The sequence below is a fragment of the Falco cherrug genome, chromosome 12 (assembly GCF_023634085.1).
Source record: "Falco cherrug isolate bFalChe1 chromosome 12, bFalChe1.pri, whole genome shotgun sequence".
NCBI classification, from domain to species: domain Eukaryota; kingdom Metazoa; phylum Chordata; class Aves; order Falconiformes; family Falconidae; genus Falco; species Falco cherrug.
In genome coordinates, this window is record NC_073708.1 from 1,455,805 (window position 1) to 1,582,803 (window position 126,999).

The window sequence follows — 126,999 nt, forward strand, 5'->3', positions numbered from 1 at the left end:
AGCATGCATTCCACCATCACTATAGCTTGGTAATATAGTGGCGGCTTTGGGACTTTTTGTGCTTCTGCAGGCTGCTGTTGAGCTTTTCCAGCTGCAGCATCTGCCTCCCTGCTTCTTTGGATATTGATTTGTTAATTCAGCTTTTCGGAAAGTGTATTTAGAACAGACATTTTTGCCTTTTGGGCTTTTTCTTATTTCCTTCTTATAAGATCGTAAATAGAGTTTTGAATAGTCCAGTAAATAGAGTTTTGAATAGTCCACATTTTCTCCCTACTTGCAACAAAACGTGCTCCCTCTAACTCGTCTTACACAGATCTGCTTTGGTAGGTAATTCTCACTCCTGACTCACCATCCTCCTCCCTCCTTTTCCTATGGCCTCGCTGCTCTGAAAGCCCAACTTCCCCTTGCTGCAGTCCAGCTTTTGCCTCCACCTTCCTCAAGTGCCATCCACTTTCATTTCCTTTTCTTCTCTCACTTCTGCACGAATTTCTGCCATTTCACATTTCTCTTATTTTTATCCTTTCCTCTCCACTGAGACTGACAGCAATCACAGTTTAATCCTAGTTTAAAGGTTTTTCCCCTGCCTTCTGTCTCCTTGACTTACCTTCCACAAGCCACACTCATACCCCACTGTGAGATCTTCCCTTTGTTGTGCTTTTATGGGTGTCTTTTTAATTCTTTAGGTGCATATTCTTCCAGAGCTGTCTTTGGTCTGCATGAAAATTTACAGGCTTTCATCTGCTCTGCCTCTCCTTCCCCTGCACATGGTCCTGGGTATCTTGCTCAGCCCTATAGATTCTCTGTGTGGCAACACTTTCTCGGGTATTTTATTACCTCTGTAGAGACCGGTCTTCTACTGCCCCCCCAGTTTCATCCAGGTCAAACCACTGAGAGCAGAATTCCTTTCCAGGCACTGGCTTGCTCTGTCTCTCACCATTAACAATAATGCTTTCCTTCTAGTTCTGCATGCAAACTGCCTCTATCTTCAGCTGCTTGCTTTCTTTTGTCCTTGTTCTTTGAATCATGTAATAATTCAGACTGGAAGGGACCTGCTGATGTCATCTAGTCCAACCTGCTGCTTAAAGAAGGGCAAACATCAAAGCTGGATCCTTATTATAGCCATTCTACTGCTGTTTCTGCTATGAACTAATTTCTGGTTTTCTTTCTCCATCTCTGCTATTCATTGCGATCTCCGTCAATTTTATTGCTCCTTTTAGCTCATTGACCAGAAATCCAAGAACACAAAGCAGGTGTGGAAGCATCTTCTTTGCATCTGCTTTACTAGTTCAATGCTGCTGCTGCTCCTGCTTGTGCCCAGTTTGTGCTTCTAGATTCGCCCTGGTTTTCAAGAGTTCTCTGTCCTCAAACCCTCCCCAGCCTGCAGCCTGACAGCTCTTCTTCTCCATTGATTTATTGCCCACCCTCTTGTTATCACAGATTCCTGTGTCCTTGCCTGCTTTGCCACTTTCTAGGCAGCGATGGCCTTGCTTTTGGGGGTCTCACAGCTTTTTTGGCCGAGGTTAAAGCACTGCATGCAAGAACCTGCACAAATCACTCCTGCTTCACTTGTGGTCTCTCGTCCTCATGTGCTGTTCTTTGCTATCTCATTTGCTAAACATTTGCTACCTCAAACTGTGCACTCTTTGAGCCAATTTCTTCTTTTTTCCAATGTTTATGTAACTTTCTAGAAACGATCACACCTAACAAACCTTATGGTATTCTTTATTATGCCTTAGCAGTGTCTCACAGGGCAAATACTGGGCTAAACCAAGAGTTTCAATTAAAACCTATTACTTCTGTATTACATAATGACATGATTTGAAAATATCTACCCTGAATCTCTGCTATGTCTTATCTCCCATCATATTCCTGGTAACTTATTTTTCCATTATTTCCTTAGTTGCCATTTGAATTCTCTGGATTTACACTGCAGCTGTACGACAGCGATTGCTTTCACAATAATAAGCGTCAGTACCGAAGCTGTAAATTGGGCTGGAATAAAATCTGTTGTGCATTTTCGCTGTGACTACATTCTGCTCTTTTAACTCAGTTTGAATCCTGCCATCCACTTACATTTTCTGTAGTGCCTTGTTTTGAAAGATATTGGTGAGGACTGCAAAAAATCCAAAATGTGCTTCCTATCATAGTTACTGCTAATCATCTAATACAAAAATAAATGAGTGACACTGATCTTCAGTAATCCCTTAAGGGGTTCATTCAAAATGAATTATGAATTGATCATTAATTAAAAAGATGAGTTAAACTCTTGGATACTGCGTGTGTGTGCTCTATTATGCAACTCCTGGAAGAACCATCTGGGGTTTGATGCATCTATCTGGAGTGTCTCACAGCTGTGGGAACATGTAAGTGGAACTGCAGGAAGAAAAATGCCATCATGGACTTTCCACTCGGTTGCCTCTTTATTGTGCATTCAGTTTGTGTGGGAGCAATGTTTCTGCTTTAATTTCTTGACTACATGTGAAAATTAACTGGATGAGTTACTGCTAAAATTTGCCTCTACATTTCAAGAAACCCCTTTGACCTGGGTGTATTTTTGGCACATCCTTTACTACTATAAGAATGATCATTAAATCTCTTGAAGATTTTCAAATGTCTGTTTCATTACAGGATTTCTTCCAAACTTCTCCTGTTATTCCATTACATTTTATGTGTTTGTTTCTTTTTCAACAGTTGTGATCCTTTTTCTGCTGAGGTTTATGAGGTAGTTAAATGGGATTATCCCTGTTTTAAGAGAGGAAAACTGAGGCATAAAAATTTATTTGCCCATGATTATATGAGAAGTCTGAGCTCCAGGAGAAGCACAAAGTCTGTTGTAATTATTTCCAAGCCAGTGCTTTACCTGTAGGCCACTTCTGCCTCTTTCTTGGTATTTTCCATGAGCTTTAGGAAACTTTTTTGAGTGTGCTTTTTGGCAGCTGATAAATGTTTGCAATGTAAGAAGCAATGGTTTTCAAAAATGGACCGTCAGGTAATATTGTAATAAGAAAACAGCAGTAGTGTGGATGCACAGAATTTGTTTAGGATGTTTAGATTCCCTGTATCCTAAGAGGTCAGATTGTGCCCACTGGATATCTTAGGCAATATATATATATGTATATTCTTTCGTACTCAGATAAATACGTGCTTTTGTGGAAACTGAAATTCTTTTCAGTGGAAGGTGGAGGGGCAGCAGGTAAAATGCGAGAACTGGAGGAAAGAAAACCAGTCAAGTCTGAAGAATTTATTTTGGAGAGTTTTTGCACAGCTTGCTTTTAATCCCTGATTAACAGAGGAAAGTAGATATGCTGAGACACAGCTCTAGTACTAAACCCTTTGATAACAGAATTGCAATGTCTTTATTGTACAGGCTTATTTGATTTGCCTGCATCATCTTCTGCAGCAGTGGTTGCTAGACAGTCAAAAGAAAGCCCAAATGAGAAGCTGTTATTCATGTTGCATCCGAGACAGGCACTTACATATATCCCAGGAGTCACTACTCTCTGTGATGCCTACTGCTGGTTATCAAGGCTGGAGTTTGCCGTGCAAATAAAGTTGTCCTTGGACAGGTTGGCCCAAAGCGATGATGAATGGCATTCGTTCACTTAAATGCTAAGAGAATTTTAGTGTTGCTGAATTTAAAAGAAAAACAGTGAAAATATTGAAAGCCCAAAGTCATTGTAATCTTTCTAACAAGTATTCCTGGTATCAGAACAGAAATTAATATATCTAACATATGTACACTGTCTCCTTTCAGCCATCTTCCAGGATGGAGGAGTGCTTTCTTCTAAATCAGTCTTTCCATCGGCGGTGGCTGCACCATGTTCCACATCTCCACCCGGGATCCCTCCTTCTCCTGCCGGCTGGGGCTGTAGGTCCCTTGAGTCGCCCATTTATTGGCAGTGATGACTGAAACCACAACTGCCAAGAAGAGGATCAATAACAAGGCCAGCATTACTGAGCCAATGGAGGTGAATATGTTCGAGATCAAGTCAGTTGTCAACTGGAAGGATTGAAATAATCGCAATATAATTTATGGTGAAAGAATACTGAGACACACTTGAGCTACCATGGAAGGAAAACACAAACCATTCTATGGACAGGGTTTTGCATAGATGAGCTACTGCCGAGGAACCGTTCACTGGTAGGGAAGTACATCAGCCCTTCCAGATTCTGGTCTTTGGAACCTTCAGAAAATTGTGCACGTGGTGCCGGATATTTAATCCACAAGGCTGAGCTGGATGAATTTCACATAATGACCCATTTCATTTGACAGTTTCCTTCCTGTTTGAAAATAGCCTGTGAGTTAATATGTCTGCAGACTGTAGTGGCAATTCTGCAATTATTTGTTTAATCTCTTTAATAATAATTCATTATCCCTAGTTTGGCTGTGAGCATGCTATTGCTAGTCTTTGCTACTGCAAGTTAAACACGAGCTGTTTCGACTGGGTATGTATTCAGTCACATTTCTGTTTCTCTTGCTGGAGGAGTCAAGTTTATGTGAATAGTTGTACTTATATATAGAAAATGTGCTTACTGTAAATGTTTTTGTAAAATGTACCATTTCTACAGGCATTCCTGCCAGTAAATTTTCCTATCAACATGTTTGCATGAAATAAGTGTACAGAGGCTGCACAAAAGTGCAACTGAAATCTATTCAGGGAAAACTTAATCAGTATATTTTCACAAATATATTTTAAAATATTCATCCATTTAAAATTCATCCAGCTCTTCTTCTACATACAGGCTTTGTAGCTTCATCTACAGAAACACAAGTGTTACAGTACAGGATGAACGTAAGGATACTCTGATTTTTATTTTTTTTTCCTGTTTTCATGTGGCAGTGGGAAACATAATGTCAGAAGACACAGTGTGCATAAACAAATCTGCCAGCTGAAAAACTTTAGACCAGAGAAATTTTAAAGTTGGTAGATGAACATTTTATACACATCTACATATGTGTTTTTATGTGTAAAAAATGCTTATGGTGAGGTAAGCCAATGAAACGATGTGGTTAGTGTGGAAAAGTGGCCAGTACGGACAGGATGACCCTAGCAGGGATTGAACTTCTGGGCAGGTTCTGCCATCCATCATCTTTTGATTGGTATTATGAGTGACAGCTGAACTGCCACAGATGAATGTGTGCTTGAGGCTGAACTTTCAAATCCCCAAATATTAAGAAACAGAAAACAGCAGGTCAAAGCCCATTTCCCGGTTAGGCACTGCATGATACAGGATATTTTAGTGACCTGCTTACTTGGCATTTCTAAGGAAGTGCAATTACAGCCCCGAGAACGATGACGACTCTGCATTCAGTGATGGGTGTAGTGTAAGTGGATGCTGTTGCTGTGTGTACGTTGCTTGGACTCATGCCTTTGAACAGCAACGCCAGAGGGGAAATGTTAAACCAACCCTCCTTCTCTCCTCTCTCCACCTCCACACTGATATAAAAGGTCCTACTATAATAATAAAAGCAAGGTTGGCTCAGGGATTCTCTCTAGGGGATGCATTGCCTGGCTAGGATATTTTCCTCTGTTCTTGACGGTTAAATATATGGTTCCTACGATTTTAAAAAACATTTTTTTCCAATTGAAATAGACTTGTGCAGGTGACAGGCCACATGATTCCATCCCTAAAACAAGGTGGCATGAAACATGTCCGTCTATTAAATTCTGTTGGTGTGGGATGGTCATTGAATCTTTAGATGGTGTTACAGTTATATTTGAGATCTTAGTTTTTCTCTGTATTGTGTTAGACTATATGAATTTTGTTCTTCTTGTCTCAGAGAGGCTGCAAATTTTTAATGGAATTTTTATTCTCAGAAGCTGTCTTTTATTTTCATTATCTGCTCTGTTTATATCTCATAATCTGTTTCATTATCAGGGAAACTGAGGACCAAGATAGTCTAACTTTGATCCTAGGGTTGAACAGGACATATGTGAAAGACATTCACTACCATAGGAAATGGTGGTGTTGCCTGGTCCCTGGTATGTGAAATTTCTGAACATACTCTCCTATTTTCCAGTCCATGCTCCTTCCATTCGTGTTGTAAGTATGTCTGTACCTATGGAGACATTTTCATTTATGATATCCTTCAAATTCATTTTATTTCTTAAAGAAAAGTTTTATGCAAAGGAACTGGGGAGAAAAAACTCCTGTAAGTTGTTAAGATGCAGTCACGTATCTAAACACATATCATTCTCAAGTGGAAGTCATCATAAAAAGGGCATTTTTTTCTTCTGCAATAGTTACTTGTTGCAGAAACCTTACCCACAGCACACCATAGCAGTCCACTACCCATTTTGTTCCAATTCTTGTTTCTGTTCCATAACTTTTGTTCATTCATTGGATTTTGCTTGGTCAGCCAGTGACTTGAACTTGAAAAAACTACTTAAAATTCCCCTTATTACCTGTATCTATGTTGGACAAAAGACTTCCTCTTGAGCCAGTATGTAAAAAAAGTTACCCCACCGATTAAAACCTAAAGAGTTGGGGGTTTTACCATGATCAGATACATAAGCTAACTTTATTTCTGTGTTTATGTTGTTTCTGATTTCTAAATACGAAAAGAAAAGGCCTTTATATCATCTTTTTGGGTGGATTCTATTGCTAAAAAAAAAATTTTAAAAAATCTACCATTCAAGTGCTGTCCCCTGGTTGATCAGCCCACAGATCGCTGCTCAAGCTTACAATATAGGTAACCCCCTTAGCAGTAGCACTGAACTGATAACAAGAGTTGCCAGAAGGCTCTGCAGTCTGGTCCCATCAAAATCAACTCCTTCTTTAGTAATTAATGGCTGAACTGTTAAATTAATTTGGAAAATCAACCGGCTGATCTGATTAAAAAAAAAAAAAAACAAATCTGAAAAGTTCTGTCCCCCATCATCTCAGTCTGTTCATTGCACTATTCGATGGTGATGATGGATGGTGATCCTGAAAAGCAAGAGGACTGAGCAGCATTTTTAGAAACATAGTGCTGCTGAGACAGTGGGGAAAAGAGGTTTTCTGCTACTGACCCTCCTGTGCATCTTGTGGAACGGTAGGGAGTAGGCTTACAAATAGCAGTTTGAATGTAAAAGCCCCACTCACTGCTTCAGGCTCTTCTGGTAAGTCCTTGCCTGTTTCTTCCACCATAGCTGGATCTAGGCTGTGGACCTCGACGATGTTTTGAAGCTCAGAGCCACCCTGACTGCCACGGGACTGCCCATACGTGTAGCTGCTCATCCCAACGTTGGCAGCCTGGTGGGCCACCCGTGGCTGTGTCCGTGGGCTGGACAGTGGGCAATGCCCAGCTGGTGTCGCGATGGACCACCGCTCTGCGGCATCGCTTTACTGTTCACACCACGCAAGCTGCTGCGCCCTTCCCCTGCTGGCTTGTTAAGACCTGGTTATGAGCTGGCTGCTGGGGAGGTGGCCGCTTGTGGCGAGCGTGCAATTTTTTGGTGCATTTGTCACAAAGCCGTGGCAGAGCTCCACGCAAGGGGTGTTCTGTGGCCTAGAGCTTCAAAAGCAGAATGGGAAAGCTCCGGAAAGCAAAGGACAAAGCAAGACAAACCTTTGCCTCAGGGCAAACCAAAAAAGCCAAAGGACAGCTGGAAATCTATGAAGAAAAACAAGTTCCTGGGTTTTTTTTGCTAACCTTTGCTGGTTAAGACATTGCTAAGACCTTTGTTGCCCAGGAAGCCTGTGAGAGCCCCATACGCTGCAATAGTCCTTCAGAAATAATTCCTGCTAATAAATACCAGATGGCAATGGCAGCTACACTTCAGCACTGCTTGTGAGTAACTAAATACATGTAGGGTAACTGAAGAAGGGTTCATATACTGACTGGCGATACCAGCAATGCCTCAGAGATTCTCATCACACTTTGAGCAGGAGGTTGGACTGGGAGACCTCCTGAGGGCTCTTCCAACCTGAGTTATCTGACGAGCCTGTTTACAAGGTGGTCAGTGACAGAACAGTTGGGGATTCCCCTGCCCCTAATATACAGTAGCTGTCAGTAGAAGCTGTATCCCTAATGGTAATGGATGCTGATGGCAAGATGATGTCATGTGTCATGGTAATACCGACAAAATGGAAGTCTGCTAATGTTAGAAGGCCAATTTGCTTCTCCCCAAGATATTTTATGTAGCATGTTTTGTTTATATGTCTTTGGATGTCAGCTAGAGCAAGACAAAGTTGTTTTGGCGAAATTAAAAAAAAGGGGAAGAAAAAGAAAATATTCTTGTATTTAATTTTCATGTAGTGAATAGCTTCATCTGCAAAGACAGGAGGAAATGCAGAAAATCTTTTTTTGTCTTCTTTTTTAAACAAAGTCTGGCTTTTTGCTGGTGGGTCCATTTCAAAGTAGATTAATTTTTTAGTTTTTTTTTAATCTTATTAACTAAATATGATTTTAAATGTTTAGATTAGATAGAGTGATACTGCATAGTAAAGCTGGGTTTTGCTTTTCATTTGGTTATTGAAATAGATTGATTGTTGTGCCTTGGTTCCTTGGCTGGCTCTGTAGGTGAACAGCCTGGATGAGGAGGGCCCTCTTCACGAGTCAAAGCTCGGCAGCATTTATCAATCTAGTATAGGTATGCTTACCTTTAAACAAGCTGTCTTTCAAACAGTTATTTTATTGAGAGGGGAACACTAGAGATTTACTGTAGATGAGTGTTTCCATGTGTGCCAAATGTGAAAGGCAAGTGGCACAGCACAAGGGAGCCAGCAAAAAGCACAGGACCTCTTCCTTCTGTGTGTTTTACATCAGCATGGCTTCTCTGATCTAGTGCTGCCTGATGTTGACGCAGGGGATGAGAATTATGGTCACAGGCACCAAAGGCTGAGCCAGATCGGGGAGAGCGAAGAGTGAGCTGCAGTGCAGGCGGAGAAGTCACTGAAGGTGCGGGAGAAGTAGCGTGAGATTCCTTGGGACGCTGCCACCCAGGCACAAGCTTTGATGTGAAAGTGTGGCGTGGATCAGGGGGTGCCTTCGGGGTGTGAAAGGCACACCGCGCCCCGAAAGGAGAAGCCTGCCTCCGCTGCTGGGGATTAGGAGCTAATCAGCCTTCATGTCGGCCCTCGCATAGAATCGTGCCTGATTCTAGATGCTTCGCAAGACAGAGACATCAGCACAAGCTTTAGAACACAAGGATTGCCAAACCCCGGAGAATTCCCTTCTCTGCCACATGCTGGGCTGTCTAGGAATGCTGCAGCTGCTTGTGTGCACTAAGGCTTTTGGCGGCAAAGTCCCCAGATCCCGAGTCCTGACACCACTCACAAGGTTATCACTTCATTCATGGTAAGAACATCTGATCCACACCATCCAGATTTACTGCCTCAAAATCAAAACCATTTGCTATAGTAATGAGGGACAATTGGTTTGCGTGGTCCTAATCCATGTCAGAATTACTTTGAAAGATTTGGGGGCATATAGGGATAACACTGAGCAGCCGAAGAAAAGCCATCAACTCGATTAAAAAGCCCATAGATACGCTGAGTTTATTTCATTGAGGATTTACAACCATCTTATGGGACTTTTTTTCTGTTACAGGCTGAATTCAAATAAGAATCCCAGTAGTTCAAGAAGAAATCCGGTCAGTCATGCACAAATCTGTTATAATGAGATGCATTGATAACCCCAGCTTGTGGGACTAGAGTTTATTTTCAACAGCAGTAAAGTGGCCATAAATCTATAGATTGACTTTGTTCCAATAAAAGTACCTTGACTGAGCAGCACATGAAGCCCCTTTTTCCATGATTTTTTTTTTTTTTTACTTTCACAAGCAAATACCTATGGCTCTCCCTCGCATCATCTGTAAAAAGTAGCTACTCTGCTTGTGCCAAATGCCAGCCGTCGGGTCCTGAGAGCCATACTGACCTCGGTGTTGGGCTGCCGAGTTGAACACCTAATCATTTTAGACTCATTTAAAGAGAACAGATTCATCTCCCACTGAGCCAAACACTGCACAGGCCACTGGAAATGCAAACTACTTTCCAGATTCCATGCATATCACCTATTTCCTTTAATTGCTTTATCCTGGTTTCCTGCTCTGTGCTGTTGCACATGTGGGCACTCACCTTTTGCAGAATAATTTATTCCTTCCTACTTTGGTGCCTGTGGCAGCAGAGGAGGCTGTGCTGCACCTGAGCTGTTTTTCCACCTTTTCTTGCCAGTCAGGCCACCAGCTCCTTTTTCCCCTGCACACCTTACAGCTCCAGTTTGTGCTGCGGGCTTCAGAAGTGTGTTTTCTGTGGCAGTCACTTTGCCCAGCCATTTGTTGCCCCTCTCTGTGAAGGATGTTGTTCCTGAAGGGTGTGATGCTTGCTGTACTTCAGACCTTGTGCCTAACAAGCCTCACAATTATCTGGTAAGAAAAGCGTTTGAATTCTCTGAAACGGAGAAGCAGAAAGCAAAAGGAAAAACCCCAGACCTAGAAAGACTGGTGGAGCGTTTCTCTCTAGTTTTCCTTCCTTAGCGAATAAGAACAAGACTGGCTTGTAGGAGGACCAGATTCAGACACAGAGCCTTGAACACCTGGTGAAGATCTCTGGGGCCTGGAGATGTGGCTGCTTCTCCCTGAGACCAGCCAGCCCGTGGCTGCACTTCAGGCTGGGTTTGTCATGTTTGGGTCTGGTGCTGACGCAGGCAGCGCTGCTCGCTGTGTGCCAGGTGCCACCCCAGCGTGAGCGTGGTTGCTGCTCTCCCCACATCTTGGGGACTTCTCCCTCTGACACCGTGTCCACTGGGAGAAGGCAGGTCCCTCGCCTATGTCTGCAGTTCTCTGAAAATCTGTCTATACTACATATAGAGCTGTAGATAATGACTTTTCATCATTGCCGTTGCCATTTCTGCCATCAGCCTTTGAGTCGTTTTCCCGATATCTGCAGGTCCCACCGCTGGAGGCCTGAATGAGACCCTGGGGGCTGTACATGCTCTGTGGGCATCGCTCAACACAAAATGAGGTGTCTACTTCCAACCTGTGCAGAAGATCCACAGTATAATATATATATTTACATAGGCAGCTCACCTTGAGGAATAAGGATTGTAAGTAATCTTTTTTTATTTCTCTATTTTTTGGTGGATATTGCTATCTGAATATTTTTTTCTATGCCTCCGAAGAAATTACATTTGCTACCACTTCTATCTATTATATGTTTTTTATAAAATGTGGTTTGGATAATTTATCTTAGCTGAAATGTGACAGTTTGAATGAATTCCTGCCTGGAAAATGTCAACTTTTAGTTGTCTGACAGTTCTTCTTTAAATCAAAGCACCAATGTAGAGGGAATTAGTCTTAGCAGCTATAATGATAACTGGCTTGACCAGTTATGGATCAGAAAAATGCAGTCTTTGCTATCAAGGAAGAATTAAGTCTCTGGTGTCTTGTGAGAAAATGAAGACGACAGAGATGATTGAAGTCTCGGATTTAGCTGGGCTTGCAAGGAAAGTGCCTCATTAAGAAATTCTGACAGCTTCCCTCCTGGCACGTGAAGTTGCGCTGATATGACACTACAGAAGTTAACGAGGAAGTTTGTTCTTATTATAGTGAAGCAAGAAACTGGAGATTGGAGATGGAGCTTTCTAAAGTGTTTCAACTAAATTGTAAAGCAGGTTTCCAGTTAAACAAAGGTGTTATTCACATTATTGATCTTCCAGTCAGATTGGCATACGCAGACCTCCTCCTCCCCGCATTCAGCTGCAGGACCATTCCTGGATTACCTGGAAACAGTGCTGCCTTTAAATCAGAGCAGTTTGCCCCCTCCTCACTGCTAGTGCCTGCAGGAATGCCCGGTGCAGATGGCCTTCCATCGGCAGCATTAGCCCTTGGGCTGAGCAGCTTTCTAAACTCACAGACTCGCTTTTAGGAATTAATCTTTAAAGAACAGACTACTTTCAGTAACTGTATTTTCTTTAACTGTTTGTCGTATTGATATCTAACTTACGTCAACAGTTGAATGGAAGTGGTCCAGCCATGAAAACAGGTGGTAGGTCTGGGATGCTCTGCCTTAGGCAGAAGTAATATTTCTGGTTTTGGCCACTGTGCTTTACGTGAGCTGAGCCATGAACCCCAAAAAGCCAGAAGTAGCCCCTTGAAATCTCTATCGGATATTTTGCTGGATCAATATCTCACAAGACAGAGTATTAAATGCCTTTTCTCTTAGACAGCAGAATGTTGGTTGTACACAGAGGAGTGATTTGGCTGGCAGTTTGGGAGGCAAGCTCCCATCAAACTGTGGTCTTTGAGAAGACTCCTTGATGGCATTTCTGTAGCAACTGCCAGTGCTAATTTTGTAAGTGTGCTCCAGCTCTTTTTAAGATCCTCTTGGTGATGCAGCACTGATTAGATGTGCAGCTCCAATGTGTTGTTATGAGGTGCCTTTTAAAATTCTATCGACAGACTCTGGTATAGGAACTTCACCATCTGCTGCAGTCTGAAAGGATAAGAGGGAAAACCTATAGCCGATGCAAATCCAGCAAACTATGCTGAGGAGGAGTGTGTCCCGTAGCTGCTAAAGCGTAGACTAGACAAATGTTTTAGTAAAGGTGTCAGTCTCTGGGGTGCAACATCCCTTTCCAGTTTGGGAAATGCTTTGGGGTATCATACAGAATTATTTTCGTACATGGATAACGGCGCAGTGTATCAGGTGGTGTTTCTCTATAGGGGATAACTGCATTACAGCTTTGAGACAGCAGATTTGATATGAATAAATCTTGGTGGTGGATAAAAGCCTTTTCAGGCAAACATCTTGCAGGAAGGAAAGGATGATATTTTAAATCAAAAGACTATCACTGAGAACAGTAACTTTCTGTCATTGCCCTGCATGTAGCCAGGTTGTGTTAATTGCATCCCCACAGCTGCCGTGGTAGGAATGACTCCTGAAGAGGGATTTGCAAGGACACACCATGGTGGACTTTTGAGGAAGTCCGCTCCAGTTGTCATGGGAGAGAGGATGGGAGGGGATCAGGAGGTTAAACGCAAAAGCAAGAGAAGAATAGGACAAGAAGTTACAGCACGGAAGATGAGGGTGGGACAGTTCCTGAGGAAAATGGTGAAAAGACTTCCAGTAGACAGAGTGGAATAGTTAAAACGGTAAGAAGAACTAATTTCAAACCCGCTTTCTTCGTTGATTGCATAGGTGTTGAGCAGAGCAGCATGTGAAGGGTGATGCTGTAACAGTCAAGATGGGGCTGACAGTGTTTTGATAAGAGAACGGGGCAGGGAATGATATCAGGCTATCAGCAGCTATGTCAAGGGTGAAGCTAAACCATTTCTAATGCACACTTCTCATTTTCTGAATTTTGCACATATTTTCTCTCTCATTCTCCTTCTAGATTCCATTTTTTTCTGTATCAGGGGGAAAAAAGAAATTTTGCTGAGGTATTTGCAATCTGGAAGCACAAAGCCTATCTAAGTGCATACCTGTATGTATGTTGTTTGTCTTCACTAATGTGTTTCCACGCGTGTTGTTTTCACCAGGCATGATTCACCCATGTTTTGTATGGTCATTTTTGAATAACTTTAATAGAGTTACACACTCTGAATTGTGGGCATATAACTGGTTCATCAAAACTCTACTTTCCAGCACACAACAGTTAAGGTTAAAGATCCCTTCCTTGATTAGTGATGCTAGTGGTAGATCTTTTATTTCTGAGAACAGCACCAATTTTTGGTCCCCATCAAAGACTAGCATCACCTCCAGATGCAGCCACCTTCTGTGGGCTCTGGTCCCTGACTGTGACAACGTGAAGCGGGGTTGTCTGTCTCCCCCAGGTCCTGGTTCTCCATACGAATTGGTGCAGCCCGTGCTGGAACTGTCAGTCTTGCCATGAGAATATGGAACAGCTCTGTCCAGTGGCGCCTAATAGAGGGGTCAGCAGTGCTCGGTATAGCAGAGCCAGGGTTCTGATTTCTGTTTTATTTTGTAATTGCCAGACACTTTCCATCCCTACTTCTTTGCTAATAAGCTAGGCCTACACTCTTAAAACTGTTCCATGAAATTCCTCTCCCTGTTTGGTGCTAAGAGCCTACAAAACAGCCATGTGTTGCTACCTAGCATTAATATTGTGCTGTCAAGTGGTGATGAAGTAAGTAGCTATTTGACTGTTTCACACTGTCAGACAACAAGTTATCAAGTCAACAGCTAGCCTTTGTTGGGTGCAGCACTTCGATTGCAGCCATCTCTTGCTTCCAACTGTAAATATTAATGGTATAAGATAGACCTTTATTGGCTACATAATACTTGCCTTAGCACGCTACATGACACTGTTGTGTTACTTAGCTAATTATATTCCTTGATAAAAATTTTGAGTATGTTTTTATCCTACTGGCTTTTTTTCTAGTAGAGAGTTGATTAGAGACAACATTATGTTTTATCTTCAGGAAAGACTTTGGAAGAGATGCATACATGAAAAAAGCTAAATGGAAAAAAATATTTATAAACCTCTATGTCAATAATTATTCCTTAAAACCTTTTTTCATCTTGATCTAGACCTTTGATTTTTTGGTGAAGGTATTTTGTCTTCTGGCTTCTTTTTTAAGTGTACTTCCATCCTGTTGATAGGAACACATGAGCGTGTCTCTACCTGTGAACCTTACCTCTGTCCTCAGGGATTCCTGATCAAGGACTGCATACCTAGTGCAGTATCTACCCACTGTATTGATGTTGCTGGCATTCAACAGGTTTGCATCTGAATGTGATCTGAATGACACCAACTCTAATAATTGCTTTTTGGATATGTGCTGAAGACGCAAGTGGTTTATGAAGTCTCTTTCTATGTTATACCTAGCATAGAACATGAGGAAAAAGTCTCTAAAAATGTGTTAGAAATTTAACTTTCTACTCCATGCTTTTACCTTACTGCCACCTAAAGATAGCTAACAGAAAATACATTGTACTTCAGATTAGAGAGATTTACTCTAGGATGCTAGGAAGTAATGGCAGCCTTATCAATGTCTTTCTTTTAAGATTTTCTACATTTTCAGAAGATTTTCTTGAAGATCATACCTCTTAGAGATAGTAAAAGATCTGCTGGTTTATGTCACTGAGTTTATCCCTGGTCCTCCAAGGCCAAGGCAAGGTGCATTGGCTACATGTGAAACTCAACCCCATTTCTAGCCAGATGATTAATTTACATCTGGGGGCTCTTCAATACAGGCTGAAAGTAGCATTTTGTACAGTGCGTGGAGTTGAGTCAAAATCCACCTTTATCTGCAGGTGAAAGCTTTTTCTGCTAGAACCCTCCTGTTGATTCGGCCCCTCTCAGAGACCAGAGTTGTCCCCTCCTGAACAGGCAGCCTCAGCAGTTCTTCCCTCTCACTGCACCCTTGATGTCTCATTTCTGAAGCAGTACCTTTCAGCTTGGAGACTACCTTTAAAGCAGGCCAATATCCTTTTGTCAGAGAGAGAAACTGAAGCACAGACTAGCAACACCATTGGCTTATGATGGTTTGGCAACCCATGGTGGAATTGGTAAGTGGATTTGATGTCTTGCCCAAATGCTGCCCGCACAATGCCTGTGAGCAGTCCCTAGTCGTGTCAGGGCGGTGCAGCCCTGCCTGGGCTCTGACCCCCACTGAGAACCAGAACTAGCAAGGTCGGGCTTAGGGTTTATCACCCCCCAGTCTCCGTCTTTGGCACTGTCACTGGCCTGGTGTTTGTACAGTTGCTGGCACACCGAGGCATGAAGCCCCGGGCAAGAAAACTTGAGTCTGATGGGTCTACTTTTATGGAGCTGTTGCAATTGGGCATTTTTACTGTACAAGTGTTCTTTTTTTGAAGTATGGCGTTCTCTGTTGTTTAAACTGCAAGAGTATTGCATTACACTAGCAATACATTATTCGTAGGCACCTATTACGGGTTTACGTTCTGAAACCAGTCTAAATTCCCATGTCCACAATGAGTGACCCATTAGTTATTGTCTGAGCACCAGGAGAGATGCTCTTCCCCAGGCTGGCTGGCCAGTCGCTCCCCTCAGGCAAACACCCTCGAGCGCAGACCTTGCCCCACCGTGCTGGGGCCCCAGGGCTCAGCTCCATGCCTCTGGGACCATTACAGATTACAAATGACTGAAGGGTCTTGCTTGGATTTTAAATACTCAGATATTGAACAGATTAACTCTATCACTGTCTTTGCCTGTAGGTGCCTCAAACCAGTGATGACCCATTTTGTCAGAGCACTTGGCTGTGGCTGTGTTGCAATATTTGGGGATAGCTCATCCTCTGCCAAAATCCCATTCTGAAGTCCCACAGATCTGATGCTTTGCTTGTTCACTGTCTTCACTTTTTATACCACAAACTATTTAATTCAACTGGTAAGTTAATCAGTGGTTTCCAAGATGCTTCTTTATGTCTCCAAGTAACTCTTTTGATTGATAACTTGCATGCTTCCTTAAATTTTTCCCAGTCTTACACTTATTTCAAGGTCAGTAAGGTAACCATGAAATCAAGCAAGTTATGTATAGTTTTGGCGGAAGTGTCACACATCAGTATTTTCTTCTGGAAGAATACTTCACTGTTTCAGTGACTGTTGCTTAGCATCAGGTTATACCAATAATGCTTTTGGTTTTTTTAAGTGTCATGGTTAAAATATCCTGGGGTAGACTGTGGTCTCTCTCCCTCTGCTCAGTTCCTAGTAAAGGCAAGATAACAAAACTTCTGTACCTTACAGATGTGCCACAAGCATTCTTACTGAGCTAGGATGCAGCCCAAGTGTTCAGTATTGTCCCCGTCTCTATGATTTCCACAAATCTATTTTACTACCTGTGTAATTTAGTTTCCTTCAGTATCTCTTTCTGCCTCCAGGATCTCCTCCAAAACCACCTTTTTTGGATGGCTTCCAGGGATGATAGGCAACACTGACAGCACTGAGGTTTTCTTTGGGACTCATCTCTGCTCTGGCTTCTCCAGAGAGATATTCAGCAGCCGCTGAGGTTCCCTGACAAGGGATGGAGAAAAGTTTTTATGGGAATGGTAACTTCCAGATCTGTAGAAAGCAACAGAAGATACCACCTTTCACTAGTGGGGTTAGGTCTACCACGAAGGACGTGTTACAGTGTCGTATGTATAGAAATCAAGCATTTTCTTTTGGCCTGAATGAGTTTTGGGTTTGATTAAAGGAAACAACAAAGTAAGAAAGGACCAAATGGAATTTTCCACGAGACACAGCACAGAGTCTTGTGTGGCTCTCGTGTGTGATATACCTTATCAGTTCACAAAATAGCAGACTTTGGGACAGCAAATGTAACTGTTACATCAGTATACAAACTCTGTGGAGGAGATGTATGCCTGCATTTCACTGAGGGATTTGGGCCAGCCCAGGTAAGAGGACCGAACATTACGTTTTGGTGTTTGCGAACACAAACTGAAAGTAGCCACGGAGAAGACATAATGTTGCCAGCCCACCCACCCCCCACCCCCCAATGCCCACTCGCTATCTCCTCATTGATCTGAACTGTGAGCAGGTTTGGGGGCTTTTTTGTGTTTCAGGATTAGCAGCTCCCAGGTGTCAGCCAGGCTTACTGTGTTCAGCCCATGCACCCTTTTCCTAGATAACTGGCAAAAAGTCAACGGGAGAGCAAAAATCTTGTCATGAGATGATCAGGAAACAGCAGCCTCTTTGATTTCACCCCCAAATGATTACTGCCTGGGGAAGGGGAACAGAGGGGCCTGTCCCTTGCAGGTAAGAAGGGTGCATGCAGCATGTGAATGTTACTGGTGCTGCACCAGACAGAAATAGAAATATTTCCATTTATTTCTGCAATGGATAAAATAGACCTGACACTATTTATGTGCCCGACAGTCTCATATATATATATAAATACCCCAGTATTTCACAGGGTCCAACAACTACCAAAGCCGTCTGCAGTGGTGCAGAATCTGCTCACTCTAAATAATTTACAAACATTTGTAAAGCTGCTGATTCTTCTGTCCTTTCCAATGAATTACAGCAGTATTGCATGGCTTTTGTATTTCAGTGCTCTTATTCTTCTTTCAAAGTGAATAATCTGTTCTAACAAATATTGTTTGAATACATTTAAGGACTGTTGTATTTGGTGCACAGTTAGTTTGGTAGAAAGCTTAGAGATTTGTGTAACAAGCTCTGCCTCTCATTTAAATGGCTCTCTGTATCAAAACAGATAAGTGTTCCTGATCTTTGGAAACAAAAATATTTCTCAGATCCTCAGAAACAGGAATTATTTTTATTGCTTTTACTGGAAAATATTCTATAAGCTTAGTAAATAGTGCAAATTTTTTTTTCAGACATTATTAGGTAGAGAATTTCATAACAAGAACTGAAAAATGCTCTGCACAAGAATGTACTTTAAGAGTTCATCAAGAGACATGTGGGCAGACTAACATGTCGGCCTTGTTTTGTCTGGAAACATTGTCATGTCATAGACCTTTGATAGTAATCTTAAGCATATGCTTAGTTTCTAAGTCATTAACACTAGCCTACAAGACGTATTTATTATGAGCTAATATGTCAACACTATTAAGGAGCTACAGCGCTATCACTGTGTATATAAAGTAGCGGCTGCAATTGAGGACCATGGTTCCCATCCAGGCCTGAATAAATATGGGTAGATTTTCTGAAGGGCTTAAACTGTAGTACCTGGTAAATCTCCACATTTACCCTTTATCTGGCATCCTTTGTGTGTGTGTGTATATATATATTTTTATATATATATATAAACATACCTAAGGTGTGAGTATCTTTTGGTATTTCTACTTGTAATGGTTGTGAACGAGCTTCATTTCAGGTCACCTTGGTCCAATTGTATTTTAAGAAGCAAATGGAAATGTGCAGTTTCCACATGAGATGACAGCAATAGTCAGAAATGGGGCCAGGCTATTTCCATGGTGCCCAGTGACAGGCAAGGGGCAACGGGCACAAACAGAGGAAGTTCCACCTGAATATGAGGAACAACTATTTCACTTTCAGGGTGACGGAGCCGTGGGACAGGCTGCCCAGAGAGGCTGGCCACTCTCCTTCTCTGGAGACATTAAAAACCCACCTGGACGCAACTGTGGGCAACCTGCTCCAGGTGACCCTACTTTAGCAGGGGGGTGGACAAGAAGGTCTCCAGAGGTGCCTTCCAGCCCTGTCCATACTGTGATTCGGTGAAATACCAGAATTACCAAAATGTTTGTTTGCATTTGGGTAGTTCTTAGGATGAGATCAGAGTTACACTTTTTATCTACAGGGATAACTCAAAGACAGGAGTATTTGTTCCTGCTCTTACCAAAAAAAGAAGAAATAAAAGAAAAAGAAATAAAAGTAAAAGTAGAGTATTATTTTTATATTTATGAGTTAATTGTTTTAAAGCAACTTTCAGAATACCTTGCCTCAGTCTTGCATTATTTGAAGATAGAAAAAATAGATTAAAAAGAACATTAAGTCTCAAGAACCGTATGAAAAAAAATGTAAAAATTAGTATCTGAACAATGCAGGCATGAAGTGCATGAATGTGTTATAAAGTGAGCAATGACTGAAGTAAATGCCCATGTGATGTGAATGTGAGCCCACAGGGAAAACGTCAGAAGGTGAGAAAAGGAAAACAATGCCATTGCAACATAAAGGATGGTATACAGACAAAACGTGTTAGTCTGAATACTGAACGTGTTATGTGAATACCGTACTTGAGCTGATTCCTATACTGCAGTGTTATGCTGTCATATGTCATCTGGGCTCCCTTTTCTGCTTAAATTTGCCATACACATTAAATATTCAACTGTTTTTCACTGATGCGTGCAGTAATGCTGGCCTTGTGAGGAGCTTTCTTGTCTTCCCCAGCTAAGACACGTCAGATAACCTTATTGTCTTTACATCCTGATGTTTTTGTACCTTATGTTATGACACATATTAAATGTGTTTCTTGCAATATCCTTTTAGAAGTTTTAGTTAAATCCTGTGTTCTGAATGCAGACTAATAGAAAATAGCAAAGGATATTAAGAGGTTGTTCTGCTCTGAAAAACAGCTGTAAAAATGGCATTGTGACATTTCCAATTACTTCCAAAGCAGAGCTGCTCATTGTACAAATCTAAAGGTGTTTGTTCTTATCCCATGTTTGACCTGGCACAGAAATAAAGCTGGGCTTTCTGGCCTCTACCATCAGCGGTAACAGTTCTGCCACGGTGGGTGATCTTACAACCACGCGAATTACGTGAAAACAAATTCCATCTTTCCCCCAGCTCAGTTACACTGGCTCTGCTAGGCTAATAATAATAGCAAAAACTTGCTTCAGTTGACGAAATAATATTATTTCAATGACCTATCATCAGACTGTATCATCAAACTAATCATCGTTACTGGTGCTGGACAGCCCTTTTCTCCAAATGGTTGACATGATGAGGGTTTTCTTGAAGTAAGGTGCTACAGAGAGTAACTCAGGAGTATCAGGGAATACCCTTTACGCTCCTGGCAGCAGCCTTATGTCACGTAGGTTATACTGACCAGACGGCTTATGTCTTTCCCACGGTCTGCTCCCTGCCTAGATCTTAGGGGCATCAAGAACGCTGATAGGTGAGAGCTGGCTTCTGCTCACTGACAGTTCTTCTGACCCATGGCTTGCTCCCCACTTGGGAAAGAAAGCCGGCAGGAGCGTGCCATGGGCTGGCTGTGCTGACTGCGGTTGCTGGAGGCTGAGGGCATCAGTTCTGAACAGGGGTTCAGTTCCCTCCTTTGGCCTCAAGCACTGCCAGCTTCAGGATGATTTTCAATCATGTGAGTGAGTGGTTTTACATACCTCTGATTTTATGGGGTGTGAGGTAAGGACCTCAACAGTGGAGTTAGCTATGCAGGACAGGGAATTTCAGCAAAATGATTTAATTTTGAAAATATTTTACTGTACATATTCGTCTCTTTCAACAGGCTGTGAGAACACTGGAGAAGACCAAAGTCACAGGAGGTAAAAATGTGCTCACTTACTAAGACATGTCTGATGCTCCCCAATGTCTTGGGGATGTCATCTGGCTGCCTGGAGTCATGAGTTGCTCAGCCACACCACGAGGGGAACCTGGAGCTGACCCCCACATATGGGGAGACCCTCTGTTCACATTCTGCAGGTTATGACCACTGGTATAAGCTTTCCAGTGACACAGAGCAACCACAGCTCCTCAGCTGATGCTGTGGAGAAACAGTGAGTGGCTTGTCTGAAAATGGGGGTGGTAGCCCTTCCCAGTTTCACTTGACTTACCAAGCTCTACTTCAGCATTTTACCACACTCCTGAGGCTGGCAGCTAAATATTATTGTCTTAGTGTTGTCAACACTGAGCATTCAAGCTTAGGTTAATAATAATAATAATTATATTGCCTTAAAACAATTATATTTTAAGATAAAAATATTTTTTTAAAATAATTGGGGGGGGGGGGGGGGTGCGCGCCTTTCTGTGGCTCTTAAAGTCTCCTCCAAGCCTGGGAGGGCTAGCGACTTATCTACTTTCATGGACGCTGAAATCTGTGTGTTGGGGCATAAACGCCATCCGTCTAGAGCAGAATCATTTGTCCAGATTGAAGGTGGCAATACTGGTACCCTAGTGTCACAAGTGAACAAAGTCTGAAGTATGGAAGTGTCTTAACTATCTGCGATAGGAAAGAGCATAAGTTCAGGGCAAGAACAACTATATGCTGATGACAAAGACAGCAAAGTTCTTTCAACAAATACTTTCCCTTACAAGTGTGTAAAAGTCTTTGGAACTTTTTGTTTCTATTTTTTACATTTGAAGAAGCAGAATGCTAATGCTGCACTTGCACTCCATCTCCTAATGTTTGAGACATTTTCTACTGGAAAAAGGAGGTGAAACATTGTTTTTCCCTTTTCAAATAATATCCTAAAAGTCTTCTAAATTGTTTTACAACCTCAGGGCATAAACTGATGAGAGTACTGGCTCAGAAGTGGTGCAGCATGAAAACTAACCTGCATGACTGTATTTGCCATTATATTGCTCTACAGGTCTTGAAAATAAAATACTGTTTATATTTCTGTGTATAGCGGCAAGATAGAGGTATACAAGAGCAAGACAAACAGGTAAAGCCACAGTGAGATTGTGGGAAAATGGTGTCATTGTTACATTCCCGATGTCCACATCTTTCAGTCAAATGATAATTATCCATTAATACCCTCATAAGTCTGAATATGTAAATAGCTATGGAATGCATTATTCATGAATCACCAGGCATTAATTATTGTAATTAAGTATCTTTTGCTACATTCATATTACTAACCCTTGCAGTTAATGAATACATTAGTTAATCGTTGTAAAGTAATTCAATCAAAATTCTGTATGTCTGTGCTATGGAAGCCTGAGAGAGTTTTATTGAATTTAGATTCAATATTGAACGTATCTTACATGCTTATCAGTGTATTTTTAATTACATTAACTGTGAATCATAACCTCCGGTGCATGATGCTTGTCCTTGCACCCGGGAGGATGGAATGCTACTAGCTGGAAGAGGGTATGAAAGCAGCAGTGGTGCACATCAGAGCACACAGCAGGAGCTACCTTAACCAGAACTTTAATTCTGGGGCATGAAAATCCACCGCCAATTTCGAGTTTCATGTATATTCACATGCGCAACAGGAGAGGGTGTGCTTTGGTAGGAAGTGCTGTCCCACAGGTGCAGCTGGTTCAGGAAACAATTTCAAAGTACAGATGGAGCTGTTGGCCCGTCGGTGCAGGGAAGCACCTGCCTTTTGCGAGCACAAGCAGAACTCAGCACTAGCAGGATGTGCTCCTGAGTCTAATGGGGCCTCAGGGCACTCTTGAAACTCAAAGTAACGTGACCAACCAGTCTCTGCGCTTTGTTTCTTTTTTTCTGTCTTTGGAGGTCTATTTCAGGTAATAGTAATCTAACACAGAAGACTTACTAGAGTTTTTTGTTGCCTTCTTAGTTTATAGTTCTGAGAACTATGCTTTGTGGTCCTTGAAGTAGAAATTGTGAAGATTTTTTTTATTGCCAACAAAAGTTTCCTTATTTTTAGAGATAATTACAAACTCAAGATATTATTATGTGAATTCAGGTGCTAAAAGTTAATAGATACAAGTAAGGTGTCCCTTTGGATGAACTTTTGACTCTCAGGCCAGGAAAAATATTTGCAATGAAGGAATGAAACCTGATTTCAGCACTGCCAGTTTGAAGCAGATTTTCCTCCTGTTTTCAGTTTCACTGCATGTAGTCACATGCACTCAGTAAATTGAGCATTGGATCTAGTTTCTTAAAAATTAAAAGTTCTTGGAGTAAGAGAGTCCAAATAAACATACAACATCAAGGATATTTTCAAATTCACAAACACATGGGCTCTTTGTAGTTAGGGTTGTGATAGGAGACTGCTGGCAGAGTCCAAATTGCATAAAAGCACCTGCAGAGGAGGATCAGTCAGAGCCTGTTTTTTAAGAGTTAGAAGTAGGAACTATGGTCAATAAAGCAAATCTGTCATTCCCTGTGAATACTTCTTCAGTGAAATAACTGTCATGTATTTGCCAAACACATTAAAGACTACACTTTCATTCACCCCACAGCTCATGTAAATCCCTTTTCTCTCCCTTCCAGTACCTCTATCACTGCTGTCTTTCCCCTCTTTTCAGAAATCTTAATTCTGCCTCAAGCCCTAACACTGTTACTTCTCATTACCTGTATTTCTGAATGATAGTCACTGGCATCTGAAAAACAATTTGAATCTTAGTATCAAAATACAGAGGGATCCATTACAGATAGTATCAGTATTCAGCATCACAAGCTATACCTCCAAAAATCACGACCTTGTTTGTTTACTTTCTTTCATTTGCATGTCTTATATACCTCCTCTAATTCTAAGCATATCGAGATCATGGTTTTCCAAGCTCTTCTTAACACCCAAAGTGGTATGATCCTTTTTTTTATACTGTCTTTTTTTTTTTTTTTTTTTTCTCCATGAATACTGAGATTTTCACAAAACCATGAAACTTGTCTGGGAGTTTGTGTTCTAAATAAAAAAATCAAGTATCAAAAAAATTGCAATAAAATTGCAACACTGGAGATGTATGAAGACCTTGCTGTTATACCTTAATATTAGACATGGATAATGACTTTATTAACCCCTTGAGTTCTAAAAAATCTTAGCAATTGTATGTTTTGCAAAAAAATCAGTGTGATTATTCATCCAGCTGTGTTTTTCATGTTTGCTTCTATAACTCTTTCCCTTTAAATGTCTTGCACCTGCATTTCTTTTTTAAAAAGCTATATTCAAGAAAGTTATTTTAATTAATCTGGCATTTGTTTCTTTATTTTTTAATCTTTTAATCTAGAAATATTAAGTCTGTGTTCCACTGGATGTGCTGGAAGACCTGTGCGTGGGACAGGTCCAGCCTATGGGCTATGGTAGCTCAGTGGAAGGGATTGACCCAGCAAAATGCCATCAGAGACCTTGTCACGGCCAACGGCTGTGTAAGCACTGACAGGACGTAAGGAGGACCCAAGTAATGAGAGGCACTTTAAGCCATGTGGATAAAGCCCTTTCCTCTCTGAACTGTTGATCGGGGGGCATGTGTGTTTAGTTGTGCTCCGTAAGGTACCGAGAGGTACCCAGCAGAGGTCATCACCCGTGAGTGCAGCTGAAGTGGTCTGAGCGGCTGAACCACTTCCCTGGGAAGCTGCTGCCAGGCCCTGCACTGTCAGTGCTCCTGGGAACACATGGGAAAGATGCAACCTTACTCCTTGTGGGAAGTACCTGTGAAGTGCAAATGTTCAGAAAACATGGCACACTTAAAGCGAATGCATAGAGTCATTAGCAGAAAATGAGGAGCAGACATATAGAGACAAAGGCAGAAGGTTTATTTTGTGTATAAAGGTAGGAAAGTTATGTACGCGTGCACAATGTGGTTGAGAATACAGAAGTACAAAGAAGAAAGGAGCAGCATTTCTGAAGTCAGGGGATGTTTCATGATGACAAGGCATTAGAGAAAGGAAAGAATTCAATTACAGGTATGTATTCAGTGAAAGAAAGAGTGAACCTATACTCTGCTAACATATTCTAGATTAGTAACTTGCATACTGCTGTAAATCCATATAAAACCTGTATTTAATATTGTATGGACACTCTTATATCAAGTGTCTACTATTGAAGATAAAGAGTTTTGGAATCTCTATACAGATTTATTCTTTGGGGTTTTTTGTATTACGCATATAGCTATAGTATGTCAGACAGTGTTATTACATGTATTGCTTTCTAGTTTTCTTCAACATTAATATCAGGGTGAAATTTTTGCTTGTTGTAGTATATCCTGTAGCATATAGTCTTTAAAGTACATAGTAGTTCAACTTACTTAAGTGGGAGCTGAACTAAACCCAGTGAGAAACTACCCCCCAAAATTTATTGTGGTTTTCTTAATTTTAAATTTGTTAAAAAACTTGATTTGAACAGCTTTGGTTAGTAATATCAGTTTTTTCATTTGAATTTTCAAACTTTCTTATTTCTTTGCTTTCTAAAATGATATGATAGCTTTTATTTCAAGTACTTGTGTTTGAATTTTTCATTTTTCATTTCAATAATACTGAACCAAGTAACATTTTTAGCTATGATTAAATTACAGTTTGGAATATTATATCCAACATAATATCCTGTTTATTATTTTAAATTTCTCCATATGAAATAAAATTGACATTTTAACTCAAAATAAGGTGAATGTTTTCATTTTGGTTTGTCTTACTTTAAAATATTAAACCAAAATGCAAACACTTCACACAAATATTGATTTAATAAAAAAAAAATAATCTTTTCCTCTGACACTGTAAGATTGACTACAGTATTTATCTGGAGTAAAAAACAATTTTCAAAAACTGTATTTTCGTTGGAAAAAAGATATCCAGTTTGGTTTTGTTTTGTTGTCTTTGCCTGTGTTATATCATTCACAATATTACATACGATTCCCAGCAAGAAAACTAAGCCCTACCTCTGATAGAGTATACAGTTTTGTATCTGACACTGCGACATTAATTTCATCCTAGTGCTGGAACATGCATTCCCATCTTGTGTTTATTGATTGCTTACAAAGAGGAAAGGATTGTTTAGCCGAACCATTTAAAAAAAAAATATCTTTTTACTATCTTTATTTTAAAGAGATTAACAAGACAACCCAAATCACTTTTACTGGTATGGTAAAGACAGCAGAGAAGTTATGCTTATGTAATACAATTATTGTAAGTAATTATATTGTGCTTCAGTTTTCATACCAAGGCAGGTGCTCGAGACAGGAATATGTGACATACCACAGGGATTAATCATGATTTTGTCCACAATTTGTGGAAACAATGTGTGTGTTCGGGATTTTTCCCTCTGAAAATAGGAGTACGTTTTTTAATAACATGAGTGTTGCTGCAATTATGCACTAAATGATATTAAAAAAAATAACTTCAGGACATTTATGAAAGGCAGGAAATAAAAAAATTGAGGTTTGATCCCCAGGCAGTGACTTCTGCTATATCCTGCTGTGCCAAAATGGGAACCTTAATGTCTCGCTTATACACATTTTAAGGTGTCTTAATGCAACTGTAGAATTAAAGGTGGGATTTGCTCTTCACGAGCCCTCCAAGTCCAACCCACAGCAAGCTGGGTAGGACTGAAGAAATGGGGTCAGGTTTAACGTGGGGGAAACATATCAGTGGGCTCAAGGACTTCTGCAAAAGATCAGCTGTTCTCTCTGCAGTCATAAAACCTTGTATAGTGTTAGTATATAATGTTAGTCTTTGCTATAACTCTGCTACATGCCATATCACTTAATAATAAAACACCACGTTATACTTAGTCGTTCTTTGAATCATCACTCAAGGTAAGAGGCGTACAGAATGTATACAAATACGATCTCGAATGCCCAAAGAAATGGTTGCACCATTTGTAAATTATTTTTGCCTTAACGAGTTGTTCAGAAAAACAAAAACTCACTTTTTACTACTATTTTGTATTTAACAATGTACTTCATTTGTGTCTACACTCCCAAAGGCAACTATACAGATATTTTCCTGTAATATTTTTTGCTGAACCTCACGTACTCATATTTTTTAGGCCCCTTATTTTCATTCTTTAAAGAATCCATGGACAAGCGTTCAATTGAATTACCCTGTTTGCTTCCTAAGAAGGAAAAATCTCATATATTTGTCTGATGATGCTCAGAATTATTGATGGATAACATTGATTTACTAAGTTGTAGAAACCTTTGAATAAACAACTACTCCGTGATTTTCATAGTCTGATATACTTACTGGGCCTTTCTTGAAAGAGGATTCATGATGAAGATCAAGACAGCTGTATTTTATCTCAGTATAATATATTGGAGGTGTACGGGCTACTGGAGTAGAGATTCAGGATTAGTGATATCACTGCAGGATTGACACTAATTCAAATGGATGTGAGAGTGTCCTCAGCATATTCCCAATTGCTAATCCAAGCCATTATCTCATTATCCCAAAATATCCAATGTGATTTCACAGATGTGAGACTTAACTGCTAAAAACTCAGCAATGAACATGGTATGTGGTGCTAAGATAGTGACCATCTGTAAGATTTAAAGGAAAATTACCTTTATTGAAGGCAGTGGGTCTTCGCCACTCATTGCAGTAGGGCTTGCATGTCCCTACTGGTAAATCTGACAGTTCTCATTAGTATGTACTGCCTGCTGGCGTGTCCCGCTGTTGCCCACTGGCAGTGTGTATGCGGTGAAATGCTCTGGTGGAGCTGGGATGAAACATTTTAAGATCTGCTAGCAGATTGTTCTAAAATTAAGTGAAAGAATCCAACCAGATTCAAAGCAACGCATAGGAAATTGTTCAAAGAAATATAAAACAGCTTTTAAAACACTGATGTTTGTATTGCTTTGCTAAGCTGTTTGGTCAAGGCATCTTCTGCTGCATTAAAATACAAAAGTTTAAAGCCTGCTTAATACTCTTCCTGTTCACCCCACTCGACTGCTGGATCGTCATCCATGCGTAGAATAAGATAGGAGAGAAGCTGAAACAGATTCTGCCACAACAGTAAAGAGACAAAAAAGGAGAGGTCGCTTACATCTATCTCACAGCGGTCTCCAGCATAGTTCACGTCGCAGAGGCAGTGGTACTTGTTGAGCAGGTCCTGGCAGAGGCCCCCGTGCAGGCACGGGTTGGAGCTGCACTCGTCAACATCCTTCTCACACCTAAAGAAAGACTGCAAGCAGTGAGCATCTCAAACCACAAGCCAAATGCATACAACAGGTGCATTTTCAATTCAGAAGCTTTTGGAGGACGGAAGAGGAGGATGCTCTATTTGAAACCTGTGGTTTATTTCCACATGTGTTTATGATTTTATTAACTACCTGATTAGCCACACTCAAATCCTGCACTTCCTGTATTCTTTTCGAACACAAAAAGTTACGCTGGAAATTTCAACTCTGTAAAGCATTTCATGGTTAATGGTGCTTAGCAAGGTGAAATGAAAGTTTGTGTATGATTTCAGAGCTGGACCTCGCACAAGTCCTGCTGACAGCTTGCTTATTCATTTTCATTGTTCCCGGGAGCTGAAGGCACATTTTCCTTCTCAGGAGTCTGGATGCAAGTCAAACAAATGCATGTTTTTCCCAGCTGAGCGCTCCTGGGAATATTCACCTGCTTCCCCCCCACCCCCCCACCCCCAATTCAAAATGCCAATAGATCCCAGCATAATATCCTACTTGGACTCTCTGTGATGGGCCCCAACAATGGTGAAAATGGTGCAGCACAGGTCTTTAAGCTTAAATATGTATTGCTAAATGTTTTTGAGTTAATTCTGGTCATAAAGGAAATTGGAGTTCTCATAATTTCTCAAGACAACAAACTGCACGTTAATGAGGGATGTGTGAGATTGTCTGACAACTAGCAATGATCTGGTGATTTTCTGCTCTGACAATGTTCTCTTTCAATTCACTGCTCCATTATTTCAAATAGTGCTAACAGTTAATCCTAATCTTTCCAGATAAAAAAGCAGGTTTATTCTTGAAGAAGAATGTGAGAAACACCCGCTGAATTTTAAGGAATTGCTTTGTTCAGTCATATTCACAACCATGTAATGCATTTTTAGTGTTCCATTAGAGAAAAGAAGTTCTTTATATTACACATTTTATCTGATTTTCTTTTTTAATCTCTAAAGTGTTTCAACCATTCCCTTCAATAGTAAATTATATTCATATACTCCCAAAGCTAAATTAAAGTATTTGTGCATTGTATAAAAATCGTATAGCTATGAACTTACCTATGCAAATAAAACCCCCACAACACAACTCCCCAAATCTTTCAGGGAATTAGGCACCTGAACCCAACTGAGTCTCAGGACACTTAAAAGCCTAACTCCTTAGGTAATTTTGAAAATCCTGGCCTGAACTGAATGAAAACTTTGTTTTCAAGAGACAGCTATATCTCCTTTAATGAAGAATAACCTTTCACATTTTCCTTTCTGCCTGTTAAGTTTATTGGGCTCTTTTTTTGTGATCCCAAGATTGGCAGAGAAGGATACTATTTTCTGCATACTGTGCATCAGTGGCTTTCTGAGGGTTTGAAATACTGTCTTAAAGGAAAAAGCCTGCTTTATCAATCTAACACATAAATATACAAAGAGTTTTGGTTACTTATTAACTGATACATTTGCATTCGTTCTGAAAAAAAGAAGAGGTGACAGTTTCTCATTTGATGTACTAAGTTCTACAAGCATGGGAGTACTACTGGTTTATGGTTTGGCAGCCTGGAGGAAAAGAGGACAAATAGTCCATTTTAGACATTGGAGAAGAACGCCTTGCTGCGACAGTCAGTTAAAGTGCAGCACGCTTGGTACAAGGCTGCTGTTCAATATGAGAATCATGGGAATCATAAAATAGAGATTATTGCCAGCCAGTGGGATGGATGTGAGGAAGGCTCATTCCCAAAGCTGCAGTTAGCAAGTTGCCTGGCAGGGGAAGGAAGAAGGGAAATGTACTTTCTACCTACTTTGAAGTCCCAAGGAATATACATAGCAAAGAAGTGTCTAAAAATATGCTTTTACTTTTTAATAATTTTTTTTCTTCTTCTTTTTTTTTTTTTTTTAATATTGTGAGGTGGTACACACACCTTCTGGCTGAGTGAAACAGTACAAGCAGACTTGTCTGCCAACTACACTGTAGATTGAGCAGGTAGAAATTTTCATCTATCCTTTATAGTTTACTGTACTGTTTGCAAAAGATCAGTGGGTTAATAAGTTTTTGAAAGAAAACCTTTTGTTGAAAACTTCTTTGGATTTGCAGAGCCAGCATACCTTGATCCTGTTGAACTTTTGGATATCACACTCTGGTGTAATGCTAATTTCACTAAAAGCATATACAGTATTTCCATTGTCCTATCCAAAAAGGTGCCCTTACTTTTTCAGACTATATTATGACTGGGACAATGTCTTCCTACATTTCTACAGCACCTAAATGCCCTGAGGCTGTCAGGCCTCCCTGCTCCAGAGCTGTTTGTAGAATGTTATCATGGTAAGTGTGAATTGCGACAGTATGCTACCAGACACAAATTTCACTGGGAGGAAGGCCCCTCTGTTTCAGGCTGAACTATAACACGTAAGAAGTATCTCTTAACTTCTTTTTGAAATAAGAGTTTAGTTTTCATGTTTCAGCATTCAGTAAGAAAGTAACAAACTGCAATACCACCAGGTATTTCATCTCATACCATCCCTGTGAAAGAACAGATTGCATATTCTCAGCACATGCATGTGAAAATGAAACAGCTTTGTATATTCATGTCTGATTTTTATATATGAGCAGAATATGTGTGTTTATGTGTCCCCACCTATGGAAAGATAACATTTTAGCTTGTCATATACAAAATGGGCATGGAAGCCCAAAAGCAGGCAAATAGAAGCAAGCTTATAACGCTAAGAAATATCTTGCACTGGAGTTAATGGTGCTATATTGGATCGAATCCTGCTGCATTGATTTGTGATTTTTGTCTAAGTAAAGCTGCTATACTTTCAGATCATCAAAGTCAGTCAAACAAGGAACTGCTGAACCTAAACAACTGCTTTGTATGTATTTCTGCAGGAGGTCAAAACCCCTGTGGCCATTACCCTCTGGACCCTTCTGGAACAGCTTTTGGAAGAATTGCTCTGCAAAGATCTGCTGGGCGAAGCATCTCACCGTTCTCCAGCAAATCCTGGCAGGCACACACATGCCAGCTCGCCGCTGAGGTCAGTACAGTTGCCATAGTTGAAACATGTGAGGTTTCTCTCTTCGTTCCCACAAACTGTGTATGGTAATCTTCTGTATCTAGGTAAATAAGAAGGCAAGGGCAGTTACTTGCACATTCTTTGTTTCTAGAGGTCTCGTGCTCTCTCAGCTTTTCATTTGACTCTAGTCCACTGCTTTAGTGGAAAATATTTAGATCGTCCTTCCAATTTTGTTATTTGAATGCAGAATCTAGTACTGTTAGTATCCAAATAATATCCAGCAGTGCTCCTGCTGGCAAATACTACTCAATACCAATGGGAAAGGCATTACATTTTACCTGTAAATGAACACAATTTCAGGGCTGCACATACTTAGTGCCTCCTTGGAAAGGAAACCTCACATCTGTATGCACTGACATGCCTGTTGCCTGCGGTACTTGGGGTGCTTATAGTTGGTGGCAGGCAGCAACTGAAGTGGGGACCAACATTGTTACTGGCTGGGGTATCACCCAAAGGAAAGACAGCAGGAACTGAGGTTTTTCATGTTTTGCTTATTTTTTTAAATTTGTTGAATTTGGCCTTTCCCAAGTATTTACTGGCAAGTGAATGATTCACTTCTTAGCAAGCAAAAAAAAAAAAAAAAGAAAAAAGAAAGAAAGGGACAACACTCTACCTACATTACTGATGTGGCTCTATGTGATACTGGGACAACTTAGTAGAAGAGTTCAGAGAGACCTAGCATAGAAGAAAGACCATATCAGGCCAATATAAGGCATCTTCAAATCTCAGGATGTCCTCACCACTAAAAAAAAAAAAAACTCAACAAAAATTGGCGTTTGTGTAATTATAGCCTAAAAGACTGTGGTTGGGTAGGATGAAGACAATTGCCTATCTACATCCTTCAGGCTGCAGCAGACTGGGTTTTCTGGAGTCCTCTGGAGGATAAAGAGGCTTTTGCCTTCTCTGAGAGCAATGGGACATGCTGAGAAGGGAGAAGTTTATGGTGTGCAGAGAAGGGCAATTAAAGGAGAGACAGGCCAGGGAAGAGCCTGTAGCTTTTACAGAGGAGTGTCTGAGAAGAATAGAATAGAGGCATACGAAGAGTCTCAGAAGTGATGGAAAGAGTGGGCTGTGTGGTGTTTACAGCCACCAGAACTGCTGGGCTGAGAGAGAAAGCCTGGAGGAAAAGACCCTCCTAGAAAAGGTACTGTCAGTGGAGAGAAAAATGTCTTTGCAAGCCCTTCCATTGTTATTTCTCTTAACCACCAACTCTGAATTTCTCTACTTATAGTTCTAGAGCTCTATTACTCTAATAATGTATAGGTTTGGAGATTCAAAACTCTTAAAGTCCTTTTTTCCTGACAAAGATGTAACGCATGTCTCTGAGCTCTGGCAGACTTGTAATACTGTTACCAGAGAGCTGCAGGAGCCAGGCTGGAGTAGAGCTGGGCAGTGGGGCTGTGCCTTGTTCCCTGCCGCCTTGCCTCACCAGTCGCTGCCTGAGCTGCCTGCTCTCCACTGCCTGGGTCCACATCTAATTGATCTGTACAGTTTTCTATACTGCAGACTCTTTATAATAATTCTGCAGCCATGGTTGAAATATAGATGGATGCATAACATCTGTGTTTAAAATGGAGACATTAGTGATGTAATAACTCAGAAGAAACCTGACAAGATTATATGGATCTGTCTTGTTTATAGTACCTGCAAAATTTTCCAGTGAAGTTAGCAGCACACAGGCAAGAATATCCATTAATCCCGTCAACGCAAGTGGCCCCATTTGCACACTGGTGGCCACGGCAGTTGTCTATGTCCTCTTCACAGTTTACCCCTCTGTAACCAGGTTCACAACTGCACTCATAAGAGGTGATGCCATCAGTGCAGTTTCCATGAATGCAAGGGTTTGAAGAGCATTCATCGATGTTGACTTCGCAATGAGTGCCAGTCCATCCTTTGGGACATATGCAATGGTAGGAAGTATAGAAGTCTTCACATAGCCCCTCATGCATGCAGGGATCTGAGCTGCAGAAATCTGCCTGCAAACATCCAGTAAGAGCAGGGTTTGCAGATATTTTGAGAAATTGCTCCTCTTGAGGTTTTTTAGTAGGGATGTCAGCGTTTTCGAAGTACGAGAGATAAATGCCACTGATTTCTATGGTGCTCATACATCCTCGCAGGCCATCCAAACTGTCAAAAGCCCTGTCAGCCACATAGATGTCTGTCTCTTCTCTTAAAAAGTTGAGGCTTCCTGTGGCAGTTGTGCTAGTTGCAGTGTCTTTCTTGTTGTCTATATCAATGTGCCACCTAGAGAACTGGGACAGGGGCTCTACCATAGAGACCATCACTTGGTGCCATTTCCCATCACTCACAGGCAGTGAACTAGCAAGGGTCAGCTTATAAAAGCTGTTGCCACTTTGCAATTGAAAGAGTAATTTGGAGTTGTGAATACTGATAGTAACAAACTCTGGCTCCTTCTCCGCGTACAGCAGTATCACGTCAGTGTCCCTAGTTCGAAAGCCAAATATGATATTGGTGAGGTCTCTGCTGATTTTTCCGTTGCTTCTGTAAAATATCGCACTGCTTCGGCCATTAAACACTGCATTAGCAAGACCTGTGCAAAGATAATAATTGAGAAACCAGGCCAACTTTAAACCAATACACATGGAACAATGTCTCTCCAGTTCCCCCTGCTCCCTGTCATGTAAGTCCTCTTGGGTTTGCTTAAAAACAGTCAAATTCCACCAGTGTTTCCGTTATCCTTGCCTGCCCCTTACGGGTATAGAAATTACAGGGTAGCGCCAGCACCAGATATCTGTACATCAAAAGTGTGCAGCTTTTCACCAGCTCAAGTTATCGTTCTAAAGATACAAGTGTACATTAGAGTTATCTCTCTTTTTCCGCTTTAGACAAAGAGAAGGAGGTGATCATGACTGTATACATCTCAAACCTGAGGCTGAGAGGGTATTTCAAAGAAGATACGTATTTGTCATTTTATGTTTGTCGCCTAAGTACGGGCGGATAGTTATTCTGATGACAGATCTGGACGGGCTGAACCTTTGTTCTCAATTACTCTTTTCTTAGGTAAAGCACTGAAGAGCTTTTAGAAAGCATTTGCTTGGATCCCCATTTACTATCATTGATGCAAAAAGGGTGGATTTAATTGAAGTCAGTTGGCCAAAAGCCCCTTCAGAATTACTGTAAGAAGAGGCGTGCCTGTCACATTTAAAGCCAGACTCTCCTGCTGGGTATGCACTGCCACAGCCCTACCGACGGCTCCAAGCTGGTGCTGGTGGGACTGGGAGGACAGCAGAATACTCAGTTTGCACTGCTGTGAGTGAAAATTGATGGGCAATGTTGTGGCAGTTTTATGGACATCTTCACAAAGGTATTTGACATCTTTCATTAGCATGGGTTCTACTAAAATGCACTAACTCGCTGGGCTGTAAATTTGCACGTTTGGAGACAGACAAGGGTTATAGACAGGGAGGAGGGACAGGAAGGAATGGCTTCTCTCTATATTTCAGACAAATTTAGCTTTGGAAGATCCTAGCAATGAGATAAGGTGGGCTCCTGAACTACCTCTGGGCTCAGTATATCTTAATGAAAAGACCCCCTGGGAATCCCAGCATGAAATTATTGACTGTATATCCTGATACTAAGGCAGCGGGTTTGTAACTACACTGCCTGGCTCATCAAATGTGGTACCTTACTCATAGGAAAACTTGTCTTAGAGGAAACCATACTAAAAATAAAACTCAGAGCTTTTCAAAATTATTTCTCATTTTTTAAGTCTCACAAAGCTGACTTTTCGAAGCTCATAAAGCTAAAATACTGTAGAACTTCATGTCCTGAGCACAGCAAGCCATCTCAATGTGCTTTTATTCTCAGTTGTGACACCGGGCATACAATTTTGCTGTTATTTAATATTCTCCACATCACCTTTTTGCATTGGCTTTTTCTCTTTTTTTTTGGGTTTTTTTTTTTTGTTTGTTTGTTTGTTTTTTTGGTTTTTTGTTTTTTATTTTGTTTTTTTGAAGTGCATATTTTCCTAAAGGGCTGGCTAATTGTAGCTATCCAGGTGGAACTATAGACACAGCCCCTGGAAAAAAGCTCTTTTTCTGCCTTAGCTTAAAATGGTATCCAGAGCATAAGATACCAGGCTGGCAGAGAGCTCACTGGCCAAGAAAATTCCTTTTTTTCATTACTCTGTGTTGAACGGCAAGTAGTCTATGCTGTAGCTAAGAAAACAACCAGTTAAAAATACAGGTCTGCAGTGTAGGATTTTTTGCATATGTGTTAGGAAAACTCCCCACTATTGCCACATAGAACAGAACAGAAATCTAAAGGTAATCTAACAGTGTAAATGACCTTGAGTTTAGCAAAAGGAAACAGTTCAGATACTTTTCACTCCCCTCTGTGTGTTTATGTTGTACCATAATATGCAACAGTAAAGTTTATGAAAGAATATATTTTGATGTTATCATTAAAGATGTCTATTAGAGAAGGTGCAATTATTTTAATTTCAGTTATAAATTTTTACAAGTACTGCAATGCTGATTCTAACAGTCTCAACGAAAATAGCATCATATCGGTCTGTCAGCAAATTGTCTAAGATAGAAATTTTTTGTTGACCAACCTTCTCATTCCTAAGGGTCAGCCATTCTAATAGCTTCCATCAGACTGTGTGTGTATTTATCTTCCTTCACAGCATTCTTAGGGCTTTCTTTGATAGCAAAAAGAAAAAATATTGCTTCAAAATCCTTCCTTTCATTTTAAATTCCACTCCAGGGTGGGAAGGAGAAGGAAAGTGGAGAAGGAAAGAGATATGCAGAGTAGCTAATGTTCTTAAGACAGCTAATGGTCATCCATTTGCAGATAGGCTGCTCAGTGTGCAGGTGCTTCGTATGGAGATACTAGTTAAATAACTGTACTGCTGGTATTAAGGTGACTTTTTTCAAAGATATTTAACATTTAAGAAAATCAAATGATGCAAGGTACGTCATGTAGCTTGTCTTTTCAGGAGGATGGAGAACATCCTAAGGTTAATCCAAGACTGGATATCCTCTTATCTCTTTGCGGTGGAAGTAGGAGGGATGCACTCATACTCTGGCAATGTACTTATCTATTGTACAACCTCGACAAGTTGTGCTGAATAAGTCAAAAGAAAAGGTCCTGTAAACATCGGTGTCTGTGTCAGGGGGTCTGGCTGAAAATTTCTGGGTTTCATAGGGCAGGCTCTTCCCATTAATGTTAATTACAATTGACATTATTATTATTTTAATACAGAAGTAACAACTGAATGAACTTTAAAGGCAGTGAATATTGAGTTTTAAGGAAATGCTGATGAAAATTTCAATTGTTTCTAATCTCCAAAGATGATAGGAATAACTGAAATGTACCTACATTCAAATCCTTGGTGCACCAGCTGGCATTGCGCTTCATGAGGACAGGGCCCAAGCTCACACCACTTAACTTTCTCACATGCCTTCCCTGCTGTGTTAGGGGGACACGTACAAGTGAAGTCATCCCAGATAGAATAGCACACACCACTGTTGTGGCAAGGGTTGGACTGTGGGGGAAGAGAGGAGACAGCCTAAGTATGAATAAAAGCTGGTGAACTCCCAGCTGTAAGGGTGGGTGACTGGCAAAAATAATTCTGTTTATTTTACATGGAAAGTGATAAAGACCAGTACTATGACAGTACAGCATGTTCAATAATTGGTGAAAAACAGTACTTCAACCCTGAAGTATTTTAATTCTCCCCAATGCAAATACAACTTGCTGCTGGTATTTATCATATGTAGCATAACTCAACAAAATCTGCTCTTTCTAGCGTTTTTACATATTTTCCCAAGGTGTCATTATCATCAAATAATGCATGGGAACATATGAAACATTAAAAGAAATTCCCCATTATAAACAAGTGACAATGCTTACCTTGCAGAGGTTGTCACCAGTGCAGCCTTGGGTGACATTGATCAGAGTTCGGTTGATAAGAGAATTCAGTGGATTGGTGATGGGGAAGAATTCCAGTGGCTGATTATTCACTCTTACATCTTGGATGCAGCCTTTGAAATACCTGCCGTTTCTATCAGTTTCTGTGTTACCTGGTAGACCCCCTATGAAAAGAATATCCTTCCTTTGGATGGTTAGTACTGGAGTAGAAATAAAGCCTAGGTATTGAGAGGACTGGAACAATTCCATCTTATTTGGTTCTATTTTTAGTGTTATTAAGTAAACATTTCCATCATTCATGGAGTGTTTCCCTAACAACTTAATGGAATTTAGAGCTAACATTGTGAGTTTCCCACCTTCCAAGTAGACTTTTACATAGAGGTAAGTACTGTTTCTCAAAGCCAGTAACAAACCAGAAGATTTGCGTGTTCGGACAAACATGGATATGTTCAAATTTTCATTCTGAGTGGCATCAACAGGAAAAGCAGCATAGCCTGAGGAGTCCTCAGATCCAAACCGGGCTGGAACATACTCTTGAGGTTAGAGAAATGGGAAAAGATTTAAAAAAAAAAAAAAAAAAAAAAGAGAGAGAGAAGAGGGAGAGAAATAACATAGTTAGGACTTTATGACAAGGAGCCAATGCAATGATTAAATAGCTACTTCTGGTATTATTTACGTATGGTATTAAGCTGTGCTGGTATTTATGGATGAATGAAGACTTGATCCAGCTGTAAACAGCTTCTATTTCAAAAGTCCCGTTGGCTTCCATGGCTGTAGCATTAAGCACCAGTACAGGACCAGATGTTGTATTATTGGGCATATTTTTCCCCTTTATCATGCTCTGTGTAATGGTGTTTTCAAATGGTTAAACAAGCACAGATTTCTATAGTTTCCTGGATTGATCCTCAGAAAGATCATTTTGAAAAGAACCTAGCTGCTTTGATCCTAGGGTGACCATGGAAGTTAACATAATTCTGGAACTTTTGATATTTTTTGCACTGATTCCAATTGTAGAAATAGCCGAAAGCTCCTCAGCAAACCTCTCTTCCGTAAAACCTCTGAACAGGGCACCTATCTGACACTGTAAGGACTCCCTAGTTCTCCAACATACTCTCTGTGGCTGGGGCTAAACACGCACCATGTACATTAACTCGTATACAGTTACGAATCCTGCTCACTCCTGTGAGTGCCCACAACGCTGTGGTGTCACAGCAGGAAAAGGGTCCAGGATCGAGTAAGCCCTTTTGGTTTTTTGTGTGTGCTTATCAATTAAAACGATTAAACCAAAACCATCTGTCTCTCTCTCCCTTAGTCTTTATTTTCAGTAATGATTTTCAGACTTGTAAGAATACAAAATATCTAGTCCAAACTGTATTTTATTCTGATGAATCATCTTGTTAAAGCACAACAAAGTGTTGCTATTTTTACACTTCAAGTTTCGTGATCTTGTCTTCAATATTATTGACTTCCTGCCTAAACACTTTCGAGAGCTATTTTTAATATATCAAATTCATAGAAAGAATAAACTAAGCTTTTTTGAAATGCTCGCACAGCTAAAGAGTCAGTCCTCTTTCGTGCAGTAAAATTCCTAGAGCGAGACCTCATCGGCCAAGTTTCCGCCTGCAGCACTACTTTTTTTTATGACTACATTAAAAAAACACAATGAAAATAGGGGACTGACTGTGAAGCCCCAACAGGCCCTTAATAATCACACTGCACTGCTATGTGGTGCAGCAATATTATTTAGCAACAGGAATAAATCCCTTACTTGTTCCTAAACAGAGGATTTCATAAATAAATTCAATTTTAAATATTTTAATTCTATGAATAAGATTACCTATATATCTACATCTGCTTGTTAAAACTCTGGTATGTAGAAATAAATATTTGTTGAAGTGGGTGTTTTGAGGCATTAAATCTCTTTATGTTATATCTTCTCTGTAAGGTGGTACTAGAGAAAGACATTTTTTCATGAGGGTAAAAAGAAAATTTCTGCCGGAATGAGGATTGCACATTTGCAGCATTAGAAAGAAGCATCGATCTTAAAAAAGGTATTTTGTGTTTACAATTTGTTGCATTTCTCTCTGTTTTTATATATATATATATGTCATCAATCTGATCTTCTGTTTGATGAGATGGCTAGTATCACCTTCGTCAATATTAACTTCTTAGGTCACAACATCTGGATGTTGATCAAAATGAGTCAACATCTGTTTGTTATTTTGTATATGTAGAGAAAATATTGCCTCTTGTCAATTAAATACTTGGCAGCAACTTTTCTTCAAAAAGACACTAGCATTTCTTACATTATCCTTTACCACAAGTCTCTCCCACTTTGGCTTTTAAGAAACCTGCCACATTCTTTTAAATATGGCATATAGCTAGAACCTATGTATCAAAATGGCATGGTGCCATGATTTTCAAGGAATATTGTGGTCAGCAGGGGAAAAAAAAGAAAAAAAAGCATGCTTTCTAATCATTCTCAACAGTTCTAATGCCAGTATAAGCCTCTCCTGGCCCTGACTGGTTTTAATTTTGCTTCATATAAGGAGGCAAACATATTTACCAGATGTTGTCCTATACTCCAAAGTTGCTTTCCAAATCTTTGGATAAATTACAGCTAGACTTCAAAGAAGTCTGTTACAATTACCTCTCAGACTTTGTCATTTTGCAATAAAACCAAAAAGAAAAACTATTGAAAAGTATTGATAACTATTAAGTATAGCACACAAAATGAAATTGTATTTAAACATTTTGAAATGTATTTCAAGCTACAGCTTTCTGCTGCAATGCATTCAATAAGCCCCTGGGGCCAGTCATTCAGCTGATGTAAATCAACGTAGCTTCACTGGCGGCAGCACAGCCACGCCAATTTACACCAGTTTAGGATCTGTCCGTTCCAATCCGACCATGGCTCTGCTGTTGCACTTCATTTTTTCCAGTCCACTTGGCAAATATATGTACATAAATATATGTGTGTATGCATACGTGTATGTACGTATGTATTTCTTCCTCCCTGAGCATTGCTGTGATTGACCATGCGTGGATGGTTAGTAAGGGGGCAGAGAGGGAAGCAGGGGCAAAGCCACTGTTTGGAAGACTCAGTCCTGTACAATTTTCTTAACCATAACTGCTTGTTTGAAATCCTTAGAAGTTTTGCTGAGGAAGAATTGCAGAGTCCACTCCACAATGCTCCTGAGGGGTTCTGTATTTACAGTCCCTGAGGGTTTCACATACCAGATGTGGTACAGCCAGGAACTGGGCAGGGACCTCCTGTTGTCCTTCCACTCTGCCTCAGCCTGCACTTGGAAAGATCATTCGTAGCAGGGAAAGCACTACGGGCATCTGCAGCTTTTGTACTCCTGCTCATCACTGCCAGGGAGGCTGTTTGCTGAGATGTGCTCTTTTGTTTGCTGAGACACTGACCTGTTTCCCGAGACATGGACCTGTTCGCTTCTGGCCACTAAACAGCTCCCTGGTAACGGACACCTTTGCCAGTGATTGTCCAGAGCTGCCCTGGGAGCAGCTGGGAGATGAATGGGCCCCGTTTGCAGCCTCTGAAGCCCTGCCTTCTCCTTGAGCTAATCAGATTAAGTTAATAGTATAATCTTGTTCATTTTTAAAAATTGGAATCTTTTTTTAACTTGCAGTACTTATGCTGGCCTTTCATTGCCTTAAAGGAGTTTCTTTATAAAAGGCTAGAGAGCTGGAGGATAAAATTTTCAAAGAATGCTTTGAAAGTAACTTAAACTCTGAGTGACTTGGTTGCTTTCTAAATTTTACTCGGGGTGCATAACCTCCAGTGAACTAGTGTTCCAGAGTTTATGGCATGCTAAGACATTAAGAAGATTTTAAAACTGGAAGAGTGGAATCCACCAGTTTAGCCTGACTTTTTTTGTCAGGCTGAAAGGCAGCCTTCCTGGGATAGTAACTAGGAAATAACAAAGGCATGCTACTACTAACCTCTTGCACTTTCTTACCAGTTGACGTTAAGCTCCAGAGATCCTAAGGGTCATGCTGCTTTATCACCAGCTAAACAGGATTGTTTATGATCATGTTTTCAGCAACCACCTAAAACACGAATGCCAGGAGCACTCCCTTACCTGTTGCACAGCTTGGCCCCGTGTACGGCCGGTAGCAATCGCAGTGGTAGCTCAGCCACAGGTTGGTGCAGCGGCCCCTGTTCTGGCAAGGGTGGCTTTCACACCAGTCCTTTTTAGTACATCCTGTCCTGACATTGAAAGATGATTCAGGTGACACATTCTCTGGAGTAATAATATTCAAGTCTATTTCAATGTCCTGAAGGCAGCCTACAAATGAAGGTGCAGAATGTGTATTATAGATGTTAAGTAGAGAGCTGCCACTAATGTTCCCCACTGGTAAGCTGCCCAAAAACATGCTCCGAAATGCAAGCATCACGTGATCATTCTCTATCATAACAGATGTTTTATTGAGACAGAATTCTACACAAGAGCTGTCAAGCAAATTAAGAGTAACAGCTCTTGCCAAGGTTACCTCCACTGAATGCCATTCTCCATCACTGACATTATGTGAAATATGCAAAAGAGCCTGTGGCTGGTTATTGACTTGCACAGATAAGTGTAAGTAGCCATTCAGTAACTCCAGCTTCGCAAATGTATTTTTCTCCCCTCGGTAAAATAGAAAAGCTGTAGGTTGCACAGTTTGAAACCTCAGGTTTATACTATAGAAAAATTCCTTTTTAGGGGCCGGAGGATTCTTCAACAAAAGGAAACTGTTTCCTTGAAATGAAAATGTGGTTAAGGTTTCACAGTGTGTTCCAGTATACCCAGGTGAACATATGCAGCTGAATCCATGTTGGCCATTTTTTAAATGTGGGATACATATTCCATTGTTTTGGCATTGCTGATCAGTACAGCCATGCAGAACTTCTGTACAGTTCCAGCCACCGTAATAAATCCCTTCTTTGTCTGCAGGTGGGCAATGGCAAGTGTAATTCCCAGGAAAATTCTCACAGGTTCCACCATTTTGGCAAGGGTTCATGTAACATTCGTTGATGTCTTCATCACAGTGAGTACCTGAAAAATAAACAAAGAATTAGACACTCTGAATTGTATAACTGGAGCCCCGAATGACATTTTTAATAACTTGTTTTGCTAAATTATCTTTAATTAGAGGGGAGTGTCTTGAGAAATAGATGATTGACTGACTCACAAGTCTAAAATATGTTAAATATAAAAATGCCATTCACATGCTACAGTTTTCTTGTGCAAAGTATTATATGAACACCCTAGCAATAATCACATTTTGGAGAAAATAACCAAAGTAAGTGGCAGTTTTGCCATGGATAATGTGATGAAATTGAGATAAACATCACCTCCAAAAGATGTGACCAAGTAATTGTATCCCACCTATCTTGTGGTAGAAATCTAGAATGCTTTGAGAGGAGCTGAATTATTTATCACATATAAAAGGCAACAATTGTTGCTTAATTCATATTCATAATGAAGTATGTTGATGAGCTGGAGTACAGTCTGCTGGTCTTTTCTCCTTTTTCACATTCATTCAAACAGTAGAAGTGTTACAGACTAGTATTCCTGGTCCCATATGAAACATCTTGGAGCAACAACCTTCTACTGAGAGCCACAAGACTTATAAGCACTATGGGCTATAGTAGGACAGGCTGACAAGTAGGTGAATATCCCTGCAAAATGTATGTACAACAAGCTGGCTATCTGAAGAATGAAATTCACAGCAGGGAGCTGCGTGGTGTGATAATAAGAAATGCAAAGCGCTTAAACCTACACCCTACCAGCGGTCTGGGCAGTGAGAGGCACCCCGGCCACAATCAGTGGGCAATGCCACAGCTCAGGGTTAGGTGCCTACTGCAGTTATTCGCAAATCAACAGCTGATATTAATTCTTCCAAAACCAAGACAGCAGTGACTTCTGGTCCATCAGCCATGGTCTCATACTCGGAGGAGAGTTCACTTGGGATCTGAGGATCTGAGAGAAGCTGTTGGAGGGGGTTGAACCTGTACGTCCCAGCAGAATATTTCTGCTGCCTTGTATCTACCGTGGAACTTTCTTTACCTCTCCTATATAGAAAATGTAAAGCAAGAAAAGATGAAAGGAATATTTTCTCAAGTGTCTGAGAGCTTGGTGATGACAGCAATTCCATAGGAGATGGACAATACAGACTCATATTTCCTCTGCTTTCGTGTAATGCTTGGCTTCTGACATACTGGGTGAAAGGAGAGCTCCTAATCTCAACTTAATTGTAATTTGATAAATGTGACCTAAGTATGTCTACTGGATCAGGCGTCACAAATAAAAACAAATCTGTTCCTCTTGTAAAACTAATCTGTTTATCCTTCTGCACGGTTGTTCATCTATAAAGTAATTATAGCAACTTCTCCCTTGAGCAATCAAGTGACCGATATGTATGCAATGGATCAGGGAAAATCTGTTTCTTATCTCCCTCGGAAGCAGTCAAAATATCCAAATACTTTTTTTTGAAAACTCATGCTAAGTGCAACTCCTAATTCTTCCACTTCCCTTCATAGTTATTCTAGAAAAAAATAAGAAAAGCTTTGCAGTCAGTTTTCAAACTGGTGTCGTCAGCACAAAGCAGTTAATAGGCATAATTATGCCTCTTCTTCTTCCCACAGCAAAACTGGTACCTGTAAATTAGATAATGAGGTATGCTGAGACTCACAGAGTTGCAACTAGGTACCAGGCACCACATTCAGCTTTACGTACAAATTTGCATTGAGCTTTATTTTTACAGCAAAACACAGCCATTTTTCATGGAAAATTACAGAGCAGCATTCAGCCACAATGAATTGCTTCAAATAGCAGTAGATAAATGTAGTTACTCAGGCTAATTCCTTGCCTGTCCACTTTATTCAATCACAGTTGTAACTAGACCCCATCTCGGAGAGCAGTAAGTTACAGGAGAGCCAGAAGGGAACTGAGAATTGGTTGTGATTTGCTTGAAAGATTAGCCAGAGTGAACTGGTCATAGCATGTATATAAAAGCCTCTCTCTAGCGATTCCCCTCACTCATCAGTCTTCAGTTATAGCATACAGTTTCCACTTGAAGCCTCAGATTATCAAACACACCTAGTGCTATCTTCCAGGTCTGGCAGTGGGGTTTTACAGCAGCATTCTCTCTCTCTTTTGCAGCCAGGCTCATATTTATTCTGATGTAAGATGTCTATGTGTACCTTAATGTGTAGTGGCATCTGGCAGAAATATGACTCATTGGGACTGACTTTCTCAAAGTGAAGCGCACTTTCCAAACTGTTACTGACTGGGGGCCAGAATGATGTCTGCTTTGCCCAGTTTGTGGCAATTTCTGTGTTAGTGACTTGTCCTGCTTTTGCTATATCAGTACATGAGAAGTGAAGTTACCGTGAGCTGTTTCCTGTTCTGGTCAATGTTTTAATCCATGTCTTGCCTGATACTGCTCCCTTCCCTGCTTTGACATTGAGAACAATGTGTCCACAGGTCTTGTATACAACTCGGTCTTAATGTGACAGCTATAGAAATGAAGGTCTCTTTAGGGTTTTGTGTCCCAGATAAAAATTAGAGCAGCCAAGAAGCAGTAGGATCAGGGATGTACTTAGCCTTGAATGGTCAGAACACGCTTAAGGATTTACAGACGGGGAGCCCCTATAAAAACTTTCATAGAAAAAATCAGCATAGTGAACGGCTAGACACTTAGTCGCTGCATTTTCAGTAATGTGTGATGACTCTGTGTATATTAGTTAATTATCCCACGGAACCTGCAAGGTATAACCTTTGCTTGTAGCTTGTGGTCTGAGTCATACCTTGCACTAGTGGCTTGTCTCTGGAAAGGATGAAACAGACACATAAACTAAAACCAACTTTACAAAATAATGTTTACTGTCTGTGTTGTTCTTTGCTTCACCAAATTAACATAAAACTAGTGAAACGATTTTGTAAGGATGCTAAACTTCTTTGGAAATCAGATATGTTTCTACCTTTAAATTTAGAAAACACATTTGATAACAAAAGCATCAATGTCTAACAAAGCAATGAAATTAGTTTTATGAGGAGGTACACGTGTTGCTGTTAGTGTATTCCTTGCCTATAGAAAATGAATAGCACTAGTTATTAAATGCAAAGTGACTGTCATAGAGCCATTTAAATATGTGTAATTTCATAAGCATTTCAGTGTCTGAATACAATGTGTAATTATAAAGTAATAATATTCATAATATGTTGCAAAATAATTATTTTGTACCGTTATGTGTATATATACACACACATGTATACACTTAACATCTGCATGCCTATTATTTCATAAAAGATTATCACAAACATAAATATAGGTCACAACAAAAGACAAATAATAAGCCATTTTTTTCATATCAAGCATAAATCAGCTGTTCTTACAAGCAGTGTTTGTTATCTGCCAGTTGCTATACAAGCAAAGACCACTGTCACTCAAGATAAAAGCACTCTAGATAAAAGGATTAGTCAATATTTATAGAACTGTATAAGCAGTTCAAATAGCTCAGGTTGGAGGAGAAGTTTAGAATGTAAAAAAAAAAAAAAAAAATGCTCAAAAGATATAACATACCAAAAGCAAATGCGATGGTAACTATTATTTTCTTTTCAGTGTTTACATGCATTAGTTCAGCTAAATATACTTGTGGTTTTAAAGTAAAAAGTTAAATCATTCAGCATTTTCTCTACTAAATATATTACACATCAACCTAAAATTTCAGATAATTGAATATTTTCATCATGGTTTTATAGATAATGATTACATTTTCCTCCTGTGAAGTATTCAAAACAGAAATGAAACAGCTCCTTTGACTCAGTTTGATAACACCACTCATATCTGTCTCCTTTTTTTCACTTATAATTACTACAGGGTAGCTATTTTCTGTTAACCTCTTAATTAAACTATCAGTTTCAAATTTAGCAGCAAAGGCTTCCTGCAGAAGCAGGATGACAAAAGCAATTATTCAGGCATAATTCTGTTGAACACCACTAATTTTCATCTTGATTAAACAATTATAAAATTATCACCCACGTTACACTTTTGATACACACCTTTGGTTAGAAATCTGTTTACAGCCTTCTGCATTTCCAGTTCCTTGACACTATATAAATATCAAACAAGTACAAGCAAGCACTTGGCATAGATACTACCCATTCAATACAGTCTAAGTGCACATACAATTTCACAAAAGAAATATTTACCTGTAAACATTGTCATTAAAATGATGTAAACTTGCATCCTAGTTGCAACCATCTTTTTCTGAATGCAAAAGATCATTTAGCACTTAAGCAGTCCACCAAGGAAGTTTCTGAAAATTCAAACCAGTTCTTGGTGCAAAGGCTCCGCTCCAGGATTAGCTTGCTCCACTTCTGTACCTGCTGATGGAGGCTGATGGTGTGTTTTGCCCAAGCCAGATCAACAAGGCTTAAAGTAAGACTCATTAAACTGCTTATGCAATAGATATGTATTCTACATAAATTCTTTTTCAGCATGTTCTGTCCGACTGTGCTCACATTAACTTTGATTATGTTTCACAAAAAGGCACATTTTTAGCATCCCTTCAAAACCGAGTTGTCACTTTTTGTGGTTTTGCAAGGTGTTTTTTAAGACCATATTTTATTTCATTTTCAAGGTGTCTGTTAATCCAAATGAACTCTTCCACAGTCACTGTCATTCAGAGGAACTGTACATCACAACAAACAGATAAAAGACCTAAAATTGTTTCTTATGTCATTGTTTTATAAAGTATTTTTGTTCTATTGGCTTTCATTATCCTACTTACTGGAAATTCATGCCTGTATATTTTTAAATGTGCTAAAGACAGGAAAAATTAATTTATCAAAACATTTTCTTTCTTCAGCTCTTAAACGAGACATTTTGATTTGGACCTAATTTAATGGGAGGAAAACAGAGTTCAGGAGATTGAACTACTTATTTGTGTGATAATTTAAGTAGCAGCGTTTTTTGTTTTTGTTTTTTTGGGGTTTTTTTTTCTCTTCTTTTTATTATACTTTATTTACATGATGAATTCCTTAAAATATTGCTAGGGCAATATCTCTTTGTATAATTAGTGAAATAATTATAAAACAAGAGAGTCTTTCCCGGGGTTGGTATTTATACCATCCAATTGGCATATGGCAAACTGTGGATTCAGATCTTTGTTTTTGCAGTTTCCCATTGTAAAATTCCACACTGGACCCTGAAGTCTCTCTCAGCCTATCCCCAAGAAAATGTTGATTTGTAGCAAATGCGGTTTTCAATTCCTTCTTCTCCCTCACTCATTTATTCATTAATTGGGAAATTCCTGATGTTGTATCAAATTTGGTTCTCGGTTCACCAAAAGACTCAGACACAATTTTGGATTCATTTAATCTACAGTTCACTCTTGCCTTTATGGCGACGCTCAGAAAAAAGCCTTTGATACAGGTGCTGGGTGATTTTTTGTGTAATAAATTCAAATACCATGGGGTAAGAATGTCACCCAGACTCTTCGAAAGGTAAGTAAACAAGCCTTAAACAAAATGAAGTTAATGTTGATAAGTTAGTGTGCATAGACTTTATTAGTAGTGCTTATCAGATGTCTCGTGCTATAGCCTGAAGATTAATATGCATTTTTATTTTGAAAACATAAAAAGAAAGTTGGAGGTTCTTGGTAACTGTCAGTCCTTTTGCAATATGACTCTGATAAATGTTCCGAGGTAAGATTATGAACATACACACTGTCAACAAGTTGGGACAGCCATACACTGTTACAGCTCAGTGAAAACACGGAGCTGGTGACACGCCGAGACAGAGGAACTTCATACCAAGGTTTTTAGCGAAGGGCCTGAGGCCATGGCAGAACCGCCAGCAGGTGTTTGGAACAAACCTGTCAAGAACAACCTAGGTTTCAGAAGGCGGTAGTTACTCTAATTACAGTAAGGGTTTGATATTGTCTTTAATAACATTTTCAAGCAGAAAAATCTATGTGAAACCACCATAAAGTGGGTATAAAACCTGCGTAATCCTGCCCAGATGGTAATTGTCAGAGGATTTCTGTCAAACCAGGAGCCTCTGTTGATTATGTTTTGGGATTGTCCTGGGTTTGCTCTGGTCACCATTTTCATGAAAGGTGTGGATGTTGGTTCACTTATTACGTTGTCTGATAAAGCAGGTTTAAGTGAAACTTTTGACTGTGTTAAAATTACCTTTATAGGTGAGCATCAGAAATTGGAGAAAAGGCCTGACTGGATTAAATTCTGGAAGAACTTGTTCGCTTTCTACGGTCTCAGGCCAGAATGGCCAGCAATCAGGTGGAACAAGAGTTTCAGTTCACAAACCCTTGGTCACACCTTAGTGGGAATATTGAGTCCATTTTTAGCTCTGCACTGCAAGGAAGATTTGGATCAGTTAGGAAGAATTCACAGGAGAGCAAGGAAAATAATCGCAGGTCTAGAAAATAAGGCTTGTGAGGAGAGACTAAAAAAGTAGGGTTGTTTGGTTGAAAGGCAATCAGAGGAAATGGAACTCAGTAAGTCTTGCAATACAAAAAGATAACACACCATTCCCTGAGACCACAGTAAGCAAGTGAAGAGGTCATGGGTTTGAGCTGTACCAAGGAAGATCTAAGTCACACTTTGGGAAAACATTTCTAATTACAATAAGGCAACAAAACTTTGGCATAAGGTATCCACTTATGGAGCCATAAAGTCTGTTTTGGATCCTTAAAAATAGTTTGGAGACGAAAGTGCAGTGTGACATGAGTCAGCTGGTCCTATCTTAGACACATAGATAGCCCAAATGATACCTGCATGTCTATCCCTTCCAATTCTACTTCCATATTTCTATGACTTCCTTGAAAAAAACATTTCCCAGCAACTGAGCTGTAGATGCGTCAAACTATACAAGTAGGAGTAAACCTTAAAGAAACTCAGACTGTAGCATACCCTTTAGAATATGCTTTATGGGTGACAAAGAGTTTGCAATAATGCTTCCTCCACCTATTTTTTACAGTTTTGGAAATGTCTGTTACAAAATCCTACCTCGGGCAGAAACAACTTTTTTCAAGGGACTCATTAATCCTGAGGCCAGCGGAAAGATCTGGCAGAGCATATATTCTTCAGGGCTCCAGGTCTTAGCAGACAATAACGAAAATTCTAACTTTGCCACATCTGTGCTGATAATTGCAAAGAGATAATTACTCTTTGCTGGAAGGAGGAAATGCACGTTCATGAGTGAGTAAGCGCAAGGAAATAAATTGACCATCTCTATGTCCTTGTAATTAAAACTCATGCTTCTGGGCATAAATCAGTTGTCATGAAGGTCAGGAAGTTGGTTTTACTCTTATGTACATCAGTGTAGAGCAAGTGAGGGGCATTTAAATGGATTTTTTTTTCCTCCTATTTTCTTCAGTAAAGAACTGGCTTATATTGTATATTGAACTTAATGTGACCAGTGATCTGATTTAGTGTGGCAATTTTTGTTGCTGTCTTAGCAAGAAAAGCTCATGTAAAATGAAGGACAGAATACAGGGCAGAGCTGGAGCACATGGAAAACTGGATACTTTAAAATAGTAGGATAATAAGCGTTTGCTAACATTGGGCTAATTTGCACATGATACCTTTCACACAGAACTCTAATTTTGTAAAGTCGTGAGACCTTGGTAGTTATTCCTTTACTGGAGACAAATTCACTATTCTGCTATTTTTCCTCTTGCCATTTGAAATGTACATATAAAGTTAATACTGGCTAGGAAAAAAAAATAAAATAGAAATAGAGTTGAGTGACTTGGCTTAATCATTAAATATGTCACTCTAGCTGAGGGATATGGAATTCATAACGTGCTACATTCAGAATGGCATGCTGTAACTCAACCCTTTTAAATGTTGCTGGCCTGAAGCTTCATAGAGTAGTTTGAATTTTCAGTAAAAACTGATTTTTTTAAAGTAGTAAAACTTCCCAATCCCTTAATCTCTTCAATCATTAAATGTTTTCTGAGAGCAAAAGTACTTGGAAATGTTTTTCCACTTGTTTCACATATTTTGTCACACCTAAAATAGTTTTCATTTGAATAAAAAAAAAAAAAGAAAGAAAGAAAATCATGTACATGCTGTAGGTGATTAGTTGTTTAGTGAGATCTGGTGTGTTTATTTTATTTTATAAATATTGGAAACAGCTGACTGAGTTAAGCATTGGCTTCAGCTTCTGGGTAGATCAGCCAGCCTTTTTCATGAGGCTGCTCTGCAGACCGTGCGCGCTCCTTGGGCAAAGCTGCGTGAGCAGCGCAGCCAGGGGTCAGGCACGTATAGCCCGCGGATGGCAAGGGGCCATGTCCCAGAAAGGCAGCATGGCAAAACTGTTGCTTGTAGCCTACACCTTCATCCCATATTTCGATTAACACAGCCAGCCATGTGGATCCAATTGTAGGATTAGGGTCTGAATCTGGGGTAAAGAAAAACTTGGTGAAGAAATATGTCCCTGCATGGCACTCATTTTCCTTTAATTTCCCTACTTCTAGAGTTAGCTTTATATATAGGTAAAAGAGGCAGCTGCTGTTGCATTTGACTGATGGTGGTAAGAAAGAAAACCAAACGGTGGCAGCCCAGTTTTCCCAGGCGGAATCCCTCCTAAGCAGGTTTTCTGGCTTCACGAACATGTCTGTAGCTGTGGCCACATCACTGATATGAGCTAGGAAGGGTCAATGAGAGGAGGCTGGGCACAATTATCGGGTGTGACAGGTTAAAGTGGAGAAAGGTGATTTATGAAGGATACCATTAAGAAAGAAGAGAAAATAGCAGGTAAGGTTTTGGAGATTAAACAGATGAAAAAGTAGATAAAAATGTGAATGGAAAAAAGGAAATGGGAATACAGGAATCAATGATATCCTTGAAGATACTTGTGTTGGCATTTGAGACAGTGTTCTTGTTAGACACACAGGCATTCATGGGTAGTAAGAGGAGTGAGTATGTAAGTGTATGACCATTAATCTATATAGGAAATGTGAGGGATGCTTAGAAAGACTGCAGATCAGAGGTAAGGTCTACACAGAGCTCTGAGCTAAAGTTGGGAGTGAAGAAAGGAGACCACAGAAGTAATGTCAAAGACAAAAGACTGAAAAAAAATTGGAAAAAAATGGTCATAGATTTTTTTTGTCATTGAAGATAGTCACATGCACTGGAGCAGAAAAGTCAATTCACAAAATGTAGGGAAGATAGAATCATAGAAAAATTTAGATTGAAAGAGTCCTTCAAAGGCTATCATCTAGTCCAAAGCACCACTCAAAGGCTCAGGTCATCATCCAATGAAGAAATTGGAAAAGTGGGTTTCAGAGAATTTGGTTATTTTATACCTGATTATGGACCAGACATCTGGAAGCCAAAGAAAGAGACCTGATGTTCTGCTTCCAGTATGTTTTTTCCTGTGTTCTTGAAGTTGTAAAAAGAGTATATATAATTCAGGAATTTTTCATGTTTTACCTTTTAGAAAACTGTGTCAAGACTGTCAGATTCACAGCATTAATGATCTGATTTGCATTTTTTGTAGATTTATGAGCTTGTACATACGGATGATGTGTGTGCATTTAAACTGAAGTATATCCAGAGGGATCTTAAAACAACCAATACCTTTGAGTTGTTTAATTAGATCATACAAGGTCATGTTTTATTGACTTGAAAATCTGTTTGGAGCATATGATTCACTTTGGAATTGGAAAACAAATTAATTTTCAGTCCTACAAATACTTAAGGGCTTTAAAAGAGTGCTTGCTGTTGATGAACACATCCATTGAGAAATGTATGCTGTGTCTAGTCTCCCCTAAAAGGGATTTTCTACCTCGTCTCTTGTTGCCTGCTTCCTATTTGTTATAACTGAGGTAGGCAAGCACAGCCCCTGTGCTGTCTAGTGTGAAATGGCTTCTGCCCTGGAAACAGTGCTGTGAAAAATTTTGGTCATTTGCAAGATTTCTCATTTTGTTAAAACTAATGTGAATCTCCTCAGCATACAAAAGTGACTGTATTTACATAACTCCATTGTCAGTCCATATTGAAACAAACTGAAAAAGCCAGTAGGCTAGAAAATCATAGTTTTAATAGGGTCTATAGACCTTAGCTGAAAATGGAGACCCGAGACTAGAAAAATATAAAATATGAATGTGTGAACATGTGTAACATGTTTAAGCTGTGTGTATTTTGAGCTGTGCATGGCGTAGCTGTATAATTAACATGAATATGATCTGTATTTATGCTGTGTATAACTACACTTCTTTATTCCTACAGTATATATTTCTACCTGGTTTTATATCACTTTAAATACAGAAAAACAAGTGTTTTACCCTAAGCTATCCACTTTAGATTTTTTTGGTAAGACAATTACTCTACCTTGTGTATGTATTCTTTCCTGTGTAAATAGCTGTGACTTGCTATAAAGCAGACATAGATACAGAAGACAAGCTTTGGACTGGAGATCTTTCAGTCCAGCTCCATATTAGTGGGAATGGCAGAAGATGGTATATCTCTTTTCACTTCAGCAGTGATGTTAATTTCTGTCATTCCCTGCAATGTCAGTTCTTTTGCAGTCTGAAAACTCATCTAAACGATGGCTTTGTTTATCCAAGGTTCCATATGCGTAACGTACCTTGAAGCTGGTCACGTAACAATCCCAATGGCAATGAGACAGCATGGAATTCAGCTGAGGTTGTGCGTGCTTGCCATGGTCTGCTGGCTATCTTACTACAGGATTTCTTGCATCATACTATGGGTATGTGATTTAGCTAGATTAAATCTAGTTTTTGTATGTCTTTCTATGGTACAATTAACTTTGGTAGCTGTGTAGACACGTTCACAGTACAGCATTTCTATAGTTTCCTTTATTTGTTGCTATAAGGTAGTGATTTACCGTGATGTTCTGGCCTCACAAACATGCCTAATAACAGATCCTGACCCCTGTTTGTTAAGAAAAAAATAGTGCCCATAGGACAGTGACTACAGCCATAATTGTATTGATCTTTATGATTGTCTGTAATAGTGTCGTGTTGTTAACGCAGCCAGACTCGGAAAATTACAGCTCTGGGAGAGCAATCTGAATCAGATCCACTGAATCTACTTCTAGCAGTTAATTATCAGCATAAATTAGCTGTCTATACTAGGCTTTTGTTCTTCTCTCTGAGACAGTTTATTGAAAATGCAAAGTTAATTGTCAGCCGGGAAAGAGCATTCTTTCCTTAAACTGATTCTCCCTACACAGTCAGCAGAAGTCCTTTTCCAAGTTAATTCCAAAGAATTATCTTTTTTTAAAGGGATCTGCACTCAAATGATCAGTAAAAGGCTAATTTACCTTGTTTGAAATTATCCTTATACCCCAAAAAATCAGTCCGGGTACCTAAAGAGAAGCAAGTTGTGCCTTACTATAGTCACCTCAGAGTTTATTTCAAACAGTGCAAAAGAGAAGGCATGAAAATACTAGGCTTTATCACTTTTTCGTTCTATTAGCAAGCATTGAATAAATAAGAGCTAGATGCTACAGGGAACAACTCATATAAGAGCTTTTATGTAGTATATCACATAAAATTAATTTTGGTGCTCAGTTTACCAGCTTATCTTTATTACTCGCTGTCCAAACATACCCTATGCAATTGAGAAGACCTTAGACCTTAGATCACTCATCAGTGATCATTATTATAAAATGAATATATAATAATATATTCACTTATATAATATATTTTATAATTGTTAATTATTAATAATTGTTAATTGCCAGCAAACTATAACTCCTGAGTCCAATCCAACAAAATCATTAAAGTAATTTTTTTTTATTTATTAACATTTAAAATTGGATACATGTATACAAAACTGTGAAGAGTTCTTTATACACCAGGGAGCTGTGTTGCCATCCAGAAGGACCTCAATAGGCAATCTTCAGGAACCTCATGGACTTCTCCAAAGGGGTTTGCAGAGCCCTGTGCCTGGGGATCAATAACCCCATGTTGGCAGCCAGCTGGCTGGAAAGCAGCTCAGCCACTGTGGTGAACAAGTTGGAGATGAGCCAGCAGTGCCCCCCGGCAGCAAAGAGGGCCAACAGCCACCTGGGCTGTATTAGGAAACCTGTTGCCAGCAGGTCAAGGGAGGTGACTCTTCACCTCTACTCTGCACAGGTGAGACCACATCAAGTCCAGGTCTGTGCTCCCCAGGTACACAAAAGAAGTGGACATACTGAGGCAGGTCCAGCAAAGGGCTGTGAAGATGACTAAGGGATTGGAAAATCTGTCATGAGGAGAGGGTGAGCAAGCTGGAGTTGCTCAGAAGTTGAAATGAAAGTAAATTGTAAAGGCAGGAGATACCATTTCAAAGAAAAAAAAATTAAACCTCCCCAATTCACCTGTTCCTTCCCCTTGAAGAACTACATATTGCCTGCTCTTGCAAACATGATTGCTCTCATGCATGCAATTCTTCTTAAGACCTGATCACATAAGTGTGAGGTTCAGCTATATAGACATCCTGCTTTTAAATTTAAAATGCTGTACATTGTTAAATAAACCCTTATGACAGGTACAGGTGGGAAATCTGAGACATACTTGTACTGTAAAAGTTAAGAACATTTGGATTCTTTACTCCATTCGCCTTGTATACAGGCTTGGCAGTGTTAATTCAGGAAAGTTTAGAAGATTATGTGTACATGACAGCCCTGAGGATTTCCATCATTGTGATTTTCCTTCCAAGTCTTTTTTGTTTTCAAAGAGCATAATGACCTATGACAACTAAGCTTTATTCTCTGTGGAGTCTGACATTGCTTCTATTTAATAGATCAGACAGTTTGTGATACATCAGTACAAGACACTTTCTTCCCCACATCAGCCTAGGGTACCTCTTCAGTATTTCCCATCTGTGCTGACCTGTGTGATCAAGAGGTCATGTCCTGAAGTCAAACCCAGGATCGAAACACTCACTTCTACCATGGGCCAGACTATTAATGTAACCCATTTAAGTTACATCAAGTTGGAACTTGACATTCAATTTCTCAGTCCAGAAGCAATTATTTTTAAAGGAACATGCCAACAATATTGCTTGGCTTAGAATAGCAAAAGTTCAAAAGGGTAAAAAACATTTCACACCATAAATAAAGAATTGATTATACTTGAAAACAAAGTTTGTAATTACTACTGACATTTCTGAGCCTAGATGAGGTGCCTTTTATGCTTTAAAAACTGATGTCGTTTATGCCACTGGCATTATGGGAACCTTATGTAAGGGTCTGAAATAGTCCTTTGCTGGTATTTTAAGGATCAAGCGGAAAGCATGACTACTTTGCACAGTGTTTGGGCCAAACACATATTTTTTGTCATGTGAGGGTGCAAAATTCGCTGTGGGTGCTTAGCCTTTAGCAGGACAGGAATGCCTCCTTTCACCCCAATAGCTCCGTCAGCAGGACCACTGGCATAATTAGTAAAGCCCAATACTTTGTGATGGAAAACTATGTTATTCTTCTTGTGTGAGAGCCAGACCTCCAAGGTGCTAACAGGTTTTAACTAGGAATAGCCCCAATCTGGGTCATCAGATCTGTGCTTAAAACCATAGTGCTTGTTTTTTCCATAGCTCTTATAGCCCTGAGTGCACTTTACATGACTGGCCAAAGACCAATATTCCTGAACTCCACGTGGAAGATTCTGCTAATCAAACTGCATGGTGCAAAAGCTAAAAATTGATGTTAAGAATTTGGACTAAAAACCAGTGCATCACAAAGTCTTTGAGAAATAGCATCTTCCAGATCAGGGTCTAATGACTGCATTGAAATAGCAGCTAAAACTAGTTTACTAATGTGTAGCAGATGCTACACATAGTATTTCATACTCCCTCTACTGGCTAATAGGTACAGCAGGAGTACAGAGAGCTTGGCTTTCTAAGAGCTCTTAGATCTCTCAGGGCTCTGGGGGTACCTAAATGCTGATGTTAGTTCAAATAAATTGCATAGGGCAACATATCTTTTTGCTGGGTAATATAAATAGCAGTTTACGAAGTGAAGCCCTTTACCAAGTAACGAGAATGCCATCCCACTGCTATGGGTTATTTGGGGATGGTTATATGCGAGAAATGGTATTTCAAAGGCATATAAAAATCTGTGAATGTGAAAACAGAGTAGCTAAGCTACATAAAAGCCATAACCTCTACAAGACTGATGTGATGAATGGCATTATACCATTTATATTTGATGCTATAGCAAGCTAACAGCAGCCTGCATACTTTAATCTTAAATAAGTTCACTCATGCATCTTGACTTTTTATCTGAATATAGACCAATATTGTTTTCATAATGTATATACAGGTTTGGCATGCAAATATCACACATTTCCCACTGTTAGAAGCCATGCAATTACAATAATTAATTAGTAATGAGGACTAACATAAACTCTGTTTATTAACAAGCATACGTATGGCAAGCTGCAAATATTGCAGAAAGGAATGAAGGTAAACCTTTCATTCTTACCACAAAACAACCTAGCCAGCAAACTGTACACTTCAAATAGAAAAGATGAAAGTTGTGGACCTTTTCAATTAAGTGTTCAAAGAAAGGCTTTCTATAAGCAGAGCAATAAAGTACTGTGAAGCAGCTATTATGCATGTGTTTACATATATATATACACACACGTGTATTAGTGCATATACGCATGTGTACACACATTTATACATACATGCATATGGTTCAGAACTATTTGTCCATGTGCTGTTTCTGACTGAACTCCTCCAACTTCTCCAAAGTCAATCCTGAGTTCCTCCGTTATGAGGGGGAAAGAGAAGTAATGTCTCTTAAACGTTTGGTTGTATAATTTACTGTATTTCCAATAAACAGGATTTTAATGGGGTTCACAATGGTGAGATTATTAAAGCTGTTTTCGAAATCACCTGTTGAGTAAAACACTGAACTACTAAACTGGGCCATTTTATCGCTTGACATTTGACCTTAAATATTCCATAAACTAGGATGTATTGAGGAAGTAAAATATATTAGTCCCACAGCACAAGTCTTCTCTTCACTGTCTACTTGCTAAGCCTTTTCTCCAGATTAGTGAAAACTATACAATGTGTACCTTTAAACAAAGTTCGTTCCTGTTTGGGGACAAGTTGTGCATCTGCTTGACTTTGCAATTTGACTGTAATTCAACCAGAATGATGTAAGTTTATACAATATGATGCTAAAAAGCATATGCTGTATAGTAGCTCCTGAGGTGGACAATCAAATTCTTAAGAATTTGAGCGAAGCTCTGCTACCAGTTTAGTATGTCCAATACCTTTGATTTCAGCAGGGTTTGTGCATGATTATCACTTAGATCACGCGCTAAACTCTGCTTTCCATAGTGATTGTCTTTGCCGTTGGATGTATCTGTATATGCAAGAAACGCCTCTCTTTAGTAAACGTGTAGGGTTATCTGTAATGCCCAGGTGCTCTGGACACGCAGACCTAGCACTAGGATGTATAGCAGGAGATATACAGCAGTTTCTGTTTCTAGTAGGGAAATGAGGATTACTGGTTTTTCAACAACAGGAAGAGTAGTGCAAAATGAGTCCTGTTTGGTTCCAGACTGCATAGCATGTTGCTGGGCTGGAGCAAAGAAATGAAAAGGCCCAAGAGATTGTTCAATAGGGTAAGATGGAACTGAGTGGGTTCAAAAGCTCAGCCAAGAGGTGGCAAAACTGAATTGTAGGAGACTATAAACATCTGAGGTATGCCAATTAAAAAGGCTAGGAAAGGTTTATTCACAGTATTAAGAAAGAAATCAAAAAGGTAAGTAGGCAGAGCCTGAAGAAGGCCCCAGAAGGAAAATTCTGACTGGATATTTAGATTCGTTTTAACAAGTAGTCAATCATATGGTGGAATGATCTACCAGGAAAGAATGTCAGGAGAATAATAGGTGCCTGGAAAAGCATTATTCCTGCTGCCAAATAATATACAACTGCCTTTTTTTTTTTTTTTTTTTTTTTAAAAAAAAAGGCACTTTCTGCAGGTTCTGGACTTATAGATTCCTTAAATCTAAGGACATCTGTCTGTGTGTTGGAAGATCTGGGAGCTTATGTATTGAAGGCCATTCATCCCCTTCTCCTTCCCTTCAAGGAAAAAAGCTTTTCATGCTAAAAAGTGTTTATGTGCAACACTGTTTAACACAGAGAGATGTGCCAGATTCAAAATATCCACAGCTTGCAGGCTCTGTCAATCATGTTGGACTACATTACACAACTTAACATATCAGTGTAACTAGAGAAAATAGATCATAGTAATGATGGCTCAGCTGTCAAATTTTAAAGCATTAAATTCTATACATGTTCTGAAAATAGTATTTGTAGATGCTTCCTAGTGTTTTAATTTTGTATATTTCTAACTAAAAAAAACCCCAAAACACAAAAAAACCCAAAACACCCCAAACTATCTTGATACTTGTGCATTCTTTTGGTTCTGAATGATGCAGAAGTGATGGCTGTGATTTCTGCATTTCCATTGCGACTTGTTACAAGGAGTTATTTCTCATAATAACACATATTTCTCATAAAAAAAAAAAAGGTATACCAGGACCCTAAGTATCATCCTCACAGTTGCAAACAAATTGTCAGGTCTGGGGGCTAATTCTGTAAGGTGTTGTCATGAAAAACTCAAGGACTCCTTTCTTAATGACCATGGTTTAGCTTTTACAAAATTTTAACACAGATTGTCATTTCCAGTGAAAATACTCTTTGGTCAAAAGGTTTCCTTGTACAATAGGAATAATAGGGACAAGTTGAACTTTTCAACAAAACTGAGTTTTATTTCATTAAAAGGAGTCCTCTGCATAGTTAGTGCCCATGCTAGGTTCATATTTTGTACCTGTGATATGAAACTATTTCAGTCTCTACTTGGAGCACATTAAAAATGGTAAATGGATCTGATGATGTACAAATACATCATTCACAGGTTGTTGTGAAACTCCACTGTTTATAAGGTATTGGCATACCTTATGATCATATTGGACCTTAGTCTTTTTTTCTGTTTTTCTGAAGTGAGGATAATACTTATGTAGTTTACAGTCATATGTCAAATACAACTGAATTTGCTCGTATTCATGAAATGTTCAGATTTTAGTGAGGTGAAACCCAAGCTGCAGAATATTGTGGTAAATATAGAAAGATTATCAAGTGGTTTCAATATCACTTAGAGATACATGCTGGTGTTTTCTGGTGTCTCCCACTAAGCTGGAATTCTCTAGCCAGTGCTAAAAATTAGGTAGCCATTACAACTAGAGCTGGTGCATTTAAACAGTTGCTTTCACAGTCCGCTGCTATGCAGGGGGGGCAACTTAAGTCCTAAGAAGATTAGTTTTTGCAAATGATGTTATTAGGTTTTCACAAAGTATCTCAAGATACAGGCTGTTAAGGAAAGAGCTGTCATGGATAACACAATTCAGTCTTAGCTGCTGTGGTGATTTATATGGCTCAAGAATGTAAAAATTACACCTTCTTGCATTAAATGGTATTTCTCACAGTTGTTGAAGAGGAGCACTACCTTCAGTAGAAATGAAGTAGAGATGTCTCATGAATTCTGAAATGGAAACTGATAAAGGAATGGCAAATTCACAAATTCTTCCAGATACAGCTTATTTCAGTGCTGCCGTCAATGTTCTGAGGTATGCTTCCTTCATATGACCATTACACGATATAGGGTGTGCAAACTGTGAGTTCAATCTCAGCCTGCCTTCTGGGAGACTATCCAGAAGAAGACTAATTACACTAACCTAACAATGAATTTGGTCTGGGAGCTAAGCACGTGAGAAATGATTAGTGCTTATTGCAGTGAAAGCAGTTTGATCAATAGTGAATAAAGAAGCAAGCAAGAAACCAGTGAGCATGCTGCATTCTCAGAGCCTGAAACCATTTGCAGAGCTGTCTGCCTCTTTCCCTGGAGTAGTTGACAGACCAGGCCTAAAGGATGCCCTCTGCCATGCAAAGAGAATATCCTGACCGTTTCCAAAACTTAAAAAAAAAGAGGAGAAGTAAGAACTCTGTGCGAAAATAAAGGAGGAGGGGGAAACTGAGAAGGAACCAATTCTGATGACTCTCCTTACCAGGATGCTACCAACTGAAGAAATGTTAAATAATGTTATTGGATAAAATCATGAAAAGCCTGTGCAAAAGTTCTTTCAAGATCAGAGGCTTTAGTAGAGATGGAAAAAGTACTTTAACGTGCTAATTGTCTTTTTTGTATAGGGTTTTTACAGGCAGCAAGTGCCTGCCAGGCCCTGAGGGCATTCTGTGTTGGTGCAGCCCTTGCCTGCACTGGTCTCCAAATGCTGGAGCTGCTAAAGAGTGGCTGGGAGCAGTGAGAGAAGGTCCTCCTACTCCTTCCCCCCTAAGCTTTTGAACAGGAATATACAGAGATCACAGAGTCTGGAACAGAGATAGGGCAGCACTATAGAAATATCTCTAGGAAAGCAGTAACTTCTTCCCCACGCTCAGAGAACAGCGATACTTTTTTTATGTTTTACTGCACAGCTGCCCGGCACAAAAGTTGATTTTGTAAGGGAACCTTTCACAGCAGTCTCACAGTGTAAGAGGGATGCTGTACTCATTGTGAATCAAACTTAGGCAGAAAAGATAGCTGTTTGCATCCCAGTTACAGCCTTTCTGCAGTTCCAGAGTGGTAAGAAGCCTATACATACATCAAGCCCTAATTCTGTTTTTCAGCAATTCACATGTGTAGTAGTTGTATTTGGAATTTCTCCTTAAATCAGCTAACCTTGAATGGGTGCTTGAGAGTAGCAGCATTTTTCTTCTTGAACCCTTGCTTGTGCAGGAGTAATAATTAGCTAACAGTACCTCCAAGACCTGTTGATTTTGAACTTGAGTGCCTGCCTTGCCTGTGGGAGAAGCCTGAGTCCCACTGAAAAGATGATTGGTGCCCTTGAAACCTTCTTAATTTCAAGATTTTCTTTTCTCTCTGTATCTCCTCCTTTTTAATCCTCATTCTTTTCTTGAACAGTCTTGTCTTCTTCTAAGGTCTCAGAATCGAGAGAAAATAACCTTGTAAACTGTGATGACAGGCCACGAAATAAAATTAATTAACCTAGTGTAATGGAGGAATGATTGACTCCTAGGTGTGAACAGCTGAAGGACAGAGGAGGAAATAAACGAAAAAATAAAACTTGGAGTTTGGGGGCAAGGTGATAACTTTGCTATTTACCTACTTAATTTCTTTTTTGCAAGACTCGTATCACTTTATATATCTAAGAAAGATGGCAGCTCTGATCACTGTACTGGTGATTAAGAAGGGGATTTAAAAAATAAAGAAACCAAAACAATATATGTTTGTATTTTAAGCTTCCCAAGTCAGTGATAATGTGCCTACTATCGTACCCGTTAGTCATAAATAATATTTATAGCTGTGTAATACTGTCACAGGCTGGGAGAGGAGTATGGCTGGCTGTGACAGCCTACTTTGTTGTCTGCTGGATGGTCTGCCTATAGCAGCATCTAAAGATATGCAGGGAAATGGATTCCCAATGCCCTGTGTCCTTCTGTGTTACTTTCACCCTGGTTTAAATGTGGAGTGAGAGTCCAAAGGATTCAAATTTTAAGCACCAACCCCATGGTGTCCACAGTTCAGTATCTGGGTTAGGTTTTCTTTAGTTGAGTGTTCAGTACTCTCCCATACTGGCCATTTATCTGCCTCATCTTCTGGCTCCAGGAGACAGTTTCTTTCCCCCATGCATATGCCAGGAATTGAATATGCATACAACACCAGTCTCATCATATCATTTTCTCTTGCTACAGTCCAACAGGCTGGGAAAGGGGCCAAGGAAATTTAAAAGGGAAAAACAGAAAACAAAGCAAATAAACAAAAAGGCCAAAAAACACTCAGGAATTCATGATACCAAAGCAAGCAGCAGTGCTGGTGGCACAGCTGGCACGTAGTGCATAACAAGACACCAGAAGTGGTAAGGCCCTCAGCTGCCAGCACTTGTCTGCACATCAGCAGGCACCCTGCCTAAAAACGGGTTAGTGATCGCTACTCCTCTTACACTCTGCTGAAGCTAAATGGATGCTCTTCATCCCTGCTGGCAGCACTGTCCCACCCACCCGGGCACCGTGGGCAGTGCTGCTTTCGAGGCATGAGGAGCACCTGCCTGACTTGCACACTTACCGCTTCTGGGCTCAGTTCAGCACCAGAATGTGTCGCTTGATAGACCTTGCAAGTTCAGAAGCTCTTTAATTTTGACATGGTGTGAAGTTTATTACAATCTGGTGAAATGAGTCACTACCAAATCCATAGCTCTGCCCTCCTCCTTTCCCACGTGTTTTCATAAGCAAAGTGAAAAGTTTAACCTTTCAAATAGCCATCTTTTTAAAAAATGTGCAGTGCTAGAGCAATACAATATATCCACAGTATGAAGGGACACAGTTCTAGGGTAACTATTGCCTTTAGCTAGCAGTAACAAATCACAAGCCCTTTAAACGAAAGCCCAATCTATTAAAAGTACTGTTGTGCTAGGGGGCCAGCATACCAAGGTAATATAAAAAATCGAGGGCTTGCTACCACAGAAGTACTGAGACCTCTTGAAATCTGAGTATCCCCAAACTCTTTGATTTAAAAAAGAGCTGAAGAAGTTTAACCCTTTGTAGAACCTGTGCAGAAATTTTCTATCTTGGATGTGGGATAAGGCGTATAACCAATGCTCTCAAAGACTTTCTAGTTGGGATAAAGTCTCCAGACTGGGATTTTATTTTTTATTTTTAAGAAGAAAATTATGTAAATAATTTTGTTTGCAGATTTGTTCTTTCCAAGACATTTGGTAGGACTACTGACTATTTTTCAAGTCACCTGCACAATCACTGTCTATAACAAGATACTGCCAGATAATATTTATTCCTTTCTCTCAGCTGGGTAAGGAAATATTTCATCCTGACAGAGGCATGTGTTTAGGCTCTATTATCTCCTGCCCTTGGGGCTAAAACTGTAGTCTGAAAGGTAGATATTCTGTTTTTCAGTTGAATTACAGTAATTTGTTCTCAATCTTATCCAGTAAGTTCAAAGATGCCATTTTATGCTTGTTACAAAATTGGAAAACATCCTCAATTTAATGGTACCTTTCCATTGATTTCAATGGCTTTTGGATTGGGCCCTAACAATACAGAGTATGTCGATTATTATCTCTTCATATTACCCTGAACAGTGAAGTATTATTATGATGTTCTGTGAGTGCTTTACTGAGGAGAGAGGCATAATAAAATACTGAATATGATTTATTAAAGAAAATCTTCATCCTGTTTCAATAGGAATCTGGGGTTTTATATCTAAAGCACACACAACAATTCAGGTGTAAGGGATGGAAGAACTCCTGACCTACAGTCACACAAATGTAGGACTTTGTTCATTAAATGTACTGATACTCAGATGAAAGGATCTGACCTTTTTTCCAGCTGACTGTTAGTTCATACACATAAGATAAGCACCCATATATTGAGAGATCCTGACCAGGGATTCATCTGCTACCTTGACTCATACTACTGTTACCGACTCTAATCCTAAATCTTCTTTAATTCCCATTAAAACATGAGGTTTACTTATTATTAATTTGGCTATAATTAGAGAAATTACTTATCAACATCAGAAGTGAATGTTTCCACTCCACCCTATAGGCTTTTTGTGTCAAAGCTTCTGACATACAAGGAGGTTGAGGCTCCTTTTGAGCACTTTCTACTTCCAGATTATCTGGAGGAAGGAGAAGGGCCAGAGAGAAATCTGCAGCGTTACTTGGTGTCCTGGGGAGGTTGGCTGCATTATATCTAAGGGCTGTTAGAACAAAGTCTGGGAGCCTAGGATGCTAGGTGCCTGTGAAAACAATCCTGCTGTTTTTTCAATAAATATGCAAATTGCTTGACAAAGTTGTGCATTACACAGGCCAGGGAAAAAAAAAAAAAGAAAAGAAAAGAAAAAGAAGTTTAATATTTAGCCCCTCCTGAAAAACAAAGGCAGGGAAGGACCTGAAAAGGGTAGCAAGATTAACCATGTTTTTTCAGCATGTTACTGAATGACATTTCACATGCAGCTTTTACAACCATCCTTGTTAAAGACTGTGTTCTTCCTGCCTCCAGCTGTCTGGGCATGCTGTTTGGTAAGAATAACTATTTTGGGGGGGGGCAGGGGGGTGCGGTTAATAACGAAAGTTATATATAGCATCCAACAGGTACATGGAGAACTAAACTTACATAAGGTTTTGAAAAATGTAATGTAATTTGCATATGAAATTAGCAGAAATTTCAGGGTCTCCAAGGCTTTTCTCAGTCATGCTTTGGAGAGTCTTGCATTGTGATTGAGGAGCTTATATATTGAAAAAAATGATTTAAGATTAATAGATTTAAATAGATTCTGACACTTTTTTCAGATCAGTTAGAGTCTGCCTGTACTCCCTGAGAGTAAAGGAGTACTCCATGTGAATTAAATCAGTATCGTGACCCAAATCAAGCAAACAAGCCAGGTGAAGGCAATTGATAATGAAATAAGAGGATAAAGGATGATGAATAAACAAGGAGGTACCTTCTGGGTTGTCTGACAGAGCATACAAGTTTTTAAATTAGGGCAAGAGGGGAGGAAAAGAAACTTGAGAGCTGGTCATCACTGGAAGGAAGCAAAGAGGAAGCAGTGGCATGTGAGGAAGTAAGGGTGCTCAGCCCAGCCTGGGGGATAGCCCAAGCCTTAGTAGAGGCCTCACATTATGCTCTCCTAGGCAGAACAAAAGAACAACAGCAACACTTAGTGACAGGACAGGGAAAGACAGTTACGGGGAAGGGATGGAACAAAAGCAAACAAAGCCCCAATGCCACTTTGAAGAAAAACAAGTTGGGAATTCAGAGAGAAAGTTGTGCTCTTCATATACTTTTGTACCCACTACGTTGGAGACAGCAGTCATACAAGTCACTGGGAGACACACAGAAGTTTATAAGCTGTTCAGGAGATGAATGGAATGAGAAATTGAAGGCTGGTTAAATTAATCCAGCTATTAATTATTTTTTCCTTCAGGAGGAACATGGGAACGGAGTTGACAGAAAAAACACTGTAGACTTGGAAGTGTACAATCCAAACCAAACTTGTCTACAGCTGTGCTAAATAGTGCAGTCTGTGTTAAATGGAAATCTTACCCCATCTTTTTTAGGTTTATGTTTGTCTGTAACTTTGATAGGGTTTTTCCCTTAAGAGCACAGCTATGTGCACCACTTGGAATTACTTTTGACTTAAGCTGTAGGATACCACCAACACGCTCCGCTGCCAAACTTGCACAAAAAGTTGCTCGGATGAAGGGGTGTTCCTGGCAGCGCCTGGTGCTGCGGTGCAGGGCTGCCCGAGGAGCGTGCCCACAGAAATGCCTGGAGCTTCAGGGGCTGCTTCATGGATGTTTTATGAAAATTCTCTCTCACCTAGTATTCATTGTTTTCATTCATGTAATATAGTCCCTGGGCACAAGTGAATTTCAAGCTCGTGATGAAAGAGACGCTCACTGAAGCGTATTGCGTAGCTCAGGCAAACGCGGTTAGGAGTGACGGAGCTGTGCGGGTGGTGGCAGAGGCCTGGTGGCTCTCCTTGGCCTTGGGACCCTACCTGGGCCCGCCGCTCTCTCCATACGCTTACAAGTCGTGCAACCAACTCCCTTGGTGCCGTACAAATGGCTACTGGCCGTGGGCATGGTGGCCAACCAGAGGGACCCTTTGCACTATGGCACCTTAAAACACACAACTGGTTTTAAAGGTTGATTGACAGCCAGGCCTCAACTACGGGATATGGCGGTATGTCATTTCCTAAGCTTTCACCACAGGAATCTTACCGGTAAAGCCTGGCTTACAGCTGCAGATATAGCCCTCGGCCTTGTCGAAGCTGAAGGCAGGTGGCAGGCCAGGCACGCTGCCGTAGTGGCGGGCCCAGGAGCGCTCCACGCAGTGCCCCCCGGGGCGGCAGGGGCTGCTGCCGCACTCCCCGATGTCCTCCTCGCAGCGGGCGCCCGTGTAGCCTGTGGAGAGCCGTGAGGAGAATGCCTTTAACTGATGCATTATTCATTTCATTCCAGACCCGAGAATACTACTGTGAGTGAATGCTGTGAATATTATTAGGTGTGCTTGGTTTCGGACTGTCACGTGCTAACAGGTGTCCTCCACCGCTTGCAAGCGTGACCGTGTCCTTGCGGCGCTCTGCCCAGGCTCAGCGGCAGGGCACTGACAGGCTACTCTGCCTTAGCTAGCTGGGCTGGGCGGACTTGGGGTCTCGTCCTTTTTTAGGAAATAACGTAGGGATCTGTGTGGACAAGCAGGCGCTGTGTTGTGGTACAGATATGCTCTCCAGTTGTGTGATGCTTTCATTTGCTTTTGCACCACCTCCCTACGACAGAGGAGGGCAGGGAGCATAAATTATTTGGTGCCTGTGAAGGGCTTTGTCTGAAAAGTGCTACAAAACTCCCCAGTTTCTGGAAAATGCTAAGGGTTATGCCTAACTTCTCGATTTCTAATGCACCAAGAGCCACATAGTCCAACACTGTGGCTCCTTACAGTGGGCTGCGCTCGTGCATCCTCAATGAGGACGTGGACATTAAACTTTCCAGGGAGACTTCTTGCAGTTAGTCCTCACACTGAAAGAAAGATTTACAAAGTCTCACAGGGTCTGTGCCCCCGCTAGGGGTCTGAGAGCTTTTAGCAAATGGCTGGGTATGCAAGTGTTGCCAGTAGAGAACACAGCCCAGCGTGTTTCACCCTATGCTTCTAGACAGAACAACTTGCACTGGTGATAAGAAAGAGACCAGTTTCTCCAACACAACGTCTAGTTTAAAATTTACTCAGACAACATTTTGCATTGAAAAAGTAAGATTTTAGACAGTGTAAAGGTCATGGCAATAAAGACTAAAAAAGGGTCAGCCACAGAAGTGATTCAGATATCATACAGGTTGAAGTATTAAGCAACTGGGAGATGGATCCCAACTTTGACTTATCTCCTGTCTTGGCTCCTCAGTACTGGCATTTCTGGATTTGCCCACTTGTGCTGTGCAGGGAAATCAATCCCTGCCTGGAAAAGGCAGCAACTTGCCCATAGGGCTCTGACCCGTGGTGAGTGAAGGCCACCTAAACACAAGCCCATAGAGTATTTTTAAGATTGCGCAGCTTCAACATTTTATTGTATGAGCAAAGAAAAAAAAAAAAAAGGACTTTACTACACCAGGAAAGAGAGTGTTTATAGGAAAACTTCGACCTTACCTGGCCAACAGTGACATGTGTAATTGTCAGCGTTGTCCTCGCAAGTGCCGTTATTGTAGCATGGTTGTGACCAGCATAAGGGAGTTAAGGTCTCACAGTGTAGGCCCATAAATCCGGTACCGGTACAGTTGCAGCTGTACCTGCAACACAGAATGCGATGTTCACTCTAGCTGGAAGTCAGGAGATCTGGGCTTTGTTCCCAGACCTGCGCAGCTGCTTGTGTAGCCTTGGCTAGCAGCTGGCATTGAGTCCAGGCTCAAGATCTCCATCTGGTGCTCTAGGAGAAAGTGCAGAGACTGGGAATGAACAATGAGCTTTTTCCTGAAATATGTGGTTTGTCTGGGGAAAAATCTCGCTTGTGATTTCAAATTGGTTTTGACATAATTTTTTCTAAGAATTATTGAAGGGTTTTTTTCTTCTTTTTTATTGTTTTTTTGTTTGTTTTGTTTTTAATTTTTTTGGGGAAAAAAGTTTCTGTCATTTCCAACGCAATCTTTGTAGGCCTAACATTATTCACAAAATGAAAAGGGCAGAGGCAGTAAGTGTGTTAGCATCCCTTTCTCTTGGACTGGCTGGTTGAAATTTAATTGGCAAAACAATAAGGTCATTTCTGTTCCTCAACTGAGTGATATTTTTTCTTTGAAAAACAATATTTTACTGTTAGGTTCAAACAAAAATGTCAATTGCTTGAATAGTTCCACGAAATAACAGGAACAAGAGCTACCTTTTGATAGCCATGTTACTATTATGGGTTTAGAAGTAAAGAAAGTAGCATATATAAATCAACAATGTGCAGATAATCAGTAACATCTGGAGGTTTTTGTTGTGTTTTTGTTGGTTTCTTTTTCCAAGTCAGCTAATTATTATAAAATGTATGACTCCTATGCTTAGGTCATAAGGTATAAGGCTAACTTGTACATGTCATAAGAAAAGATAGGCTTTTGCATGGTAACTTATGTTAAATATGCATGCTTGGATGATCTTTGTCTAATAATTATCAGAAACAAAAAATTATTGTTACATTTTATTTTACCTTAAAATGGTACACTGGTTATTGTACAATTGAAGTCATGAGGAATCTTGCTTAACAAGAGATAAGTATACTTATTTTATAGTTTCTGTGTTTACTCTCCAAGTCTTAGACTTGGAGTAAATACATGGAGAGAAAGCAAAATTGCTGAACATAAGGGAACAACAGAGAACAACTGGCTCCTGCACTTTAACAGACCAAAAAGTGTAAACTTTTTACTATGCTGTTTAAGTGTACATAAGCAGAAACTTCTGGCAGGCCACTTTATTACTAGTGTATGGATTATTCTTAAATCAAAATCAGAGATTACTTGGATCAGGTGGCATATGAATTTAGGATATAAAAAGTAATGAAGATGTGAATAAGAAAAATTATTCTCATTCCAAGGTATGTTCTCAAAACAGAAGTCTCTTTCTTCTGCTGTATTTCTCACACATTTCCTCCATGTGCCTTTGGTTTGGTGCTGTTCAGCTTTGTGGTGAAAGATATTTTTTTTCTGCCATAGTCCATGCTTCTTTTTCCCTCTGGTCCAGAATCACAGAGCAGTGAGGAATATTTACAACTCGCTACTTAATGTGAAGCCCCACCTGTGTGACTTTTTTCTCGGGTATCTGTAAGTGTTTGACATTGCTGTTGACTTTCAGGGATTCTGGAGGGTGCCCTACTTGTGGGCAGGCTATGACTGAGCAGGCAGAGGGTTTTTTCTATTAGGAATGATACTCTTAGATACTCTACCTAACATATTTTTTGGGGGGTTTTATTTGATGTTCTCACAATATGCAGAAAGCAATACGTGCAGATGTTCTTTCCTATGTAATCATAAGAGCATTGGAGGTCCTGGGAATATTTCCTATGGAAAAAAGGCTTGGAGCATGCAGAGGCATCTTCTGTGCCTATGCACACCAGGTTTTGTAAGTCCATCTAAGGCACCTCTGTAAGTTACTGAGTTTAAATAAGAAATGTTCAATAATGTGAAGCACTTTTTTTAGGAGGTCAAGTTCTACTTTATTGCATTCATGAAATATCATTGGAAGATCAGTCTGGAATTTGGGGGAGAATTTGATTCAGTATTTGTATTTATGGCTTTTAATGTTAAATCTGCCACCTCACACGTTTCTGTGAGAGCTGGTGGCACACAAAAAAGACTCAGCTGTACTGTAACATTAGTCAGAAAAGGAAAACTACTGTTTAAAGACTACAGTTCTTCATTTAACCCCAAAAATACACAAAAGAAAGGAAACTGCTAGACACCCTTCTGTTTTGAATTGCTTTGTTGTCAAACCTTTTTCATCATGTAACGAATGTGGTAAGAGCTTCAATCATTCTGCAGATATCCTGCAGTATTACAAGCCAATTAAAATTGCTCTTACATGTATCTCAGCTTTAGCAGCTAGAAGAAAAATGAGTAGGATTAAGTCTGGCCTGAATGAGCATCCCAGTTGCTCACCTCATGTGTGTGTTCTCAAAAGGCATGCAGGTTACTAAATGGGTCTGCTGTGAACTAGTCAGGTGCAAGGTGACCTCCCTCTCCCTGCTGTCGTGCTTTAGCTACACTGGAAAATAGTAAATTTCTTTGTCCTATTCAGAGTCATTCAGCGCTGCTGAAAAGGAACTCTGCAAGGTTGGTGCCATGTCACCACACTGTACAAAAGTTCATTCCCAGAACATGATCTCTTCTTTCTCATTCAAAGCAAGCGTGCCTTTTGCTGATGTGACTTTTGGACTGGTTTTTGGGGCACCAAAATCTTCAGAACCACTTTATAAAATGGAAAATACACAATAGAGGACAAATCTTATACTGGTGAGAGGAGCATCTGCATGAATACACTTGTAATCCTTCAGACTGAGCTTATACTTATGTATTTTCAGTTTGGAAATCTCACGCTTAGTATGCAAAGTCGGTATTGGTGAATGAATGCCAGAGCTCTGGCTGCCTAGGCTATGCTTGGACCTCTGTGTAGGGTTATTAACAGTAGGTGGAGAAGCTCACTTTTGTGCTGCCTTGCATTCTATTCATTTGTGGGTGGTTTTTATTTTTTTCTTTGCCCATGGACTGCAGGTTTTTTTGACTAAGGAACTGTTGTCCTATACGCCTGTAAAGTTCCTGACACATCAGCTAATGATAGCTATTACTATGGTTACTATTATTACAGTTTTCCTCTGCCTCTCTTTTCTAATGCTTCTGTCCATCGGTGTGAGCAGCTGCTGTTGGCAAATTCAATTTTATACACTGTCACATCTCTCTTGGAAACTGAAGTTTGATGAGTGTTAGAAACAGAATTAATCTCTAAATGACAGTCCTCAGGGCCAGAGGATCAACATGTAACTATAAATATAGAAAATTTACTTCTTGGTCAGTCTTTGCCATAAATATTTTGTTGTCCTATTTGCTTTGACATTGGACTTACATTCTTTAACCCTTTTTAAATTTAAACCGAAATCAGTGGAGGATCCAGGACTGAAATCCACAATTTGAAATGCAATCGGCTACCTGGCAGTGCAGGCTCTCCTAGCATTCCTGTCTGCAAACACAGGAGCTAATAGCAACTCAAATTAGCGTTACCCAGTTGTAGAAGACTTACCCGTTGGCATGGTCCATGCACTGGCCCCCATTGAGGCATGGCCAGCTGACGCACTCATCGATGTTTGTTTCACAGAGGTCACCAAGGAAGCCTGGCGCGCAGGAGCAGGCAAAGCTCCCCAGGAAGTCGTGGCAGGTCGCACCATTCAGGCACGGCTGTGAAAAGCACTCATCTATTTCCAGCTCACAGTTTGTACCTTCAAAAGCAAAGAAAACAAGCAAACCCCAGACGTAGCAAATAGTTTTGGAGATCTCAGCAAGGAATTATGTTTTAAGCATAATATTCACATAATCTTTGGGGGTTTTTTTGGTTTTTTTTTAAGCAATTGCCTATTTTTAAAAGACATTTTGTCTTTAGTGTGCATTGCAAGACTAGTTTTTTCAAGGCTTGGGAGGATTTAAAAAAGAACAAACCAGCTGCTATTCACAAGAACAGGTAGAATAACTTTTTATGTTAGCTTGCACATGGAAACAGAACAAACTAATTTTCAGATTATTCAAACCATGCTACAGTCCTATTTGTATAACACAGAAGTGACTAGTAATTTAATGATGTCAGAAGAGTCCATTTAAAGCTGCACAGTTCATTGTAATTCACTGGAAAGTTGCCAGTTTAGCTGTGCCTTTTGCTTCACTTTTTTAAAGGTTTAGCAATGTGTAAATAAATTGGTCTATGATGCCATGTTTGCAACAGGTCAGAATCTCAGAGCTGCTCTTTAGAAATAATGGAACTAAATCAGTTCTAATATTAGTTACAGCTACTTATGATAGTCGGCAGGTTAAACGTACACTCCTTTTTTCTTATCTCTAGCACAGTCCAGGAGACACAAAGAAAATTTCTTAATGTTTTGCTGCTTCTGCTTCGATTATTTAAAGGTTTTGCATATTTATGCATTTATTTAGTATTTTGAGTAATACTAATAGTTTTACTGATACTATTAGTATTAGTAAAAACTGATAGTTTAAAAATAATTTTCACCTTCCAAGTCAGTTTGTTTTAACAGCTACGGTATCAGCCACAAACCAGATGCAAAATGGCAAATTATAATGAAGAGGCCGCTTTTCAGTGTACTTCTGTATTCTTTATTTGGCTTACCAAAATATTGTAAATAGTTTTCAGGGGAATTTCCTACTTGAAAAAGAATCTGTAGCCCCGAGATTGAGTTCCTTTTTTTTTTTTGGGGGGGGGGGGAGGTGAAGTTTTCAGTACAAGATGATGGGGCAGGCTTTCAAAAGATGGGAGCAGACACATTTTGATGATGGATATTATCTTGGCAATTTATTTAGGAGCTCATCTCTAATTCTTTCCTTATGCTGTTTTTGCCAGCTCTGTCCTGCTGTGAAATTTGTACATTCTAACTCAGAATTTCTTTCTCAAAACACTGAGATTGCTAATATTTAGCACTGTTGATTACTAATTTATTTTCACCCTTTTGAATGTGACAACTTTTTTTTTTAAAAAAAAAATCCATATTATGGTTAAACACTGGGAAATATCTTAAAATGCCAAAACAAAATTTGAGTATGCTAATTATAACTACTTTTCATTGTATTTAAACATTAAAATGCAAGTTCACCTTTCCAGTCATTGAGAAATATTACTGCTGTAATGATAGAGAATATATTTTTACAGTTCCTTGAGACTATGTATAGAACGCTGGACGGGTGAAGTTGCTAGTTCTGTGCCTCCAGATGAAGGTTCACTGATCTAGCTGCTACTTTTAGCAGAGCCTGCTGTGAGACCCTAGCACAGGAACGCTCTGTTATGGCTTTATGGTAATGTACATTACATCAAGATACAGTAAGCAATCCCTCTGTGGTCATTGCCCTGTGAATTCACTGTAATTATAAACAATGTGTTTGCAGAAGTATGTCTAGTGACCGTAAATCTGCCAGAGCTTGTTAACAGCTTACTGTGAACACTAAAAATCATGTGACAAAACAAGCCCTGTTCAACTGATCCTCAGTTCAGCCAAATTCAAAACTACAGGCCTGAGAACAGCCTGACAATTAACATGAGAACATAGTGTTGTTGTTTTGGTTCATGTCTTTAATCTATCAAGCCCAGTAACCTGCCTTCGGCAACGTTGCCTCAGAAGAAAACTTCTCTCTGTATAATGCACCCAGCCAATGTGATATGCCATGCAAACGGGGGGAATTCCTTCCTAGCCTCTGCTGAGTGTGCTGTCAGGCTTTCTTATATGTGAAGAAGAGAGATGAAAAGATTAGATCTGCATTTGCACCTCAGTCTAACATTCTGTCATAAATATGCTCTATGCCAAATATCATATGCCAGAAAGGAAAAAGAGCACCAACAAGCCCTGCCACAGTTATTGCATGGGGCTATAGCATCGTGAGCAAAGGCATCCCACCCTAGAGCAGGCAGAGTATTTCAGCAGACACTGAACAGCGCAAGTGGTTTGAATTGAAAGACTGGGAAGGTGGATATAAGTGATATTTATACCTCTTGTTGTTTCTTTGAAGAGCTAAGATTATTTCTTATACTGCTTGCTTTTCAAATGAGTCCTACTGTGCGCTTCTTTGTACAGCCCCAGTCAATAAAAAGTAAATGCAGACAAGGATGAAAGAAATACAGCCAGCATTTTCAAACTTGCCTGCCTACAGATATATTGTAAAATCACCTTCTGGTCAAAGATACTACGGTTTGCAGGCTCAGTGTAGTTCCGGAAAGACCTGCAAGTTCTTAGTATGGCTGGAAATTGGTTTCCAGGTCACCTCTTCTGCCCTCATGTGCTGTAGCGCTGTGCTCGGGCATAGCAGGTAGAGAGGACTGTCCCCACGCTCCTCAATCTGTATATAGTAATCCTGGTTGCTGTCATTTGGATGGAGGGTGTCAGATAGCTATTTTCTAGGCACCAGCTTTGAAGGGCCAGGGAGAGAGCCATCAAAAATTAGACAGAGGGAAGAGCTCAGTTTCTTGGAGCAAGACTCATCCCTTTTGTGTGCAGGTCTACACATGCACAGATGTAAGTTGTTACAGGTCTTACAATACTGCACTATGCAGGCACAATTGCAAGAGGACAGTGACGCTAAATCAAAGGTTTCAGCACTGTGAAATTATGAACTGTGACAAGCATGCTTTGGATGTATGCACCCTCTGCTAATGTTTATTTTGAAAACCCTTTGACATGTGGCCAATACTGCTGGGCTCCTCTCACGTCACAGTCTTGTGCTTAGGAATCTCAGCAGAACTGATAACCTGGGCTGAATCCTCTGCTCAGGCTTGCTGGGGCACAAGGCAAGGAGTGCTGATTTGAAACCTGAAAGCTGAGGAAGGAAACAGGCTTTCCACTTTGGGAAATGCCCTTGGATGGACAACGTTGTTTGCTATTGATACCTACAGTGATACTGTCCTGAGTTTGTTGGGAGGTGACATCTGTACATGAGGTACTTCATCCCCATGGTAGAAGCTGCTGTGCCTCTGCTTGCCTTTAAGTGCCTAAGACTTATGATGCATCTACCCTAAATATTTGCATGGTCTATCCATACTGCATGAGAACTTAAAAATCTACCAGAAATAATTTCCTTATCTTGTAGGGTTCATTCCAGATATGGTTGCATCATAGTAAAAGGTATTGCACAAAGAATTTTGCACCTATTTTGTCTGTCACTGAAATACTTTCTCCTGCTGCTGTTTTGAGTTTTGGAACGGCCACACACCCTGGATAGTTCACACTAGAATTCTCACTTGCCACGGAAGACTGTCTTCAGCTGTGTCCAGCAAGACAATTAATGTACCTAGCCGTGGGTGATAACAGGCTCTTACACTGTTCTCTGTCGGGGTGAATTAAAAGCAAGTGCAATTAGTGCAATGGAGGAAAAAATGCATTTGATTAAGGTAGCCAGCAAAACTTCAACAAACCAATTGAGCTTCATTATTTAACAGCTGTGTGACACATGTCTTGTAAATAATTTCACACATGCAGAACATTATCATAGAAACTGCAGATTTCATGCTAAATTTTCCAGTCTTTGGCTCTTGGTGCATTCTAACCTCTTCCATTTGTGTAAGAATTATGTGTGACATTTCTCAGCTATTTTAAGAAGTGCTGCAGCATACCAATCATACAAAATAGCAGTCATAGTCCATGAAACAAGTAGCAACTGCAGCCAGTAACTCAAGCATTTGGTTAACATTACTGCTGTAGATTTACTGTATGTTCTCTACCTACATATCAAGAGATATAACCTTTTTAACATCTTAGGGAAATGAGATGAAGCTGGATGACTTCCCACAGTAATTCACGGTGTCAGGCCAGGATAATAGTGGTTGGCAAGATCCCCTGACAGAGTAAATGAGAGTTTTTATTACCAGTGGGCCACCTCAGGGCTCTCATCCAGTAATCCCTCTGACTTGTGCATTTAGCACAACTCACAACAAGGTGCAGAAAAGAACAAAAAAAATGCTTCTGATAAATCATTTTGTTAAGTAGCCTTTATAAGCTGGTGTTTTACTGCTGAAGGAACAGTCTGCTACTCCTCTATAGAATTATTACGATTAGTCTCTGCTCCTGGAAGCAGTGTCAAGGCTGTATGTCAAAACACTGCAGCCTCTTCTGTTTTGTATTTTAGACCTTTTCTCCTTTTTTGGTTCTCTCCTCATTTCTTAACTCTGCTTGTGCTGAGTGTGGAGCACTTGGTGACAGTTTGATTTTTGTTGAGAGCAGAGAGCATCAGCCTGGGAAATGGCAGAATTTTGTGATGAAAGTGGAGAGACTCCAGCAGAACAAGTTTCTTCCAGCAGTTTGTGTTGATCTAAATTTTCATTTCTTTTTGTTTGGGCTTTACTATTTTATTATGTTTTCTCTCTTTGTCTCTAAGGTATATATTCTGTCTCTTTCAAACTGAGTTCCCGGGCTATGGTATGGATCCAGGCCTGGACCCCACTAACAGTGCCAGTTAAACAAATACAGTTTCCTGAATACAACAGGAGGTCTGGGCTGAGTCTGATCATTGCAGAGTAACCATGCTGCTTGTTAATAGGTTTTTCCTTCCTTCTGCTCTTCGGCTTTCCCCCAGTTGTGTAGTTTTCTCCTCAGCTGGCCTGGGCTCAGACACCCGCTGGCAGCAGCGGGGTGGCGGGAAGGTAACAAGCTTCCTTCAAATAACATTCTCGGTGCTCATGAGGGATATTAACCAAGGGCTGGCTTCCAACAAGTGCTGTGTCAGACACAGGAAAGCTGCTTTTTACCCCTGACTTCCCCTTCTGCATGGGGATTTGGGGATGGAGCTGTAAACCACATTTCTTATTCATTTGGATCACTTGAAGCAATAGCTGTTCCCCACACACACACACTTTGCTGTATGACTTTTTTTTTTTTTTCTTTGCTTACCTGACTGGCAACCTATCACTAAAATGCCTTCCCTTTTCTCCTTTTAATAATTCAGTGTGCTATCTCTCGCAGTCCTATCCCTGAATATGGCTTTGAAATTTGAAGGGAGCTGTCTCCTGCTAGGATTATAAGCTCTCCAGTAAAGGAAGTAGGCAAGAAAAATCACACCCGTACCTTAAAAATGAAGTCACACAAAATGGGATTATAAAAAAATGAGCGGTTTAGGAACCTGATGATACTTTTCTTTCTATTTAACTTAGATAATGTTCTAGTTGGAAATGAATCCTCTGTTTCTGGGAAGGGTAGAGAGAGAAAGTTTACGTGAAATGTCTAGGTTTAAGAGTACAGTTTGTCATGATTAGCAAATCAAGCAAGTCTAATTAGGCCTAATTTTTAACCCTGTCAAAGATAGATTTTGTCTGAGGACCAAAAACTATGTACAGCACTCTGAGGAGATGCATTTTGAGAATGTTTCTTTTAAAAGGAAAGATAACCTGCCCTGTGACATAGCTTGATGTTCACAAAACTGCTCTGTATTTTCTGGTAAATGTGAGATTTCTTTAATCCTTGTCTATGTGATATCAGTAGTTTACAGTGATAAGGTAACGCATGATGCACCAACAGACACTGGTGATGGTGGATGAAGGCAAGGTGGTGTGTAGGTGGAGGAGCTGAACTTGGAACATGAATTATGACGGTTCTCCATGATGCAAAGAAAAAGTTGTTCTAACGGTGCTTACCTGTGTACCCAAATGGACAGATGCAATCGTACTGTCCTATCTGGTTGAGACATGTTGCCCCATTCAGGCAGGGATCTGACACACATTCATTCACTTCCAGGTCACAGTGCTTGCCTTGGTAGCCTGGGACACAGTAGCAGGAGTATTCATCAACCCCATCCCTGCACACTGCTCCGTTGTGGCATGGTTCAGAAATGCATTCATCAAAGTCCATTTCACAGAGTGCTCCTGTGTATCCTGCACTACAGAGGCAGGTGGGCCCAGCCAGGCCGTTTTGGCAGGTGCCTCCATGTTCACAAGGGTTTGTGTCACACACGCTGATAACTATTTCACAGGTAGGTCCATTATAGCCAGCAGGGCACTTGCAAGTAAAGCTGAGGTTTCCAGCAGAGCTTAAACAGGTAGCGTTTTGGAGACAAGGGTTTGAAGAGCAAGGATCAGAGGGTTTATTGCAGAGTTCCTCCTTGCTGTCCACTGACCCGTCTGCACAATGGCAAGTATCGTCTTTACGACCAGCAACACATGTAGAGTTCTTTTGGCAAGAGTTTGACAGGCACCTGGAATCATTCCTCATGCAAATTGACTCTAGAAAGGAAACACAAAAAATCCTGAGGACTTCCACAGCAGTGGGAGTAACCAAGAGTGAAAGCACAACTCAATACAACTGTACTTCAAACCCAACAGCTCCAGTCGTTAGCTGTTGAGAAGAAAACAGGGCTGGTAACTGTGTGACATATTAGTAGACTAATAAATGTAAAATGAAAACAATTATGAAAATAGGAGTGGGTTGTAATTTCCTGTTCTCGCCTCTTCCAACAACCATGGCCTGGAGTGTCAGGATCACTTAACACTATATTACAAGTACAGTTGCAACAGTATTGGCGGTTGTCAGCAGATATCCAACAATATGGAATGCATTTAGGTATATTTAAGACAAATTTATTGTTTTTACTAGAGAAAGGAGTTGAACCACATTTTTCAGTTCAATACCACTTTATATTCTTTTGTGGTGGAAGTTTTTTGTATTAGATTTCAACAAAGATAAATGACTTGGTTGCAGTTATAGCTCAAGTGGTTCAAACCATCATGCACTTTGATTTTCACTTCCTGATTATAAATAGTAATTTGACAGCTGTGCAGCATTTCCACCACAGAGAATTGTCCAAACACCTGAGATTCAAAATAGCCCTCCAAGAGCCCTCCATCCTCCGAGAGGAAGGGCATGGTGAACATGGTGTAAACATGTTCCTTACTCTCCTGGAACTGATCTCCTGGCAGTAGTTGAAGGCCACTTTAGTTGCCTTGCTGCTGTAAAGAGTGGGTAACAACAACAATAGCTACTTCTCATTTCCCAATCAAGGAGTGTTACCAGCCTCGCTCATAACTCGCAGCTGAGAAACGTGATCGAGTTTAAAGCAGTGAAAGTAGTGAGAGATGTTCTTTCTAGTAAAAAAACCCAAGAATTTTCCATGAAACTGCATAATTTTAAAAATCATGATTAATTGTCTCCGTAACAAAATAAATGGCTGTATTCGGGTAAGCACAGCATACATATGTAGGTATATACCTGCTGCCTTAAACTCCTTGTTAGGCATACTAAGCAATAGCAACAAGGTGCCAAGTACTGAGTGCCTGAGGTAGGTATGTTGGCCTGGGCTGAATCCTCCCCAGTCACAGCTTCTCTGCCAACAACATCAAGTGAGCTAGACTGGAGCCTGTGCACTGGTGTCTGCTATAATCAGGTCTCCCAAATGCAGCACAGTCATAGGTGAGGAGTGCAATGGGGTTCCACTGAACACTGAATTCCTCTCACAGTATCGCGTTCAGTATGGGTCAGTGGAAATGGAGTTATCATCAGCACCCATCCTGCAATGTTTGGGAATTTTGTTACTCACATATAAACTGACTCAAGGCTGTGGAGATGGTAAGACCAAAAGGGATGATTGCAAATGGTGTGCTTGCTCTAGACCTCTATCTTGGTCTAAAGGCCAAGCTTTTGAATGTTAAGGAGAGGTTAGTGGAAGAAATCGTGGAGTTGCCTCCAAATACCATGCTAGTAAAATGAAACAATGTCAGACCAAACCTCATAGACAGTGATTAATGGAGAGAAGAAAGGCAAGTAATTATTTACTGACATAAAACAATTAGAAGAGAGGGACCATATAAATACTGACCTGAAAAGCCAAATGCATGTATAGTATTTTAATTCCTACTAATCAAATTGGAAAATCTGATCTGAAGTGTAAGGAGGGTTTTGTCCAGTACGATTTTTTCTTTTGCAACTGATTTTCACTGTAAGAAATCCTCTACTGTATAGCAACCATCTGAATACTACCAGACTTCTAATGTGATTATGATGTGATGCTCCTCAAAATATGAGGGCAAAACTGTGAACAAATATTTTGCAAATTGTTAGATATTGCTTGAGAAAAAAAAATTATTTGTATCACAGGAGGGAAAAAAAGCAGTCATATCTTGATCAAGAATCTATGAAATAAAGCTGAATGTTCCTTTTGGAGGTAAGGTAATGATTCAGAAGGGAAAGACCAGTGGGCTGGAGAATGAAAGTTGCATTAGTCCTGTAAACATCCTATTTTCTTCTTTCAGTTTATATTTTTATTTTTGAGTTTTGCTTGGAAATATGAAGGGTATGTATCTTCTACAGCAATTACTTGAAACTGAATGGCAGAACAGTGTATGTTTGTGCAAGCAGGCTGTTGTGGATGAGCTAACTTCTCCGAGAAATTCAGACCCATCTGCCAACAGTTTCTGATTTCTTCTTGGGTTTTGGAATTGAGATTCTGGAGGGAATAGAGAAGGAGATGGGGTACTGAAAGAAAGTGGCGTGTAGAGGTGCTTATGGGTAACTGGAGCTAAACCGATGCTGATAAAGTCCTGGGACAGATTCCCGTCTGGCTGGGAAAGTGAGAGGTTAGGGTTGGTCACCTGAGGATGACAACCAGCTACTGGGTGTTGCTACAGAATATAAACTGACTGTGAGGATGCATTTTCATTATGTGTATTTTAATACATAATATAATTTAATCCATTTTTTCCCAGGAAGGGGAAGTGGAGGAGGAAAGACTCAGGCGGCTTTGCCAGCCTAAGAAGGACTGTACACAGGAGCAGCAGTGCCTCTGAGAATAAAAAGCACCAACCTGAATGAACTTGATGCTCATGAACAGGTACATTGACTGAGTCAAATACCTAATACATACTTGCTTGAGCAAGCAGACTAGAGATTTCTGTAGTTACATCAATAGTAACAGTGACATCATGATTTAAAACAAACTAACAGTGGCCTTAAATATTACATAGAAATAGTTTTTTGATTGCTTACTTTTGGGTGTTGCAGGTATAAGTAAAACCTGATAAATGTTTCTGTTTGATCTATTTTTACTGTTGTGATGTTACCTTTCTCTTCCTCAACTCACCCTCATGTATGTTCTGATGTCCTAGCTTACATAATTTTTTATATTACCCATGTAGTTACTTTCTTTTCTTTAGCCTGGAAAATTACAGAGCTTATTGCAATCTGTTAATTACAGTTAAAATAAGCAAAACTGCAACTGCATTCCTTAGGAACTTTTGCATCCCATTTGTTTCTTGGAATTGCACAACTCTAAAGAGCTTTCCTTTCAGTCTGTCTACCTCCTTAAAATTCATTAAAAGTGCATGTTTGAAGAAATGTTGCCAATTGGAAGAAATTAACTATAACTATTGTACTGTGTAAACTACAAGAGGTGATGTCAATCTTTCAAATGCTTCTTAAGTAGGACCACTGTGACATGAAAAGGAATTTAGTTAATTATTACTACTTTTCCGGAGATAATTTGCATGCAACAACTCAATTTGTTGTAATGACTGGTGTGAGAGAAGCTGAAACATTTGCCAGTCTGCAGTTTTGATAGTGACATACTAGCTTTGAGCACTGGTTAAAAATCTTCATAGCTCTCTCTGAGGCAGTAACAGTGGTTGGAAAATGAGAGAAGAGGAAAGAAAGCCCTAAAAACACAGTCTGTAGTAAAGGCAAGCAATTTGTCTCCAAGGTGACACCACAATGGGAAAAACATGAAACAGAAAACCTTTCCTGGATTTTTCTAAACTAGTATCTTAATTTCAACTCCTGGCTTTCATAAAACAAATTTCTTATGCAGAAATTGCCAACAGACAATTTAATAAATCCAATACTCCCTAGAGGATGCTTTTGTCTGATTTGTACCACAAGTTTACAGCAAAGTAATAAAATCTTTTGAGTTTTATCTTCATTCTAATGTGCTGTGCCATGGTTTTTATTATTTGTATCATTCTTGAGGAACACAGGAGTTACAAAGGTCTTAACAGAAACCTAATCACTGCTGAGTTTTAGCTTACTTGTGATTTGCAGGCTAGGACCAAGAGTTTTTGTTAGGGGGGTGCTATACAGTAGTTTTTTCCCTACAGCAAAACTGAGTCTAAAAAAGGTGTTCATCAGGGTATGCAATTATCATACTGTGGTTATGAAATGGCATGCAGTTCACCAGGACATTCCCATGATTTTTTTTGAGAAAAATCATATTCCTGTATGACAGGAGTGCTTCAGAAAATCCTTAGATCCTGGACTGCTAGTTAGAGCACCATTTCTTACCTATTTGAGACCAGTTATTTATACGACCTCCCCTCCTGTCCCATGGAAACTCAGTTTCCCTGCCACTCTGGAGTGATGTGGAAGGATGGATTTGGGAACCTATTGAGAGCTATGTGGAAATGAGAGAGGAAGAAGATCATAGCTCGTGGATGCTCTGTGATGTGGCAGAGTGCGATGGTGTTTGGTGCAAAGGCTGGCTCTGAGCTGATGGCTAAAGAATATTCTTTACTATGTTTGCAGAAAGAGCTCGAAGGGATGGAAATGTTTCAGTGTTTTGGGAAGCTTGGTTTTTGGTGAGGTTGCAGAGGAATACCTGAGAAGGCCTCATGCTCTAGCTCAGATATGCAGAAGAGTCATTTTCTTTCTTAAGCAATTAAGGTCACTTCAGCAGTGACTTCTCCTGATAGAGAGTCTTAAACCGGTAACATTAGAAAAATGGAAAGAAAACGCTGATCACTTTGGATTTACACTGACTGACGCTTGGAGTAATTATCAGTCTCTTTATAAACATTGGTACATTAACCTAATTGCGAGAGGAATTGGTGCCAAGCATTATACCCCATGGTTAAAGCCTTCTGATGCAGATGGGCCGTGTGGCAGTAAATCTCTTTGCAGTGAAGCTTGCCATCTGCTGGCCAATCGTCAGTACTACCGGGAACGTGCCTACCTGCATCCTTTGCAAAAACTGCCACGAACTACTACATATAAGAAAAGTCAAGAAAAATACAGTAATTTTTGTCCTCTTGGATAAGCTTATTTAAAGTCATTAAAGTAATCTTGTTAGTGTATGAATAATTGAGATTGTGTAGCTAATCAGCACTAAAAATGCGTGATTTTGACAAGTGAATTCTTCTCCTTGGTGATCAGAAACCCCTGTAGTGATACAAAATAATTTTTAGGATGTTGGAAATGTACGACAATGAGCATAGGAGGGAAAAATTTAATTAGTGGGAAAGTTAACACAAATAGGGCAGGAGTTCTGAAAGGGCCAGAGCAATTTGGCACAGATCTTCTGACTCTTGATGAGGAAATTAACATTCCTCAGTTAAGCAGGTCATTTTGAAGAGCTCATCTGTATATCTTTCCTGGCAGTTTGGAGGTTTGGGGGTTTTTGTGGTTTTGTTTTTGGTTTTGTTTTTGTTTTTTTTTTCTAGATCCTGTTTGAATTGGAGACCTAGAGGGTTCATGTGTGCTTCTTTAAACGTTCTGTTATCTTAAGTTGATAAAATCAAAAGTAAAGTGAATTGATGGTCCCCAATTCTGAGAATCTGATTAGACATCTCAGCCGTTCAAAGCCCACAAGCAAACTTGCCAAAGTTTTGGATTGTTTGTGTCAGAAATCTCCTTCAGGACATGACCCTTCCTACAAGTTGGTGAAATATCACAATCAGCAGCAGAATTTAAAATCAAATTTCAATCACTGCTAATCACACTGTTATGAACTGGAGTTCACTTGACTGTGGTCATGTGTGTATTTTCTAATCATCTCATCGCGCCTGAAGGCTGCTTGTAATTTGCAATGCTATTCTTCAAATGTGCCTTGTTCCCCTGAAGGAGGACTATAAGCTTCACAGAAGCTTTTAACACTAACGGCTTCAGAGTCTTTTACATATTACATATGCTGCAGAGATTTTTCTGACCTTTTTAACAAAGCCAAACTTTTTTCTTGGGGGGGGGGGGGAGCGGGGGGCAGTGGTGAAAATCTATGAAATCTATGCAAAGATAGAGAACTTCTTAAAACCCATATAGTCATCAACATTGATGAGTTTACTGCGCTTTGAGGAGGATTTCATTCTTTTATTTCTTAACTCTTTGCAAAAAAAAAAGTAATTACTTCACACATTTGAATTAAAGCTAAAAAGCTATGCCAGATAATGCAGATAAAGCAGTTCACAGCAAGGTCTGACTTTTTATTAATTCATATATAACAAAACCCCAATAAGATAGCCTTATGAGTTGAGAAATGAAACTTTGAAAATACTCCTAAGCAAAAAAAATGATCGAATTACAATAGCAAAAAAAAATGTGTTCTTCTTTAAAAACAAAAACAAAAAAAAAGCTAAAACCCAGAAAATGTGTGTCAATAGGATTCTTTTTGTTGTTTTCAATTTGCTTAAATAGCTTCTGTGGTTGACCACAACCAAGACATCAATTACAAGAAAGATAAAATTTCATTGGGATAAATGAAGCAATCATTGCTTCTCTTAGTGCTAGTACTTCAGTCTGTCTTCTGTTGAATCAAAAGCAGCATACAGCATTTGTTGACAATTGAAGACTTAACTTTATGATCAAATAAACTCATCAAATAAGTCATGGGATAACATGATGGTAGCAAGGGTTTAAATAGCCCAGTGTCTGGAGTTTGAAATGAGAAACTTCAACGGTTGTGTTCATTCTTGTTTAAAACTTACCTCTGGGATTTTAAAACAAGTGTGTGAGTCTCTGTCAGTGAAATATCAAGCTCTATGACTTTAGTAAGATGTTGAAATAACTAGCTTTAACTAGAAATATAAAAATATTGCCCAAGGCATTTAGGGCTGTGTTGAGAAGCGCTTGGTTTGGTGTAACTAAGTGTATCTCCATTTATCTGCAGCACACCATGACACAGTTCATCACTATGACAATAACATCATTGCAAAGACGGTCTTAGAAAGTTGTGGCTGTGCATATATATTCAATTTTGATGTATCCTGAAGAACTAGGGAAGAGGTAAGCACAGCTGCATAATCAGCAGTGACAGAGATCAGGATCAGATACCTTCACCATGGACTGAAAGGCAGAGATGCTGTTCATGGATCATCATTTGGCAGATGGGGAAGAAAAGGACATGAAAACATGCCGTTCTGGATAAAGCAGAGCCAGGAAAGGGGCTACCTTAGCCCTCAAAACAGCTTTTCCATTGAGATCTCTATGAATAAATAATTTCAGTTTTTCCACGCCATTTTGATTTCCAGACTAAAGTCTCAAACTTCTTAGATATTGTAATAGTGCTATTCTAGCACTTCCCATCTCACAGTGCATTTGGATACAGTCTTATTTAATGTAATGAGCAGCTTGTAGTTACTGTGGTGCCATTTCTCCTTTGCAGGCTTCACCTGAGAGGGAAGCTCCAGCCCTAGCACCTAACCTGCTCTATCCACAGCTGGAATTATTACTCAGTCCGCTCAGTGAAAAAGCATACCCTGGCGAAGGCACAAACAAACTTCTGCCAAATAAGCAAGCACTTGTCGGTGTGCCTACAAATATTGTGGTCATAAAGGGTTAATCCTGAATCTTTAACTTAATTTGTGTGTCCAAAACATCCTAGCATGTTGTTATAGAAACCAATTTCAGGCTTTAAATCTTGAATCACAATTATTACCATAGTAACCACCACCGCACACAGGCAGAAAAGAAAAAAGGTGGTTACACAAATATTCCATTTCTATCAAAAAAACCAATTATGTTTTCAAGTACATTTATATTGACAAACCCAAGGAAAGTAAATTAAAAAATTTGCTGAGGCAGAAGTATTGTATAATAGTGTAAGAGTAACAACTGAATAGCATTGCAGTGTTAAAATTTGTTCAGGAAACACCCTAAGACATATATATATATATATATATATAAATAAATAATACCTGTGATTCAAATTACAGAACTGGTTATTAAATTAATGTTTTCATTTCACTATTCTCCAAACATTTCTGCAAGCTCACACTGATCTGGTGCTGCTCCCCAAGAATGAAGGCGGTTACTCTTGGCTGTCATTTTCCTTTGCTCTCTTTTGCCTTTGTGCCACCCCAGACTTCCTTAACCTTTGAGCACTTTTCAGCAGCCACAGTCCTTACAGCAGTGCCGACTGGTTATCCTAAACGCAGCAACAATTTGACAGGCTTTCCCACAACGCAGCCATGCAATGGCTGTTTATCGTGTTGCGGTGAGGTGTGCTAGTTCCAATGCACTTGCCTGGCGTGCACGCACACACGGCTGCCTTGCAGCCAGCGCAAAGTGCTAGAGAAAAGAGGAGAGCGGGGTGAAGCTCAGTGTCCTGTGAGGTGTGCTGTCAGCAGTGGAAAAATAAGCATCTCAAAAATGAGGTAAATATTTTCTTTACTTCTGAAAGTAAATCTTATTTGGTTCTTGCTTTCCTTTGGATCATACCCCAGTGTCTGTGCTGGGAACAGAAGCAGAATCAGGCCTGGGAGCCCCACAGGGCTTCTACAGATTGAATTTGGAGGATTTTTAGTTCAATTGGACTTCAGCAATGCAGACTGGTTTCTAATGTGAATAAAAGAGTTTATCCACTGCTGCTTTACCTTTACATTTAAGACTACAGCACTGCTGTCTAAGTTGATAGTACATAATGATCACTGTACTTTTACTATGCACAAGATAGTTTTATTTGTGTAAGATGCAGTGCGGTGAATGAAGAGACAGGACGCTGCTTGATGCAAGCAAGATGTCGATTTATTGTACACAATCATGAGTTTATATACGTTTTCAGAAGCTGCGCGCTTTAAACAGATTGGTTCTTTAAGCTAAGCGTTACATACTAGGCCATCCCTGATTGGTTAACTACAAACAAAGGACACTTTAAGTAAGTTTTTACAGTCATCAATTAACAGCAAGGTGTTACTTCTCCTTGGTGTCATCTGTTCCTCACTCCCTTATCTTTCCTCGGCCTGACTCACCCTGTTGATTGTTATCTATTCACCCTCCTTGTCCTCCCAGGGTTTGTGGCCTACAAGCCCGAGCACATTCCCCTCAGCTAACTGATTGGTACTTATGGCCCTGATTTCCAGGCCCCCTCCTGCAATGCAGGACAGTGGCTGATAAGGCCCAGAAGGCAGCTGGTACCCATTACAGTCAATGATGCAGACACTGATGTAGAAACCAAACTGACTTCTGCTGTGCAATCCCTGTATACAGGGATCCTTGTATATAGGGTATACTGTGCTACTGTATATGCTTCATCTGAACATAACTTTCCTCATAAGTGGTTTCATGACATGTCTCCACATTCTTATCTTCTAAGTTTGCAGAAGAATAAAGACGTGAGCGTAATGTGGTGTTCCTTCTCCCTTTAGAAGTATTGACATTTCTTTTTCATTTAATTCACACAGCAGAATTTATTCTTAATCCTACAGAACAGGATTTCTCCGTACAGGCACATGGGAGATAAATAGGCAGGTGAGCAACAACCGTGATACACGGTGGTAGGAACCTGGGGGCCAGCTTCAGGTTTTTTATTCTATCAGCTCTTCAGAGGCAAAGAACATTGAAAATTTGTTGTGCTCAAAATCTGAAACAGATTTATTTAGGTAATAAATGTGATTGCTTATAGGAAAGTTTTGGTGATTCTGCAGGTTAAATGCCTTTGTCCCAAGGATTCAGTCAATACCTTTCCTGCCTGCACTGCTCTTAGGGCTTCATTAAAGCTGGGGACATCCTCAGTATATAACTCAGGATACAGAGCCGTGTGTGTAAAGATCTGTCCTGTGAGACAAAAGGTTTTGCAGAAATAGAGAAATAAAAAGAGGCATCCTAGGTGAATTAGTTAGCAGTGTGAATTATGTCTTCTACTTTATCCTGTATTGCTTGCCCTTAGTGAAGTTCTCAGCATGCCTAGATGAACTTCTTTGGATGGGTGGATTTGTAATACTTTTGTGAAAGGTGTTGCTCCTGCCTTGCTCCCAAGAGGTACAAGCATGGCAGCATCAAGCCTTTTAAAATTAATGGAAGCATAATCTGGCATTCCAAAACCTGATATCAGAACCTGGTGAGGGGTCCAAGTGGTGCTGGGGAAGTGGAAAAAACTGAAAGCAATGCTGTCAGTTGGAAAGATACTGCTTGTGCTCACAACTATGCTAAGGAGGAAGGCTCAACTAAAATGTACACCTTGGAAGCAGACACCTGGCAAAATGAAGAAAATGGTGCCAGAGATGAAAAGGGTTGCAGAACGACCAAAGTGTGGTCTCGCTTCTTCTCTGCATCAGTGGGGGGGGGGATTTTCAGGAACACAGAGGGAGTAACACAGCATAAAACTGTCAGTTAGTGAGTTTGGGTGAAATCCAGTTGCTCCTGGTTCTGTTTGAATTTCAAATAGTGGAAAATAGGGAGCAAAGGAGCTGTTGCCTCTCGAAGAGGCCAGATCTCACCCTGAGAGACACAAGGTCTCACAGCTTCCCTGGCGTCTGGCAAGAGTTTATGGCACTTTGGCTTTGTGTAAGACAGAGGGTCCCAGCTCCCATTGAGCTCCTGGCTCCCACTGAATTCAGCCTCAGGCAAGGAGCTGGGGCTTGGCTGAACTGGGAGATGCTGCCCCTCATGCAGACCAGCTACCACTGACTTGCAGCATTGAAATTTCATTTAGGTCAGAACATGCAAGCAGCCACGCTACCACTGTGCTCAGCTGCTAACATGGGAAAGAAAAAGTAGTCAGAAATGCTGCCAACTGCTGCTAAATCTTTTAATCTACAGAGTTTAGGGTACAGGGGCTAAAAATTGAGTCCAAAATTGACTTCAGGTCCAAATTCTGTGTCCATGTGTTGTTTCCTTCTGAAAGCTGTTAGACGGCATCCTCTTCAGTCTCCTTTATCTGTGGTTCTGCCCTCTACTTCATTACCTGTCCTTTTCATAATACAAGAACAGCATACAGCAGTGATTCCAATATACAATAGCATATGAAGGTGCTGTGATTTTAAAGCAGCCTTAAATGTCTGAAACATTGACCCAAGTGCGATTTCTTTCTGTGAGCGAAAACTGAACAGGTTTAAAGCCCTGATTGTTAGAAATGCATCACACCAACCTGTAACATGAGGCAAGAATTTCTTTTCTGATGAGGGATATTTTTTACCTCCACTTTGCAGGTCACAGACTTCAGAAAATTAGATTTTTCCCCTCTGTAAGTCATGCTTAAATTTTGGCTGCAAGAAAACGTGTATATATGCTCATTGGTCAAACATACTATACTAGTAAATAACAGGGAAAATGTTATTGTCAGGTGTGGTGTATCACACAGCCTTTATGTTCACAGCCAGGTTTTGATGACTCCCAGTTCAACATAGTCTCCATAAGCACTTGTTTTTATGGCATTTGGATAACCAGAAATCCCTTCAAGGCAAATCATATCAGATGCACCATATCCCTTCTGCACAGCAAAATCTCTAGCAACAAAATGCATGTTCATAAAATGATGTTTTCTAACATATTAGGATGGGGGCAAAATCTATGACAAAACACATAAGGGTTTTTATAGAACTATTCTTTTTCCCAGCTGGCTTACTATGCTCTGCTTTGAGGTCTGTAAGGAAATGAATGTTTTAAAGTTTCTAGGTGCAAAGATGTGTACTGATGTGTGCAGATGTTGAGATTGCCTCCAGTAGGTTCTCAGTAACACAGCTGAGAACTAAATGTTGCTGAAGCCAACAAAATGCAGCAGAACAGCAAGATCAGCTCCAGCTTCAGACTAGCATCACACTAATATCCATAGCCACCGGAGTGCATGCTGTCCCTCCAGGCTTGCTGAATGCATAGTCCTTTTCTCACACAATTTCAGTTTCATACTATGTAACAGTACTCTCATATCAAAATCATGCTGCTGCTTCTCCTGTCTCCCCAGACTGAAAAAATAATCAGCCCTGTGGCAGATCAGAATTATGTTGCTGGAAATACAGTGCACGGTAATTTAAATGCCACAGAAATCAGAAGAAAGCTTCAGTGTGGCTACAATGCACAGTGAGTGCAGAGAAAGCAAGGTCATTCTTTTCCAATGTGAACTTTGTAGAAGAGTTCACATTCCAGGCCTTTCTGTTATTTACTAAATTATTTTCAATAGAAATCACCTACAATTAGCTCTGCTTGAGCTAATTACTAATTGGGATTTAGAGGCTGCTTGGGGAAAGTCGCAGTTCGTGTACTTTGGGACAGGCTAGAGCCTAACGGGGAACTGGCACAAGCAGTTTCAGTCCGCTCTCCTGCTGGCAGCTACCGACAGAGCCGAGGGCATCACATCGAGATTGGTGAAGAACAAAGGATGTGACCATGGTCTGCACAAATTGCCCTCACTGACCTCATACAGATAAAAATCAGCCACAGGCCCAATGGAAGGATGCTATATTGTGAACTTTTACAGAGGGTTAGTCTTTTGAATGCTAGTTTCATCTAACACTGAAGTTCTGTCATGGTTCTGACACAAAGTCTGCAGTAGCTTTCCTGACCTCCAAACAGACTGTATTGTAGCATTCTAAAAAATCTACTCACTTGTAACAGAGGAAGAATTAGTTTGTTTCATGGTTTTACAACATTTTATTTTCAGAGTAAGCTCAGAAGCAGATCCTAATAACACTCTAAGCTACATGATGTGAAATTACAAGTCTCAGTCCACAGACCACCATAGTTTCCTCTCCCCTGATTCAAAGAACTGTTTGCTGATTAATAGCAAAGCTCTGTGTCCACCACCAACACAACATATAGCCTGGAGAGTTGCTGTTCCACCTCTCCCTAACAGCCACCACTCCCTGCTTGTCCATACTACAACCCTAGAGAGGACTGGCCAAGCTCTGGCTCAATAACACCCCAGAAGTCACTTGTATCCAAAGGCAATGCAGTGTAACCAAATGAAAGAAGGAAAGTTAAACAAAAGCCAAGAGAATAGCAGCTGCAGGTCACCTTGCCTTCTGTCATATGAAAACTTGGACTGAACTGAGTTTGTGGGATAATAGAAACTATTTTTCTGAGAATTGTTCATGAATTTTTGAAGGTTGCTAGGAAAATCAGAATTCTTACTGTACTGGTATCTACAAAGAATTCCTCAGTTTGACATTTACCATTCTGTTCAGATAAGGAGCTGGCTATATCACATGGTTATTTGTGCAGCTCATTTGGCTGCCTTTCGCTTTGCAGCAGAACACGATGACTCGTCTGTGTAGTGGTGACCACAGCAGAGTGCACTGAGCTTGGGACACTGTCAGGCCAGAGGAGGCTTGTAGATCTCCTGCTCTCACCCATCCTGGCATGTTTTTATCTCATAGCACTTGTCTGGCTGGCTGAGTCACTTGATGACTTTCTCAGAGGGTTCAAAGCTGTATGTGTCACACTAGTCCATATGCTCTACTGCGGTGACTTTTCCTTCCTTGTCTCCTACATAACAATAACAGAAAAAAACCTTTGAGCTATGATGTATTCACAAACCCCTTTTTATGCCTGATTTTTTTAAACTTTAACAAATACTCAGTTCAATAATGCGATACATCATCCCTAGAAGTCCAGATCATTTAGCAGTATAGCCATAGCCAAAGCTGTTTCTAAGGCAGCTTATGTCTCTACAACACCAAAGTCTGTTCTAACGCAAAGTACCAGGAGCCTTTCCTCACAGAAAAGCAGGATGTTGGACTGACCTTCTATCCCAGACTTCACTTGAGGTGATGGATCACAAGCTCATCTTTTGGGGTTTTTTTGTGGTTGTCCACAACTCAGGTACAGGATTTTATTGAAACTTGTTGCGTGTCGGGCACAGAGTATGTCCCCTCTCCTGCGTATTTGGCTGCCAGGGCTGACCAGGACCAGACAGCTCCATGGCTTTAGGAATTCTCAGCAGGGACCTGCCCCTCCTTTGCTTGGAAGCTACTTTTAAGTCCAGGCTCTCACCCCTGGTATCTGCTTGGCCATGTGTTCCACTGATCCAGTCCTGGACCCTGACCTGGGCTTGACCTCACTATGGATGTGCCTGGTGGTCGCTGGACCACAGCTTAACCCTGGTTACTGTGCCCCAGAACTGATTTTGATCCTGCCTGATTGACTGCAGCATCACTACAGACTTGTCTGGCAACCACTGGACTGTGGCTGACCCCAGCTGCCATCACCTGCTCTGCCTGCCTTGCTCAGGTCCACTAGGGCTGATCTCTTCAAGGTACAGCCACTGCCCTGACTGCTCTGCTGTCATACTTGGCTCCTAGCTTCCCTTCCCTTGCAGAGCAGCCCACACCTGTGGCTCCCTGGCTGTGCCTTTCAGATTGAACTGGTTTTGTTCACTTAATATAATAAAGTCTCAAACTCCAAAACTATGTGTGCCAGACATGGAAATGAAGAATATGTTTTTTGAGGGTTTTTTTAAGTGTTACACTGAAGTATTAGTGCTTTCAAAGAACTTTCCATGCTCAAAGCAGTGTGCAAGAATCCTACGGTTCGGGAGAATTACATCAACTACTCGCCTGAGCCATGCAGAGTCAGAGATCTTGCAGGGAATCTCTTGGTTTCGCAGCACCAATCCCAGTCTCCAGTGTGCATGTCTCCTTTGAGAAGGAGTGACCCGAAGGAAGAGCAAGAGTAGGTATTGAAAACTCACTCTGTAATTAGGAATGTCTTTCTCTGAGACCTTTGTAAGGTGCTTCATTGTAGAAATAAAGCAAAAGCAGAATATTCACCATCATCAGGGTACGCCCAGGAGCCTTCCTTGGGGAACACACTAAGTAATAATTCTCTTGTATTAGAGGATTATCACTAAAAGTCAAATTGTTTCTGTAAGCCTAATGTGGTGATGTGTTTTATAGCCAAAACACCTGCCACTAGGGCACGGAATATCTGTTACGAATGAAGAGGTTTCCAGCAAGCTTTCACCAAAATTAGATCAGCAAGGCTTTTGCCAGTAAAATAGTACAAAATATAAAAACAGGAGCAAATAAACACTATCCAGTAGCAACCAGTATATTGGTCTCCTTTCTTGGAGTTGTTTTTATTTTTTAAAAAAATTGTTCTATTTCCCTGTTAATATTCTCCTTTATTTCCTCTGTTTATTTAATTTATGTAAGAGGTAGATCTCACTCCTTGTCTCCTTCCCTTCCTAATTCTCACTTTTACGTCTTCGATTTTTTCCATGCATTCTTCTTTTCTTCCTCTGAGGCCTGATCCAAAGCAGAGTTGGATTTACAGGGCAGCAAAGGGAAGTCACAGTAACTTTGTATGGCTGGTAGGTGAGTCTGCAGTAATTGTAGCCCCAGGACACAAGGTCACTCCTGGCACCAGCTTGACAGGGTAACACAGATGCCTCTGGAGCTGTGAAGCGCTCACACTCCACAAAATGATCCAGAGAACAATAAAGATACTCTGGCCTGCTATTCCCCTGGAGTTAAGCTTTAGCCATCCCTGTTGTGGTGACAGTAGAGTTTGTGTCAACAAATCTGCTCTGAAGACACAGGGAGAACTCAGCATGTTGGTGCTGTAGTAGCTGGGGAGTGGAAGATAAGATTAGCAAGCAAGAGAAATAAAGCCTCCACAGCTTGACACCGAGAAGCTTTCTCTATCTGAAGAAACTTTGGTGCCATACAATGATGAAAAAACAGAAAGAATACCAGAAAGAGACCTTCCTCACAATGATACTTGTCTAGACTTACCAGTACAGACTACATATAGGGCAGCATGCCGACCCTGCTTTGTATTAAACTATGCTATATAAATAATGAGATCTGTGCAATACTAAAAGTCTGACCAGGAAAAAAATAAGATTTGATGGCAATAATGAATACATGATAAATATCTAGTGCCTATCTTGCTGGGAGCATTTTTTGCAGAGAGCTCTATGGCAGGGCTTGTTTTATGATCCCACAGGGCATCATACAACACACTGTGCTGAGAGACTGCAGAACAGATTGGGAGGTAATTCTCAGTACTTAATACCTGGGGATTCTCAAAAGCAATTTTCTCTTAGGATCACATTTCCTTTGATCATTGGGATTATTAATTATAGATAGCCTTGAACAGAACCAGGCATTGTTACTGTACTACTCAAACAGTGTCTCATTTAAAAGGAATAAAATATCTTACTTAATTAGAGGTTCAGCTGTGGTGTCTTTTCAAGATACTTCGTAATTGATTTGACTGTGGTAACCTACTGTAACATATATTCTATTAATAATCAAGAGAGCCTGTAGGCATAACAACATAGGAAAGAAGTGCCAAAATGTTTGTTATTCAGCTTGCTAGGGCACTTGGAGTATAACTGTCCAATATAGCATTTAGACTATGGATTATCATCTATAGCCCAAAAGCAGTTACACTTCTGTGGAGCCCCCTCCTTTGTGCCATTTTTCTTGATTGGATCCAGCCCATGATTTATCAAGTGATGTCAGGCAGATGCATTTAAAGCTTAATTTTCTCTCTGGATAAATGGAAGCACATTGTTTCTGGTAATAATTCTTTTGGCTAATTTTGCCTCTGTTCAGTTTTTGTCTTACCAGTGCTTTAGTCAATGTGAAAGAACATACAAAATTAGCCACAAAATTAATCAGATGAGCATGAGTTTGTACATGTGCATGCTCGATTTACCCTTAGCATCATGTGTTCATTATTAGATATGTTGATTCATTCTTGTCACCAACAAATTACATTTGTTGACTGAGAGAGGTTTATTTCTGTAAGTTCTGGTGCCACAAAAAGCTTTTACTAACATTTTCTTCACCGTGCAATCTTAACTACATGTGCTAGAGACATATGCAGGAACCACTGTATTTTCCATGTATTGCATTCACGGATTACATCTGAAAAAGCAGAAATTAGCTCCCCAGCAATGTGAGTCAGACTCCTGTTGGGGTGGATATACAGAGCCAGGTGCAGAGCCATCAGCACTACAAATTAGCACCTCTAACGCCTTGCCCTTCCATGGCTCCTTAGTGACCTAATGGGGCTGAAGAAGGGGTGGGCTGAGGTTTCTTGCAGCTCTGGAGCCCAAGTCTGTGCCACATCATTTGGGTGTCTGCTGCCAGCCTAGTCCTGCAGTCTAGGAGATCCTGGTGAAGCGCCTGCACTCTGTGGGGAGAGGTTCAGTGCCTGGCCACCAGCCCTGCTGTCCTTAGGGTCTCTGAGGAAGGCCTGGGGCTTGGCAGCAAAGGGAACAAGCTTCAGGCTGTCTTCCTTCCCTAATTAACTTAGGGGGAAGAAAGCCAACTGGCAGTAACGGAGCAAGAGCAGGACAAGTATGCTCCTTCTGGAGAACTAGTGCTTGTCTGATCTGCAGGGACCACTACATATCACCTGTGGAGCAGCGTAGTCTGCCCTACTGATGAGCTCTGTTCTGCTGTGTGATGGATGCACTTTCATTATGCTTTTCAGGTAAGATTGTATGCATGCAAATGTAATATAAAGTAGTTTCTAAAAGTATTTTTTGTAACACCTAGGTATTCTTGTAAGTACCAAGAATCTGGATTAGCATCAAAACTGCATATATGCAGGCACATCTTTTTGGGGAGGGGTGGAGAACAAAACAACACAACAACAACAAAAAAAACCCCAACCAAACCCCACCCACCCAACCAAAACCCCTAACCCTCTATATGGTTCCTGATGATCAGAATTTCAGAATTCCTACTCAAATCAGTAACAATGTGATTCAGCAATCTGCCAAAAAAAGCTTAACTTGTCAAGTACATGCATGGTCTGAGCAATTCAGTGTGTCCCTACTATCCCAAAACAGTTAAGAAGTTGCTTGGAACTTTAATTCAATAAAGGAACACTTAACAGTTCCCAAACTTACCCCACTTGTGCTGCATTTTTTGCCTGTTACCACAATACTCATAATTTGTTTGATTGATCGCTCGGAAGTGATGCTTTCTTTCTAGGCTACTCTTTTCCAAGTTGTGAACCAATAAAACAAAATTTTATGTTATTATTAGCAAAGGGAAGTACCAATTCAGTTAATCTGTTGAAATATTCTTCCTTGTCTGCCCCCTTTCTCTCCTGGCTGCTCCCCAAAGGGATCCCAGTTCACATGGCATACTTAGGAGAAAGTGTAGCTAGAGAGGCCCTAGAGGCAGCATGTCACAGTAATCCAGCGTGCCCCCCTCCCCAGGAGGTGGGCCGAAGTAGCTGTTGTAAAAGACCTGAACTCATGACAGTAAGAGGGATTGTCATTTAGGAATGGCTGAATTTCAGGTACAGAATCCCTAACTGTCAGCGACTTCTCTGAAATGGCTTTTGCCACCCTTGGCTGAAGTTTTTATAAAGCAGTTTTTAATAAAACCTCACTAGGAATATGGCTTTGAAAAAGAAAGATCTTGTTTTCACTGGTCTGTAATTCTTTGCAGTTCCTTAACAATTTTCATAACACTTCTGTTTTCTTCTCTGCATTGTCATGGCTGTTTGATGCGGTGATTGAGTTTTCATAACTGTCAGAACAGTGTCAAGCCAATGTGAAGACAGTGTCAAGGCGAGTATAGAAAGGTGACATTGTGAAGGAGGGAAAGAGAAAAGAGCTGTCAGTACTCAGAGTGCTCCATAGAGAAAATATTTCAGTGATGAAACCATTGTCATCATGCACTAAGCAAGACAGAGAGAATAAAGTGGAGATATTTAAGTCACTGCACTATGAACATGTCCAGATGACAACTTGGACTTAAGAAGGACTTAAAAAAGCAATTTGCAAGGCTGCCTTTCCTCCCTAACTCTTGTCCCATATTATCTTCTAGACATTGTTCCAGTCCCTAATATCCTATCAATAGGGCATCATTCTGATCTAAGCTTCTGGCATACTAATTTGTAACAAGAACATTTCTGAGAAAGTCAAACGGGGATTCAGAAATCTGGGGTTTTTTTCCTCTGTCTAAACAGTATACCTTAGCATGGAAAGAGATTCCACTACCCACCTACAGAAAGGTGGAGGGGTTTTCCCACTTGATGTAATTCCAAGATACATTCTTGGATGTCATGAGCGATGACCTCTGCTTGTGGCACACCATGATTGTGGCAACAGTCTAGAGCGGGATGCATTTAGAGTTCAGTGCTGCAAGGTGCTGAGTATCCTGCTCCCAAGTCAGTGCAGAATTAAGGCACATATTGAATTCAGCCCCACAGTGTGTTTATTTTTTCTGAAATATCCTTGGAAAGGAGGCACATTCTCACAAGGGCAAATAAGGGACAGACATACATCTCATATGGCACTAAATTCTGGCACCAAAGCTCTGTATTTCTGCTCTGCTGAAGGCTCGTGCAGAGTGAGTCTTTAAAGCAGTTTCTAGGATTTAAAATTAAGCATTGGTCTTGCAGCAAGTCTGTGAATTTGCTCTTTGTGCATGTATGCTGTGCTTTCCTCCTCAGCCTTCAGGAGGTAAGAATGATGGATTGTCCTACTATTTCTGTTCTGTTACTGAACATCAAGGTAATCAGATATAAAAGTTTGGATGTGTTGGTCAATATCGTTGCAATTATGGAAAAATAAACACCCCACTGCTAGTGACTTCTAAATGACTTCATAAATGCCACTGAAGAGGTTTAAGAAAAATGAACTCCTAATTTATGCAGGGCAAAGATCAGAAAGGCAAAAGCCCAGCTAGAACTCAGGCTGGCCACTGCCATAAAAGATAACAAAAAATGTTTTTAGAAATACATTAGAAACAAAAGTAGGGCCAAGGATAACCTGCTTGCTTTGCTGCATGCAGCGGGGAACATGGCCACAAAGGATGAGGAAAAGGCTGACATACTTAATGCTTTTTTTTGCCTCAATCTTTAGTAGTCAGATCAGCTTCCCTCTGGGGGAGGCTTCCGGCCCCCTGTGCTGGAAGACAGGGATGAGGAGGAGCAGAATGAGGTCCCCACAGTCCAGGAGGAAACGGTTAGTGACCTAATGCTCCATTTAGATGTGCACTAGTCTATAGGGCTGGATGGATCCACACGAGGGTACTGAGGGAGCCAAGCCTCCCTCCATCATTTATCAACAATCCTGGCAAACTGGGGAGGTCCCAGAAGACTGGAGGTTAGCCAATGTGATGCCCATCTACAAGAAGGGCAGGAAGGAGGATCCAGGGAACTACAGGTCTGTCAGTCTGACCTAAGTGCCAGGGAAGGTTATGGAGCAGATCATCCTGAGTGCTATCACACGGCACCTGCAGGACAACCGGGGAATCAGGCCCAGCCAGCATGACGAGCCTGATCTTCTACAACTACAACAAGGTGACCCGCCTAGTGGATGTGGGAAAGGCTGTGGATGTTGTCTACCTGGACCTTAGTAAAGCCTTTGGCACCATCTCCCACAGCACCTCCTGGGGAAACTGGCTGCTCGTGGCTTGGACGGGTGTGCTCTGTGCTGGGTTAGAAGCTGCTGGAGGGCTGAGCCCAGAGAGCGGTGGTGAAAGGAGTTAAATCCCACTGGCAGCCATTCAAGAGCGGTGTGCCCCAGGGCTCCGTACTGGGGACAGTCCTGTTCAATATCTTTATTGACAATCTGGAGGAGGGGACCGAGTGCACCCTCAGTGAGTTTGCAGAGGACACCAAGCTGGGGGGGAGTGCTGATCTGCTGGAGGTCAGGCTGGCTCTGCAGGGGGGTCTGGGCAGGCTGGCTCTGCAGGGGGGTTGGACTGATGGGCTGAGGCCAGCTGTGTGAGGTTCAACAAGGAACATTGCTGGGTCCTGCACTTGGGGCACAACAGCCCCACACAACGCTACAGGCGGGGGGAGGGGCGGCTGGAAAGCTGCCTGGCCAAAAAGGACCTGAGCTTGTTGATCAACAGCCACCTGAACAGGAGCCAGCAGTGTGCCCAGGTGGCCAAGCAGCCCGACAGCACCCTGGCTTGTACCAGACACAGTGTGGCCAGCAGGGCTGGGGAAGCGATAGTCCCCCAGTACGCAGCACTGGTGAGGCCGCACCTGGAATCCTGTGGCTGGTTCTGGGCCCCTCACTGCAGGAGGGACACTGAGGGGCTGGAGCGTGTCCAGAGATGGGCAACGAGGCTGGGGAAGGGGCTGGAGCACAAGGTCTGTGAGGAGCAGCTGAGGGAACTGGGGGTGTTTAGACTGGAGAAGAGAGGATCTTGCTGCTCTCCGCAGCTCCCTGGCAGGAGGCTGTAGGCAGGTGGGGGTTGGTCTTTCCCAGACAGCAAGCAACAAGACAAGAGGAAACAGCCTCCGGTTGTGCCAGGGGAGGTTTAGATCGGATATTAGGAAAAATGTCTTCACAGACAGGGAGGTGATGCATTGGAACAGGCTGCCCAGGGAGGCGGTGGAATCACCATCCCTGGAGGTGTTTAAAAACACATGTAGCTGCAGTGCTTAGGGATGTGCTTTAGTGATGGATTTGCCAGCCCTGGGTTAATGGTTGGACTGGATCTCAAAGGTCTTTTCCATCCTAAATGATTCTAAATAGTTGACAGGAAATAACATACCATAAACTCCTCAAAATACTTCAGGGGTAGTATTTTCAGATACAAGAATCAGTTATTAACTATTTGAAATAGAAAAGGCTAAGTATTTTCTATATATTGCATTCACATTTATGATCATTTAGTTTGAGTAAGTTGACTAGTTAACAGATTTTCCTACTTGTTGCCTATGAAAGAACTGAAAATAACCATAGAAATACTTGCTATCCTCTCTTTATCCTATTCCTGTATTATGCCTATTTGCAATTTATGACAACATTGAATTAAAAATCATAAAACTTGGGTGACTTTTTCAGATGAACTGAAAATTTTATCCATAGGTGCAGCAGCAGTGCTCTAAGCAAGCTGTTTAAACTGACTGTAGTCTCAGTTATATATTGTGGAGTGTTGACTTTTCCTCCTTGCCCAGTTAAGTTTTTCTAACCTGAAAATAGTTTGCTATTCTCAGTCAAGCATCAGCTAGAGAAGAGCGTGCTTCTTGCCTGTGGCTCAGACGCCTCCTCCCATTAGCGCTCACACCTCAGCCATCATGTGCCTCTGGTGATTGCCGGGTCTCACCCGTCCTCACAAAGGGAAATATAGTGGATGGCGAGTCAGTGACTCCAAAGACTCTATTTATCCCTTCACAAAAGTGAGCTAGCTAAGAGTTATCAAATAAAAGGAGTGATATGCAAAGTAAATCCTTACAGTTAGCAGTGGAAATCACAGATACAAAGACTGCCTACCTTAGTTGTAAGAATGAATAAATGCTAAATGATTTTATCTTTTAAAAAATAATACTTGCCATATTATGGATTTCTCAGACTCAGCAAAAATCTGGAAAAATTTGTGCCCCCTACCCCCAATAAATAAATCTATTTATTTGTGTGTATAACACGAAGTAAGAAACACAAGATCTGAATTTAGTGGTTTGAACAGGAAGATAAATTGGGTTGTATTCACAGCTCTCTCACTGCAAGCGAGATACTCACCTTGCCCTTCTCCAGCTCAGCATTCTCGTCTGTAAAATACCGGCTTGCAGGCTGTGAGTTTGATCTGCTTACGTTTTGTGAAACATGCAATACACCTCACGATGGAAAAGCTGAAAGTATTTTTATGGAAAAAAAAGTTCTCTGCTCATTTTCAAGGAAGAGGGAGAACCTAAAAGGAGCCTGTTCCTCCACACTGGCACAACTGCCAGGTTTGGGCACAATCACACCTTTAACAGAACTTTAAAGTCAATAAAAGTATTTGCGTCTCTAAACTGATATCTAAACTTAAACTCAATGTACAAGGGTAACTGCTAGGAGGACAAACGAGTTTTACGAGATGAAATGCTGGACTGACCTTGAACATGAAAGCAAAGCCCTCACTATTAGCACAGAAGAACGTTAGATTCCAAGACTTCACTTGAGAAGCAGAGCTAATTAGAGAAGATTAACAGAAGTGAGGCATGTAATAGGTGGAATAGGGCATGACTGCAGTATGAAAGGCTGAATCACTAGACCTCTCCTTGAGGTCAAGGACTTAAAAACACTAGAATTTTTTTTAAGGCAAGTGACAGGTTTTGCAGATGTTCCTGTGGCAGCTGAACATTCGTTACAACATTCAAGCTCAGGTCTGCACATAGGACTTTCCTCTGTGTTAAGACTGTTTTCATCCTTGATATCAAGATACATTTCTGAGCATGGGGTCTTATTCAGGACCATGTCCATGTTCCTACTGCTCTGCAGGGCGTCCTGAAGGGATCAAGTCACCAAGTCTGCACCACAGTGGTAGCACAGTGGTGATTTTAGATTTTTAATTTTTTTATGAAGCTAGTAACTGATTTTTCTGTCCATTTTTTTTTTCAAATGGAGTCTGAAGTATACTTTGCAGACTTTTTCCTCATACTTTCCACCTCCCAATTTTTCCTGTTACTAACCAGCTTCCCACAAACTCTAATGATCTTTTCATTACTGAATGGTAATAATGTTCCAGAACTGGTTGGACAGCACTTCTAATGTACTCCCTAAAGTGACTGCTTTACCAGCACTGTAGTAATGGGCTCAGCTAAACTAAAAATGGCTCATATAATAGACAGGATTGGAAAGTACTTCTGGAAATAATCTAATCCAACCCACTTGCTCAAATCCGTATCAACCAGAGCAGAAAGCTCAGCACCTATTACTTATGATATGTTTACTTCTCAGTGCTTTACATAATTATTTCATAAAAACCTCATTTTCGGGAAGCCAGGTTTACTCTAAGCATGTGTAACCACATGCCTGTGGTCACTACAAGTGTTGGTGCTCATCAGTGAGCGCCGAAAAGAAGCAGTCACCCATGAAGACCTGGAATTCTTTAGGCTGATTCAGAGCTGTGGCATAAGAGATGCGCAGGTTTAAAAAAAGACAGGAAAACTGGTCTCTCAGTTCTCTGGATGTTTGCATTTATGTTAATAAAAGTAAGGAAAGGGTTTGCCTGTTTGTAGAAAAGTTGACTCAGCATGTCTGAAACTGAGGCAGAATTAAACAGCACTGGCAAGTCGTGTGGGTTTCCTCTACAACAACATGTTTCTACACTAGCCTGAAGAAGAACTCAGGATGCAAACACATTTTTTCAGTGCTGCTTCTGTATTACATAAAAATCCCTGTGAAGTGTAATAAGTCTCCATTAGCTTTTAGTAGTAATGAAGAATGCAGTTGCCTCAAGTTTAATTTAAGAGCTAGGGTATAATGGGCAGAGGTCATTGTTGCCAGCCAATCAAATTCTTTAAGATTAAAGAATATAGTCCTACTTCTGGTGCATCCCAAGTATCTCAAAAGGTGTAATTCTCAACCTACTTGAAAAGAAACCACTCTTAATTACAACCACAGACTTCCTGGTTGCATAAAGCAAAGCCATGCTGGTCCTGACTGGACATAGCACAGCAGCATGTTCACTGAAATGAGTGGATTTACAAAGTTGAACTAGAATAAACAAAACTGAAATCAACTTTGTGGAGCGCTACTTGTAGACTATTGAAAGTACCTACAGCACATCTGTATCTTACTGCAGCAAACCCGCTGTCGGCTTGGAGATGACGGCTTGGGGGTACAGCAGGCCCACTGTAAGCATTATTACTCAGTCACTGGGCAGTGAGAATGCTTACAGAGATCTGTGGGAACAGAAATTTGTTCACATGAGTCTGTGTACTAGTGGGCACTTCCCTAAACAAAATGCAAAATGTGTAAGAATGTGAAGAAGTGTTCACTGCTTTTAGGCTATGGTAGAAGTAGATCTGGTTTTGTTCTGCTGAGAGCACAGAACTGGATGCTCTTCCTTTCTTACTTCTTTCCATTGCTTATCAGATCATTAGATCAGTCCACTGGGAAGACTTTTATCCAGATTCTTCAAAGGTGTTCAGTGTCAATCCTCCCTTCTCCTGTTTAATCCCATGAATGTTTTGTTCCAAACACCTCTCAGTCTTGTTACTTCACTACCATGGTCAGTGGTGGAAGTTCTGAGTTGTCTACTTGTTCTTCAGGGAATCCAGTGTTCTTTGGAAACACCCTTTTGGATGTGAAAATGGCAACTGATTATAGTCACTCTACTCTTGTGCCTTTCAACGAGCTCCAAAATAGGTAGATGTTAGACTAAATTGAATTAGACATTTAAGACATACTCTAGAGAAAACAGAGCAGATAGTTCTTGTTATATCAAGCAGAGAGCGTTTTTACAAGGACTGAGGCTTGCAAATGTTCAGTACCATTAGTAGTGAATAAAGAATTACAAATGTCAGCTGTGTTTAATGTGATAGAAGGGATGGGTTTAGCTAGGAAGTCTGAATTGGTGGGTGCTACAAAATATTGGCCAAATATTTTCTTTTTCCAGTTGCATTGCAGAGGCCCCTATTTGTACTCTGCTGTCATGATATGTCCTGCTCCAAATCCGTAGACAGATAGTGATCAAAGAGGCTTGGATTATCGTTCCTACAAACATATTGTTTGTATTTTCCTGCAGTTTAAGGTAGGAACCAGTGGAATTTTACTTTCAACATTGTTTTCATTTCTGCTTGTTAGATTGAACAGGGACAGGTAGAGCCTACAAGGGCCTTACACATTTCCATCCAATTCAATAGCTCTGATGTAATCTCTGATATAACAGTGTCATCCTCTGGCTTCTTCTCTCACTGTCATTGCTTCTGTTATGCAGCCTCTCTTTGCTTATTTACAAGGTTGGAGCCTTCTGTCTCTGTACATTATCCATGAGGTTATCAAAGGGGAGGTCAGGGGCTGCTGGAGAAGACCAGGTACAGTTAGGACTTCTTTACACTCTGTTAGACCTCAGCAGTGGTTTTGCCCTTCTTGCAGCTCTTGGAGTCAGCAGACTCAAAGATGAGCTACACACCCTGTGGCCATATCTCGGCCATTGCAATTGAATCGCATCTCATGTGGCCCATAATTAACATTTTCAGAACTCTGTATGTAATTCTCAACTCCCGTTTACTCTTCCAACCCACCAAAATGGGATCACCAGCAGATTGCTGTGGTATATTTAGCATTGCCAACTGGCATTTAGGAAAGAGATCTTGGAAAGATGCCTGTATAAATAACAAGGTATAGGCAGATGGGTGCAGGCAAAACTCCTTTTTGCGCTCTTTGAGCCAGCACAGTGCTAGCACAACTACACCACTTCTGCACCGGAGGTGGCTGATGTCCAAGCAGCAGCAAGGCGACGTGTTAGTTCAGATACCCTCTCAGGAGCTCTCTCACCAGCTGTTACGAGGATGGTGTGTTATACAGCAGGCTTTTGCTGGTAACAGAGCCTGATCTTTTCTTTCAGCTATGTGGACATTTGACTATGTTCACATTCATGGATGGCCAGCCATGGCAGAAGGGAAACAGGAACTGTTTCCCAACAAGGGAAAACAGGAACTGTCAAGGGAAGTGTGACCAAGTAGCTGCCTTTCAGCTGCTCCTCCAGCTCGCCTGGCAGTCTGAACATGAGTCAGAGCAGCTCTGGTCTTAACTGCTTTAGAGGACAGTCAGCCTTTGGTAGTCCCACAACGCAGGAACATAGGGGTACCTCGGGAACCGTCACCGAAGAGACATGTCAGGCCCTTGTGTCGATGCCTGAGTACTTCGGGTTGGGCACTTTGAACAAGTGAAACCTGTCTGCGGACTCCCTGACTAATGCAATTAAAGATGTTTTGTCTGTCTCTATTCAATGAAAGGTTAAGAGAACAGGATTCCAGTATGCTCAGCCTTGGGCAAGCAAGCAAGAGCAGTAAAAAGAAGCAAGGAATTTCTTCCCCCACCCCACCCCCCCTTTCACCCTGAGCATCCACCCAGGCCACAATTACTCAAGCACAGCACTTCCCAGCACCGAAGGATGCACCAGACAAGTGCCCTGATCCTTGGTTGCTGGAGCGGGGACACTGTATGTAATGGGTTAGCAGCCCATGCCCCTTTTCTAGAAATATTTAGCCCCAGAAATATTTTGATTTCTGTCTCTGCTGATAAGATTTCAGGCTGGCAGAAGCTGCCCTAACCCTGAAGCTGCAGCAGCAACTGCAGCGTTGCTTTGTTGATGCCTGGAGAGGAACGCGTTGTGCTCAGCCTGGAGGAGACCTTTAGAGCTCCAGTGGCAGCTGCGTGGTGTGTGTCACCGCCTGTCAGGCTGCTGCAGAGAAGCATTGTCAGTTGGGGTATTTGTCAAAAGATGGAAGCAATTTCCTGTTGGCTCATTTTATGGGTGAATAAAATATAATCAATATAAAGTAAACATAAGAATCTCATTGGAGAAAGGTTTATCTGGGTTGGGTTTGTGGGGGGTTTTTTTTGCTATTTGCTGGCGTGAGAGGGCTTTCATACGAATGGCTGAGGAAACAGAAAAGTACAGTGAGAATTGATGAAACATGTCAGTCTCTAAAACCAACAAATTAATCTGTAATATCAATCTAGAAAATGATATGTATCATTTATCTACTTGCTGCTTACTCTCTGTGACTCTAGATGAGTCAATTAGGTTTAAAGGCTTCCCTTAGAAAATGTAAATATCAGGACCTTTTTTCCTTTTTGGACCACCACAAAGAGAATAATCAAGGTTGCCTAGAGACTGAGGCATTATTTTCTTAATGCTGAGGTGTGAATTATAAAACCCCAAAGAGTAGAAGTATCCTTGAGAGGTCTTTGGCTGCAAACCCCTGTAGGCAGGATCAAATGCGCTTAGATTGCTGTTTTTCTAACTTATTTATTAGAGGGAACATGCTGACTATCAGGAGCTAAGGAAAATGGACTAATGCATATCCCTTCATTGCTTGCTAGCTGGCAGAATATATACTTTTTCTTTTAAACATTAATGTTTTATAAATAAGTGATTTTTATTGTCATAAAAAGAAAATGTTAAACTTGTCTTAGATGAAGCATCACAGTGAAGGCTCCTAGAACAATGTTAATTTGTTATAATATGTCCAGAAATGCCACTTAAAAGGGTTTCCTAGAAATTTCTTGATCTTTGTTTTGGTGTAGTAGGTTCCTTTTTATATGGAGGGAGAAGCTAGCTGTAAAATTTAGGTTCAGCAAGTAATCCATGTTTTCCATTCCTTTTTAGTTTTTTTTTACCATAAAATTTATACTATTAATAATCCATTCGTTAATATTTTCTTGAATTGTACTGTCAATATATCAAGTATACTCAAATTGCAAGTAAAATATAAGTGACTTGACTCCAAAATCTGGCAATCAAACTGCTTGATCTCTAGCATGGAGGTACTATCTATCCCCATCATAATGAGTGCCTTCAATAGCCAAAGTGCTTATTTAAAGCATAGGACACCAAAAAAGGAAGAGTAGGTACTTGATGTCTCAAAGAATGGGAGTAAACTATTTTCAAACTGACATTAAAGCAACAATTTTGTTAATGCAACCAAGGAGGCTGGGTTCAGGGCTGCCTTTGTTTTGAACAGCAGATAACCCCCACTGGTGGTGCAGGAGGGACGGGAACCCAGCTGCTGGCCCAGCCCAGAGCTCTGCTGAGCTGCCCTGGAGCCTCGGTGCCAGCGCAGCCCTCGGGCCAGGGAGGGACCTGTGCTCCTTTGGGAGCCCATCACCGCAGATCCTCACTGATCACCCCCAGGGTGGTGCTGCCTGCCCTTCATCTGTCTAACGCCAGCTACAAAACAGCAGTCTAGTCGATTTCTGGCAGATATTTATCTAACCTGCTCATTAAAAAGTTCTGATATAGAGATGTAATTATCCTTCAGTTGGGAAAGTTCACTCAAGTCTTCCCTGATGCATGTGGAATCTATTATTCTGCAGAGCCTGCCCTTCCAAAGGTCACGGGGAGCAAGTGATCTCATCATCTTCCTTGATTACCGTTCTCTTTTGTGGAGGTAAAGCTGTAATCACGTCCTCCCTCAGGCTTCTCTTCCCATGACCCTTTCTCACAGGGCATATCTTTCTAAATATCTGCCTATTTTTGCTGTCCCTTTCCAGCATTTTCCCAGTTGCCAGCCTCTCACTCAGAGCAGCACTCAGAACTGGATATAGCCCATGCTGAATAGCAGATTGATTACTCCCCTGCATCTTATGTGTTATTTTCCTGTCAACACATAACAGCAAAATATTTGCCTTTCCATATAACTTTTCAATAGGGAAGTACTCAGTTTGGCCATCAAGATTTGAGCATTCTTTAAACAGTGTTATTTTTTTCCTGAGTTTCCTCCTGCAGAGAGGAAAAGGTGCAGACTGCTGCACAGGGATAGGGCTCTCGCAGTGTCCCGGGTTCATCAAAAGCAGCGCAGGGGAAAAAAGCCTGTGCATAGATAGAGATATAAACTTTGGGTGGAGATACCTTTGAAAGGTTTATGTATATACTAAAACATCAGGTTTATGTCCTCTGCTTGTATGACACGCTTTAACATTCCAGCATCGGTTTCTCCAGTACGTTACCACCGACGCTGCACAATATATCAGTGTTTCAAGATGCCTGTGAGGTCTCTGCTGCTGGCTGAGCATGAGTGATAAAACACCCTCCTGTTCAACCTCCTTTCTTTCCCATCAGACTCTTTCATAATAGGTCATTAGTCACAAACAACACCCGCTTATAGAGATTGATCCTTGCTACAGAATTCCCTTTCTGTTTCTCGACTGTGAATACATCATTGTGTTTTATCCTATATTGCCAAAATCAGTGTCATTTGAGGGCTAAATTTTCTTGCATTGTAATTTCTGGATGACTAACAGAGGACATGGGGAAGTGTTTAACCTCCAGAGGTACCTGGTGTCAACGGTTCCCATTTTACGAAGTACGCAGCAGAGAGGTCCTCTGACTGGGCAGTCTTGCTCAGCTATTGCAATGGTAGGTGTAGCACCTTAAGGATGCCTTGTAAGAACTTGCATTGAAAGGCTCAAATACAGGTGGTGTTGGGATGCTCTTAATGTCACTTTTATGCAAATGGATCCACCTTGCAGAAGTTACCTTCTTGTTTAAAAATTATTGTATTACTACTTTCTGTTCCTAGGATTTTGTTTGATTCCAGAGATGGAAATGATATCCATAATAAAATATATAAATGAAAAGGAAAAAAACCCAAACCCAACACCTTTATAATTGGGTCAAGAAGCTGTTGCTTTAAACTCACTTAAGACGAAGGCAAACATCTAAAAGGTATTTCATTTTTGATATAATATAGATGCACTGTGAGACAGCTAGGATGGAGGGAAAGCTGCAGGGTTCCTGGTGCCGGTGCTCAGCCGTTGCTGACCGCCGCTCTGACAGGCTAATGAGGCTCTGCTGAGGTACCAAATCTGCTCTGAGCTCAGCAGATGCACATCCTAACAATGCTTTGCTGGAAAGCTACTTGCCTCATCTGAGAGTCCGTGAGGGATGAGCACTAACTATGAGCAAAACCACAGATCTCTTTGTAAGTAGACCTTTATTCCTAACACAGTAATTAAGCAGTAATTAGAAGTTGTGTGAGTAATGGGAATAGTTGCAGGAAATTAAATGTTCTTGTCCATGGGGAAAAATTGCATAGTGCTAACATCTCAGAGGGGCAGAAAAAGGACGCAAGTAAAGCTCAGATATTTTGATCACATTAACAGCAATCCTAGATTAATTTTTATTCTTAATTTATGAACATTTGGGCGAACTATTATGAAGTAAATAGTACTTTTATTCAGCTCTGCTGAAGGATCATGAAGTCATTAAAATGGAGGAAAATAGTTTTGAAATTAAGATTTATTTTTAATGATTTTTTGACAAAAGGAAAAGATAATTTTGCATTAGTGATAGATAATCCATTGTAAAGCTTGTTAAAAAAATAAAAAAAGAGTTGTTGGATTAAGATAAAATATTCTGAACTTGTACGTGACCCTAGACAGAATCAGTTCCAAGATCAATGCCTAAATAAACCTGTATTTATCATAATTTCCAGTGCTGCTCTTCTTAACTCTCTGCCTGGAGTTATATACTGATATACTGATAACAATTTCTGTTAGACAGTAATATGGCAGCAATTAGTTACCAACGTTGTCCTGGATTTGGAACATGCCTCCTGTCAGCTGCTGTAGGTAATGATCCATGGTCCCTCCCCATACAGAGCTGACTGTCTCTAGATGCCCCCCCAGATTAATCTTACATTAGTTCATTTGGTATATTTTGTGGCAACAAATTATGTTCACAATACACTACATAAAACCAACCTGTATCGAGGGCTTGCATACAATACTCAGAACCATGGGCACAAGACATAAATGAATTTGCAGCTCTGTACCACTATCTTCTCATTAAGGGAGTGGAGGTGCTACTTCACATACTCGCTTGATTGCAATTTTAGAGAAATCCTCAAACTCCCCCTGTTCATAGAGACTCCCTAGGCAAAAATAACTGGTTCTGTGTAGTCTGATATCTTTGTGTTTTGGGGATTGTAAAAAAAAAAAAAAAAAAAAAAAAAAGAGAGAGTGCGCAACCTAGTAATTATAAAAAAAGATATATACACTACCATATATAATACTTGATCACCTATGGGTTGGAGAAACTCTTTGGTATAGAAAGTAATGGCCGGCAATGGAAAGATAATTAGTGTATTTTATCTGATTTAATTTTGCCCCACTAGACTAAAATCTACCAGTGTAAACAAACCAGACAGTTCCAACAGAGAAAGAGGCACAAGATAATTAAGAAAAGGAGGCACAGTTTTCTTTTAATTGATTCATAGCTCCATCGGTAAGCCAGTATGGGAAGGGAACAGCCTGGGGAATATGTGTTTTGCAGAGCCCCAGGAGACGTGTAACACAGGAATTTGGGGCTAGATTCTAACCATTTGCCCACACCTTTCCACAGGCTTGCTGTGCTGTAGCGTAGTTGTGGTGATGTCAAAGACAGAATGTATATGAGGATGAAGAGGGCCTGCCAGCAGACAGCCACACCTGCCCCAGCAGCACCCCTTCCCCCCAGGGACAGACAGCAACATCAGAATAACCTGACTGATGCCTTTGCCCCAAGGCAGGCCAGTGTACAAAGCAGAAGTCATCAAGGGCTCTCCAACAGGCTCCTTTTTCTGTTCCAAGACAGGACTAAGCCCACAATCTTTTTGGAAATGTATCTTTGCGGGATGAAACTTATACCTGTTCTTTTATTTATCAAGTACATGTAATTCTGAGTGCACATACTCATATTTGTACAGGTGCTGCACCTGCCAGCATCACATATCAGCTGGGGCTCCAGTAGACTAAATTAATTACAAATGGTCTTTCCAAAAGCATTTTATACAATTGAAATAAAACATAATAATCATATATCGTTTGTAGGAAGGCTGTGATTTACAGGTTGAAATGCCCATCACTCTGTACAGTTTGGTGTTAAGTGTTGTTACTGGTGACAATAAAGGTAAAATACCACTTTTAATTATCCAGGAGATTCAAAAGGAACCACAAGGGACAGGACTACATTCTTTAATACCTTAGTCTTCAGCTTTATGGAAGATTTATGTGCAGGCAGAAGACTTTTATTAAAAGTCTAACAACTGAGTGTCGTACAGGAATTAAAGGATAGTATCTCATAATATATTCCAAAGTACCCATGACACGCTATTTTACAAATAAGAGGGCACACAATTATTTTAATAATGTTGAACAACTTTGTATTTGTTTTTAGTTCAGCTATTCATTTTATGCTATATTCGAATATTTTGTGTTCATGTGGCAACATTCCTGAAAAATGCTTTAATTTCATTGGAACTGTTACTAAAAGACCTACTGTCTGTATGGGACACTTCTCAATGCATGCAAACCTCTCTGCGCGTCAGGAAAGTGGACAAGCTGAAAAAATTATATGCAGATATGTTTTTAGAAAGTCTTGGCTTCTAAATACTATTTATTTCCCAAATTATTTAGAATAAATAATTATAAAGAAGGTGTCAATCAGGACCTAAGATTAGAATTATTTGGGGGACGACAAGTCCAGTAAATCGATTTTAAAATTATAATGTCTGATGTAAATTTTATAAATATCAGCAGTCGTCTCTGTTCTGTTTCATTCTCAGGTTTTCTATCTTGGTCTTTCTCAGCTTTAATTTTTAAGTAAGGAAGTAATTTCCGTCTGTCTTCTGCTTCTATTTCTGTGGTATCTGTTCACAGTTATGTTTTTATTAACAGAAATTTTTAGCAGTTTCAAATGGTGTACAAACTTTCTTGAGAGAAAATATCTATCAAGATCATTAAACATGCAGCATCGATAGACACAGATACGGTCCTGAGTCTGAATCTGTAATTATGGCTCCCGCTGTAGCTGCTCCATCCTGGTATATCAATTTCTATCACAGCAATTTGCAACAGCGACAAATCTACCTGAAAAGAGAGTCCTCCAAGACTGAAAAGCCTCTTCCTTGAGACTAGTCATATGACTATAACCCAGGGAAAAGTCAGGCCACCTCTGAAACATCATCCCAGCCAACTGTGCTAAGGCAGAGGCACAAAATGACATACAACTACTTTTCCTTCCTTTGGTATCCTGCAGTGAGCAAAGCTCACTCAAGGTCAAAGCCAAACTTCTGCTTACCTTCTTGTTTTTTAACTGATTCTTGGGGGGCTTTTTTCCTTGTTTACATTCTAGGAATGCTTTCTTTGTCATGTTTTTAATGTGTCCTTTTTAATTTTATAAGCACTTCACTTTTTATTCTCTTTCCCAAAGATTTTAAATTTTGTTCTAATTTGCCTGCCTCACATATAAATGAATTTTTCTTAACTAAACCCATTCCTGTTACTTTCTTTTAATTAGATAGCAGACTCTTGCTCAGAGACTTTCTCGTTCATCCTACAGTATACAGACTTTAAAAAATGCTTTTTGAAAGTGGAAGATTCAGCCTCTCTTTTTTCAGGTTATGTCCTGTGGTAAGTTAATTTAGAAAAAACACTTTGGCTCCCCTGATTCACATCAGTACATCCCCAGGGAAGAAAACTACTAGGATAAAACAATGTTTCTGTGATATTCTGTATTTTTTCCTATATCTTCTTGAAGTATGGGGTTTTTTTTCAGTACTGGTTGATCCAACTGCATCTGTTTGCTTTTCAGTCTTTAATTTATGTTGGGCTGTAAACTGTCCAAGTAACAATTTGAGTGATGCAGCAACAGAAGGTGACCCAGATTACACAACACTGTATGCTAATGCCAAATCTTCTTGTTTAATGGCAGCTGCTCAGAGCTTTGTCTTACTGTGATTCACATTCAACAGACACAAATCAAACAACCTCCTCAGACAGACACACATCCTGCCTGTCTTTCTTTTAAACATGTTCAAGAGCTACTGCTTTTCATACACACATATCAGCCTCACCAGCTGAGGCCATTTAGCCTCCTTGGCTTGTATTTACTCTCAACCATCTGACACAATTATCAAGGAAACCCATTGTGACTTCCAATATTTTGCATACTTCTGTTTATGTGGAAGTTTGCTGAGAATATTGTCTCTATAAAAATAGTTGGACTTTTACACTCCCTCATAATGGAGATATTTAGAACACCAAATATATCGCAGTTGTTTAATAACTGATTTCTTTAGAGGTTGTAATTACAAAAGCTTATATGATAAAGCAATGAGTGCTACTGAAATATATAACATGAACAGCTTTAGCAATGGATAAAGTAGCCTAGATTTTAATCACATAGGTTTAAATTTACTGAATGAATGCTATCAAAATGCAGACTTTAACAGTTTTAACATAATATTTTATTATGGCACTTTCAGTATGTGAAGCAAGGTATTAAAAATGCTTTAATTCCTCATTTAAATAAAAAGTTGAAGCATGAAGACCAGGAAAGCTATCATGCGGCGAGTACATACAACTTAGTTTCATGGACCAAATCTTTTTGGCATCTCCATCAAATTTGTAAAGCCTTCTGACAACACAAGCTTCCTGCTAGAGGTGCACGTCTAGCCGTCTACCCAGGGGACATGTCAGAACAATAAGAAAAAGCGCAAAGCTTACTTTTTAAATGGATGAGCAGCAAAAAACTGAGGTAGAAGATGAGTAGAGAGTTAATTCTTGAATGAGCCATATTCATCTTGATAGGACATTCTCCACTGAGTTGCCTGTTGTCCAAAGGCTGGTGCTGATCCTCACTGCTTTCTCATCTCTGAAATGAAGGTAATGATGAAGGCACCCAGTCCCCTACCAGCCATCTCTGCCTGTGCCCCTCATCAGCCCGTTCCCTGCAAACATACAGACTTTGATTCAAAAGGCAGTGGTGCTTGTTAAGGTTTTACTTCAGCAGGTCCGAGTGATTTTTCAAACCTGGTGCAGATTTGTCTGCGAGCTGGACTGGAGTCTTCCCCTGGCTCTGGCGCAGAACCGTGCTGGGAGCGGTGCGCTCTGCCTGCCTGGCACTGCGCAGCACATAAGGCACAGCACCCTTAACCTTTCAAACCAAATCACTCATTACCCTTTACTGAACCTCCGTTACATCACACTCCTCCTGATTCACAGCACAAACACTTTATGTTTCTTGCATAAAGTCAGCTAACAAACACTTTCTGTTTCTCACCCCATTAGCACATGAAGTAAAAAGATGTGCTCAATCTTTTTTGTAAGTAGATATTAGCCTGCTCTCTTCCACAATCTTTTTTTGTTTTTGTTGTTATTGTTTATGCTGGATTTAAATGCTTTTGCCATTGCTAAAAAGCATAATTGGGAAGTGGCACAGGTCCTCTGACCTTCGTCAGGTTGTCTTTAATTTTGAACTGCTCCTAGAGGAACCAGTCACTTACAGACTCAGGAGATGACACAGTATGATGGATGAGAGAAGGGGATGGGGGCAGGGTATGGCAGCGTTTCTCTTTAGCCAGAGCTGGCCTTTAGACGGCCGTGGCTGCCGCAGGTGCAGTCAGCCTGCCCGTAGCTAGAGGAGCCTCCCCAGCTGCCGAAAGTTGTCTCAGTGTCTAATGCCTCAACTGTTGACTACAACGTTGTCCACAGATATTAAAGCCTTGGTCTAGGCTGGCAGAAGGGAAGAAGAACCTGCCCCAGCAGCTGTGTTCAGGTACCACAATCCCAGTACAAGCTTTGGCCTTCTGGCACCTCACAAATCCAGGCATGAAGTCTATGTCTGCTATGGCTAAGCTGCGCCATAACAATGACTGTCACAGCATCACTCAGGCCATGAGGCCAAGAAAGAGACAGCCTGCCTGTCTGGCAGTGAATCTGTCCCTTTCCACCACCTTTGCTCCTACCAGCCTTCCTGGCCCTCAGCGTTTCGCACTTGCCCTCCCTGCCTCCACGCAGAGCCCAGGCATTCCCAGCCCGGGAACAGCCCTGAAAATCCACTCAGCTGTTGCTGCGTTAACACTACCGTAAAACAGGTAACGTGCAATAAATCTGGTGCTGTCTTTTGTCCTCCCCAGTTCAGTGGAATCTTAATCCGCAGTTGAGGAAGCCTTTGGTAATACATTTAACTTCACTGTACGCTTAACTGAACCAAGCACAGACTTACAGCCAAGCATATGCCTAAGGCCCTGAGGTGAGTGGGGAGCAGACTGTTGATGCCAACATGAGTTTAAAAGTTGTTTATAATGGGAAGGTACGTTCACACCCACTCTTTCAGCTCAGTGAACTGAGTACTTTTAACATTTCTTCTGCTGCAGGGCCCTTCCTCTTCTCCCACCTCATTCATGTGCAACTGCACTCACCCGCCTGGTCTCTGTGGCACATCTTTTCAGATACTCTTTCGCTTCTCCTGGCAGTAGCAGCTCTATCACCTCTGCTTCTCAGGGCATCCACCCTCCAGCCCCTTCAAGCCTCCCCGCTCCACCTGCTGTCCTGCAGGGGCTTCGGAGAGCTCTGGTCTCTCCCATGACAGCCCAGGCTGGATTTCCTGGTCAAGTGTCAAGAGCTAGGAATGTCAGAAGGAACTGGGTTCCTACTGGAAAGTCCTTAGATAACTATAAAGTTAAATACAATTAAATGGCTAGTTGTATTTTTCAGCTGTTTCACTTTTAGTATATGTACATTTAGAATTGTTCGGATATTGTCCTCTCCTTGCCATCTGTCTATTCAGTTTCTGTTTAAAACTACCTAGTAAAATATAGAAGCATTACAACAAAAACATGAAAATACTATTCTACCATGTGGGAATTCTTCCATTGGGCTAAACTATGCAGTTTTGCTCAGTGCTGACTTTCTGCTTTAAATGCATTATTGCTGAAGTTTGTTACTATGTAACTTACTTAAAGAAACAAGATTTCCCATTATAATTTTGAACGATTTTAAAATTGTTTTTGTAGAAATAGTCTCCATTAACAGGATCTTGATATGTCATCATATGGTGATTATAACTGCTGATTAAATTAACTTCACCTTTATTAGGGAAACACACTGCACTGATCTAGAAGTTTAAGGAAGGCGGCATACTTCCATCAATTGTTAGAACATATTTGGTCTGAAGACCTACAGGTTCAATACACCAGCCAATTTAAAAAAAGAAATCCTTCAACTATTCAGAAATTAAGAGCCAAAATTCTTGATAAGAGAAGATGAAGTTTTCAGTTCTGAGGAATATATGGTAAGTACTGCATGGAAGCAGTTACATCTATTAAATCGGAATGTTTTTCTGACAGTTACACAAGCATGTGTAAAATCTGTTCCCTCAACAAAATTACCAGTCCTCAGACATGAAGATATGCCACCACTCTGAGAATATACTGTAGGTAAACATGTGTTGATATTTAAATTGATCTGCCAAGTAACTCTGTAGTTATTACAAGCCAATATAGCAAGTATATTGAAAAATCCTAGGCTTTTGGAAAGTTACTAAAATGTAATTGCTTTCAGGATAGCCAAAAGAGCTGCTTTTTCACTCTGTTTGAAACTGTTCTCTGTATTTCCCAATACCTATTTCAAATGCTTCTTCTTCCTCATGAGCTATTCATATCCCAGAATTAATGGGGAACAAACTAACTTAACACTGCCCCAATTCCTTGAAGTTGCCTACAGGAAAGGGTTCGATTTCTGCAGCACTGGCACTCCCTGAACATCATTTGTACTCAGTGAAGCGTAACATCTAATGTAATTTTCATATTTCTCAGCACAGCTTAGCTTTGATGAGGTTCTTCAGTCATATATCTCAGAAGCTATGCCATTTTCTCAGGGAGAAAGGGTTCGTGTTGCCATTTTCTTTCACTTAAGTGCTTCCCTTTTCCATTCTGATTGCTTCTTTGCAATAATTACAGTGTGGTATCATATCAGACTATACTCGTCAGTGTCAAGTCCTCTAAAATATTTTACTGCAACTCTGGCCAGAAAACTCCATCATCTAACATCTCCTGTTGCCTAATATAAGCACTGTTTTCAACTTTCAGATGACAGCAGTACTGTGTATCTTCTGCTTCTCACTGCTAGGCCTGTTGTTTTCTGATTGTTCAATGTTGCTCCAATTTAAAGTGCAATTTTTATTGACAGCATCCTGTGCCTTCTAGGTCAAATACGTTTATAGGTGATTTCCTTAACTGGTACTTCTTTTCCAGTATGTAAAATCTTATGGTAGTTTTAATCTGAACTACAAAATGAACAGAAATTAGAGCAGTTAAATAATTCCTATAAAGTGTCAAATTCCCTTGCAAGTATAAGATGGTGGGTTTACAAAATGCTCGTGGCTGACTAACCTAAAGCTTTTATTAAAACCTTTTTGTTCACTGGCAATTAAACCACTGACAATTAGTCAGGAGCAGGTGGGTGATTTCATGGCAGTGGAAGAGTGACTGAGCTAAGGATAATATCGCCTAGAGGTTTTGGATATGCAGAACTCAGCCTGACAAGGTCCTGGGCAACCCGCTCAAACTAGACTTGCTCTGAGCAGGTGCTTTGACTAGAGACCCACATACGATCCTGTGATTCTTTGAATATAGCATTATATTTTCTGCACAAGTGTCAGCCTATATTGGCTCAGTCCCCAGTTTTGTATACCTAATGCAGAAAGCTTCTGCTTTATAAACCAGTGCTTGTATTTTCCTAGGGCCTTTGGCTTTCCTTGCTGGCATTCAGCAGTGCTCCTTGCTTACACCTTCTGTTAAGTTCTTGCTGGATTTCGTCACCAGATATGTGCCACTGCTCACTGTTGGGAGAATTTCATTTTACAAAAAACTATGGAGCGTGACAGCATGAAGTCACTGTGGTCTGACATCATGGTTTGGACGCTCAAAATACATTCTGAAATATTTATTGAAAACTCAGGACAATGGAGTTTGCTAGAACAATGGACCTGACTAGATCATCTTCCTGTTTATGGTACTTGTACCCTCTTTATGAAGCAGCTCATAGACTGTGTATTTTTTTTAGCTTTTTGCTCTTTGAATGGACAAACCAACAGACAATGGACAAACCAATGTGAATAAGGGCTGACTAAAAGGTTTTGTGGATAGAGAGTTGTATTGTAACAGGAAGTTGTTTACCTCGTTAACAAAACTGCTATAGATCTATTTGCATTTTAATTAGGCAACTTGCGACAAGAACAACTATGTGCATTGATTTCCCACACTTGCAAAGCTAACTGCCTACAAGAGACAATTGGAAACTCCCTTGGCCCATGCTTTGCCACAGATAAATATTTTACGACTATATTTAATGCCTTGTATTAGTCTACAAGTATTACTTCTTTTGAGCTTCTTTTTCATTGATTTTAGGATGTACAAATCTTTTTTTTTAAAAAATGAACTCTTGCTTGGCTATTTTTATTCCTTCCTCAGCCTGAGTAGAACTTCAAAGCAGAACATTCTCTTCCAGATGACCCAGCAGAGCATGAGCTTCCAGTTCTGCCAATTTACAAATTATAAATGTTTTTATGAAACTGAGGGGCTTTATCTGAAAACGTAGTTATTTTGCAAGAGTTGACAAGTCTGTTACTCCCTTAAATGTAATTAAATTTTTGAAATTATGATTACTTTTTTGCTTCTCCATGTAGCCATTTTCCTGCTGACTAATGAGGGATTTCTACCCTCATTTCTTTAACCAAAGATTACAGAAGTGTCAATTGGATTCACTCAGATATATCTGGTTTTGGACATGATAGAAATAGAGGGAGTGATAACCCAGCGTCCACTTCCAACTGTATTTTCAAATACATGAATTTCAAGCAGTGTTTGCTAGCACCTTGCACTTGTTCATGGTCAGGTACTAGTTAAGGTGCATGCTGTTCAAATTATTGCATTTCTGGCAAGGAGTTTAAGCTGTTTGGTTTTTCATATGAAGTCTCTCCTGAGTATTATACACTTAAGTAGGCAAAACAAAGTGACTCTGTAAGGTACAACAAGAGTCCCCTGGGACCTGCAGAACTCAATAGCGTGTGATTCACTTACCCTCATCTTTGATGAATTTTTGCAAAATAACATGGTTTTATTGTATTGTGTGTGGCTGATATCACCAGGGAAGCAATTCCACTGTCAGATGAATGCTAGGTCAGGCCTTGTCAATGCAGATGAAAATTTGCAATTAGTATTCTGTACCTTGCTGCTAATGAACCGTCTAATCAGGAAGTTTCTGTCTGTACGAATAATCTTCCCGTTGAGTGTCAAGGTTACAGGAGTGCTTGACAAAATGAGGCAGTGTTTTTACAAAAGCACTGATATATTAAATGCTAAATGGGTTGTAAATGTACTTTTTACTTCTACGTTTTTCACTTCAGCAGAGTAGACGTTAACAGACTTACAAATACTCTTCTAATTCTCTTTTTTTTTCTTTCCTTCAGAGTGAGATAACTCATACAACAAAGCAGAAAGTCCTAAAACTGTAAGTATTGGAATTAATTTGAAAAACTAATCTGTTTCAGAGAAGGTAGTTGTATAGGCAAGCAACAGTTTCAACAGCATTTGGGAAAGATTGAAGTTAGTATGTAGCATCATTTCACCTGATCAATACTAAGTGGTTTCAGAAGGAATTCAGACCCAAAAACTCCAGCAGACAACAGAGCAGAGGAGGAGAAAGAGGAAGAACCAGGAAGGGAGGATTAGTAACCGAGGTTGGTTGAGTTTAACACACACTATATATGTAAACATTTTACTTCTGGTGAATACTGTAATCATCCTAGGGACAGGGAAGAATTATAATTACAGACATACGGACAGACTGGGAAGGAGGAGGTGATTCTGAAACTGTTGTTCAACTTTTGGGCTTCACAAACAGAGAAAGCTGACAACCTACTTGGTTTCACAGGCCAAGCACTGGGCTGGGGGCCAGGAGACTAATTCTTTCCCCAGTTTTGCCTCACTGTGCTCACAGGTGAGGCGCGACAATTGTTTTCAGTGATAAATCATTCTGAGGTGCTGCAATTTGCAACGGAAATGCAAAACACAGCACTCATTAATAGTATTTGTAACGGCCAAACAGAAAAGCTTCTTAATTTTTCCTGCTCTCTAATATCCCTTATAATTTTTTTCCTTTCCTTTATTCAGTCATTGTATTGATTTTTTGTGACAAGGTTTTGAAAAGCATCTGACGATTTGGAGCATTTTGATTTGCAGGTTTCCAGTTGAAGGTCATGACTTTCACAAAGAGCAAAGCAAAATTTCCCTGCAGGCACCTCTGAAGTGTCTCAGCGTGGGTCCTGGCAAGTACTAAATTCCTCTTGGAAATCTTGGCCTCTGTGTTAAAGTATTAGACAGTATTGTGGGAACAATAGGTAACAGTAAGTGCCCCAAAGAGATATCAAGTTCCTGCTAAGTATTGGTTAAGACAGCATTCATCTTAATGCCAATGCATTCCTCAAAGGCTGCGGTTTTGTACCAAACTAAATCCTGAAAGTTTGTCAGTTTGAATTATATCCTCCACAAGGTACAATGAAATAGTCTGGCTTCCAAATTTGTGTTGATTCAGAATATTTCACACCTATTTCAATCACAGGCACCAATACTGACCTCAGTGAAGATGACATACATGATGTCACTGTGTTCCCATGCCAGTGAAAGGAAAATGTCCCCTGGATGGAGAACGGCACAGCTTGATCTCTAAGCATCATGTTGGATGTGTGAGGGGGAAAGAGTGAAAGTTACTACTGTAATTGGGGGCCCCTTAAATCACCAGGTGGTTTGCTGCTGAATTCAGTTGCTGAACTGCATCTTAAATCTTGTCTGTGGGCATGCTGAGATCTTTGCATACGCTGAATTTCACACAGTGCTTTGTTTTTCTGGGTATCAGAACTTTGTCATTTTTTATTAAAATACAGCATTTTCATAGTAACTTCCTCCAATACAGTGAAAGCCTGGGTGAATATGATTGTTGTGCATAGGCAGCTGATGAAAGGACTTGCTTTAGCACCCACATTTGTACTTTGGCACCAGCATTCACCAAACGTAGTCTTGTGGGACTCAGACTTCTAAATCTGAGACCCTGAGTTTCCGGGGTACAAGAATTTCTAAGCCAGCACTTCTAAGGTGCTTGCCACTACCGGAGAAATACCATTTTGCTACCAGAAACTTCATCTTCAGTACCTTGGCTATAAACAAGCTGTTTTGTCCCATACAGAAGCACCTATGGGAAAAAAACGTGTTTGCAGTAGGAAACACAACATCCTTGCAGCAGCCACCATCTGAAGGCCCTGGTGTGTTGCAGGAGCCCCTCATGCTGGCAGGGTAAGATTTCCTCCCATCTTTCAGCTGCACTCAGAACTGAGGACGTTAACCACTGGTGTGAGAGAGTGAGGAGGAACTCCATTTCCTCACGAGACTTTCAAAAGACCTTTGCTTCAGGTCCTCAGCTGACCTACAGGAACAACTCCACGTGCCTGAAGAACAGCAAAGGCTGAGCCCTTTCAGAAGTGTAGCCCTGAATGTTGCAGAATGGCAGAAATGAACTGATGCCTAAAGACACAGCTCATACTGCTCACTCTTTTCTTAACTAAGATCAATCCAAGTGAATTGAATGGCAGTGTCCGACTGCTGGCGAACAGATAAAACACAAACCACGTTAACATTGACCCCACTCCTGCAGCAGCAAAGTCAGACTTCAGTATTAATTCAATGAAGTAGACAAATTTAACATGTACTTATATAACACTGTTTTTAAGTAAGGTGGGAAACTGGTAACCCAAATCTAAATAATTACACCAAATTTCATTATGATGTGGCAATTGCAATTGGCTAATTAGTCAAGAAATGGTACTAACTTTCTGAAGGCTGGCCACGCAGAACCTACTGTATTTGCTGTTCATTGCATTAGAAGCTATGGAAATAACTAGCCTAGTGGACCACACCATTTGTCGTCACTTAACGTGACTCTAATAATTTGGCATTTCTTCAGGACCATATCCTGCTACATGTCAGAAGTCCCACTGATTCTGAAAATAGGTGTTGCACTTGTAATACAAGACAGGAAGAAAATTTTTGTATCTGGCCAAACTTGATGCAAATCTAACATAGTCTGTAACAAAGATAAGAGACAAATTTATCTATTTATCTACTCACATTTATCATAGGCAAAAACTGTTTTGGACTGTATGCCATTGTAAATGTGAGAACTGTTTTCCAAAAACTGGGCAGGAATATGAAGTTAGATGGTGATTTGTTTTAATCCCCCAATCTCTGAACTGGATCTGGTAAGAAATTTTTTGAGCCTTTTAGATGGAAGAGGGTGGGGTTTTGTGGATGGATTTGAGGTTTTTTGGTGTTTTGTTGTGGTTTTTTTTCTTTTCCTTTTTTTTTTTTTTTTCCTTTTAACTATCTTGTATTTAAAAATTGCTTGGAAAAAATTGTTTTGACAATTTTAGAAGGTGACCTTCTTGCTATTATTTTTTTCTTTTGGACAAGTGAAATAATTTTAAAGTGTTTTCAAAAGTTTGAAACATAAATTTATTCCTCCAACCAAACCTTTCAACTAATCCAAGGCACTTCTTATATAAAATACATTCAAGGTAAGAAACAAATATTAAAGATTCCAGACTGTGGTTTAGTTTGGCAAAAGGAATATATTTTCCATGAGGAGGAAATCTTTCTCACTCCCAGATTTACTTTGAAGTCTCCTCTCCCTATCTTGAGTCAAATAAAGTACACTAGTGCAAGCAGAATTTAAAAAACACTCCTAAGAGGAAAAGCAATAGTGAATCTGTGGCGTGTAAATGCACCCACGCATCTGTCAGCCCTTTCATCACCAAACCCAACAGCTCTTGGAGCACCCCTGGGCATTGTGGCCAAGACTGGCAAAGATGCTCCAATGTAAGCAAACGGCTGTGTGGCACAAAAATCAACTATAGGAAAGGATATGAGTAAGCGTAACTCCTCCAGAAGTAAAGCCGCTAGCCTTTTGTTTAGAAGTGTTACAGTGCCCTATCAACTTTGCCATATTAAAGGAAAATTAATTTAAGAACTGGTTCTCCTCTTCAGCTATTTTTACTGGAAAAGCATGCTTCTTTCTGAAATGAAATAACGTTAATCTTGGGATAACAAGTAACCTCACCAAGAGAGACATGTACAACTGATCATAATGTTGTACTGAAGTTTACTGAAATGGATTTGGCTTCAGTGATACCCCAGGTAGTAAGTTGGTTTTGTCAATTTGTTTTCATTGGGGAAGGTCATTGTTACAATGTGATTGTTGCAGGATTACTCTGTAGTGTTATATTTTGCAATCACTACAAGAAGACCTTATCCTGCTGTTGCATTTATAGAACATTTTACTAACTCAGTTGTCATTTAATTGTCACTAATTTTGTTTATTTTCTTTAGTATGATTTTTTTAAATAACTTTCCTGTAAAGATTTCTTGTACAAGACTCTTTGCTGGCTGTTTATGCATATTGAATCACTAACAAATCAGAATTAATTCTGTATTTCCAGGTTTTTTTAGTTAAACATTTTTCTTCTGTGCTGTGTGCCTGCATGGTTCATATTCTAACTACTGCTTTTTTGACTGGAAGCCAGTTTGTCTTGCTCCATGTTTTTAATAGTGGCATCAAAGCATAATTAATTTACTTGTAATCTGCTTCTTGACATCAAAATCTAATTATATTTTCTTGGGAAAATGTTGTAATTACTATTAAAATATAATTAAGAAATCAGATAATAAAATGTCACCTAAAATAAACAGGGTCCTGAAATTCTCACTTACACTGTAGAGATGGTTCAGAAACAGATATAATGCTTTCATTATGTACCTTTTTTTTTTCTTTCTTATAGTGAGCGAAGTAATACACACCATAAGTTTGTAACTGCAGCCTTTCATCCTAAGTAAACTGGCAACGCACCACAGAATATGTAAATTGGGCTCAGACAAACGAACAATGAAAGTTAAAGTGCTCATATAACCCGAAAATATCCTTCAGTTTTCACAGTTCAGTCTCTTTGAGGAAAAATGTATTGTAGATTATACATACCTTTAACTTTATAATTCAAAACTAATAACATGTACAAATTATATGGAGAGTGATTAAGGAGAGTAAAGAATAGCATTTTAATCTCCTCCTACACCTTGCAGCACCCTGCCTTTCTAGCAGAGAGATGAATCTTGATTGCCTGACAACTGTAACCATGTGGAGGTTCATCACAAAGGGAAGGAGGAGAGCTCTGGAAAGCCTCGGTAAACACCGCGCTGGCAGCCCTAGCTGACTGCTTCTAGCTGTCCTTACAACTACATAGCGGGTATTAGCCAAGGACACACAGGCTTAAAAGGTGCTGTTAATTTGTCAGCTTCATGCGCTAACTTTCCAACAAAATACCATCGTTGGCTTTCCACTTTTTTACCCCATTCAGAATCTTTTATGCATTATACTTTATTTCTGAAAATGTCTTCAATAGCAAGTGTTGCTTTCCCTTAAATAAAAATTACTAAGCATGTTGTACACACGTTTCTACATGCATATACAGTTGTATTGTAACCGGTGTGCCAAATTCTGCTTTCTACTGGGCAATGTAAGTGTTCTTGCAGGTGCATGACTATATGGCTCAGACGCGACAGCGTTTGTCTCCTCCAGCCCAAGCAGCTGTCAGTTGGCTCTGGCAGCATGAAGAGAGGTGCTGTAAGTATAGCAGGAGTCTCTTCTGCCTTGGCAAGGGAATTGAGCGTCAATGGGATGGACCAGTGTGCAACCAAGCTGCGTTGTGGAAAGACGCAGGAGATGGCTCTCCCTGGCAATGTAGTTCTGTTTCATGCGTGATTCAAGAAAATGTTTACGTCCAGGCATAAACAAACCGGTTGCATTGTGCCATAACCTAAACAAGCTAGGCTGGATAACAGATGCACAGCATTTAGCTCATATGGAACTTAATGTAGCTGGACTGCTATAACATCAAAGAAGCTTTTAAACTTGGTAATGTAAGTGAGCTAGCTAGTTCAGTACCTCTTCCTTGTGTCATTGCAAGCAACGCATTCCTTAAGACCTTGGAGGGCCATGACCAAGTGTTAACCTGAACAAGAACAGACCTTGGCATGCTCAGTGTCTCGTTTCTTCAGCTCCAACCAATCCACACAGTAAACCAGGCAGCCCCTCAGTACATCAGTCTAACACTATGTCAAACGTGCCTCAAGTTTCAAAGTAGTATGAGTTGAAAACTTTCTACATCCTTGCAAGGGTGCTAGATAAAAGACCTGGAATCTTAAGTATAAATCAGTGCAAACCCTTCACCTGAGGTATTTCATGGTAGAACTCCTAATTTCATGTTCTCCATAAATCTGAAGACACAGAACGACCTTTGGGTTCCTACTATGACAGAGAATATATATTAAAAGATCAGTATTTTCTATGTAAAACACAACGACTTTTCTCAGGGGTAAAACCCCATGAATGCCTACAGAGAGAGAGAGCAGAATGGCTGTTACTTGTATCCTGTGGCCCAACAAACAGCACCAAGTCTGACTGTAATAAAGCCCCAATTACCTAACTCTAGGGGAGGGTAGCTGGCATTTTCCTATGTCCAATGATTTAATTGGGCCTGCCAGCCAGGGCTAATTGGTTTCTGGTTGACTGAAAAAAGTGACAGTGACATCAGCTCTCTGCTACCCTTCATTATTGAAATTCTTGTTGTCTTTTAACAGGGCCGCAGCACACGGCGCTCCAGCAGCTTTTACAGGTCTCTTGTCATGCAGTGCAATGGAAATGCAGCAACGTAAGACACAGAGAAACCCTTTCAAGCTGTTTATCCCATATGTTTTCGTGATACATTTTTGAGAACCAATATTATTTCTGTGCAGCAAAGTCTGGTTTTGCCTGTTCTATTGGAAATTTGGTAACACTGTTGCAGTCATGATGGTCTGAGTCTATAAACAAGGCAAGGTTTATTGGCAGAGGCAATACCTTTTAGTAATCCAGCTGATATGGCCGGAAAAATAAAGATGATTTTGGGCACATGAAGTATTCTTGCAGTCACATGCCCAAAGCTGGTCTGGTTTTAGTTCAGGTGGTCATGTGAACCACCTGACCTAACAAAAGATATGACATTTCTACTCAATTCTTGCCTTGCTTATAGGAAAATACCTCTTCGATGCTAGTGGTATTGCAACAGGTTTAATTTGTTCTGTTGAACGCATGGCCCAAAACAACAGAAAAATTATGTAAGTCCTTGTTTCTTCTTTACACAGCTTCAGGCAGGGAGTACAGCTCTAAATTGCAGTGATTTTGTAACGCTGCTTGAGTCTGAGATCAGAAGAGGGGCAGACCGGGTACCTCCTCCAGTGTTACTTTCATTCAGGTTTCCTCTCGCTCTCCCTCCCTTCTCCTGGGCTGCCGAGCACTGGGGGATCCAGTGGAGTAGGCACGGATGACAGCGCCGCAAGCACTGGGGCAATTTCTCTCTACCCAAGGACTTATCCAGCTGCTCTGTTTTTCAAAGCACAAAGGCAATGCAGTGCACCTACGTATCTACCTGTAGAGCAAGCCTAGGACTGAGTTCCGACGTAACAGACTTAACAAAACTTCTGCATTATTGTGACAGCAGTGAATGTCTTGTTCCTAGCCCCTGCTAATTTCATCATGGGGCTGCGCTGGAATAGCATTCCAGGAGGAAATCTTCTCTGTGGAGTCCTTAGCCTTACAGCTCTCCGCAACTTCCACGCTGCATTAATCCCCCAGGAACAGACGGCAACGGCCATGGTCATTGTTATTCAGCCCATACCCAGAGACAGAAGAGTGGAGAGAACAGCCCCAGCGGAGGTACGGCGCCCACCCTCCCCTGTGTTAAGCTTCTCAGAAGGAGAGAGGCAGGCTGGCACCCGAGCTGACCTGACCTTTCGTACACATTTCGCTTGCTGCACTTTAGAGAGGAGACAAGAGGGAAAGCCTGATCAACAGGATTCACATGTCAAACGTTCATAATAGTATAAGCCTCCAGTTGTTTAGTGCCCCAGAGAGACATGAATTGAGAGACTGGGGTAGTCTTTTCATGGCCTATTTGAAAGAATTTCTTGGCAATGGTTCTAGCAATGGACTTTATTCAGCACTGTTGGCTAGAAAACTTGTTCAAGTCTCCAGACAATCTTATAACCCTTTCACTTCACAGCCTAATCTAAAACACTTGTGCCTATGTGGTGACTGGCAATAAAATACAGAAAAATCCCAGAAGAGAGGAAGCATAGGCTTTGTGGGTTCCTCCCTAGGTCCCACCCATCACTGACACATCTGGGATACAAAAAGGATGAATGGCAGCATGGGTCATTTCAGCAGCATCACGCGCTGTGAACCCATGGCAAATTACCTCTAAAATTCAGAGAGAGAGAGAGAGAGAGAGAGAGATTTACTTTAGATAAATGTCACAGCCAAAGTGAAGGCAGCTGTTTAGAAGGGGATGTGAATGTGTACGCTACTAGATTTATAACTGGGTACTCACAGTGAACAGCTGTTAAAGAATACATTGGGAATAAACTGAAATTACTCAGCCAGGTCCTAAAACTTGCATGCTATTTTCATGTAATTTTATTTCTCTTTGGTTGGCAGCTAAGTGTTTAACATCAGAGTCAATCCCCTGTCCACTTATTGTTTACATTGTATTTGATTCAAATATGTCATTTCTAGTTTCACCGTATCTCAGAAGTGAAGATCTTGAGCTGGAGAACAAGTATTTCAAGATGAAACCACCTCCTCCAACACCAAACCCTCTTGCACAAACCTACTTCTGAATTTCCAACAATTCAAGAATATTCATCTGATAAATATACTATTTTCTTGGGCAAACCAAAACTGTTGCATTTGCTAATTATATACAGTCTCACATTGGTGAGCAAGTGATTATTCTTTGATTGATGCTGTCTTTCTTTAATTAAACATAGAAGTCAGCTTTTTTAATCTACGTGAGATATTCTATTAACTGGCAAGAAAATTTAGCATGAATAAACACTGGAACAAAAAGGATTAATATAGCTAAATTTTGCCTGTACCACTTCAACTATAAAAGAATTAATGCTGAAAGAATCATAACAAGCTGAGAGTTCAAGGACATTCTGTTTCCAGAGCATAATTATTGTAGCGATGCCAGTCATGGTAATGGATCACTTAGCATTGCATAATTCTTTGAACTAAATCCTTCATGTAATATAAAACACCAAAAGAGAAAAAGTGTTCCCTAGGCTTGTGCTAAGTCAAAGTGCCTGCTGAGCTTGTAGACTTTGGCAATTAAGACAGATGTAGCTGCTTTGTAGATTGCCAAGAAACCATATAGTACCCAACACAGAGAAAAAAATATCAGGGGGGAAAAAAACTGGGTAGTTATCTAGAGAGAAAAAACCAAAGCAACAACCCCAGAACCCAACAACACAGAAGAAACGAACCACATGGTTGAAGGCATTGAATTTA

The 126,999-nt window shown here is 40.4% G+C and overlaps 1 protein-coding gene across 2 annotated transcripts; it reads right to left on the reverse strand.

Annotated features, from left to right (window-relative positions):
• Positions 1 to 242: 242 nt before the first annotated feature.
• Positions 243 to 112,547, reverse strand: CRB1 (crumbs cell polarity complex component 1). 2 transcript variants are annotated; one of them, XM_027806582.2, is made up of 12 exons: positions 112,234 to 112,547; positions 77,051 to 77,635; positions 70,958 to 71,153; positions 67,346 to 67,485; positions 65,932 to 66,114; positions 41,213 to 42,166; positions 37,092 to 37,642; positions 36,558 to 36,723; positions 32,859 to 33,765; positions 31,126 to 31,254; positions 28,020 to 28,146; positions 243 to 3,918 (listed from the first exon to the last, which is right to left on the reverse strand). In XM_027806582.2, the coding sequence occupies exons 1-12, from the start codon at positions 112,307 to 112,309 to the stop codon at positions 3,790 to 3,792; spliced, it is 4,143 nt and encodes a 1,380-aa protein (XP_027662383.1). In that variant the 5' UTR covers positions 112,310 to 112,547; the 3' UTR covers positions 243 to 3,789. The 2 variants fall into 2 exon arrangements, with proteins under 2 accessions (XP_027662383.1, XP_027662382.1); XM_027806581.2 differs by having other exon boundaries at positions 243 to 4,000.
• Between the last annotated feature and the right edge of the window lie 14,452 nt (positions 112,548 to 126,999).

Coding starts and splice junctions, on each gene's coding strand:
- CRB1 (XM_027806581.2), bottom strand. CDS start 112,309: ATGAATATGGCTCATTCAAGAATTAACTCTCTACTCATCTTCTACCTC. Junction 77,636..112,233: donor GCTGCTCATCCATTTAAAAA/GTAAGCTTTGCG, acceptor TTTCCTTTCTAG/AGTCAATTTGCATGAGGAAT. Junction 33,766..36,557: donor GGTGCACCAAGGATTTGAAT/GTAGGTACATTT, acceptor ATCTTTGCACAG/GTCTTGCTAATGCAGTGTTT.